Source organism: Watersipora subatra, chromosome 3 (assembly GCF_963576615.1).
Source record: "Watersipora subatra chromosome 3, tzWatSuba1.1, whole genome shotgun sequence".
Lineage (NCBI taxonomy): Eukaryota > Metazoa > Bryozoa > Gymnolaemata > Cheilostomatida > Watersiporidae > Watersipora > Watersipora subatra.
The window spans coordinates 44,421,206-44,561,313 of record NC_088710.1 but is presented as its reverse complement, the minus strand read 5'-3'; the positions used below and the strand labels follow the sequence as shown (position 1 = coordinate 44,561,313).

The window sequence follows — 140,108 nt, the reverse complement described above, 5'->3', positions numbered from 1 at the left end:
CTATATTTGAATATTATTTGAATATCATTTTCTTATGCATTTTATTAAAACTTACAAGCTGATAAGTTGAGATATATGCTTATTGACCATGAACCAAGCTAAAAAAACAGCCATGCTTTACATATAAACAAAAACGGCAAATATTAATAACATAATTATTTTCAGGAAAGTATAATTAATATCTTAACGATTTGCCTAAACTGGATGGATCAGTTTTTTTGAAAATGTTACAGCTTAAATGGGGTTTAACAAAACAAATAGGGAGAAAAGTGGTGTATTTTCTAGCATTTTAAAATTCAACTGGAGTGCCTTGTCTCTAATTTCAAGTTATTCGGCAGTTTTTTGCTAATATTACGTTTTGTTCTTATATTCATTATCATTTTAATCCAGTATAGCCTAAACAAATTCCACACATGCACACACTCAAACTTGAATGCACACCCACAATTGCTTGAATGCACGCATGCGCACACAAACTCACACAAGCACGCACACACACACTATGCACCACACCAAATCTAGATCAACAAAAAACTTATATTCAAAGTACGTAATTGTATATTTGCATTAAATAATATATAGCAGTTACAGAGAGTGCCTGGCGTTGACTCTGCCCCTCTTGTGACAGAAAACCAGAAACCATCTCGAGTTGACCACATGGAACTTCCACCTCTACTTGGTTCAATCCCACTAATTTTAAGATGAAAGACAATTTTAGGCCATTGCTGAGAGCCGAGGTAGCCAGTTCTATGTGAGCCAGGCTTTGCTGTTTAAAAAAAGTGCCTGCCCACCCCTTTCAAATTGAGCAGGTATTTTTTTCTCTCTTTTTGCAAAGGCACTCTGCCATCTTCCTGCTGGCTTTCCATGCTTGTATAAATGCCAATAGTTGTGTCCAACATAAAGATCAGGATTTGCCCAATGAGATTAAGGCACCTTGCCACCAACTGATCATCTGGCTTAGGTCAATTTAGGCTAGTCACTACTTTTGGGCAGCCCCCTATCACCTCCAAAGAGCAATAGCTCTAGATGATCACCCAGAAGTAAAAAGCCATCTCCGTATTGCCGGCATCAACAGAGCTCACACCACTTAAGGTATGCTTTGCATCAGGCGCCTGTGTCTGTCTAGACAAGTTAGTTGCTTTTTGTTAATTTAGACCACAGGCTGTTCAAAATTTTAAGGAACACTGGGGTTTTTAGAATGGCATCCTTGCTAATCGAGCTTATCGCAAAAACTTCCTCCATCTTTGTGATTCATGTAGCTGGAATAGAAACCGGATCTTACCGTAAATTATAGGTAACTTCGACCATTCTGCCAACAGCCCATGGTTACCACTTTTTTCCAGTTGGTCTTACACAGTTCCTAGAAATCTGTCAAATGCTTACTCAACAATTTATCGTTCAACCAGCATCAACCCAGCCTTTTGGAAAGTAACTTATGGAATGGGTTAACTCAGAGCTTTTGCCATATGTACATTCTCCTCTCCTCACTGTTCTTAGAGAGATCAAGCATCTCATCGTATCATAATAGAGCCAAGTCATTTAGCTGAGGAACTCCTGACTTTACGAGTACTTGGCATTTCTACTGTTTAACTATCTTGGCCAGTCTAGACTGGCTCTACGGCTTTTAAAGCAAGCTTTCATTCATTTTGCCTAGGGGAAACCTGTTTAGATTTTTCTGGATTATGGCCTCAGTGTGGCTGGGTTTGACCGCTCTCAAAACAAGACCCCAGCTGGCCTGGTGGCAAAAGAATTTTAAGCAAAGGTGTAGTGGCAAAACTTATTTTAAGACAGGCCTCTGACTTGATCTCTTTATTATGCGTGGTTTCGAAAAAACTAAAAGTGCTTCTCCCGTCTCTTTTTTTTTCTTGCTGTGACCAGCTTGTTTGCACTGGTTTTCTTTGGGTCACTGGGGTGCCCTACACTCTTGGTCTTCCCTTCACCTACCTCTTTCATGTTAGATCCATTCATTTGTCTCTCATTGGCTACAGGTGACTTCATTAGGTTCCTGGAGGACATGGTACAACAAGGCCGGTGCTAGGTTCATGGCCTAGGTACAACTAGTAGCTGGTGCTGCTTTTTTCGCCTTCTGCTGTTTTTCTGTGCTAGTTTCCTCAAGTTGGAGCAGTCCTTACATATGTTTCCTTTTCCTTTTTTGTCAACAAAGAAAGGGTCTTGGCCAAGTTGCCTTTTTAATAGGGCAGACTCGCAACTGGATCTTTTTGATTTTCAAGGCCACTGTTGCCACCATCTGTGCCAATTGGCCAAGGACATCTGCCTTTACCACTTTTAATTGTTGGACTATTTCCTTGTCTAAAGCCGGAACAGGTGTGCTAGCAGGTTAGTACTGTTCTTACTAGTATTTTTTTACTATTATTTGTAGACATTTGTTGACAACCCTTACAGAAACTGTCAGCATGGCAGTAGGTCAATATGTCAAACTGAAAAATACATTATTGAGTGAATAAATAGCGCCTCTATGGGCATGTTGGCTCAATGGAGTTGGTCAGGTTTTCATAAGCCATACAAACCAGCTTTTCATTTCAAAATCATATTTCTGGAAGGTGTTCTTGTTGCTCCGCCTCAGTGAGCTGAGCCAGCTTAGGACCTGTTCTTTAGACAGGCCAAACCTTGCTCATACCGTATCGAAGACAGCATCGGTGGCTCCTGCTCATTTGCAATCCTCGGCTTCTTTCTTCAGAGCCTCTTTCAAATGTAACAATGTGGTCTCCTCAACCCATTTCTTAATGTTTTCTACTTCTGAAGCCTGGTGATAAAGTGCTCAAAATTCTCAGTTCCAGTGTACTGGGAAACCATGAATTAGCGCCTTCGTATTTAGGGCATCTGTATTTCTCTGGGGCCTCAGCAAACTCATTTGCTGATTCATCAGCACACTCGTTCCAGAGCTTCAACTAAATGATCTAGACTTAATTGAGCTTTTCTGGCAAACTTCTCAGTCATCTTTACATGTCGTTTGCCAAATTTACCGTTTACTAAGCCATTTAAAGATTTTCAATGTTGAAACAAGTGAATCTGGAAAAATTCACTATTATTTGTTTGATTATATTTTAGTGCTAAACAAAATATTAAAACTTCTTGATCAATTTAAAAAAGAACCCTTAGCATTAATAAAGGCCATCATTAAAATTATGATATAACAAGATTATTTGGAAATGAAACTAAAAAGTTGCAATGCTCTTTTTGAAGCGTTCAAAGTTTATAAACTATAATCACATCAAGTACAAGACTTTAAATCCTCGAGATGTGTTAAAAGTTCACACGTCAAAACTGGATTGTAATCAGGACATTTAATCCTATAAGGCAAAGTTTCTTTATGAAAAAAGTGTGATGGTTTTAAACATACAAACCAATTAAAAACAGGCTTTGAATAAAAAAGGTTTTAGTTGCGGTAGGTCCTACACTACACGAAAAATTTTCTGTGGCTATAAATAGAATATTACAGGTTTGATATAGAATCAAGAAGAGCTAGTGACCAACTAACTCACCGATTGACATTTAAACTTATGTTCTATTATGTTTTTAATGTTTGAGTTAAAAACTGTCAACTGAATTTACAACACTTTGCTTTCAACTTTGGCCTCTTAATTAACAAATTGTGTAATCACAAAATAAAGATCTAGCAATGTGTGAGTAACCTTGACAGAGGCTATAGTTCTCATCACTATGATCCAAGCACTGAGCCATGCCATCACACCACATGTCCTCATCAATACAAATGGGTTTACTTGGTAGTGTACTCGTTCCATTGGCACACCTGTAATATAACATAGTATGTAGTAAAAAATTAATACATGAGAAAAAAACTTAAACATTAGTTAAAAACCGTTTCTAGTCTCCTGCATAAAATTAGACTCGATTATTTTTCAGTTCTTATACCTTATTTCTCCGGTAGAGCAAGGATTATTACAAATAGTTTCATCTGACCCGTCAATACAGTTACCATAGCCATCACACACCAACGTCAAGTTAATGCATCTGTCATCTTTTCCACTAAAGCTGCTACATGGATATTTTTGATAAGGGAAATATTCGCAGTTCATTACAACGGATGGACAGGACGTTTCATCACTCATGTCTCCACAATCATCGACTCCGTCATAGATCTGCCAGGGTGCCAGACATCTACCGGAGTTATTACAATACTGTACTTGATATTCTCCATAATCACAGAAACACTCATCTGTCCAATCTCTAGAATCTCCACATTGATTATCCCCGTCACATTCGGCAGCAGAAGGTAAGCATCGGTCAGTTAAAGAACATTCTATACCTCCTGAACAGCCGCAGCGTGTTACCGTTTCATCGCTGCCATCTAAGCAATCCACTATACCATCACATAGTTTGAAGTCCATACAGATGAATTTTAGAAGGTAGCCATTCCATGTACCATTACTACTGATGCACCGCTCAGAGCAATCTGTGAATATGTCCAAAACATTTATGGGAGAAAATGGAAACTTTATTAGTTGTAATAGGATGTCAAATACAAAGTGTATCTTTCAATATCCAACTTTATTTGCATGCATTAAGCTTGTTTTATCCCTGTGTTTATCTTCCTTTTTGTACAACAAATATGACCTTGACCTTGAAAAATAATTGGGCATCAAGCATTGAGAAAAACCTTTGAGTTGTAAAAAAAATTGACTTACAAAACAAAAACAAAAAAGTTTTGTAGCCTAATGAACTTAAGCAATATACTATTTGAAAAGTTGGCAGTTTGGGTGTAAGGACATGAAGTTAAAAACTAACAAGAAAATAAATCGTTGCGGTGCCACACAAAATCTATTACTACTCCAATCAACAACACTCAGCAGAAATAACTTCTAATATGATGACTGCAGCTCTTTTTATTTGTGGTGAGATGAAAAAATTGACTCATCTTACTTGACTACAATATCATCATTCAGAAGTAAACCGTTTTTGCTGTACCTGTGTTCAACTGACTATGCTGATACAATGTTGCTTCAAAAGGATTGCACTCGACTAAATAGAAAATATGCAAGGAGTCATTGAAACAATTGCACGCAAAAGGCAAAAAAGTCTATTTAACCTAAGTAGTTCATTAATCTCTTTTGTCGGGGTAAAGGTATAGTGTTACATAGCTTCTTTTAGTCTGTTCACTATCTCAGAAAAAGTTCAACTAAAGTAAATTTGATGAAGCAAGACTAAAAAATCTCAGAGTAAGTGTGAAAGGGATAAATTTAACTGCACATACTAATCTGGAGTTGCAGTGAAAGAGCTCTCAATCCACAGTTGAAATCTACTGAATTGCAAGAAAATTAATGAATATTCAAAAAATTGAAAAATTGATTTGCTCAGGAACCCTGATTGTTTGCCAAATTATTATAAATTGTAGATTTAAACCACAATCAGCGAGAAGCAAATGAATTGAAAAGTTGTATGCTATTAGCAATCTGACCTTGCATTCCCACATACCAACATCTCAAAAGTATATGTTGTTTAATGAAGGTGTGTCAAAGATAGTGAATGTTGTAAAGAAGCTCAGTGGTAACATGGACATAGTAGTGCAAATTGATATAGAGACAAACAAGAACTTGTGAAAGTTAAAAAAACATGTGAAACTGTAAAACAACACTAAGAAAGAAATAAAAAAGTGTAAGCAATAAGCTTGGTGTTAAAAATCTTGATTATCATTTTGATAAAATGGATAATGCTTATTGAGATGGATCACAAGCTGCTACTGGCTGTACTGAAAGATATAAAATTAACGCAGTGGTTACTAGATTTTAACTTGAGGAAATTACGTTTACATATTTGGAACTGCAATCAGCAAAAAATAAGCTGGTTTTAAAAGTACATCTTTTGAACTTGGAAAGCTTCAATTTAGCAAATCAATTGATTTAGTAAGCATATCTTTCATAAAACGACTGAAAATCAAGCAAGTTGTATTGTCAAAGCTCCTAATAATTCAAAAACCTCTTCCCTTTGTGCTGAACTAATTTACTTTAGCCTGCAGGAGTCAGAAATCATCTAAATATCAATACTTCTAATACTTTCACTTTGTGTTTCACTACTCGATACCAATATCCAGCATCGGATCCTCATTATTCAATATTTATTATCTAATCTTCGACACTCTTGCTGAAAATATCTTCTCTGCTCGATGCCAATATCCATTACGAAGTTTGACAGTATTCAATCTTTGATATCAGTATCACGAACTGAGCCAAAAAAAATCATTCAACGGTATCAGCCCGAAGCCTAATTTAATTTTTACAGGTTGAACGTTCCGTCTCCTACGAAATCTAAGATGTTAGGAAATACTAACATAGATCATCAAATGAAAATTAACCACCTCAGAGCTGCTTTCAAGAGTTGCATGGGAGCCATGGATAACTAAGGACATTTGAGGTTTATGAGTTATGGTAAAAAAGAAGCAAATTATTTTGCCTCTTCTGGATGACCGGATGAGTTATTACACATACAAGGAAAATGGTGTTAGGTAGTTTTTTAATATGCAGATATTCCTGCATATTAAATAACTAGATAACACCATTTTTCTTGTATGCCCTTACTTGACAAGTCCATGACACTATGGATCTTTATACTCACCAGGACAGACTGCGTCATCACTCTGGTCTACACAGTCGGAATAATTATCACAGACATATGTATCATCTATACACGGAAAGAAGTCGAAGTTGCTCACTCCACTGTCACATCTACAATAGATATTATGATCTATCCCATTTAACAACCAAAACACACATATTGTGGGATTCGAGACATGGAGTATGTATGTTGGCAAAGCCTACACGTATAATAATAAAAATAATATATGGTATATATGTATAGTAATAAAAATAATGCTTAAATGTAATAAATATTGTACAATGCATAAATTATGAAGTGAATGGCATAAGCTTTCAAAAATTTAAGGAAGTTTACAAAATGCTAGAATGACTAAATAGGTATTAACTGCTGTAAGGGCAAAGCCTACCGAGATTAGTTTACTAATATATGTATAATAATAAAAATAATGCTTAAATATAATACATATTATGCGATGCATAAATTGTTAACACTACAATATTTTGCAAATTTAAAATTCAACACAAATAAGTATGATCACGTTATAACAGTGAAATATATGATGTTGCATCGCGTAACAAGAGCATAACATAATTTGTGATAAAAAATAATATATTGTATAATTTATGCTAGATACCATGTTGCCATACTTTAATATACAAACAATCTGCATGTGATAAGTTATATAAATAGCGAAACTAAAGTAGCTGCTCTTAAAGATGTGGTTGCGTCAAAAAGGTCGATTTAATGTAATTAAGACCCATAAAAAGCTAAAACATCAGCTACAATTTGATGTCATTTTTGTCTTTGTAGACCAACTCTGTCCAGAAATATATGCGTTTGAATGAGGCACTTTTATAAAAAGCTCACGTTTCAGCGGGTGCTTCTTTCGTGACGTCACTAGTGATACATCTGAAAAGAAACCACGATCGATAAATATAAGGTCGCTTCATTAGCCAATCATCAGCGTGAAATTTTTATATAGATCGTAATAAATGTTATCACTCGTAAAATGCGTTGTCTGTGATCTCAAATTTAGGGATTTTACTCTGTTATTAAATCGTATGGACATCGATATTTACTAAATTAATTAACATCGTTACTCTAATGAATTACTCGATCGACACGTTTTATTGGCAAACAACATAATTGAAAAAATTGCTGTGAAGTTACTGCTATGGAGGAAGATCAGAGAATGGAGGTAAATTTATCTTTTACTTTGAGTCTCCTATAGATGTACTGTTGAGTTTACATTCAGATTATATTTCCCTGTTTGAGGCTAAAATGTAATTTCCTGCGCATGCGAGATACGTATGTACAGTGAGTTCTTGATGGCTTCTTTTTAATCCATAGCATTTAGCAATACAATGGCTTAGATTGATGAATATACTAAAGGTAATATTTTTAGTACTCATTAATACATTTACTAATTAATAAAATTATAACCTTTTGCTATCACTAATCATCGTTTTATAATTTTTTATCGGTTCACCTAGCTACATTTGCTTTAAATTTTCTGTGGCAGTTTTATCTAATAAATTAGATTTATGCTTTGACTTTAGATGTTTACTTCTCACTTGTAGAAAGTAAAGAAAACCGATTGATCAACGCAAATCTTTAACTTCCACAACCAAAGCTTCGAATCGTTGGCTTGGCGTACTTATGCCTTTGTTAAACATTTGTTCTTTTTTAAAATTACACTCGCAATCTATCTAACTCCCAATTTGAAAGCTTTCAGTAGATACGCATTAGTATGACATATCTATGAATGACACATATTTGTTGCATTTGTTTTACTGATTACAGGATGATTATGTGGTCCCACCAGCCGAAGCAGCTTTGTCAGTGTGGAAACTGCCATAAATGGGAAAGAGAGACTTGAATGTGTGCTGCATAAACCATGATGTTTTGTTTGAGTTTGCTGCAGTAGATGAATTTGTATTATAGTATCAGCTAAAACTATGTGAGTGGCCACGACTTGATGAATATTTTTAATAAAAGCTTTATGCGGAGATGAAAATTTTGTTGCTTGTAAAAATTATATAATAAAATAATATTGTTGAAGATAATGCAAAACATGATTTGCAGAATATTGTAGTGAATTGGATACAGTATATGGATGTCCGCAGAACTGGAGAATATGAGTTCAAATCCAGTTTGCATCAGATTTCTCATCCTTAAAACTCTATCTCTATGTATATTCTTTTTAAAGACACAGCTTGCTTATTTTACTTACGGTAGTAAGAAACTAGTTTTCGGTGTGGGCAATGATATACAGCCTTGCCCCAGGATAGGCGGCGGGCATAATGTGGGTGGGGCTTTTGTGAGGCTGTATATCATTAGTGTGGGTAGCGATGGAACTGTGCCGATACAAAGACCTTATTCTATATAGTTAGCTTGACAGAATTACCGTAGACCGGTAGAATTGGTAGTCGGTACTCAAATGTTTACACAGCATTTGGAGAAAGTGAGTAAGACAAATTTTCAATTTTCGTTATTTGAGGCCTTTGAAACATTCATAATGATGTATCTGTAGCTGGATTTAAAATTTTATTCTAGCCAACATGAGCAAATACAAAATAAAATATATGCCAATAGAGCCGCGTAGGACTAGACTTTTATCGCAAATAGCCGATGGGAATACGAGATATATTGACAGATATATCACGCGTGACATCATTTTGGGCAAGTCTGGGCATGTTTTTTTGGCCTGAGCGTTTTTACCGCGATCAGATTTTTTCGATTTTAATCTTCAAATATCTTGGCAATGAGATCGCCTAACACAACAAACAACATATCAACTGATAAAGAAAAAAAAGCTTTCTTTTTAAGATTAACTCAAATTTGATGCAACCACATCTTTAAAGGACTATGTTGAAAAACGAGACAACTATTAAGACACTTTATGGAAAAGAAAGTTTGCACAATATCTATGACTTGCGACACTTTTTCTGTATCATTTATCATTACTCAGTAATATGCTAACAATATCATAGTTATATTATCTCACGACCAAACACGAGCGAAGCGAGTTTTTGGGAGCTTTATGATAACTGCATATGCGCACACAACTCCCGAAAAATTATTCATCAACGGCCATACTCAAACCCTTGTACCAAAATCTCATCAAAAATTTTAACCATTTTCGTGTGGAGTCGTTTAAGTGTAATAATGATACAAAACACATATAAACCTATTTAAATGTGTTACCAAGTCTTTGAAAAGTGTAGAAAATATCCTAAAACTCACCCATCTGATCAGATAATACATAAATAGACAGATTAATTTGGCTTAAAATCGCCATTAAAACCGGAGAAGCCTTTTTTAATCAAAATTAAGACCGGCCAACAAAACGCCGATAAAGCCGTGCGACAGATAGAAGAACCATAAAGCCGTGCGCATTTCACGAGAAAAACGTGCACATTTCACCAGTCTATCACATTGTCAAATTGCCGAAGGTTTCTGTAATTAATGTAGAAGTACTGAAAAGTAATCGTTTCTTTTTTGTCGATTTTAAAGTTAACTCTGACATTTTGAACACTTATAACAAGTACTTTGGTATTCCAACTAATATCCAAAGCAGCGAAAGTAAAGGAAATGACGATGATATTTCTTTAGCAATTCTTATAAGATTATTACAATATTTAGTTATAAGAATAATTATTCGATTTTATAAGATTATTATAATATCTAATTATAAGAATAATCATTCGAATTTACAAGATCAAAGTATATAGTGACCGATAGTGTGCAATATGTTACTGTTATTATTTTTCTAAATATTTTGTTGATGATACTACGGCTGTGCCCAATATCGCGGTACTGCCAAGCCGTTTTTAATATCTGCAAAATTAAGTAATAGGCCTACATTTTCTTATAAATATACAGCTATTTCTATGACAACCAACTAAAATCTGTTTAGATTTTTTAAATTCGGCATAGTTTTTGCATATAAATACAAAAATCTAGATAAATATCACAACCTTTTGATATTGGTTGCTATGCATTTTGAAATGTAAACAAAGTTGTGCATTGGTTTTCGTTTCTCAAACTTTAGCACCAGTTTTCTCAGAACTATGTTTTCACACTAATGGTAAACATGCATTTAGTTTATCAATCATAAAATCTGCTGTAATTAAGCTGGAATCAATTTTTTTGTGCAAAATAACTGAGAGTTTTCTCCTTCTGCTAGTGTAGATAACTCTAAATCTTACACACTCGACCTAACCATGGTTTCTGTAATCATTATCCTTTCTTCAATTTGGCTACAGATCGCTGTCAAAACCATTCTACATTCAACACAACCAACTTTCAAACTGTGTATATTACACAGCAGCTTGCCATTTTACTTCTAATATTGCATTTCTCCTATTGCATGGGAGAGATATAAACATATAATCTTTTCCTTTCATTATTGCTGTTTGTTGTACATAATAACACTCAGTACATTACAGCTACCATTGCAGCTACCATTGCAGTTCTCCTATTGCACTGCAGTGCCATTTGACTGCTAATATTGCATTTCTCAACCAGCAGTACCCTTTCTTTTTACCAATATCACTTTGGTTGTGTGCTGTATGACAGAGGAATTTCTAGTACATTATAATAGCAGATATAATATAATCCAACAGATCTGGTCTTTGAAAGAAGAAGCCGTAGAGCAATTGTTGGTGGTAAGTGACTAATCTGTCAGCCAGCTCAAAAAACCTATGGCTAAATTTCGATACGCCTTGTAGCATTGGGCGAGTTATGCACAATGCTGATGAACTGAGTTGACTGACCTGCAAGAATTGCTAGCGGTGCTAGTTCATTGAACTGAAGTATAGTAAGACTACCCAAAAAAATGGCCTAAAAAACCCATGACATTTTTCATGAACTCAAAGGAATCCCAAAAGCCTTATTAAAAGTCCCCTTACTACATGCAAAACAGCTTTTCATTTTAGCTAAAAGAGACAAACATCTTAAAAGCGACAAACAAAAAAGTTATCGAGGACCCGTCAAGGCTCATTGAGACAATACTTTAGCCAAATTGATGGTGCCAAAACAATGATGCATATCTTTGGTGTCCAAGGTATCTTTCTGCTTATGTTACCTCTATGGTAACTTTCTGCTTACTGTATGTTACATCTATGCAGTTGGAATCGCTACAAAAAGGAAATTCAGCAAAAATTTCTAGATCATTGCAACTTAAACAGGAATTCTGTGTTTTTAAGGTAAAGTATGTTTGACTTGGCTGTTTAGAAAAACTTGTTTGACTGATAAACATGTGGTACAAACCTACATGTCATTCTGCTGAAAACTGACTAGCTTGCTGTTTGCTAATGTGTACCTAAAATGGCTTCTTGGTTGTGCCGCTAGATTCTTTTATGAATTATGATAAAAGCTTACCTTACTTCTGTTGCATTATTACAGGTAAGATTGCAGCGATCGACTGCTTCATCCGAACCATCTAGGCAATTATGGACACCATCACACATCTGTTCAGCTGTGACACATTTGTCTGTAAAATTGTTGTATCCTGACTTACAGGTAAACTCTATTGTATGACAATCACAACTACTCGGTTCATCACTCCAGTCTCCACAGTCGTTCACTTTATCACACTTTTTAGCATGTGCGATACACAATCCTGAGTCACAGGTAAATTCTGGGCAGGTGCATGTTGTTTCATCAGATGAGTCATCACAGTTGGCATATCCATTGCATTTGTACGAGTCAGGAATCCAACGATTATTATTTGTGCATGTAAAGCCTCCGCTACAGTTTTTTCATCAGAACCGTCAGGACAATTGTCTAAGCCATTGCATACCCATTCATCAGGTATACAGTTGACATTATTTGTGCATTTGAATATTCCAACCCCTCCGGTCTCGCAGCTCCAACCTATAAAATTCGAATCTGTAGAAAATGAGAAAATTGTAAATATTTTTACACATCTGCAGCAGCTTTAAGCTACTATTGAAATGTTGCAGGTCACCCAAGCTGCTCTCAATGAACGTCGATCTGAGTTGTAGTGAAGCATTATGAACAAGAGTATTAAACACAACACAAACACTCACTGACTAGAAATGTATAAAAAGGAAGAATGTAGGAGCAACAATACGGAGCCTTGAAGATAGATATACAAAATATAGGGCAAAATACTTAAGGTCAAAATGATATGATCACCAAATGATTAAAGCAATGGTTGATTATATGCTGAAACTAAGGTTATTGAAAATGTTATGGCAACAAACTGCAGGGTATATAGCAAACTAAACTAATTGTGAAAAGCGAAAGCAATTGTAATACTGATAGTGACTGAGGAAATGAAGGCTGTCAAAGTCTAAAAACACTAGGTAGATAACAATGTTATTTCCATCATATGTTGAGAATTCTCAATAACTATGACTATTGAGACCCTTTCCTATAATGAGAGCCATGTCTAACCTTCTGACCTTCAAATCTTCTAACCTTCAAAAGCCATGCTATGGCCTTTGGAGAAAAACATTGATGCACACAGTAATCAAACTCGGTGATTTGGATAAGGTAGGTTTGGATGGTTATGGATCAACACATGAACCACTGCAACATGCTGTGCCTTCTCACATTTTGAATATTTATGTACATAGTTATTATGCATGACGCTCCCTGACAGGACATGAGACCGCCAGGGTACTAGTAACAATACTATTTTTAATAGTAAAATTTGTGATGAAGTAGGCTTACTTAAGAGTATTTCTCTGCAGGGCTGTGGTAAGGCGATTGGCAGACTGGCAAAATAAGGCATCGGGACAGTTTTGTCTAATTACCTTTGTCTCATCACTTACTACAGATGTTGTAAATCAGTTTACTATGGCAAGGTACACTGACACTTACCTGGTACAGCACCAGCATTGCCTATAATCTACAATACAACAAAAATGAAAACCATATAAAAGTTTTTCTACTTAATTTCTCATTAAGATACATGACCTTATCTTGACGTTATAATACAAATAATTTAAGAATCATTTGCTACCAAAAGAAACCACATAAAACTGACCTCAAGTCTTAGTCACAGAAAGTATTAAGCTTATGCGCTATATCAATTTAAAATAGCTTTTTGTATGTGAAAACCTTTGTATGGCCAAAACTTGAACGGAATCGCTCCATGATTAGATAGCATGCATATGTAATTAAAGCAAAAGTGCATATCAGTTTATCAAATACTAAATTATTTATCTAAGAACCATTTAATCAGCACAAAACAAATCCACTGTCAAAGATGTTATTAAACCACAGATGGCCTTAAAGGTTTGTATATTCTATGATAGATTTAGCTCAGATTGTTTGTGATTGGTAAGTCATATAAACTTACCACTGATAGAATAAAGAATTGTAGCAAGAAGACAACTCCTTTTTCTTTGTCTAAAATAGAATCCCCTAAGATTATTGATTGGTATCCCCATTTGTTTTTTGGGTTTATTGATTCTAAATATAGAAAATTTAAATTTTTTCGCTGGCAAATATTACGTTTTATCAAAAATTTCTTAAAAATGAGCAATTTTTAGTGTTTAACAAAACTCACACTTCAATAGCTGAAAAAAAACAGCTGTCCCAGATTATGGACTTCATCAAATACTTGCACCTGACACTGCATAGGCTCATAGTATAAACTGCACTAAAAGCTTATCAGACCACTTAGGCTTATTCCATCTTATCTTAGCCAATAACAAACATACAACAGCAGTTGAGGCAACGCTTAACACTGAGTTGAATAGATTACATGATTAATTGATTAAAAACATTCAGAGTGAAAATAAGCTTGGCTATAAAAACATTCTATGGTGCTAACTATACAAGCAAGTCCAGTGCCAATGTTCAAACAATCAATACAGGAATGTGCAGTGCCAACAGTCCGGGCCAGAGAGAGTCAATTTTATCAAAATATGTAACTGACGGACTATGTTAATATGGGTTCTATGATCCTTGTTCATACTCTCTTGACAGACTCTCTTGACCCCCTAGAAACTTTACTAACAAATGCAAAACTCAATCACTGTGAAACGCAAATAGAGGTAAGTTTATGTATGGCTATAAAAACATTCCGTAGTGTTAAGAATACAAGTAAACGACTACAGCAATGGGCAATGCCAACAGGTAAGGCCCGTGAGAGACACTCTTATCAGAATATGTTACTGATGAACTTATGTTAGTGTGAGTTCTACGTATATATAACTAGCCGTACTTTCTTGACAAATACTCAGCTGATGATTCATAAACTCCAAGTCTAAGAATAGTTTAATAGTAAAACCTACATCTACTCTCTCTAGCACTGCTACTCTATCAACTCTTACATGAGCTAAAGTTCTAATAATTTAATTACAGATCTTAGTAAATTTTATTTTCTCTTCTAAGCTATACACTATCAATGTTTTAAAATACAAGTGATTGAAATATGACGCTATTGTCAGAAAATCATGATGCGGTATGTTCTAGGTATAACATAGCCTCAAAAAATCAAAGATAAAATGTAGGCCATGATTACGGTAAGATGAGGTTACAGCTGCTTGTTAAAAGTGCATTGGTGCTGCTTTTGAATTCAAATTACAATCTAGACATAAAACTGTTATATCTTAGAAATTATTCAAAACAATTTAAGACTGGAAACATAAAATAAATGTATAATTAATATTAACCCATTATGTGTAAAAGTCATTTAATGTTATTTAATGTTACAACAAACTCGAGATCATAGATGATAATAATATTGAACTTTCTGTGATGCTTTTTTTTGTAATAATATGTTAGTTTTCCATCATTGAATTGCTAATGATATACTAAAAACCACCAAATGTCAAGGTTGTATGTCATTGAACAAGGTAATAAACTTCAACAATAGAGAAACTTACCAGACATAACCAAAATATAAGCTTGCCTATCTAACAGGTAAACTGCTCCCTACTATATACACTGGTTGCAGCTGACGCAGGCCTTTGTATAAAAACATGCAGTGTTATTGAGAGCCTTTTGTGCATGAATCGTATAGTATTGCTGGGATATGATAGAACCATTCATAAGCTCGTCGAAACACTTACTATAAATAATAAAAAAGTGTATTGAATTATATGCTCCACTGACATTATTATAGAGTCCTACAACATGACAGCTGAACAGGCGCTTGAAAAAAGTTAAAGATCAATAATTTACTTGTAAATATGTTGCTTATTTATGAATTATTGAAGAATATTTGTGATTGATTCTTCTTGTATGATGATGAGGCACTGCTGTCACATTATAACACATTTAAACATTATCATCTGATGTACCGGGAAATGTTAGGATGAGTTTTGCCTTAACATTATTTTTGCTAGACCTCTTTTTCTTATCTATTTATTAATCACTTTATTATTTTAAACAATTTAACAAAGATTTAAAAGTCACTGTTTACTAGCAAGAAATCTTAAACAAATCTCAAATGATGGTGTCTCAAATCTCAAAATCAACCAACACAGCCGACACTCAAAGAAATACCTTCTTAGCCAATATGATCCAGGCAGAGTCGGAGCTACGAATACCACCAACAACACTAGGAGAAGCAATTCCACCAGCCATTTAACGTAGGTCACCCGACGGGCGCAGAAGCACAAAACAGACCTGTCGTGACCCTAGAGAAAAACACCAATCTGGAAGAAAGATGAGCAACATTAACCTATTTCAACACTTTAGTCATGTGTATATATATATATATATATATATATATATATATATATATATATATATATATATATATACATATACATATATATACCTCGGGTCTCTGGTAGGAGTCCCGAATTAGAGCAGAAAGTGCCACCCATACGGGTTAACCGGGGTGAGGAAACAATTATATATATATATATACATATATATAGATATATATATAAAATCAATAAAACAGACTATAACTTTAGATAAAACACTTGATTACTATTAGTTTCATGCTTGGTAAGAGCAATCTTCAGAAGATTGTTCTTATAGTCTGTTTTATTGATTTTAACTTGCTCTGATTTTATCATTGAGCACTCTGCTCAGATCTTACGCTTTTACTTATGTAGATATATATATATATATATATATATATATATCTATATATATATAAATAAATATATATATATAGATATATAGATTTATATATACACGTATATGTGAAACAAGTTATAGAGTGACTAAAAATTATTGCACTGTAATATTGTTTCGTATGGCTTACAAGCAAACCACACTAGTCAGGTGCTAAAACCATACTAAGTCATGGTTCTACTATCTGTCGCACGGCTTTATGGGCGTTTTGTTGGCCGGTCTTAACTTTGATTAAAAAAGACTTGTCAGGTTTTAATTGCTATTTTAAACCAAATTAATCTGTCTAGTTATGTATAATCCGATCAGATGAGTAAGTTTTAGGATATTGTCTACACTTTTCAATGACTTAATTGGTAACATATTTAAATACGTTTGTATGTGTTTTGTATAGTTATTATACTTAAACGACTCCACACAAAAATGATTAAATTTTTGGATGAGATTTTGGTACAAGGGTTTGGGTACGACGTTGATGAATAATTTTCGGGAATTGTGTGCGCATATGCATTTATCATAAAGCTCCCGAAAACTCGCTTCGCTCGTGTTTGGTCGTAGGATAAATTTATTGGCAACAATTTAAACTTCATGATGAAGAAAAACTACAATAAAATATTGTAAATGTATCTATGAGTAACTTTATAACGCAGGTAAAGATGTTGAGATTGGTGAAACGCTGAATCTTTGGTTAAAAATAGTACAACTAATACTTGAAGCAAAAGTACAAAAAGCAGCAACAATATAGTTAACAAAGTTCATAAATAAACTAAATTTTGGCAAAAGAATTGGAGCTTTAAAAATAAAAAAAAATTGTCATTCTAATCTATTACTAGACAGATTTGTGGTAATTCAAGGTGGCAGCTAACAAAAATTATTTGTTACTTTGTTGTATATTTCGACTTTTTAAGATGAAAATAAAAAATGCTAGAGATTGTTTTAATAATTTTTTTGAGCAAATGTAAATGTATCAAAATCAGTCTTGATATTTCCATCACCTATTATTAACTGCGATATGTCATAAATTTATTTATGACATATGGCTTACATGTATTTACTTACTAGATGCATGGATGCTTCGCTTTGCCCGAGTAACAAAAGGTTTTTGCACAGAAAAATTTATTTTCATTTAAGATATAAAACACTTACCATTCTAACTAATAAATAACTAATATTTAGAAAAACGTTGAAACTACTGTAAATGCTTAAATGTGAAAGTTTTTAAATCTTAAGCAACTATCAGGTAGTGGCTAGATAGTCTGTTCCATTACAATGATTACAATGGAAAATCGTTTGATATACTGTACATTTGATTAATATGAACTGAGAAAGAAAAGTAATAAATCATGTGTGTGATAAATTAATAATAACAATGAGCACACAGAAGTGTGTGTATATAAAGGTTACTGTTGCAGCAGAAACTATTCATCAAAATTTTGACTACCATAAAACTGATACCTCTCGATACTGACGTAAACGCAAAAACAAGATACCGGTTGTTAGCGTTTAAAATTTTTGCCATTGCCATTAGGAAGAACTGAAAATTGAAGCTGTATACCATTACATTTAAAATTGACACAACACATTTAAAATGAAAAATTAAAAAAAAGCAGTTTATGGTTATAAAACTTTTAAAAAGCTTTAAAAAACAAATGCAAAACATAATATTAATTAATACAAATACATACTTAGGTTGTAACCTGTATTCGCAATAAGGATAGAGAAAATAACTACGAATGATAATAAAGGTTTATCACAGTGGTTAACATGCTTATCTGCAGACTTGTGAGTTGAATGTTCCGAGATAAAATCCAGTGCAATGCAGAATTTTCGTTGTAAGTTTTAATAGCTAATAGCTAAATAAATAATTGGCAAATAACAGACGGAGGACAGATGACAGACAGTGAAATTTATATATACATGCATATACTTACTGTAAAACCTCTAATTAAATGCCATGGCCCTTGATTTTCAACCCTTTTTAATAGTGGTGGTCAATTGGAGGCTGGCGATGTATTTTTCAGATGGCTCGTCAGAATTTTGAGAAGCTAAATTTAGCCCTTTTATGGGTGAAGCGAATGTGGCCTATATTTTGTCCTCTTTTTCCGGTTGAGCAATTATAAATGTTTTAGATGCAATAAATTTGCTAACTTACTTCCAAGTTGTCAAAGATCTTTTAATAAATATGCATCGAGAAACCGAGAAATATCTCTACCAGTTGGTATCTATTGCTTGCAATTAACCTGTGATGATATAGTATTAGTCCTTCTTTGCACATTGTTGGTACTTTCAATTTTTATTTCATTCAAATTTGAAGACATATTTTTATTTTATATCGATGTTTACCAATGTTGCATAAAAGCTCATTGCGCTCATTAATATGTTTGCTACAGCTTGCAGCCAAAACAAGATTTTTATGTGCAATACAAGAGGAGTTACAAGCGTTGATGACATTTTATGATCAGAAATATTACCGCAAAAACGCTATCAAATAATATGCTATGAGTTTGTAAATTTATAAGTCATATAATGATAATTTACCAAATGCTACAAATATATATTCATGAACAAATGACATGAACGAATGATACTTATATTACATGCAGAAGCAAAAATTAACGGTTTTAAAACAAAAATATTCCCATCGTTAGCTCGGATAGCTGCTTTCTGATTGCGGCTTTCGATAGAACGAGCATCTTTTAGTTGTCCAATACCTTTCACAATGTCTTCTGACCTCAAATCTTCTTCGGTAGGCCCTACTGCTGAACTAGTCGATATAAAAATTGTCTTCCAAAAAACTTTTTGGCAGAGCAAAACCTTTACCCGCTGCAGTTAGCACAAATGCAACGCTTAAAAGTTTGGCTCGCTAAACGTAACCTTTGGCCCAAAACTTGCAAACCGTTTTTTAAATATGTACATACATCGAAGTATTAAGACCACGTTAAACAAGAAACTATTACTAGCCTGAGGCAGTTAGTAACTATTTACATGGTGTTGCTTTCAAAGTTCATCTACCATCGTAAATGGAAACTGTTTTGTATATGCATTTATGTAGGCTACTTCAAAGTATTAAGACCACGTTAAACAAAGAACTACTATTAGCCTGAGACCATTATTGATTGTTTCTATGGGGTTGCTTTCAAAGTTTTAGCAAAAATAGCAAAAAGCTTCGGAGTTGGACAAGGAGAAAATTTATTGTTATTAATGTAAACAATTAATTAATAATATGATTTTGTGGACACTTTTCTACTGATCATTAAATATCATGGGTTCATAACGATCAAAGATAGTCAAAGGAGCGGTCAAATGGAGGTGGTGTTCACATAGAGGGTGACGCTCTATTTTTCAACTCTCGTCTCATAGTGGCTGTCAAATAAAGGTGGCACTCAAATAGATGTGACATTCAATTAGAGGCTTTATGGTGTATTTACATATATATTTAGTTATACATTTACACTTATAAAGTATGTCACTTACACAGCATTTCAGACCAGGGATGCTTTCAAGCCTTTTTAATTGGTAAAACAAATCATTTTACATAGAGTGGCTATTGTAGACAAATTACTAGCTTCATATTGCTTGATCTGTAAAAATGGTGCATATTGTGCAGCAGGGGTTTGCACTTGGTGGCCCGTGGGCCACATCTGGCCTGCGAAGCTATTTTTCTGTAGCTATTTCTATTTCTAAGCTATTTTTTGCTGTAGAATTTGCTCGTTCAGGCAAATCCTAAAGAAGCCACAAAGAAGATATTTCAATATGTGCAATAAAGCAGCTTCTGTCGGCTTGCCGGTGTGAAAGGGGCACGGTACGCAGAGTTAATTCTGTCCAGAACGCTTAATAGTCTTTTTTGTACCCTAGTTTATAAGATGGCTTCCTCTTCTAAAAAGCGAAAAGTTGACTTCAAAAACAGGCAGTGAAAACAATCAATTAAAAAGTTGGTGCTGGATATAGACACAAAGAACATTCAGATGGAACTAAGAAATTTACAGGAGGATGACGAATTGAGACGAATTCACACGTTATACAAATGCTAGAAGTTTTTTATTCTACTATGAATAAGAAAATTCATCCCACTATTCGAAAAATGGGACTTCAATTATTAACTCTTCTTAGAACGATGTGGATCTGTGAAAGTGGATTCAGTAAAATGAGCTATATGAAAAGCAGATACCGCTCAAAGCTCACGTAAAGACACTTATCAACCATATTACGAACTGCAACAATGTCTCAAGAACCAAATTTTGAAAAACTTACTTCATCCAAGAAAGGACACTTCTCACATTGATCCCGTAAGTTAAAATTATATCGACTATACTTTGGTTTATGTTAATCATACGTTTAGTGTCATTTCAATAAACATGATTTTTATACTTTAATGTTCTATTGTTTTCCTCTTTTTACTTATTGATTATATGTACTGTGGTGTCTGCCAGTGCTACGCCTTGCGAACCCCTGTTGTACAGGCTGTCGCTGATGCTTAACAAACCATCAAGAACATTTGATAGCTTAAAACTTTCTCGACACATTCACGTTTTTTCATAGCTGCTATCTATTCACGGTGCAAACAGTCGTCGACGAACACCTAAAGAACAACGACAATATAATGTACATTGGCCTTAAGCCAAGTAATTCTTTATGGCAGCCTTAACATAGTAACTGTTAAAGTTTTTATCAGTTTTTGCTAATGTATTCCCAGCAGGATTGATTCTTAGCGCTGACATTAAAACAGAGTAGCAATACAGGTAGATGTCAGCGGTAAGAATCAATCCTGCTGGGAATACATTAGCAAAAACTGATAAAAACTTCATCAGTTACTAAGTATTGTTACTACAACAAATACATCTCGTACATGTATTTGTTGACCTAAAAAAACTAGTAGCCTGACATCCACAGCAATTGATGCCAGACTGTCCTTGCTGGTTAGCATCACCAGTGCCATTGCACCATAGAAGGCTCCAGTGTCCATATTTACTTCATTCATACCGACTGCTATTGTACTCAGCAGTAACGTTTTATTCTCAGTCATTGGCAATTGTGGAGGAGACAATTCTGGTAACTATTATGTCTAGGCTATCTACTTCACTAGTAATTATATCGTCATTCAGTTGTGGGAACATGTGAGTAGCAAGCAGGTCAGCTTAATAATAGCAGATATTTTACACATTTCCTCAAGTCATGCTACTTCTTTTAGTGTCTCATAACACAGGATCGGCAGCTTTTTATTGGTCGTGTTGCTCTCGTAGCACGAATTTGAATTATGACTGGTGAGTTTGACTTATTAGTCTGCGACAAAGATACCTTCTTTTGTGATGGCACTTATTTTTTAGCTGAAACCACTTTGGATGATATGCACTCTATAAGTCTGGCCAGTAGCGCTTTGTCTTTTTCTAGTGTGACACTCAGAAGTTGTGACAAAACATTCCAATCGTGTCAAAATTGGTTTAAATGTCAAACCTGACTAATGAACTGTTCAATAAAACTGGATTTTCTAAAACCGGCTTCCCTTTAATATTGTAACTCATTCCTTTGGTACTGTGTAATATCAGGCTCTGATGTAGAATATTCAGGCAAATATCCTGACCTTGTGCACAAAGGGATGCCAATAGAAATGCTAGCTGAGCTGAACCATTTTTCCTAACATTTGGTAGTAATTATGCCCAACTTAGGTTTCTGATTTAAAGCTTTTCAACTTTGACTAGTTTTTGCTAAAGTTGTTTGCAGGAGTTACGAACACTGTCATTTATTCTAACCTCATCTCTGCCATATCATAGTTTTGTTTCACTCATGTGATATACCTTTAAAAAGCTTTAATGCTATAGTAGTATTCAAATTTTATTGATTTTTACAGTTTAGTAATCTAGACTAGTAATTTGGTAATAATTTGTCTATTTCCTAAGTTTGAGCATGATTATCTTCAGAAATACATAACTTGAACACCCTTTTTATATTTTGATACTTTGGAAGCAGCAAACCAGAAAACACGTACTGCAGCCAATCCAGAGTTCATGATGTCCAAAGCTTCGTGAAACGCTGATATGTAAAAATATTGCAAACTTCACAAATTCTAATGTTCAGACAAATTTTGCTATTAATGAAAAAATGATGCTAACCAAATTTATTAAAAAGCAAAAGCATTCAACAATACACACAAAAGTAAATATAGCACTAAATCTGTGAAAAAGAACGCAAACGCACATCGAAAGTAATTATTCATGATATTGAAAAGAACTTGGCTGGAGAAAATAACTGGAGAGGTTAAACATATTCAGAGAGGATCCTGGCTAATCTGCAAATATAATAAAGCTTGAATGATACAGCAATAATTTAGAGATCAATGATATAACACAATGGAAAAGTTCAGCAGAGAAAAGAAGAACATAAAGCAAGAGAGAGTATAAAGAACAAAAAGGATAAAGAATAAAAGCAATGTGATAGAACAGGGAAAGTGAGAGGTTGACAAAAACGAGGGAGAAAAGAAAGAGGAAGAGAGAAAGTAACACAATAATAATATGCAGTCAGGTGATGTCGTGTATGACCTGAACTAACACACTTTTCCTGCTCACCTTGTAACACATAAACTTGTGACCTAACTAAATAACGATAGTAACTATACTGACTATAATAATATGGTTCTAAAATTAGCATCATGATTTAAACAGCCCTCGTAATAACACTCTGGTTTCACTTAGGCTATATAGGTCATTCAGCAAGTACATTTTTAGCTTATATTCCTATTGTAATCAATAAACTGAGCAAAACTTGAAAAAGATGTAAAAATTGATACAGTAATTGTATACAATTACAATACAATGTATAAGCTGAATTAACACATAATTTCTTTTCCCCTTGTAACACGTAAACTTGTGACCTAACTATAGTAACTATCCTGACTATATAGTAATATGGTTCTACAATTAACGTCACAATTTAAACGGCCCTAACAGCCTATATACCGTATAAGTCATTCAGCAAGCACATTTTCAAGCTTATATTCCTATTGCAATCACGTTAGTCATGGTTCAAGAATGGTGAGCCTGCATATACCAGCTAAAACTACTATTACGGACCGTTTTGAAAAGTTTGAGCGTGCTCAAATTTTGACTAAGCTATGGTTTTTTATATTTAACCATAGACGATGTGGACAAAAAAAATTCACTTCTCAAGGCATAAACTACTCATTACACTAAATCTTCCAGGTTAGGTGACTCGAGGACTACAAACCAAGATTAAATATTAAAAAAAACTTTAAAAATAGGAAGAAACGACTTTGATAAAACTTTAAAAATAACTGGGCTTATGTTAGAACTATTCAATTTAAAATTGCACTATACATGTAGGTTGGTGAACGTTGCAAGTTGGTGAAAAGATCATACCTCCTTAAAGGTTGACTTGCAACAAAATTCACATTACAGTTATTTGATATGAAAAGATTCACCATGTCTTACTCTGTTGTGTTGTAGGTGCAAAATATGTAGAAAGGTGATTACAAGCTCTTAAAAGCTCAAAAACGAGCAGACAATCGCAGGCACACGAGACCGCCGTAGTTTGGATTCCCTTTCCAAAACGGCTCAAATGTGATGTAGTTGTGAGAGGATGGTTTCTGTTTACACTTTCTTGCAACCTTATTCGCCGAAATATTTTCACAAATATACTTCACGCATTCAATAAAACTATGTCTATTGTTCTTACGCGTCTATTTTATCGTCATTGTAATGCTGTCACTTTTAGCACTGATATCTTATAACTTACCGTAAAAAATCGTTAAACTTTTTAACCTTAACTCGAAGGAGTACATATCATTGTCTGATAATCATGACGAGCCTGTTGGTCACCTGTGATAATCGAAAAGTGCTGCAAAAATTATTTGCGAAGTATTGGGTCACATGATCAGAGAACGACTTGACGATTGAATAATGCCGAAACAAAACTGTAAAGTAACGAGCATCTATATTTGATACGGGGTCTTCGGTAAAACCCGAAGTGTTTGTCATAAACTAGTACTACGATAAGTTTTATATTGAGCTTTGTATTGGCCTTTCAATTCACGTGAGAACATACGTGACAAGACGATAACCAAATATCGTGGTTACGTCATCAAAATAAAGAGATTCCAATCTACGGCGGCTTTTCGTTTTTGAGCTTTAAAGAGCTTGTAATCACATTTCCACATACTTTGCACCTACAACACAACAGAGTAAGACATGGTGAATCTTTTGATACCAAATAACTGTAATGTGAATTTTGTTGCAAGTCAACCTTTAAAGAATAAACTAACCATCTATATATATAAATGTGAAAGTATGTCTGTTCCTCCGGCTATAGATCTTCAAATCTGGATATTAAAATTCTGTTTTATCATGGATTGAACTCTCTACACATGCATTAACAAGGCTCATGCGCGTACGCTCTACCACTGAGCCACCATGACTTAGTGATCAGGTGCGCTATCATATACCACATAATCCGTGCTCGTGCTAATTGTTTTACCCTTAGGTTTTTCACCAAAGATTTTGAAATTTGGTCGTTTCGGAGCTCGAATATAAATTTGGCTCTCTACCAAACCGCATTGCAATTAACAAAGCTCCGGAAACGCATGGAAACATTCGCTAACAAACGGAGAAGCATTTTACGATGCATCAATTCTTTCCAAAAAGGGAGGAACCATCTGGGACGACATTTCCTCTACCGAAGAAATTTGCTAGGGAGATAACCCCATCCGGTCGAGTTACCCTAAATTGTTTTGGAGGAAAATTCTCCTTTAAAGATGTGAAGTAAACGTGCCATTGCTGTTTATATTTTCTTTTTCCTACAATTTTTGATGTAACTGATCTGTTGCATTTTTATCTGTTTCATTATCAATTTTTGCATTTTTAGTATTGTATCTTAACCTTAAATGATTTCGATGTTTTAAGAGCCAAACATATGAAATGTTTACTTTTGTTTTCTATATCCCTCATCATAAATAGAAAACCTTTTATTAAAATTAAACACAATCTATATCTCCTTGTTTCTATTTACAGCATGCAGTATACAGTACAGCTTAGGGTGTAAACTGTTGAAAAAATACTTCACCGAAGTTGTTTTCTTGCTTTGGAACAGATTCCATAATTTACATAGTTTTATTTTAATGGGAAAAATTGTTTCAGTTTTAGAACAACTCTGTTTTCGAACAACCTTCTTACACCTCGCTGAAAGTTATGAAATTTTAAATTTACAGTGGTTTGAAAACCTTTACAGTTGTTTTGTTTATTTTTAATTCAGTTGTCAAACCTGCACAAAACCTTTTCCTCATGATATGAAGTTTGAAAGTTGCAGTTGTTTGAAAAGGTTTAAACACTTTTACAGTTGTTTTTATTTTTTCTCTTAATTTATTTCAACTACACAAAACACTTTTCTCATGATATGTAGTTTGAATGTTAGAGTGGCAAATTTTGTTATATGTTAAATAAAAATAAATTATACCTAATTATACTAAATTATAATTATATAAAAATAACATATACTTTTTTATTACCTTATTTATTAAATAATTTTTCATTGCAATCATAGCTAAACATACTATATTTAGCCATTAATTGCTAATGATTTCATTTTTTCATTTAAACACATTTACAGTTTTAATTTTGCTCCTAATTTATTTCAACAAAACACTTATTTCATGATATTAAATTTAAAAGTTGTAGTTATTTGAAAAAGCTTGAAAACCTTTACAGTTGTTTTCTTTTTCCTCTCAATTCATTTGAACTGCTTAAAAGTATTTTCTCATGATATAAAGTTTAAAAGTTAGAATGGTAAATGTTGTATACGGTATGTTATATGAAAATAAATTTTCTGTCCAAAGACTTTTTTATTACTCGGGCAACGCCGGGTAGTACAGCTAGTCATAATACATAAAATAGCATACATCTATGGTTTCTTGTGCTAGCAATACAGCTTGTAGTAATTGACTCACTCAGCTTGTTCATCAGACTCAGCCGGACTCACAGCTCAAACGTTTTGTCTGGCCGAAGGACACAATACAGCGAAACTTCCACAGAAGCTTCTGCCCCTAAAACATTATTATGGCTGGGCACACAGATACACAATACAGCATTAATTATTTGATCATAAACAATTATATAGACGATTATACTCAAACGTTCCAAAGGAACCTTCCTAGAACATTGCTAAGACATTCAATAACAATGCTCGCTAACAAAGCTATGATAAAACTAGCAAAGTTTATTCTTGTAACATTCTAGCTAGAACACTACAAGAACGCATAATTTATTTTTTTGAATTTGTCATTATTTGACAATCAAAAATTATTTGAAATGAAAAAAATTGAAAGTTTTATATATTTTCTATTACAATTATAGTGAAAAACATGAAAGCAAAACAATGTAAAAACTATGTTAAGTCATCACGAATTTCAATTGTCGCGCATAACAAATATCACCAAAATGACTAGGTTCAATTAGAACGCAATGTGCAAGAGAATTATAAGTTCATAAGTTGTAGTGTATGCTAGTGATCAAAACTTCACCACTGACTATATACCCGTATTGTGATGTTGTTAAATATACTTGTATGGGATTATCATATGATATACTAACAATAAAATAATAAAACAAAATTGGAATAGTGCTGTAAAATCATCGTGAATGGTAGCATAAATAGTAGCGCAAACGGTAGAATATGCTACTGTTTGTGCATTTAAGTTTACACCTTTAATATTTGTTATGGCTCAAGGAAGAAATGCTGGTAGAAGGTTATGCTCAGTACCTTATAGCAACGTTAGAAGAGCATTCTGTAAAACTATATCAGAATATTTGAAAGTATCTACTCATTTACATCCAATTAATGTTCTGCCCAAAAGTTCCTGAGCTGTTAGCTAATATCTTTGAGGCAACACCATGGAAGGAATGTTTATAGACTATTACATAACGTTTTTCCAATATTGTGGAAATGTTGCGCAGAATCATTTGCCAAACATTCCAGCAACATATTCCTACAACATTGCTGAAACCTTGTGGGAAGTATGTTCCAGCAATGTATGTTCCCTCAATGTTGCCCTCAAAGGTGTCTACAAATAATCTTGCGAGAAAATTGTAATGAAAAGTTTCTGAGATTTTTCAGAACATCCCTGAAATGTACTAGGAATGTAAAATTGTTCGAAGGGTAGATGATCTGCAAGCATCACAAAAGCATGAATGATACCACATTAATATAGAGATCCATGGTATTGAGATAAAAAAGAAAGGTAGAAGAAATAGAGAAACAAAAGCGATGAAAGTTGCAGAGATGAAGGGAATGGGAAGAGTTTAGCAGAGAAAAGAAAAAAAGAAAAAATGAGAGAGCATAGAAAATAGAAAGTAAAAAAGAAAATGTTATAGAAATGTATTACAATGGAAAAAAAGAGAAATTGACAAAAATGAAATACAAAAGAAGAAAGAAGAAATTGTAATAACGTGTTGCAACACATACTTCTAGCCAACTATTGTAACTATACTAATGTGGTTCTAAAATTAGCATCGCAATTTAAACAGCCCTCGTAATAACAGTCTGTTTTCTCTTTGGCTATATACATGTAGGTCATTCAGCAGGTACATTTTTAAGTTTATGTTCCTTTTGTAATTATTTTATGTATTCTAGTCATGGTCCAGGAACATAGTCTGCATACATCAGTTGAAACTGCTGATACAAACCGTTTAAAAAAATTGAAATGCACTCAAAATTTTTTATTTATTTTTTATTATATATAATTACACATTTTGTTTTATATATTTAATCATAGACAATGTAGACTAAAAGAAAAATTTATATCTCAAAGCATAAACTACTCATTGTATTGAACATTTTCAGTTTATTTAATCGTTGCACTGCAAACCAAAGTCAAAAAACTACTAATTGAGTCGTTTAGGTTTGTACCATCATGGAAGTCTGAGTTCTTTGCCAACAGAAGGATGCTCTACTAACTAGCACAAGGCATACTGTAACATATACATGTGTTTATGGTTTAATGTAATAAGACTACTTGCAATAACTGAATGACTCACCTTGATTTACAGATGTTGCCATACATCTGACTTAGTTTCTTTTCTTCAATATAAAGAAACTCTAAAAATAGCTCTATGATACCACGAAAGTTACCATCATCCCTAAAACAGATCACATTCTGACTTGGCATACATACACAGAGTATAGCTTAAAATGTTTAATCATAAACGACGTACACTTTAAGAAAAGTCCTTATCTACAGGTCTAAACATCTTATGGCGTTGAAAATTTTCAGTTAGTGAATGGAAATCAAGTAAACTTCAAATTGAATGGTTTAGGTTTCTCCCTAAATCATTCAATTTGAAGTTTGAAGTTGAATGGAAGTCTGAGTTTTTTGCTAACAAAATGATTATTTACTAACCATCACAATGCATACTGCAACATATATCTATGGTTTCTTGTATTAACAAGACTACTTGTGATAAGTGACTCACTTAAATAGATAACCAAGTTTAGTCGCAGCCATAGCCCTTCTCCAATCTCCTTTGTCAACAAACTCTTTAAATGACTGTCGGAAGTCACGAAAGTCAGGACTATCACTAAAACAGAAGGCATGTCAGCTTGGCATACATATAAAGAGTATAGGTCCAATTGTTTAATCACAAACCATATACAGATAAAGAAAAATTCATATATTATAAACTTGTATTCCTGTAAACATTTATTTACCATCTATATATATAAATCTTAATGTCTGTCGGTCGTTCATCTGTTCGGTTACAACGATAAAGTATTAGCAATGGAAAATCACCTTCGTTCTGGATATAAACTCGCAAAATTTAAATCTCAAGTATACTAACAAGCGATTGAAACTACAAGGCTAATCCGTTCTTATCACACCCATCGCCACTACCATATACTGTATATCATTTGTGCGATTGCACACATTAATGTTATTAATTAATACATTGTACCCTCGAGTTACGATGTCCCTGCTGTAAGATTTTTTCCGTCTTACCATATGCAACACAATTTTTTTGTTCTCGCCATATAAGCACAAAATCTTTTGGGGTTTTTTCCACACGATGGCAACAAAAGGTTTTCTCGAAATTAAAATTTGACGGCCAGTGTACTGATTGCGATGAAATGACGAAGATACTAATACGCTACTCGCCAAAATCCCTCAACAACGCTTGAAAGAGATACGATGCTCGCCATCTCAGTTCAGAATTATTCGTTATAAGTTATAGTGAACATGAAATTGTGAACAGATAAGCGATAGAATTTCAGCTTATGGCAAAATTAAAGTCTAGTAAAATAGCCTAAATACTAAAACTTATGTGTAAGTATGTGTTTAATTAACTTAAAGGTTGACTTGCAACAAAATTCACATTACAGTTATTTGATATGAAAAGATTCATCATGTCTTACTCTGTTGTGTTGTAGGTGCCAAATATGTGGGAATATGATTACAAGCTCTTAAAAGCTCAAAAATGAACAGTTAATCGCAGCCACACAAGACCGCCGTAGTTTGGATTCTCTTTCCAAAATGGCTCAAATGTGACATAGCTGTGTTAGATGGTTTCTGTTTACACTTTCATGCAACCTTAGTCGTCGAAATAATTCACAAATATACTTCACGCATTCAATAAAACTATGTCTATTGTTCTTACGCGTCTGTTTTATCGTCATTTTAATGCTGTCACTTTTAACAGTGATATCTTATAACTTACCATAAAAATTCGTTTAATTTTTTAGCCTTAGCTTGAAGGAGTACATATCATTGTCTGATAATCAGGACGAGCCTGTTGGTGATTTGTGATAATCGAAAAGTTCTGAAGAAATTATTTGCGAAGTATTGGGTCACATGATCAGATTACGACTTGCCGATTAGACCAAACCGAAACAAAACTGTAAAGTAGCGAGCATCTATATTTAATACGGGGTCTTCGGTAAAACCCGAAGTGTTTGTCATAAACTAGTGCTACGATAAGTTTTATATTGAGCTTTTTATTGCCCTTTCAATTCACGTGAGAACATCACGTGACAAGACGATAACCAAATTTCATGGCTATGTCAGAGAAATAAAGAGATTCCAATATAAGGCGGCTTTTCATTTTTGAGCTTTTAAGAGCTTGTAATCACATTTCCACATATTTGGCACCTACAGCACAACAGAGTAAGACATGGTGAATTTTTTGATACCAAATAACTGTAATGTGAATTTTGTTGCAAGTCAACCTTTAAGTCTTTCAAGTTAAAGTCAATGTTTATGCTACACATCTGGCTTGAAGGTCAAAACTCCCTACGATACATACTGCCCAAAGTACATTGTAATGTTACATTTTCTAGCAGATCCTAACCACTAAATACGCTAAAGTTACTGTTGGTAAGTATAGTTACGAAGGTTAACATATTACTTGGTTACTCATTTTTAATATGTACAATACGTGTATAAAATTTTCCGATGTTTACAAAGGGTGTTTGCAATAGGTAATTACTATGGGTTTCTATACCATTCTATACGACATTTTCACTTTACGATGCCAACAATAAAATTGATTTAAATAATATAGCTATACACCAAATAATTTTTCCCAGCAATCGTAGCAAAACATAATTATTTAACGACTACTTGTTAATTATTCCACATTTGCATTTAAACACTTTTACAGTTGTTTATTTTTTCTCTGAACTTATTCCACCAGCACAAAACACTTTTTTCCATAAAATGAAATTTAAATGTTACAGTTTAAACAAGTTTGAACCTTTACAAATGTGTTATTTCTTATCTTAATTTATTTGTACTGCCCAAAACACTTTTCTTATGATATTAAGCTTGAAAGTTAAAATGGTAACCATTGCTATAGGTTAAATTAAAATAAAGATTTTGTACAAAGACTCTTCTATTACCCGGGCATTTAGTATTATGAATATATAGCTGAACAACAACCATTTTTTATTCCTTGACCATTACAGGAGTTGGTGGTAACAGTAGAGTCTAGATGCCAGCAGAGCCGAGTCATTAGACTGACATGAATCTAGATTTCCTTTACAATATGTTTATATAAAAAAGGATTACTACTAAAGCAGTAATTAGGTCAAAGAAATATTGCAGATCTCCTGTAATAGCTATAAAAACTACCGATAGCAGCTAAGATATGTTGCTTGCTACTCGGTAGGGAACTTTTTTTACAAAACCTTGTCTATATACAATATGTTTATATAAAGAAGTAGTATTACTAAAGCAACAACTAGGGCAGCCAAATAATACAGAAGTTCTCATTGAAAGATTTATATAAAATAATAACCACTGCTCTTTAAATATGCTTCTACTTGGTAAAAAGCTTTTTTTACAGTACCTTGTCCTAACTTTTACAAACTAGTGTTTTAGCATAAAAGGATGACAATTAAAAGCACATAGTTTATATAATAATATGCTACAAGTATAAGCTGCTATCTAAAAAATAATCAATACGATATAGAATAGATATATTTATATATACCCAATTATTTGATACTTATAACAACATACTAAACAAAAACAAAGTTATTTACTTGTGTAAATTACTTGTACCAATAATACTACTTGTAGTAATTGACTCACTCAGCTTGTTCATTGTCTATAGGCAAACTCATGGCACTGCTCCTATATTTCTCTAAAAGAGACTCCAAAAGATACCTTCTGTTCCTAAAACAGAGTGCATTATAACTGAGCATACATGAACAGACCATAGCTAAAGCTTTAATTATTTAACCATACATCAGCATGCAGGTTGTATTGTGTATTAAGAACTCTGAACATAGTCAAGTGTTTAGTAAGCTTTATATATCTAATGATAAACAATGTAGACATTTCATATCTAAAGGTCTAACTAAACCTGACGGTGCAGTAGATATTTTCAGTTTAGATGACTGAAGTACTGCGAGCAAAAATCAAATGAACAGCGAATTGAGCTGTTTAAAATCTCACTTTTCATAGAAGTCTCAGCTAACAGAAGAAAACTTTTTAAAAAGCTGGGCATATGTTGGAACTAGTCAATTTAAATTGCATTGCAGATTTTCAAGTTGGTGAGAATGCTCAAACCCCCTTACTAATCTCCAAACTAACCATTATAATGGATAAAATAACATATATCAATGATTTCTTGTACTAACAATACAACTAGTAGTAATTGACTCACTCAGCTTGTTCACCAGATATAGTTGAACTCCTAGCACAGCTCTCATATTCGTCCAAAAGCAAAGTTACAAATCGTTCCACCCTAAAACAGAATGCGTCATAACTGGGCGTACAGATACAGAATATAGCTTTATTTATTTGATTATAAACAATGTAAACATAATGAAAAATCTGGAGCGTTCTAAAGAAGAAAGTTTCTGGTGACAAACTCAAGCTAGAAACTCATTGCAGTCACCTGATCCCTCTCATCAAACAATTCCTTAGATTATTATTAAGTTAACAAAGTCAGTTCAAGCTGTAAGAATAGGTCAAGAGTAAATTATGCACCAGTTAAGCAGATTTCAAATATTTGGTTCACTTGTTGTGTTGCGTAAAACACCATTAAAGTTTTTTCGTTGTAAAAGCATTGCTGTTAGGAAATTATCTTCACTTGTGTAGCCATTAGTGAAACACCAAGCCAGTGTAGCATTGTTTACTGAGACTAGTTTAGAATGTAGGAGGCTCATACACACATACATAACTATTTGGTTCGTTAGAACTGTTGTCTAGTTTAAGCTAGTCCCATATTACACATTACGGTCATGCTGTGATTGACAACTTAGCAACAGGTACACAGGCTATCATGACAGCTGTTGTAAAAGTTTTAGCGATGAGGTGAAAAATTGAACTAGCTGAGACCAACAAGCCGTTTGCGATTTATAACGCAGTAAATTTTGTAGTAGTTCTATATTAATTCAGTAATAAACATATGTTATACACATAGAGCCAAAATATTCCAGTGAAATTGTTTATTCAACGATTATTCTAAAAAAATTCAATTCAAAGTTATTTAACAACTGCATGTTTTATTTGTGCCAATTTTAGTTTATGGCTGATACTTTTTTGAAGCATTTACACATTCTTGTTTTTAGCTAAAAAACAGGCTTTACACTATGAGTTTTACTGCCTGTTTATAAAGTTGAGTTCAAAGTGACAATGTCTTCAGGTATCAATTTTAAATTCCACAACTAAATATAGCTTGGGTAACCTAAAGGATTAGGATACAAATCCTTAGGATCATGATACCGAGCCTTAGTCAGCTCTCTAATTTTTTCCAGTCAGGCCGAAAACCAACTGATAGCTAACAGTAAATAAAATATATTTATGCATTGTCAGAATTGAAGATGCCTTTGAGATAGTCTAAATTGAGCCGAATGATATAGTCTTACTGAGCAAGTCTCGGAAGGTAGCATCAGCCCTACTTTTATGTCTATAAAATATAATCTTGGTATGACCACTTCTCTCACAAATGAACTTGAAAGATATAGTCTAGCATCTCCTAAAACTATCAAATAAACGGAGTTTGTAGCGCTAGGATGGCAGTAGAGTGAATAATAATAAACTGTATTTATGATAAAAAGCTTCCTAATCCAACTTGAATATAGCAGGTTTTGGTGTCCCAACTCATTGAGTGCCATGAACTACATAGTTTGGCTCTAGCAAGTTTTATATAAAACTTATTTGATTAGTCAGTAGTCAACTTATTAGCCTATGAAATCCAAATAGAAATAGATATGATAGCCAAATTAATCACAGGCTTACAGCTCAAGCTGAACTGAAATTTGCTTTAAAAATTTTTTATCGTGATTTCCTTTTTGCACAGACCTGCCACATCAGATACATCACAGCTACAGAGGCTATACAAACTGTACATCAATAGACTTCTGATATCTACCTATTGACTGACACTAACAATAATAATATGGCCATAAGCTATAGTTATAACCCATCGCCTGACTTGGTACATGATCAAGTTGTTAGTAGTAGGGGAAAGGCTACAAAAAAAGCGCAAACACATTTTCACAATTTTCGTAGCCTTGTCTCTATGGCATATGCTGTTTAATTTAGTATCAAAATATTTTTCATAGACATTGTGATTCAAAAGTTGCGATGGTTCATATTTAAAATTGTCAAATACTTGGTTTTAGTAAATATTTAATATCTTAGTAAAGAAAACAATTGGATAGCAAAAGAGTAAAGATTGTTCTAAAATTAAAATACTATAATCTTAAAGCATGCAAATATTTTAGAAACGTTATTCCGAAAAACTAGATATTTACCAAGTTAAAGACTTCATATTAGTTTGATTTCAGTTTAATTCTACTTTATGACATGAAATTTTTCATGATTATAATAAAATGAGCACTAAACTTTATTTAGAATATTACTGCCTATTCAATTTGGCAAAGAGAAGGCTAAAATTAACCAATGCCTAGCAAAAAACTTGATGCCAGTTATCTGGAAGAATACAGTGTTTCCTGAAGAATTAAATAGGAGCCATATTGGAAAACAAGAAATATGTAATCGAAGAAGCTGTATCGCTTACAGATCAAACTGTTCGTCATTCTTCACTTTATTGCCCTTCTTGAGCTCTACAAATTCACAAAAGTTGATCCATAAACAATGTTCATAATATGAATATAAAAAATGCCTGCAGGATGCACAGCGCAGTACAATAGCGCCAACTGCAACAGCGCAGTAGTTTTCAAATCAATATATTTTTCGATTCATTTAAAAAATAGTGGCGAACATGCATTATCAAGAAAGTAAAAAACAGCTCTGCTTGCATTTGTTTTTATACAGCCTGTCAAGGGCTTCGTCACCACCTCCTTCAGAACTAGTCCAGGACTAGTTGTTGGGCCGCGCCAACGTAAGTTTTTTTGGCCCTTGGTGTGTTAATTGGCTTGCCTTCTACACATGAACTTATTTATACACACGGCTACTCTGAATTATGCTACTTCTAATGCTACTCATAATTGATTAATAAAGATTAAAGCTAGCGCAAAAGTAGCAACCTCTAAGTTGATTAGATTTGCCTTAATTAATGAGGAAAAATGTACTTTTTGTTCTTGAAGTAAGCTCATGAAAAAAACCTAAAAAACAGGTCTGAGTCAGAGCGTAGAATGAAAATGATGTGGTTTAGTAAAGATGTTCAAAGATGAATTAATATTCATGAAGAAATATAAAAATCCTCATGACAAGAGTATTTAATAAAAAACCAACAAAACTTTAAAGAATAAGAGAAGGTTTGGGTTGGTATGTATAAATTAAAAATATTAAACAAAATCTGTCACAAATATGTGCTAGAATTATATTACGGTATAATAAGTAAAAATGGTACACATGGAAAGAAGAGAGAATAAAATTAAAATTTTGAATGGGATGATTGTTTGTTTGCTTTTGGCATCGACTGCTTAAATGAGGCTAAGTGAAAGCTGCAAGGAGTGGTAGGGAGGTCACAGGGAGGTCACAGGGAGGCTGGTGCTGTATTATTGTCATGCTAAGCTCAGAATAAATGCTTTAAGAACAGAAGTAAAAGATTTATTTCAATCAGTACACACTGAAACGCTGTATGTAATCCTACAAAAAATTGAACTTGAATTGTTAAAAACTAAAGTTTTCCTACTCTTTAAGTGATAGATGATAACTCCAACTTACACAACAGTGGAGAAAAAGGTGGCGGCGCATGGTTGACAACTGAGAGAAAATTGAATGTAAAAAAATGAAAACACACCAAACTCAAAGCATAAACAGTAAATTCCAAAGTGAACACACAGTAAAACTAAACTTTCATTGCTTTTTTCGCTTTCACAATATACGAGATACCTTTTAGCATTTTGTATCTAGAAACATATTTCACAAGTCAAAGCAGCAACTCGACAAAAGAAAGTTTCGCAACTTAAAAATGCTGTATGCAGAGTCTTTCATAAGCAGAAGTTCTATTGTATGTGGAACACTAAAACATAGGAACTACAAGTAATTCGCATAATATCAACTACTTGATTTCCTTGCTCACGTTGAAATTTTGGTTTGTTCTTTCTCAAAATCCATTCTTTTCTGTATTAGATTAAGAAAAAACACTGAGTAAATTGCGTTAAAATAAATGATGAAGAATTTTAACACATAAACTTTAAAATTTTGCGATAAACAAAATGAGTGAAACAAGTTGCACATATAGTCATAATTCAACTTACGAGCTTAATGCGTTTTGGGACAGAGCTCGTATGTCAATTTACTCGCATGTTGGTGCAATTTATTTATATATAGAACAATTAAATATATATATTGATTGGTTTCCATACTCTGAAAAACACAAACAAAAACACTTAAAACAATATATTGTAACAGAAAAAAACATGTTGGTAATTGTCCTAACTTACTACATGCTTTCAAAAAGCAACAAATAAAAATAATACAAGGAAATGTGATTAATGTAAAATTAAACACATAAAATAGCAACTTACAGTAGCATTTGCCAGAGAGGCAGAGAAAAGTTATTCTTCATCACAACATTTGACGTTGATAAATTTAAATTCTTATGCACAGACTTGAAAACAAACTTTCATTTTAAACCTAACGTAATTAAAATTTCTTTGGCGTTCATAGTTTTAAATTTCTTCTCGTGACTTAGCTAATTTTTCCTTTGTTTTGTTTTCACAATCAACCGGTTGTTTTGAGAGAAACCTATTTACGGAGGTTTGCCCTTGTCGCCTTTTCAACATGTTGTGATAAGGACAAACACAGGCGTTTTCAAAAAGGGCGAATGCACGACCACCAGACAACTTGTCCAAATGTCTATTCATATAGTTTTGATAGATAGCACTGGCCTTTTCACATAGTTTCGTTTCAATTGCGCTGTCGCTGGCTAATTGTTTGTTTTTTTATCCAAAGCATGAACAGTCTCACCATCTCATTGTAAAGATCGCTATGCCATTTGGAAACTATGGTTAGTCCTTTTGCAAGCTTAATGCCCTTAATATTATCCATCTGTTTGATAATTGTGCCTACTGTGAATGTATTTCTGTCATCTCGGCGAGCCAGCTCAATCACGCATACATCTTTCTCATATTTTACAATAATTTCGCGTTTAATATTAATTCTTATCATTCGCTTTTTCTTTACATTATCCTTCATTGTATTGGTTAATTTTCGGTTTTTGCACAGTACTTTTAATTCACATGATTGAAAATCGCGCACAAAAAACACGATGCAAAGTATAACCTGAGCAGTTGAAAAATACAGAATGATGCTGTTCTCATAAAACACCTCTGACATGTATCTCAAGCATGGCTTGTATGTTAGTGCTAAAACTTGCTCAAAAGCTGGCTTGTATCTCAAGTTTCTCGTATGTTGGGTCACTTATGAGTTGAAGTATGACTGTACAATAGTTTTGTTTATATTTCCGATGACCCCTGCTACATGATGGTACAGATTATGATTGATAAACTTAGCTAACTCTCTCACATACTAGATAAAGCACAAATGTCTGTCTATTTTTATAGCTAAAATATCTAGTAGAAACTTACTGTATATTACTACTCCGGCAGCAAGAAGAATCACTGCTAATATTGCAATTCCTAAGAGTGGTCCACCCCATTTCCAGTTATTCTGTTTAGGTTTGTTGGTAGTCGAGGTATTTCCTAAAACAATAGTTGTTAATTTATATTATGAGCAGAAAGAGTTTTAGGTTTTGATCAACACAAATATGGAGAAGCAAAAAGTATCTTCTATTTTAGTGGCTAAACAAAGATTTTGTCAAAAGTAAGCTGACGTTGTTACAACTGATTCAACGCCCTAGTAAGACTCCAATCATAGCTCACCACTGGGCAGGTAACTACTTACATCAAGTTCTGTCAACCAAAAGTACTCAAGATGTAACATTAAGTTTTGTAACAACTTTTATTACCTGAATCTTTATCTGGAGTGGAAGAACTGTCTGCATCTAAAAGCAAAAAAATCATTTGCATTGAATGATTCTTGAAGCTTTTTAGGTCTTAATAAAGGATTTAATATTTCCATTAATACAGCTACTACCGGCACAGTTGGCTTCATCTGATCCATCACTGCAGTCGTTGACACCATCACATTCCTGTGCATTGTCAATACATCCACCAGATGAGCATCTATAAAATCACACCATAATACCCTAAATCATAGCTCAGGCGAAGATTTAAAATTGAATTCTTGCCAAGTATTAAAACAATTACATTTAAATTAGTTTCTCAATGTACTCTTAGTTTCGGTTGTTGTATTTGCGAAGTTATCAAAAACCTCTATTTAGGCGCGGCCTTTATTTTAGCATCCCTTTTAGCATTTTAGAATACCAAGGAAAAAGTTGAAAAAGAGGTTTTACAGTATATCATAAAAACTACTAAATTTTTTTTTGCCATGACTAATCAATTTTAGGTTGGAGAAAAATTTTAACTAGCATACATAATTAGCCGTTCTATAACTATAACTGACACCTTGCTTAAATTTTCCAAGGTTTGTTTGCCTAAAAACATAGAAAAAAACCTTTACTGCTTTTCAACGCAAACACTGCTGTGTTAAGACAACTAACAACTGGTTTTATAGCACCAATGTCAGCAAAAGCAGTGCTAGAAGCACTTTTTCCGATTCTCACTTTCTGCTAATAGAGGTAGGCCTTAATCAAAGCCTTTACTAAAATAACAGAACTATTAGAGAGCAAATGTAAATGATAGTAAAGGAAACTTAAAACAGTTTCAATTTAGAAGGCTTTTTGCTAAGCCGCAATTAAATTTCATAAATGATAACGAGTGAACCTAATTGTCTTAAATGCATTTCTATCAAACTGACGACCACTCTGAAAGCTTAAAAGTAATTATATTGTTTTGATTTGCATTCTAAAAACCAGAAAGGGTAATTTTATTGAGTTGAACTGCCCTCTGGCAGCAAGAAAAAATTGGCATTGAATTGTGAAAGTGAGAGAGAGTTCCTTTTTTATAGAACTGAAATTGCCAGATGAAAACATGACAGCATTTCTATTGAATTAAATTACTCATGAAATTGGATCATCATCTGATAACCAAAGATTATTTCTCTAAAATAACCTAATGAATTAAGAGGTCGATTGTGTTAAATTGCATTTTGTAGAATCGTACTCTCGTATCAAAATGTATCTTCATTGAATTGATTTTTATTCCCTAGTAAAAATGAACATTTGCTCGAGTCAGATTTTGTTCTATGATATTCGCTTTCTATATCCAAATTTATTAACAGATTTATCAGGTTTACAACTTTCTATTAATCCTTATGACCGACATTGTAATTTAATCAAATAAGAAAAATAGACTATCAACAAATAATTCATACCTGTAGTCACCAGATGTGCATTCTTTCAGGGGTTTGCAATCCACAGGTTCATCGCTATTGTCACCACAGTCATTTCTACCATTGCAGTATGATATTAGATGAATACATCGACTATTGCTACATCTGAAACGAGCTGAACCACACGGGGCACAAACTTCATCACTACCGTCAGTACAATTAACCACACCATCACAGATCTTTTCAGCTTCGATACACTTGAAGTCGACAAAACACGCAAGTTCATTAGTAGCACAGCATAATTCATCTTCTTGTTCAGCACAATCAGTGTTGTTATTGCAGGAGTTAGTCGAGTTGATGCAGATATATTTGTCATTATCAACTGCTGACTGGCATCGCCATGGTTCAACTCCACCATTTTTAATGCAGACCCCTTCAACATATCAGCCAACACTCAATGCCTAATTTCATATGAATTCTAACGTAAGTTTTCTTGATTGGTTGCTGGTAAAAAAATTCCTTTTTCGATCGTCTTTCATTCAACCTCTTACTTCAAAGTGTCATATACACATTGATTTAAGGCTTGATAAGGTCATTCAACTAAAGAAAAAGATTTAGTGGATGAATAGCAGCTTATTACATAAAAACCTTGATCTGTATTTAAAACTAAAAAGCTAAAAAGTTCCATAGATATATTAAAATGAAATCTAAACAGGCTGTAGTAAATGTTGTCAGTAACTTATGCTATCATTATGGTTTATGAAGGTCTCAACTAGAAACATACTTATTATAGATTGATAGTAGCAGCTGTAACAAGCAATGCTCTCAAAAACAATACGACTTCGAAATAGGATATCTAGTAACAGCTAGCCTAACCTTGACACTGGAGATAGTTCTCATCACTATGATCTAGGCACTGGGCAGTTCCATCACACCACATGCCTTCAGGAATACAGATAGGTCTACCTGGTAGTGTACTGGTTCTTGTCGCGCACCTAAATTATGAGCTAGCACGGAGAGAAAGGTAACACATAGGAAAAACATTGCAAGTAAATTGACAAACGATTCACTTTATTGTTTCAGAATTGCTTTGGCAACTTATGCTTTGTGATACCTTATTTCTCCAGCAGAGCAATTATTATTACAGATGGTTTCATCTGACCCGTCAATACAGTCATCATCACCTTCAAGATCACAGACCAAGGATAAGTCGATACATCTGTCATTTTTATCACTAAATGTGTCACAGGCATATTTAAAACCGGAAAAATATTCGCAGTTCATCACGACAGATGGACAGGAAGTTTCATCACTCATGTCTCCACAATCATCGACTCCATCACAGATCTGCCAAGGTGCCAGACATCTACCAGTGTTATTACAATACTGTACTTGATAGTCTCCATAATCACAGAAACACTCGTCTGTCCAATCTCTGGAATCTCCGCATTGATTATCACCGTCGCATTCGGCAGCAGAAGGTAAGCAGCGGTCAGTTAAAGAGCATTCTATACCGCCGGAACAATTGCAACGTGTCACCGTTTCGTCGCTGCCATTTAAGCAATCCACTATACCATCACATAGTTTGGAGTCCATACAGATGAATTTTAGAAGGTAACCATTCCATGTTTGTGTACTACTGATGCACCGCTCAGAGCAACCTGTGGGGAGAAGTGATTGCTGAAGGATAAGATAACTTTAAGGTGACTTGGTTATCGGAACCTGTTCATAGATAGATTACAGTAGACTAAACTAAATAAATTTAGTATTACTAATATTACTCATTACTATTGTTGATGAAAAAACATGCATGAAAAAACATTTTCCACTGACTTTATCTTCCTTTGATTTGCAGTGCATTTGACGTTGAAAGCAATTGAATAATTAGATAGCAGTGCAGAGCCATAGCACTTTGACCAGAAAGTCACATGTACAGTTGTTTCAAGTCATGAGTATTTTAATGTGTAGATAACTACTTCAAACTATTCAAGTCTGTGTTGATCATTGAAGAATGGCTAGTGTGACTGAAATCCAAATACTTTTTATATCTACAGTTTGTTATCGAAATGGATAGAAACATATTTTATTAAAAACAATGTAGAGGCAGCCAAGTTTATGGTGTTATTAGAGCCTTCAATGTTAGGGCTGCTCATTGCCTGGCATCTCTGCTTAGCAAAGGTTTTGATATAGACTAATAATTTAAGCATGATGCATTCAAGTTTTAATAAAACAATCAGCAAAGTTTTATGTAGTTTAAACCTTGAGTTAAATTTACAGCTGTAATATTTCTGGAATTGTAAACTCATATTTATTTTGCAATAGATTTATTTCTTCCATTTGATCTGAATATATGATTTCTATTATGACTCATTATAAAAGTAACTTTGCAGCCTTTAGACTTACAAAAAATAATATTAAAGGACTGAGTCAATGCATTCTAGGTACAAGATTGGCAATTGGTAAAGGACAACCAAATGTATAAAAAATATAATATAAGTGGCATGTTACAGAATTGCTAAATATGATTTCAATGATGGCCTTTTTAAAATTCAAATATATACACATTTACATGAACTTTTTATTCAACTGACACCATGCAGACAAACTGAAAGCGAATAGCTGCTGATGATTATTATGGTGAATATTGCATAGTATGGTTGCTTTGTTCTCAATTTGCACACATTTTTGTCACCTACCTTGAAAAAGTATTTAAAAATTATTTTCTTCAGTTTGCAAAAAAACATGCAGTTTTTCTATCAGTTGATATGAAAAAATACACAGATATGCTGCTGCACATTAAATAAGCCAAATACAGTGAAACATGGATAACTCGCCCACGGATAGCTCGAACACATGGTTAATTCGAACGGTTTCTTTGGTCCGTTCCCACGTAATGATAATCTGTTATAGATAACTCGAACTCAACACTGTTAATTCGAACTGTTTTTTGCCCAACGGCTACCGAAACGGTTGTTATCGCTTTAGAAAATCACTTTATTCCTCAAACATCACCTCAAACAACAAACCAATCTCAAGTGATAGAAAAATCTCTATACTTTTTGATAAAAAAGTTTTAAACTTTTCATTAGAAGCATTTAATTTGAAACAAGCCATTTGTGCTTTTGATTTATATTATAGTTTGTATATGTACTGATGTCTTTTCTTTTGAGCATTTCAACAACGATCAAGTTTTGCCAATGTCAATCTAAAAAACGTCCTGGCAATAACATCACCTCAAACAACAAACCAATCTCAAGTGATAGAAAAATCTTTATACTTTTTGATAAAAAAGTTTTAAACTTTACATTAGAAGCATTTAATTTGAAACAAGCCATTTGTGCTTTTGATTTTTATTATAGATTGTATATGTACATGTATCTACTAATAAATAAGTAAATATATGGACTTGTGACCGTGCTCTGATAACTTGAACGCTCTGATAATTCGAACACTTTTGCTCGGTCCCATGAAGTTCGAGTTATCCATGTTTGACTGTACGTTGTCGCTAATATAAACAAAATTGAAAACAGATGCTATGTTATTTTTCTTTAAAATAATGGCTAATAAATTTTGCACTATAACAAAACTTTATACCTATATCAAATATGACCATATGAGAGAGTTCAATACAGTCTAGTCTCTGTAATAAGATGAACTTTTATACCTATATCAAATATGACCTTCTGAGAGTTCAATACAGTCTAGTCTCCGTAATGAGATAAACCCCTATACCTATATCAAATATAACCTTATGAGAGAGGTCAATACAGTCTAGTCTCAGTAATAAGATAAACCTTTATACCTATATCAAATATAACCTTATGAGAGGGTTCCTCACAGTCTAGTCTCAGCAATAAGATAAACCTTTATAGCTACATGTATATCAAATATGACCTCATGAGAGAGTTCATTACAGTTTACTCTCCGTAATAAAAATTACCTCACCTTATATATTGACAACCCATTATATAGAGAATGTTGAGACCTACAGGCCCGTGGTAAGCAAGAAGCCAATAATCAAAAGAATGCAGGTAAATTGATAAATATAGCATAACCTCAAAGCAAGTGCAGTAGATCCACGTGTATTCATCAGTGACTCGAAGCCAGCTTGAATATACTTTTACTCGATCAAAATTTTATAAATAAACTAACCAAAAAAATTCTGGTAAAATTCATGCGGCTGGAACTTTTGCCAATTTGCCCTGGACTTTGTACGCAGAAGAGCTAACTAAAGCCTTTTTAAAATGACTATTTTTAACCACACAGCTCCACGTAGGCAGAAAAAAGGACTTTAATTGATTTGACAAATATTTTTTTCCCAAGTAGCCGATGATATTATTAGTTCAATAAAGTATTCAGATATCCAAGAATTAGTCATAAAAATAAATAATAAGCAAGTAGCAGCTTAAGATAAAATACCTATATGATAATTTTTTAGTATTTATACTGTCATTTTACAGCTTTCTACAGGAAGTTCAGATACACCTTCAGTTGATATAAGCTAAACACTTTGAGATGCAACCAAGTCTACTAGCAGACATGTGCATTTTGTTCTCAGTCTAAAAGGATCTGTGAGGGAAAATCCAAGTTATTTAAATTGACTCGTGAACACAAATAGAGCCTTTTTTTATATAAAGGAAAAATATTCCCTTATCTATAAAAAGCAGCAGTAAATGAAATAATAGACAAAATATTAATTTATATAGATTGTTGTTACCAAATAAACTTGTTGGTCAACAAAAAAATTTGACTGAGAAATTATAAAAATGAATAGAATGCAGATCAGCAGTAAAAACTGTAGTTAGTTCTATTTCACAAAAATTCTTTCAGTTATCACCAAATGACCAGGCTGCCATGATTCATACAGAACTATAGAACCAGGCTGCCATGATTCATACAGAACTATAGAACCAGGCTGCCATGATTCATACAGAACTATAGAACCAGGCTGCCATGATTCATACAGAACTATAGTTTCACGCACATTAAAGAACAGTGCTTTTGTTGTATGTCCTTACTTGACAAGTACATGACACTGTTGATCTTTACACTCACCAGGGCAGACTGAGTCATCACTTTGGTCTACGCAGTCGGAATAATCATCACAGACATATGTAGTATCTATACACGGAAGGAAGTCGAAGTTGCTCACTCCACTGTCACATCTACAATAGATATCACAAACCCTTTATTGAAAAATCAATGACAGAGATATTGTGGGATATATAATCGTCCCCCAAGGTAACTCAACCGGTGCGCAGTAATTGCGCGAGACAAGCTTCCGGAACATTAGAGAAAGTTGCAGAGCTTCTGAATGAGCAATTATCAACTATTGTCACATCTATAATATATGTGCTAACAATAACATCAATCAATAGAACAAGAGATAAATGAAGGAAATATTTTGGCCATTAGGAACCTCATTGAGTATGTAATAAAAAAGAGAAAGAAGGTTTCAGAGCATGAGTGTCCAACCAACCTTTGGTAACTATCAGAGTTGAGAAGACCATGTTTAGTGTATTAAGAGAATAAATACAATATAATACTGCAATAATAATTTAATAAGCAACATATACTGTTGAATATGTAGGATACTAGGTAAGAGTCCGGCATTGCCAAGGTAATAAAAAGCCTTCGCACAGAAAACCTTTTTTATCTAGCCTATAACAACAGCTACCGTTTTTATTTTTAAACTTCATGAGAAGAGTGTTTTGTGCAACTAAAATAAGTTAAGACAAAATTAAAACAGCTGTAAAAGTTTTCAAACTTTTTCAAATTGTACACTGAAATTTATATCCTGAAAAATGTATTTCGTGCAGATGAAATAAATTTAGAGGAAAAAATAGCTGTAAAGTTGTTCAAATGTAAAGTGAAATAATTAGCAAGTAATGGCTAAATAAAGTCTGATCTGCTACGATCACAATAAAAAATTATTTGGTATAGAATTCTATAACTTTAATTCGTTTCGGTGTTGGCATCGTAAGAGAAAATGTCACATTGAGTGCCATAGAAACCCATAATAATTATCTAATGCTAATACCCCCTGGTAAAAACCATCAAAAATTTACATACGTACTGTACATATTAGAAATTGTATACGTACTACATATTGGAATTTAGTAACATGATAAATAATATGCTAACCTTAGTAACTATAATTATCTACAGTAACTCTAGTGTATTTAGTGGATATGATCTGCAAAGAAATGGATCAATACAATGTACTACGCGCAGTACGTATGGTGAAGAGTTGTTACTTCTGAAACAGACGTATAACATAAACGTTGAATTTAAGTTAAATGAATTCAGCCTAGTAAACCTATACTTAAAGCTAAGTTGTATGTATTGTATCTAAGTATGCATTTTACTAAATTAAACTTTGTCATAAGCTAAAGTTTAAACATTTACCGGCTTCCCTTTTACTATAACTTATGAGAAATAACGCTGAACTGAGGTACGATGCTTGCTATCAGTTGCTTGCAGCGTTGTGGGAGGGATATTGGCAAATAGCATATGTTCGTCTTTTTATTTTCGTCATTTTTGTGTAATCAGTGATGGCCAAATTTTATTTTCGAAAAACCTTTTATTGATAACGTATGGTGGAAAAAAGCCCAAAAGGTTTTGTCCTCATATGGCGAGGACAAAAAACATTGTGTTCCATTAGGTAAAACAAAAAAAATTCTTAAAACAGGGGCATTGTAATTCGAGGGTGCACTGCATTAGTTAATAATTTAACATGTGCAATTGTGAAAAGCATATACAACAAATGGTAAGAGTGATGGGTGTGATAAGAATGGCTTAGTGTTGTGGTTTTGCAAGCTTGTTAGTATACTTGAGATTTGATATTTCAGATCCAGTGCCAAGGTGATTATTTGTTGCAAATACTTTATCGCCATAACTATACAGAGGAACAACAGAAAAACATTGATACTCATATATATAGATAGAGAACAATATACATTATATGATATACTATATGAAATTTACTAAACAATATATTATGTATATTATAATACATATTTTACAGCATGACATTTTAAATATACTATGAACTCATGATCAATGATAATGCCAACTTATATTACAATAACACGTTGCATAAAACACTCAATCGTTTATTGTAGTACAGGAGTTATTCACAAGATTTTTGTGTATTTTATAATATATCCTGTGCTTATACATACATTAAATGTTATTATAACACATTTTATATAAAATTAATGTACTCGTAAGCAGTTACATAAGCCAAAAGTTATCATTACATGTGAATATAATCATTGCAAAATAAGTATATTTATGCTAGGTCAACAAACTGTGACTCAACCCGTAAAGAGCCAATTACAATTCGACGTAACAGGAGACAACTCTTTAAAATCTACCAAACCTAAAGTGTAAAAATTCTCTCACTGGTGGTAATGATACACATGGCAACTCATTGGATATGAATTTTACACAATCAAATCTATCTAGAAAGTGCAAAAAAATTTCCACTAAAAGGAGGTGCCAACAGAAATGCAAGATAAATTGCCTTTGTCCACAGCCTATTGACAGCAGCATCTGTCTGGCTAATCGTCTATCCATCACTAGGGTTCAAGGTTAGGATGAAAGATAGCTTTCGACAAGAATAAGACTCATGATAATTATTCAGTTTGGTATATTACCTGCAGCAATAGACTTATGTATTTCACTAAGTGTTTCTAAATTATTGCGCTGCTATTTATTTTCCGTGCTTTGTCGACACACCAGAATATCTCTAATGGCTAACTAGATTATATCTAGAAACTAGTATATAATAGTGAGTACTATACGTCATTTTCTCTCTTAAGTGTTTCTCTCAAGTTGTTCGTGTTTCCAGTTATGAAGATAATGTCATGGGAATTAAAAATGCGTTTTGCAATGGATTAGAACTTGGGATCCTCTAGATCTGCAGATAAGAAGGATAAACCACTATGCTAAACCACTATCTCAAGCAGCTACATGGCTATATAATGAAATATAATAAGTCACACTCATTACATCAGTTAAAATACATACGTAATGATTAACATCAAATGTAACGTCCTTACAAGCTGGCTTTATGGCTCTAATTATAGTAACTATGTATATTATATTATAGTAATTATGTAATTATGTATATTATAATTATAGTAATTATGTTACTAGCATAGGCTAAGTTACTCAAATTAGCAAATTTGCTAATTTTGCCATATGCTAATTAATAAACTTATCCAATGAGAACTATATTACCTACCACTGTTTATAAACTGTTTTAATTACTCGTGCAATTCCACACATTCATTAGTATTAGTAGTATAATAATAATATGGCCGTCTGTCAGAAATCCACAACGACTCGCATCTTAGCGGTGCATGCTTAGGTCGAGCAGTATAGTAGACAAGAAGTGATCCAGTTCTCAGTATCTACCACTTCCGGAACTGTCAGATTAATCTTAAGGGATGCCTTTGCAACAAGTCCAGTCTGACAGAGCCAGGTAGTCATTTCACTTGCCCAGTGTGCAAAATACAGATGTGGATCTTCAACATACCCACATTGTCAGTGTGGTACACAGGGCCTCCAAGTTATGGTCTAGATCCAAAAGACCCAGCAATTTAGGGTTAAAATCTTGCTGAGAGCTTTGTGTCAGATCGGCATTAAGCAGGACTCAAACTACCAACCCCATGGTTGATAATCAAAGGCGCTACCACTAGGCCACCCTGACACCCGTCAGGATGTCAGGGCACCCTGACAGCCCTCCTGAGTGGCCTAGTGTATAATATAATATAGTATAATTAAGCATAATATTTATAAATAAAGTGATGATACAATGTGCTATTAAAATACAACATAGTAAGACAACATAATCCCACGACCAAACAGGGCGAAGCGATTGGTTGGGAGATTTATGATAAATGCACATGTGCACACAACTCCTGAAAATTATTCATCAACAATGAGATGAACCCTTGTATCAAAATTTCATCAACAAATTTAACCATCGTTTTGTAGAGTCTTTAAAGTATAATAACAATACAAAACACATACAAACCTATTTAAATATGTTACCAAGCCTTTGTAAATCGTCGTTATTATCTTAAAACTTACCCATCTGATTGGATTATACACAAATAGACAGATTTATTTGAACGAAAATCGTTATTAAAACTTGCTAAGCCTCACCTTTATAAAAGTTAAGACCGGAAATTGAAACGCCAAGCGACAAAAAATAGAATGATTAAGTCGTGCGCATTTCATGAAAAAATAACGTGCACTTTTCACCAGTTTATAGCATTGTCGAATTGACAAAGGTTTTGGTAATTAACATAGGCATACTGAAATCGTTTCATTTTTGCCGATTTCAAATTAATTGACATTTCAGACACATTTGAGTACTTTGGTATTCTAACTGATGTCCAACGCAGTGTAAGTAAAGGAAATGATGATGATATTTTTTTCTAACGATTTTTATGAGATTACGATATTTAATTATAAGTTTGGATATTCTTCTTGATACTTCTTGATATTATTAGCTATGACGTTTTGAAATGTAAACAAAATTGTGCATTGGTTTTCTATTATTACTGTATTACTATTACTAAGTCTGGATATTCTTTTTGATATTTCTTGATATTGTTAGCTATGACGTTTTTAAATGTAAACAAAATTGTTCATTGGTTTTCTATTATTACTGTATTACTATATTAATAATATTGGTTATTCTAATAACATCAGTGCATTTTAATTCTAATATTGCATTTCTCCTATTGCAGGGGAGAGATATAAACATATAATCTTTTCCTTTCATTATTGCTGTTTGTCATGACCAAACACTTTTTTAAATAGATTTTCTAAAAATCTATATAAATATCACTTCTTGATATTGTTAGCTATGACGTTTTGAAATGTAAACAAAATTGTGCATTGGTTTTATATTATTACTATAGTAATAATGTTGGTTATTCTAATAATATCAGTGCATTCTACTTCTAATATTGGCCAATATTGCATTTAACCTATTGCAGGGGGAGAGATATAAACATATAATCTTTTCTTTCATTATTGCTGTTTTTTTGTATATAATAACACCCACACCCAGTACATTACAGCTACCATTGCAGTTATCCTATTACACTGCAGTGCCATTTGACTGCTAATATTGCATTTCTCAACCATCAGTACCCTTTCTTTCTTCCAATATCACTTTGGTCGTGGGCTGTATGACAGTGGAACTTCTAGTGTAGTATTATATAATATAATAGTCTACAGAATGGGATTACATAATGTTATGTAACATAAATATATATTATAGAATATATATTTATTAGAGCTGCACAATGATCATGTTAATTAAACGATTAACGCGAGTAACTGCGAGTAAAGCGATTAACTGAGTTGAGCCAATTAATCTTCAAAGAAAATACAAACGAGGTGGTGATCATGTGGTTCCTTTGTATTGTTCAATATATAACACTAACATAGCAGGTTACTGCCATTTAATTTACTAACAAATAAATATTATGACAAGAAGCACTTTTTTACCAATTATATACAACCATAATTATTATGCACTCAACTATGAAAACACAAAGTGAGTCGCTAACATTAAACTTGTTTACACAATATAATGCACAAGCACCGTGCCGATTTAGCCATAAGCGGCCATGTTGTTGGCTGTTCGAACATGTTTCTAGGTAGTAGTAAGAAAAGTGATTTCAGTATTATTTAATACATATATCTCACAGTCTATTTTCTGTTTATTTTTAAAAACTTATTTAAGTAAATTGTACATGTATTTTCATTTTTTTTAAATCACAATCATATTTTAGCTCTAGAATATTAGTAATATAAGATTGACACTTTATTGGAACATAAAAGCGGAAAATGTCTTCCCTACTAGCTAGCGCATTTCCGTACGTTGTTGGAAGTGTAAAAAAGAAATCGAAGTGCACTAAATGCCAGAAAGAATTTGCCTACCACCACAGCACATCATCATTGAAAGATAATTTAACTGATTCTCATCCTACCGCGCAGAAATCGTCACCATCTGTTGCAGACAATATTTACTACTACTATCCTCTGTGAGTGGGGCTATTTTCTAAAGCTGGCAATATTGTATGTAGAAAGAGGGTCTCTCTTTATTCCGATAATGAGAATAAACTGTGCTGCCTCAACTCTTGGCTGACTTAATTATAGACTTTCATAAACTGTTTTCATACTTATAATAATTATTACATTGTAACTTATTTACGTTATACATAACATGTACTCCTGCTAACAATTGTCTCAAATATAATTAATTTATATGTAGCTGTATTATTTGTTTTTTGAATATACAAGTTTTTGTTAGATTAATTCTAAGATTAATCGAAGATTAATTGGTTCAGACCAGTTATTAATCGCGATTAATTTTTATAATCGTTGTGCAGCTCTAATATTTATTAATAAATAAATATAAAGATAATAGAGATAATATAAAGTAAATACAATATGCATATTGCATTTACTTTATATTATATCATACTATGTTATATAATTTTGAATTATAATATATTACAATATAATATGCTGCGCAAAAATTGGACTGTAAACAATCACTGAAACAGTTGTTGTACTCAAAAACATTGTGATTGCAAACTCTTAGACCCAGACTGTGATACGAAATTCTTAATTCTTGTGAGACGTTACATGAGGTACAACCGGGCATGTCATTAGAATTTTTATAACATTACAAATTAAAAACTTCTCCATGCTTGGATTTATACCTTAAATCATTCGGGATGTCCCTATTTCGATCTGCCTGTTGTGCGATAGATCATTTAAATATAGATGAGTATGCGCTAAACATAAGGGTAACGTACTATGTCAAGAATGAAAATGTGGCAATTATAAAACTGGGCTGTTCTCATACTTTGAAAGCATTAAAAATAAAGCACTTTTAAAATGTCAGCTTTTAGTTATTTGAACAAGTTTGATAAAAACATTGCATAATTTTAACGGGTTTTATTTTTTGCTGACATTTAAGCAATAGCTTCAGCATTATATTATTGTTCATATTACTAGACATTGGGCATGCAATGGGGATTAAATCATTAGCAATACAAAGCTGAGAAATTAAGTGGAATGTTTTGTAACAATGAATGACATGAGCATAGACCCTTAAAAATCATGTTACGATGGAGAAGGCAATCATGAGCTAGTAAATCTCAGCTAGCCAAAAATACTAGAGTTACATAACCTCTACACTAATAAGAATCAGTTTCAGCAGAGGAAGGGCGAATGAAGGCTTATATGGTTAGTGGCATTTGTAGACTAAGAGTTCTAAAGGCGATTAATTGTCCTGGATTTTCGACAACAGCCTTAATTCGCCATAATTACGTTGTGATAATTATAATACAAAATATTATTCAACATTATCATAAACCAATCTGCTTCTATTGCTAAACTCACACTATAATAAATGTATATATTTGTGGTTGTAACTTGTCAAATATATTACTCCATGATATTATCTAAATTAATGTCGAATTGAAACTTTTTAAGATAAGCTTATGTGGTAGAAAGTCAGCAGATTTAACATTTAGGTATTAAGATGGCTGCCATGCAGACTTTAGCATTTGCATCAGTATTTTGTCTCTGGAATGGATTTTATTATTGGAGTGACTTTATTAACTAATTAATATCAAATTGATTTTCAGAAAGATTTCTCACCCTGTTTTTGGTTCAATCAAGCGCATTCTATGAAGCGACATACTAAAATTTTGTTATGATAATATGTTAATTTTTATAAAAGGAGCTTGACAACTGTGTTAGTAAGAAATGAAGGTGGAAAAAATGTGGGTTTGTGTGAATAAAACCATGGCAGGATGCACACGCTAATTATTTTAGCATTGCGCCCACACGTTACGATTCTCCTGTTCTGCTGTTGAGAAATATTTTCCGTAAGGTTCAAATACTATATTTGGGGTCAAGGTTAATTTTTCTCATGCGGACAATTATATCAGACAAAGACAGTATGATATATCATTTTTACATTTGTACCACTATCGAGAGATATTGTCGTATTCAAAGTTTTGATGGATAGCTTCTGGTGGAACAGTAACCTTTTTTATACACACAAACTTCTATGCATGAATTGTTATTATTAATTCAACATATTCAGGATTTTTATTTCATTTTCTCAGTTCGTATTAATTGTAGCATTACCAAATCATCTTTTATTGTAATCGTAGCAAAACGGACTCAATTTAGCTATTACTTGCTAAATATTTTACACGAATATCTAAACCTTTTTATAGCTATTTTATGTTTTTAATTTATTTGACCTAAACAAAACATTTTCCTCACGATATGAAGTGTGAAAGTTACAGCTTTTTGACAAAGTTAGAAAACTTTTACAGTTGTTTTTATTTTTTCTCTCAAATTATTTCAACTACACAAAACACTTTTCCAATGATATGCAGTTTGAAAGTTAGAGCGGCAAAAGTTGTTATATGTTAAATACAAATCAATTTTCTGTCCAATGTCTTTTTATTACCTGGGCAACGCCGGCTAGTACAGCTAGTTTAAGAATAATATCAAGTCTAATTAAAAGTATGATAACTCGGCGTAACATCTCACTTATTTACAAAAAATATTATCCCCAAATGTACTTCTGTAGCATAGCAAAAAACAGGAAGCTACCAAAAAGTGGAGTCTTTCTCCAATAAAAAAGTTAACTATATTTTGATGGTTTACGATATTTGTTCAAGCCACACTGATTACCACAATCTCACAAAAATATATTCTTTATTTTTGCCCAGAGCTTTCATCTAGCACAAGATGAGAAACAAATACAATCGCTATGCAATAAAACAATAGGGCTACAGTATCATTCACTCTGTTCTGTGGAAAAAAATTACTTTAGGAAAGCAAAAAGGGCTAACAGTGCTTTGAAAGACTGCAAAACATAAGCTTATTTAGCAAGGAATATCACCACATGGTACAAGCATACCAGCTTTGTTCCTTACAGTCACTCAGACTAAAATGGTGATTGGAAACAACTTTTAAAAAAAATTGGAAGTTACAATACCCTATCCTCTCCCGCCCATAAAAGAGAGCACAAAATGTTGATAGAAAACATCCAAGGTTTACATGCAAGATAATAGTGCTGTTTAATACTCACCAAAGAATATACAGAAAATGATTGCCTCCCTAACTATGCTAAACAAACCATAGCTGAGCAAAGTGAATATTCAAAGACTTAAAACACACTATCAAAGTATCTGGTAGGAAACCCTTTGAAGTGTTTACAACCCAACTTAACCTAAGCATAATCAACCAAAAACTGCTGCTGCCAGTTAGTAAGGATGATACAATTGTAGACTTTACCGCCGAAGCTGATGGTAATTTTGAATTACGTCATCAGATACTTTTCACAATCAGGTTTCTAGTGAAGACAATAGCAAAATCTCCTAATCGAACCGACCTATCGTACAGGAAATGACGAGACAACCGTCAATCTCGAGTTGTTGATAAACCCACTAAAAACACTTAAGAGAACCTCTACAATCAAGCATAAGTAAGAAAACAACAAACCTGAACATAACAAGTTCAGAGTGGAAACTAAACAAACAATAGAAAATTTGAAGCAAAAAAATACTGAACTCAAACAATCACTCGATTGTAAAACATGTTATCATAAGACATGCTGTCGTAAAACCTGTCATCATCGTAAAACCTGTCATCATAAAACATGGCATCGTAAAACGACGTGTTAAAATAAGACTATTACAACAAAACTGGTGTTAACCTCTATATGTGACTAATACACAAATGGTACTGAGCACAAACAATGCAGTAATGATGCTCAAAACTAAGAAGGAACGAAGGTTCGAGTTGCAAACAAAGATAGTAAGTAAACTCCCCAGCAAAGGCATAGTGTGGGCAGTATTATATTTACTGTCATGAATCGGCTATTATAAAAAATACTCAGAAAAGAGAGAACTACCTCTCATGATGACATCACAAGAGATCAGCAGAAATTTAAACTATGATGTCATGGACAAATTTGAGCACTCCACAAATTGCTGGTAGCGAGAGTTCGCTATAGATGGCATCAGTAAAAATGCAACAGAAACTCCAAAAAAACAGAGACTCAATATGACTATTTCAGCAAGTCTACAATAAGAAAGTCATACAAGTAAAAGCCTGAAGCATGGCAATATAGTACTACTTGATATAAGAGATAAAAATTAAGCGAGGGCCTTCACATGCATTACTTAAATGCTACTTGCAGCTTACCAATGTTAGCAAGAAGCAGATAACAGTCAAAATAGATTTCTAAAATACTAAAGCAACTAGAAAAAACAATCTACGATGGATTAAAAATAGAATAAGCCTACTAATAATTAATGTACCTATGTATCTTCATGATATTTATTAGCTAATACGAGTAATCAATGATTAGAGATAGCAATAGCGTTTGTGCAGCGATATTACAATATTTATATATTTTACTTTATAGAAAACTTTAGAAGCCAGCGATCAAAAGTTTTGTACTCAAAAGTATTGTAAGTTCATGACATAAATTAAACGACAAATTAATTTGTTTATATTTAATTGTTCAATAATATATCAAAAAGTGTTTCAATTTTTAATTGCAACAACCCTGTAGTTGCTACAAAAAAACTTCTTTCGCTGTGGATAAACCAACGTTGAAACGGAGCACAATCATCGTTATCCTAGGCGCAACTTATGTTGGTAAGGAATAAAATTGAATCGCGATTGTAAGCATAAACCCATTCAGCCAATCACAGTATTGACCAGCATAAACCAATCCGTTCGTTGACGAATCGACGCATGACAATTTTCTGCTGGTGCATCGGTGCTACCGGTGGCAGCGCGTTGGCTACGTAAACAGAGCATTTCGTCGGCGTGCGTAGTCAGGCCTTCGGACAAGCCTTTACTTTTATTATTGGTCAAGTTTACAATACGCGAACAAATTATTTCACAGATAAGATTACTCCCGATTAACATATAACGGTCTACAAATACATATAATCACTTTCGCAAATGCTAATCACTGTTCAGTCAAATTCGAATAAAATTTCCCATCTTATGTTACAATTGAATATGGTAACTTGAATAGAATTGAAAAGCATGACGAAGTTTCACAATTATTCTTAACCTGTTTTTGCTTGTTTACTGTATATCAATATCAATGTACCATTTTCATCTAATGGAGGGTTCAACCAATGATATACAGCCTCCCATATCATTGGGGCTGTACATCATTGGTTCAACAAAGCGATAGCTTAATTACAAACTAAGCAGATTACAGTATGCGTGTTTCTCAGAGCCATCCTAAATTTGGCTGCAATTAGTCAAACTACCAAAGCATATTCTTTTGCAAGCATTGAAATGTTCATCAAGCATCTCTTTAATGGACAAAAACTGTAAGCGAACTTCTGCAAATCAATAAAAAATCACTCTTTCAACAAAGGGTAATGTTAGGTTACAAATAATCAAATACAAGAGCAAACCAGAAAAGTTGCCAAAATGAAATATAAACAGAACAATGAATAACCCTCCAGTGTTTTGAATGGGTAGTTTAACATATTCTTGGCAAACTAGACTGAATGTACCGGAATGATAAAACCATCAAAATACTGTAAAAGAATTTCTTGATAACACATTGCATTTAGTGTTTCTGTTTTATATGAATAGGCTTTTATTTTTTGTGCTGTAGTTGCTATGCAACCTTGTGCACGCTTTACAGGGTATGTGCACATGGCATGAATTGTTTCTTGTTTTTAGTAAATTATTAGTAGAATGAACATTTTACGAACATACTCATTTTGCATTATGTCATATCTGGCAATTTACTAACATTTTTTAACACAAGGAGAGTTTGTTTTTTTACAGATAGTCTATGTAAAACATATAGAGCTAGCAAAACTAGCTAGCAAATAAAGCAGTAAGGACTTGCTCAATCACAAACATCAGCAGGTTGCATCTAGCATGTTTCGAGTGTCAATCTGCTCAAATTTAGCTTACATTTATTTTCACTTGACGAGCTGATGAAATTAGTCTGGCAAGCAAACAGAGGCTTGTTATTTCAGCGGTTTGGGCAAGACAGCACATTGGCTTAGAATAAGCACTAATCACAAAGATAGTACCCGGCTTGAGAGCAGAAGGGAGGCCAATTTTTGCACTCTAACAAAAGCTCATTAGTTAACTAGACAGATATCAAAGATGGCCATATTACCTCGATTATAGTGTTGGAGCAAAAGACTTACTTTTACACTATTGTTAGGAGTTGTGGTAAGCAGCCAGGAAGAACTGACAACTCCAGAATTTCACACAGTCTTTTAAATAGGCTGAAAAAGTCTTTACATATCTAGTGCTATGTATACAACTCAAATAGAATGTAAAACCATTTCTGAGCAAGTTGAGTTTTTCAAATCATAACTATATAAACAAGAATGTACTCAACAACCAAAATGGTATGTCCGTTAGTGTTATGCATGTAGCCTGATATCCAACAAGCACCAGACATCTACTGCGATGCATCTGGTGTTGTCTCATTTTTACTATTAACTGCATGTTACAGACAGCTTTAGTAACAGGAAACTGCTATAAAAATCTAGCTATCTCTGCATTAAGGTACATTTTGGCGACTAGCAATATTTTAGGGAATATGTGAAACAATGGCAAACCTAAGTTGTCCTTAATCGACCTTAAAGCAAATTAAAAATGTTTTTATATCCTCACCTTGATGAATTATGCAGACTAACCACTCTTCAACTTTCTAGGTAAGAGTGATATTAAATTTCTTTATAAATTGAAATTAAATCTTACCTGTGTTCAGTTGCATTATTACAGGTAACATTGCAGCGATTAACAGCTTCATCGGAACCATCTAGGCAATCAGGGAAATCATCACACACCTGTTCAGCTGCGACACATTTGTCTGTAAAATTGTTGTATCCTGACTCACAGGTAAACTCTATTGTACGACAATCACAACTACTCGGTTCATCACTCCAGTCTCCACAGTCGTTCACTTTATCACACTTTTTATCATGTGTGATACACATCCCTGAGTCGCAGGTAAATTCTGAACAGTAGCATGTTGTTTCATCAGATGAGTCATCACAGTTGGCATATCCATTGCATTTGTAGGAGTCAGGAATCCAACGATTGTTATTTGTGCATGTAAAGCCTCCACTACAGTTTTTTTCATCAGAACCATCAGGACAATTATCTAGGCCATTGCATACCCATTCATCAAGTATACAGTTAGAAGTATTAGTGCATTTGAATATTCCAACTCCTCCGGTCTCACAGCTCAAACCTACAATGTACAAAGCTAATGACGCCTATAATATCTTTACCATAACCTTTACTACAATAAGAGCTGTCTCCGTCTGTCTAAAATCTTGGAAGAGCTTAAAGAAAAACATTGAATTGGGGTGGATTTAGCTCTAGATCTTCTGTTTGTTAGATCAAAACTCTAACACTTGCACCAATTGATCACCTTCCAACAGTTTGGAATAATTTCATGTATAGTTATTACCCCAGACAATCTCTCACAGATGACTGGACTGTCAGGGTACAACTAATAATCATCATCATAACTGAGAGTAATAAGAATAATAACAATTTTGATGAAATAAGAACAAACAATTTGGACAACAAAATAGTAAATAGATAAAATCTTTTTAAAAAAAATGCTGCAAAAAAGTATTGCAATTGCCTTTTATACAAAATTATGGCAAGAAATGGAGCACAAAAAGCCATGCTAAAAATCTGATCATAGCTGCACTAAACCAAACATAAAAACAATCATTAACTGCGGATATGATATACTGAGATAGAGCAATCTACACTAATTATGCAAATGAGAATGTTAGGCAGCAAAATCACACATAAAAATACAGCCGTGGCCTAAAGTATAAGTGAAAAATGTTTAAACTTTTGCGCATAAAGCATGTATATTCATCATTCATGTGTACAGTCATGAAGAGCAAGATAGCGATGCTGCTGTGCTACTTGATATTCATCACAAATGCAGATAGAGTATCAGTGAAATTACACACATAGTAATAGCGGGAGACACAAGAATGGTGAGACAGTAAGAAAGTAAATGGAGAAGTTAAAAACTATAATTTGAACTTGAGAAATTGTAAAATATGAGAACAAAGATTATACATATATGGGCATTAAGAGCTATAGCTGACATTCACCTGTTTTATTTGACTGTGAGAGTAGTTGTCTTTTTCTTTTAGATAAACAAAAATGGCCCGATTAACACAGTAAGATTATGTAGAAAGGCGTATAAAGAAGGGGGAGTTCGATGAAAGGAGTTATTTGGTGTTTAGTCATCACTTGAAAGTATGAATTATGCATGGGCAAACACTGTAATAAAATATGCAATTTGATAGCAATAATAATAATGATAATAATAATAATGATAATATTAGCAATAATAATGATAGTAGCCTAATAATAAGGCACTTGAAAATCTATTTTAAAACGGCTGTAGTGAGGGGAATAAAAAACTAGCAATTTTATGAATAAAAATAATATTGTCTGCCCATCTTTTATTCATCAGCACCTTCAGATATTTTATAATTGGTCTGCTCTGCTAATTTTATACTCGCCTGGTACATCAGCAGTGGCAGCTTTGTTCACCATCTACAAAACAGCAGCCAGTTATAAGTTATGAAGTTCTTCCTAACTTTTTCATCAATAAACACTGTGAAGATAATAGACTTACACAAATCTCTGTGGCAGTCAAACTGTCATACACTCATGTTGCAGTTTAACTAACATGTTTCTATGTTTATATTACAAATAAAATTGAAATAAAAAACATGTCATAGTATTGATCACTGAAATTCGTATTTAAACCAATGGGAATGATTCACTTATCACAAACGATTTCAGTAACCAATGACATGGTAACATAATATGTCTGTTAAAGTGCTTATTTATTGATATATTCACATATTCTTTAACAGGTCTAATTCAAATTGTTAAAAATTCAGTAACTCATATAAACTTACAATTAGTAGAAGAGCAAATTGAAGCCAGAAGGCAACTCGTTTCCCTTTATCTAAAATAATAGCATCCAAAGTTAATTGTTCAAATACTCCTTTGTTTATCTGTTTGCATAAAACTAACAGGCTGTTGCTTTACATCCTATATATAAATAAAAACTTGTTTGCTACAACAAAGCCACTGTATTGCTAAAAGTTAACCCAATAAAATATTGAATGCTAACACTTTAAAATACAATAGTCATGAAGTCGTGCTGTACCCGAGTATAAAGTGTACCAAGCATTCGTCTCTAAGCTCCTTTCAATTGCACCTCAGTCAATAACAAACATACAATAGCAGTTGAGTCAGGGTTTAATGGTGAGCTGAATTGATTACGTGATTGATTGGCTAAAAACATTCAGAACCCAATTAAGCATGGCTATAAAAACATCCCATGATGCTCAGAATAGAAGTGACTACAGAAATGTGTAATGGCAACAGGTCAGGTTAGTGAGAGGCATTTTTATTAGAATACAAAAACTGTAAATAGCTTATGTTGGTATATGAGTTCCTTAATCATTATTCTTATTCATATACTGTGATTGTGGCTCACAAACTCTAAGTCAAATAATAGTTTGATAGCAAAGTGTACACTTTCCTGCAGTTGTACTCCATCAACTCAGGCGAGAGCAAAGGTTTTAGTAACTTCAATACATAACTCAATGAGTTTGACTTCTTCAATTAAGCTATGCACAAAACTAAAGGTCTACTGTTAATGTTTTAAAATATAAGTAATTGAATTAAGGTGTTGTTATTATCAAAACAAAACATGATGTGTTTTAGGTATAACATATTATTACAAAATAGTAAAGTAATGACAAATCAGTGCTGCTTGTTGAAACAGCTTTTTTACATATTTCTAATCCAAACCAAAAACAAAGAGTACTTTTCAGAACAAATCCAAGCTTATAGAAAATAGAAACAGCGCAAAATATGCATTGAAAATTCTAATCAAAGACTTCTTATTAAGGGATGAACGCTGTTTAGTTGCATTTTAATATATATCAGCTCATGATAAAGTATATTGAACATTCTTTAAGCCAAAAGCTATTTCTACATGACAATATAATACAACTGCTATAATCAAGGTTATCCTTGTGTGCCTGAAGGTATAAACTTCATGAATATATAGATGAACTTACCATACATAGCTTAGGTGTGTGCTTGCCTGGCAAACTCTCTCATCTATGCACTGATAAGAGTGTACAAGGAACTAAACATGATGTTTGCAGTGCTATTGAGAGCCTTTTGTATATGAATGGTAGCGCTTGGATACGATTGAACTATTCATATGCTTGTAAAAACATCTGCTATAAATAATGAAACAAATAATATTTGATTACAGGCCCTATTGACATTCTTATAGAGTCCTATAATTTAGCATTTCTCTTTTACAGCAGCTCAGTTGAAAAATAAAAAGCATTAGCTGACCTCTGCATCCATTGTTTTCTGTTGGGTCAGTAATATTGGATTTGTGTTGCAAGTTGTTACGCAATAATTTGAACATGATTTTAATTTTCATGGAATTGGTGAACAGCTTGCTAGCCATGGCAAATTTACTTGCTTCATAACTTACACGCCAATAATCATAGCTGCGAATCTTAAAGATGTGGTTGCGTCAAATTTGAGTTGATTTTAAAAGAAAGCATTTTTTCTCTATCAGTTGATATGTTGTTTGTTGTGTTAGGCAATCTCATTGCCAAGATATTTGAAGATTAAAATCGAAAAAATCTGATCGCGGTAAAAACGCTCAGGCCAAAAAAACATGCCCAGACTTGCCCAAAATGATGTCGCGCGTGATTTATCTGTCATTATATCTCGTATTCACATCGGCTATTTGCGATAAAAGTCTAGTCCTACGCGGCTCTATTGGCATATATTTTATTTTGTATTTGCTCATGTTGGTTAGAACAAAATTTTAAACCCCGCTACAGATGCATTATTATGAATGTTTCAAAGGCCTCAAATAACGAAAATTAAAAATTTGTCTTACTCACTTTCTCCAAATGCTGTGTAAACATTTGAGTACCGACTACCAATTCTACCAGTCTACGGTAATTCTGTCAAGCAAACTATGTAGAATAAGGTCTTTGTATCAGCACAGTTCTGCCGCTACCCATACTAACAATATAGAGCCTCCCAAAAGCTCCGCCCACATTATGTCTGTTGCCTATTCATGGGGCGAGGCTGTATATCATTGCCCACACCGAAAACTAGTTTCTTACTACCGTAAGTAAAATAAGCAACCTGCATCTTTGAAAAGAATATACATAGGGATAGAGTTTTAAGGATGAGAAGTCTGCTGCAAACTGGATTTGAACTCACATTCTCCAGTTCTGCGGACATCCATATACCGTATCCAATTCACTACAATATTCTGCAAATCATGTTTTGCATTATCTTCAACAATATAATTTTATTATATAATTTCACAAGCAAAAAGATTTTCATCTTGGCATAAAGCTTTTATTAAAAATATTCATCAAGTCGTGGCCACTCACATAGTTTTAGCTGATACAATAAGACAAATTCATTTACTGCAACAAACTCAAACAAAACATCATGGTTTATGTAGCACACATTCAAGTCTCTCTTTCCCCTTTATGGCAGTTTCCACACTGACAAAGCTGCTTCGGCTGGTGGGACGACATAAACATCCTGTAATCAGTAAAACAAATGCAATAAATATATGTCATTCATAGATATGTCATTCTAAAACGTATCTACTGAAAGCTTTCAAATTGGGAGTTTGATAGATTGCGAGTGTAATTTTAAAAACGAATAAATGTTTAACAAAGGCACAAGTATGCCAAGCCAACGATTCGAAGCTTTGGTTCTGGAAGTTAAAGATTTGCATTGATCAATCAATTTTCTTCACATTCTACAAGTGAAAAGTGAACATCTAAAGTCAAATCATAAATCTAATTTACTAGATAAAACTGCCACAGAAAATTTGAAGCAAATGTAGCTAGGTGAACCGATAAAAAATATAAAACGTTGATTAATGATAGCAAAAAGTTATAATTTTATTAATTAGTACACGTATTAATGAGTACTAAAATATTACCTTTAGTATATTCATCGATCTAAGCCATTGTATAGCTAGATGCTAAAGATTAAAAAGAAGCCGTCAAGAACTCCCTGTACATAAGTATCTCGCAAGCGCAGGAAATTACATTTTAGCCTCAAACAGGGAAATATAATCTGGTTGTAAACTCAACAGAAAACTCTATAGGTAACTCAAAGTAAAAGATAAATTTACCTCCATTCTCCGATCTTCCTCCGTAGAACTTTAACTACCTGATGCCAAGAAAACTTGGAGTCACCTTCGCGGTAACTTCACAGCAATTTTTACAATTATGTTGTTCGCCAATAAAACGTGTCGATCGAGTAATTCATTAAAGTAACGATGTTAATTAATTTAGTGAATATCGATGTCCATGCAATTCAATAATAGAGTAAAATAACTAAAATTGAGATCACAGACAACGCGTTTTACGATTGATAACATTTATTACAGCCTATATAAAAAATTCGCGCTGATGATTGGCTAAGGAAGCGACCTTCATATTTATTGCTCGTGGTTTCTTTTCAGATGTATTGCTTATGACGTCACGAAAGAAGCACCCGCTGGAACATGAGCTTTTTAAAAGAGGGCCTCATTCAAACGCATATATCGCTGGACAGGGTTGGTCTACAAAGACAAAAATGGCATCAAATTGTAGCTGATGTTTTAGCCTTTTATGCATCTTAATTTCATTAAATCGAATTTTTTGACGCAACCACATCTTTAAGGTTGCATATATCACAGTTTTGCCACTTTTATCTTTTGAAACTGTGATCAAAGAGATATAAGAACAGGCTGTCAGCATCAGTTACCTACAGCTTATTTGATGTGCGAACGCAGGCCTACTCTAAGCAACGCATGGCTCATATGTCAATCTTAGAACTTTTATTTTCCAAACAAATGCATCACAATGTATCTAATTAGAAACTCAAAAGTTTACCTTCGCATGCGCTAAGGACAACTGCCCTCAATGAGTTTGTTCATGCATTGTTGTCATGAAAGCATTGTAGCAATATCAGTGAAAATCTAAACTTGTGCTGCAATGCTTGGGTTAATGTTAGTCATTGCTAAGTTTGAGTCTAAAAGCTCCATATCCTACAATTCCTCTACTTTTACCTTCTTCAAACTGGGATTCAAGGTTTTCTAATTTCCTTCAAGCAATGAACTAGGCTGATGGGCATGACCTTACCTAAAACCCTAAGGAACAAGTCCCCAGTTGCATGACTAGTTGTTCTCTGCCTGCTTCCCTACGAGTGCCCAAGCTAGCTCAGCTTGAACTGAATATTACAAGCTCCATGGTAGATGTGTCCCCCTATGTTCTACCACTGTAGAAGCCCTATGATAGATGTGTCCCCCTATGTCCTACCATTGTAGAAGCTCTATGATAGATGTGTCCCCCTATGTCCTAACACTGTAGAAGCTCTATGATAGTTGTGTCCCCCTATGTCCTACCACTGTAGAAGCTCTATGATAGATGTGTCCCCCTATGTCCTACCACTGTAGAAGCTCTATGATAGATGTGTCCTCCCTATGTCTTGCCACTGTAGAAGCTCCATGATAGATGTGCCCCCCTAATTCCTACCACTGTAGAAGCTCTATGATAGTTGTGTCCCCCATGTCCTACCACTGTAGAAGCTCTATGATAGATGTGTCCCCCTATGTCCTACCACTGTAGAAGCTCTATGATAGATGTGTCCTCCCTATGTCCTACCATTGTAGAAGCTCTATGATAGATGTGTCCTCCTATGTTCTACCACAGTAGAAGCTCTATGATAGATGTGTTTTCCTATGTCCTACCGCTGTAGAAGCTCTATGATAGATGTGTCCCTCATATCCTACCACTATAGATATTCTCTCTGACTTTTTGATTTATCGAAGCCAACACCCAACTTTATGAATGACTCGGGACAAAAGCTTCAGGTGCTTCTAGAATAAACCAGTCTGTTTTAGCATTAGTACAAGACTGATTGCTTGCTTCAGCATTGTTTTTGTATTAGGTGCTACAGACAAAAGCAAGCTAGTAAAACCACCACTCCACAGTTTACATACCTAGCAGAAACTAGTGTAATGCTAGATGTTTGAATATGCAGTGTGTCAGCTAGATTACTGTAGTAGTATATATAATATTTCATGACAATCTGATGAGGTCGCCCAAGTAAATGGACTGTTTTATGAGCACCCGATATCTGAAATTCTCCAAAACAGTAACACCATTTGACAAAGTCTGAACTCCTTTGCCAAGTATTTATAAATATGAATGTCTTTAGAAAGGAATCTCTAATCTTACTAATTAGTTGTGTTTCAGCAAATTTCCTAGCCTATGGCTAAAAGATTTATAATGATTATTTTTATGAAAGGTAGAATTCAATGCCATTTAAATCATCCGAGTTAGTTGAGCAAAAGAAGTAATGGTCTATGACTGAAGGCTGGGAACAAATAAATCACATCTCACTTCAGGTTCAAATAGTTTATTTTGAAATAAATATCTATGATTACATACGTAATGGCCATAGCCCAATGATTGTCATAGCATTTAATTTCTGGGAAACAATACTTCATAATAACCTTTTTTATTTCTCTCTTCTTATAACATAATTTTTTAAAGAGCTGGTCTGTGTCTCTCACCTATGTAGTCTGAAAGCACATTAAAAACATCTGAGCGCTTCATAAAAATATTAAAAACCTGAAAAATTATAAAAACATAAATCACAAGTATTAAAAATGTGTGGCATCAATAACAAAAGGAGGAATATCTTGTTGTTAACAAGCTCAGTGATGCTGAGCCCAAAACATAAAGTGTGCAAATGTGAAAATGAATTTACTCGCTGTATCACGAAACAGAGCAACAATGAGTGCAAAAAGTAATCCTGTAGTAACTTCTGATATACTATGAAAAGAAAAGGTGCAAGCAAAAGGGTTCCTTGTGACATCTTATGACAAGCTGTAACAGGTGACTACTTGAGTAAAGGAGTTAATTTGGTGAATGCTTTATCTTGTGACAGCTTGGTGCAATTTTTTTCTAGGGAAGTTACTGGGAGGCCTGTAAACACAATTAAAGCAAGAATAGTGGCTATTCTTTGGTTTGCATTATCATTTTTTATAAAGCTATGCTAAGGGAGAAAAAATGGAAAGGATATGTGACGAAGACAAAATAATTAAATAAGCAACCGATAAAAAATAATTATATTTACGCTGGTGTTACAGTAAATATATGTTCTACATGTAATTCATTTACAACAAAGTGATCATTCATCTGTCTCTCATGTGATATAAACATTGCATATCTTATTGTTGGAGTTGTTGGCACAATGAAATATATGTTTCCAAACGTTTATATTTAAATATTTTGTTCAGTTAATAAACCTGAATTTATTGTGATGCCATTATAAATATACATCGGCTGATAATCTGCTGTTACAACTGAAATTAGAGCTATTTTGATGCATAGACATCTAAGCCAAGATGGAAAAAGTACCTATTGCACTAACAGAGTTTTATTGGAATAATTAGTGAACGTAGCTTTGGGAACATTTTACTATTCACAAAATATAATTATCTTGTGCAATTCTCTGCAACATACTAAAAGTCAACCAATGAGAATTTTTAGACCGTAAGTTTGCTTTAGGACTGATAAGAATATGAGTGAACCTGTTATTGCTACTACTATTAGTATTTGTGTTAAAAAATCATCATTTGTGACGCAACTTGCTTTTATCCAGCCTTAGAACAAATTAATCATAATGCAAACAAAAATTCATTTATTGTGCCAGTGTTAGGGGTGCCAGCCAACCAAGATCTCAACAGTACATTTGACTTCCCAGGCAAACTCTGCCTTACCCATCCGACAACAAGATCATTCTACCCAATGGGGCCAAAAGATGACTAGGAGAAATGACCTGGCGAGATGATCCAGTGGCCAATTTGTCTATTGAGAGAGATGGCTGACGCAGCCAGAAGCTCGACGCGGTCAGATGCTAGCCGATACCTGTGAGACCAACTGTCCAACAGCAAAAGAAGGCAGAACTGCCTTTATAAAAAGATATATTAGGAACCAAAAGAGCAGAGCATGAGAAAGTCTCTACAGGTTTGTGTACTTGTGGCATACTGTACTCATATATTTGCTCGAGTACATTTGTTGCATAACGCAAACAAGCGACTGGTTTCTAGTAAAGAAGTAAAGTACTCTAATAATTCTTTACACTTGGACAAATATATTGCATTAGAAATTAAATATTTATCCTTTTAATTTATATTTTGAATCCTTTATACTTGTAGGTATTCTCCATTGCTGCATACGAATTTGCAAACAATAAGCTAAGTTTTCACAAGAAGCATAAACAGTTTTATTACTTCATAAACAAATAAATTGCAACTTACTAATTATTATTTAAAGGTGGTAGCCTTGCAAGAGACTAAAATAAATATCATTTTGTGGCAAGTTTGATTGTAGAAGGTTTTGGTATTCATAGTCTCTAGAGGCTACGCCAGTGTACATCATGACTGAGTCGGGCTGAATTCTTTACAGTAGATATGAACATATATAATGTAAAGAATTTGAAATATATATATATATTATATATATTATTACATATATAATAATATATATGATATATATATAAATATATATTATGTATATTAATATATATAATATATTAATATATATTATATATGTATATTAATCTGAAAGTTCATCGCTCTGTGTGTCCAGCTATAGCTATGGAAATTAAGGGAAGAAATATCCGCTCCGTGCTGGATTTGAATTAGGAATCTCTCGATTGCCATGCAATAATCTTACCAATTAAGGTACGCAATATGCAAGGATTTATTAGGCGATTTGAGTCGTTATGTTGGTTAGAATACACATAGCACTCTGTTTTATCCATCATTACTAAATCTTGCTCTCACGACCCTTATTTGTGAGTTTAGCAATAAGGATAGTAGGGTACCTAACTTAGTCATTGGCATTATGCCAGGCTAATGGCACATGGAAGGCAAGGCAACTTCATTACCGGTCACTGTTTGTAAGCGGGTTTTAATACCCGTGCAACGCCGGAAATTTAGTGTATGTTTATATATATATATTTATATATATTACTTGGTTGGTAATATAATCATTGCAAATCAAAATGTTTTCTAAATTGAACCGTACAAGTATCGTAAAATAAAAAAGGCAACAGTTAGCCAATGAAATCATACATGTTGACACAGCATTATATGTCCCGCATGAAGATCTTTATTAATGCATTTATATTCAAGAAATGATAACTGAAGACTTCTTTTATAGCAAACATATTTTGTGTATGCTAAAATGTTTTTAGCCATTCATAGCCCAAGAATGCCTCATTCGCACACATTACATGATGAATATTTTTAATATTTTGTTATATGTACAGAAAACTTAAAGTCACCTCGTAAACCAGCAGTGCTTTCACACTCCATATAACTGAACAATTATGTATGTATGTTTGGGTGCACAATCAGCAATCGCAGAGGAGAGCTGGAGTTATCCTTCATATGCTAATTTAACAATATGTCCTCGACATAGTAATTGCTCATTAATTTGTGTTGGTCCAAAAACTATTTTAATAAATGTGTCTGCTCTTAAATGTCTAAAGATCTCAGGCCATAATTTTTATTGATACATTGTTTTGCTGACGTTTGTCCGCTGCCAACAATGTTTCCCATTCGCAGTCACTGTTGTGGAATCTACTCATTACAAAATGTATAATGCAACTCTTGTAAAATCGTGAGAAGTATACAATTTCAAACAAAACACATGTACCTCAAATGAATAACTCAAACTTTTAAGACAAAAAAGCATCTTATAATACAACCAGAAAACTTATAATATAAAAACACAATTGTATGTAAACATGGGAACAATTACATGAAAAATCATGCATGCGTCAGTTTTCATGACTGTTAAATTCCTCTAGCCTGTCGATATTGATTAAGAAACATAAAAGGGAACTTTCTTGTGTCAACCTTCAACTAGCATAAACAGGAGGTAAAACATTGACAACCTAATCTAAGAAAACATCCTTGATTTTTAGAATATCACTTTGGTTAATCAACTTTTTCTTTTTAGCATGACAGAAACCTAAGCTACAGCAAAACATACATGAGGTAATACAATAATTGATTGAGAGAGGCACAAGCAGGTGACATTCTTGTCTCAACTGTAAACCAGTATAAACAGGAAGGAATACTGTGGCAAGGTAATCTCATAAAGCATTCTCTACTTATAGAATGTTTTTAGGGCTACTCACCTTTTTCTCTACTTAGCATAGCAAAGGTCTGCGTTAAAAAAAAATTAAAACATGCATAGAATAATACAAACAAGTCATGAACTGTTCATCACCTGTTGAGGCTTTGTTGAAGGAATTGGTTGGGTAGCAGCGCCTCATGACTAATACAAGGAGGCATATACAGGAGGAGGAGGCATCGTGCTATTATTATCAGTTCTATAAGAGAAACAAGAAATAAACTTGATCATTTTCATAAAGTTAGCGATGGAAAATCCACATAGCCTGTAGTCCCACACTAAGTAAGCCCTTAGTAACATAAATTCAAAAGAGACAGTACTACCATGTTATAACTAAATCAGTAAGTATTGCAGTGAGTAAGCCATCAAGTAAGTTTATATTACTTACTGATCACTGCTTCCTTCTAGATCACCAAAACTTACCTATTTTCATGATAACCAGCTGGTTGAGAAGTTGAAGATGAGTCAGGTTGACCTTCTCTCTGCTGCTTTGGGAAGGTTGATGTCTTTTGATTGTTTTGTTGTGGTACATTAGAATTAATAGGAGGAGAACTTTGCTGGTTGATGCGACACTTCTTACGCACTACAAATACCTAACACTGTATTAACTACGTCTATTATATATATACACTGTGAATGATCGCTACTGCTATGATTCACCTTTTATATATATTGTACAAGGTAAATGATAGGAATTGAAATTCTAAAAGGAGCCAAACAGCTTATTTACAATTCTGTTTGGCTCCTTTCACAGTTTCACAGTCTTAAAATAATTATGCCAATTAGAAAAAATGGATGAACAATTATTATATTGGTATATATAGCTCTTTTATAAAAACAGTCATTAAAATATATATACAGTGGCAATTGACTGTCATTATATATACTACATATATTATATATAAACAAATATACATGTTACATTATTTTATATATATGTAAATATATAGATATAATACATATAAGAACATATATTACCTATTTCATATAAATATATAAGCTAATTATATATGCATTTATATACAGTATACAAAATAAATACATATATCATTATAATAATATGATATATAATATATATTACATATATTGTATGTACTAGTTTAATGCCTAGCATTACTCCAGAAATAAAACGTTTTTGCACAAAAAAAACCTATTTTTATTTAGCATATACTACATTTAACTTTGAAACTTTGTATCTTGAGAAAATTATTTTTGTGCAGTTCAAATATATTAAGAGAAAAAATAAACAATGAGTCCATGGAAGTGTGTGTATAAGAAGTTACTGTTGCAGCAGAAGCTAGTTGTATTCAAAGTTTTGATATACTACACCGGTACCTCTATATACCAGTATAAACATAAAAATGAGGTATTTGACTTTATTTGTCTGATACTTTGTTTGACCACACAAAGAAAGAATGTAGAGACAATTTCTGGTTTAGATAAGACAATTAATAAAAGTATATAAAATAAGACAATAAGAAAAGCATTTAGCTTTTACAAATTTTTTGAAACCGGAAGTATGAGTATGGTACATTTGAAAGTTACAAACTAAAACCGATAGTAGTTATCTAATGAAAACATCCCTGAATAAAAACCATCAAAAATTCATATACTTATTGTAAGTTTTAAAAATTAGTCCCAAAATAATATTATAACCTTACTAACTATAATTACCTACATGTATAGTAACTTTAATACATTTAGTGTATTTAGTGGTTATGATCCGCAACAGAATGTAAAGTTACAATGCACTATGTTCCGGAAGTATCGTAGGAAGTTCTTATCTTAGAGACAGACATAAATGTTGAATTTAACTTAAATGAATTTAGTTTACTAAACACATACTTGAAACTAAGTTTTAGTATGTATTTTACTAAACTTCAACTTTGCCGTCGGCAAAAATTCTTATGCTTATCTGTTTTTGGTTTCATTTTTAATCTCACTATTAACAACTAAGGCTGAATTGAGAAAGAGAGAAAAAGAACGAGTACCGAATTTCTTACACACTTTGTGGGAGATATTTTGCTGAAGAGAGTATTGGCGTTTTCATTATTCCAACATATTCCTTACACCAACTGCTAAATTGAAATTTCTAGATAAATTTTTGTTGATATCATATGGCGAAAAATGTTGTATGGCGAGGGTAGAAACAACATTTTTTTCATCATCGCAAGGCGGAAATATCAAATAACAGGGTCATCATAACACAAAGGCGCAGGGTGATATAAAAAGCGCACATTTAGCTTCTGCAATTTGAAAAGGGTATGCGGTATATGGTGAGAGCGATGGGAATGTTAAGAGCTGCTTAGCCAAGTAAGAGACTTTCTATTTGAATGTTGCGAGTTCAAATCCAGCATGGAAGATATTTTTCAATGCTAAAACTATCGCCACAACTAGACAGATTAATGACAGACAGGCATTAAGATTTATATATAGAACACTAATTAGTGTAATAAATATAAATATATATAAATAACTTTTCACCAAGTCATTTGGAACTCACTATAATATCTGCGTATTCCAAACCCAGCACCAATGCTCGCTCCTACCAATGCTGATGTAGTTGGTCCAACCCAACTCCAGTTGAACGGTTTCCTAAAACTGGGAATCCAGCTATCTCCTAAAACAATGCAGTTTAACTTAGTAAATGAGAGAACTGGAATTTTTTAGCAGCTAAAACTTTAAAGGAGTGAAAATTATTGCTCTTTCAGCATTAACCTAAAATTAATACTTTTCATTTGTCAAAAGTTAGTTAGAATGAAGTAAATCATTATTAAATGTTAACATTAAAACATTCATAGCATGAATCAACCAGAACAGGTGAGTAAATAGCAACAGCTCGAATCTAGTAACAGAAGCAACGATAGGACTTTTTGTCTTTTCAGTGTATTTTGTATCAATGCTTGAAGAATTCTCATTGCACAAGCATTTAGCAAAAAATGGACAACAACCATAAAGAGCTGTTTTTTTCAAGTTCCAACCAAATATTTACTGTTTTTAGTATTATAGTTATTACCATCACAGTTATCTTCATCTGATCCATCACCACAATCATAAACACCATCACATTCTTGTTCATTGTCAATACATCCACCAGATGAGCACCTGTAACATCGCATCAGATTATGAAATGAAACAAGTGACACCTTAAGGCTTAATACATCCCTCAATCAGTATTTCCTATCAGCAATATTTCTTTCACTTTTTAAGGTCTAGGCGCATATTGAACTATATTTCTGGTATTTACAAATTGGCAGTAATTTAATGAAAGAAAAGAATAATCTGCAACTGATATTTCATACCTAAAAACACTAGCGGGGCAGCATAATTCATCTTCTTGTTGAGCACACTCAGCGCTGCCATTGCAATAGTTAGCTGAATTGACGCAGATGTATTTGTTGTTATCAACTGCTGACTTACATCGTTGGAGTTCAATATCATCATCCTGAATGCAGACCCCTTCAACATATCAACAACACTCCATACTTAGGTTAATGTGTCTGAGACTTTGTAACAACTGTATACGAACTCTAACGAAAATCTCTCTAATTGATTGCAAGTACCGAATTTTTCTTTAAGCCGTCTTGTTATTCACTTTTTCTATTCAAAGAGCTATACGTGCACACTGATTGAAACCTTTTAACTCATTCAACTAAAGAGAAAAGATTTAGCGATGAATAGAAGCTATTACATTATTACAAACTAAAGCACTGAAAATTCCTCAGTAACTCTATGATGATATCTGAAATAACTGCTGCAAGCATTGTCAATAACTTGTACTAGCATTCACCAAGTTTCTATACATCTATAGTGCAGCAGCACCTGGGTGCACCGGTGCTGTAGATCTACGCTGAGTTGACACCCCATGTTAAAGCACATGCTTGCATATGAGGCAACAGGAAACCTAGAACTAATCTCATGCACAATGTCGTTAGTTGCTAAAACAATTTCTATGGCACAAAGATAGCACATTGCACTGGCGTGTTACTTCTAAACAGCGACACAGAAGCGTAACAAACAATATTGACATGGCATTTTCTAGGATGGCAGTGCAGCGCCATGTGGGTGTGTCTCGCTACACCCCCACATGGCGCTGCACTACCACTGTTTAGAAACTTATTAATTATGGTTTAGGAAGATTTCTATTGAAAGCTGACTTTATTATAGGCTGTTTGTAGCAGCGGTAGTGAGCAATGAACTATCAGACAGCACAGCAATCTTGAAACAGCATGTAGTAACAGGTAGTCTAACCTTGACACTGGAAATAGTTCTCATTACTATGATCTAGGCACTGGGCAGTGCCATCACACCACATTCTTTCAGGAATACAAATGGGTTTACCCGGTAGTGTACTGGTCCTGGTGGCGCACCTAAAATATGACACAATGTAGAGTGAAAGCCAATACCTAAAGAAGCATTGCATGTGAATTAGCCACCACTGGACTTTACCGTTTCAACATAGTCTTGGCAATTTATGCATTGCCATACCTTATTTCTCCAGCAGAGCAAGGATTATTACAAATGGTTTCATCAGACCCATCAATGCAGTCACCATAGCCATCACAGACCAAGGATAAGTCAATACATCTGTCACTTTTACCACTAAATGTGTGGCACGAGTATTTCAGAGCAGAAAAATATTTACAGTTCATCACGACAGATGGACAGGAAGTTTCATCACTCATGTCTCCACAATCATCGACTCCATCACAGATCTGCCAGGGTGCCAGACATCTACCAGTGTTATTACAATACTGTACTTGATAGTCTCCATAATCACAGAAACACTCATCTGTCCAATCTCTAGAATCTCCACATTGATTATCCCCGTCACATGCGGCAGCAGAAGGTAAGCAGCGATCAGTTAAAGAACATTCTATACCACCTGAACAATTGCAGCGTGTTACCATCTCATCTCTGCCGTCTAAGCAATCCACTATACCATCACATAGTATGTGGTCCATACAGATGAATTTTAGAAGGTAGCCATTCCATGTCTGGGTACTGATGCAATGCTCAGAGCAATCTAGGAAAAGAAGCGATCACTGAGGAATAAGATAACTTTAAGATGACTCAGTAACCAGAGACTAATCATTAGCAGATTACGGTCAACTAAACTAAATACATTTTACATAGACAAAACTATTGTAACAGCTTCACACATATTAAATGACTACCTACCACCCTTTCCCTTGTTTGTAGTTACTTAATAAGTAAATTACACTATTGATCTTCATACTCACTAGGGCAGACCGAGTCATCACTCTGATCTACACAGTCAGAGTAGCCATCACAGACAAAGTCAATATTTATACATGGAAGAAATTCAAAGTTGTTCACTCCACTAGCACATCTACAATAAATATTAAGAAATGTTTTTGTTGGCTCAATCAGTTTGCAAAAACAGTAAAACAGAAGTTTTAAGAACACAGAAGGAACGTTTCAAGGAAGGAAAGTCAAGGAAGGTTTCAGATTACAAGAAAGACTAATTGCTGATTCACATCCGCAATAGATAATGTAATAAACACTAATAGGATCAGACAGAGATATAGGAGATACTTAAGCCAGTGGGTCCATTTAGCAAAACTCAATGGTGTGCACAACCTATAAACTAAGAACTATAAACTAAAAACTTTGAACGGTAACGGTGCATCTTAGGTCGGCACAAGGCGCATACAACGCATGCACAACGCACATACAAGGCACTTGCAACTCACAAACATTGCGGATACAACTCGCATACACTATCATCACAACGCACATACAACGGTCAATAGAAAATAAGGAGAATATTTTGTGTAATGTTTTAGACCTGTTTTATTAACAGACTATAAATGTAAACAGAATAATGAATAATAATATAATATTATTACTACTATTATTACACATTGATATTATTAATAATATTAATAATTTACAATGTGCATGCGTTGTATGCGCATTGCACCAACCTATGATGCACCATTACCCTCTGAACTAAAAAATAAGAAATAAGAACTACGGACAATGAACTCTGAACTAAGAAATAAGAAATAAGAACTATGGACGATGAACTATGAACTAAGAAATAAGAAATAAGAACTATGAACTAAGAACTATGAACCATCTATGAATTACAATTATACAGAAATGGGAAAAATCATATATCATTGCAAATTTGAGGCCAAAGCTATTTGATCTAAAAATAAAAACAACCACTTTGGTGATGTCATATTCTTCTACATGTCACATCAAAGCTGATTTCCTGTTTTCTAATATTATGGGCAAAATAACTCTAAGGTTGCACAACTAAATTCATTCATAAATAACTGCAAAATCTTACCTTACTTCACTTGTACTATTACAGATCACATTGCAGCGATTAACTGCTTCATCCGAACCATCTAGGCAATCACGGACACCATCACACACCTGTTCAGCTGTGACACATTTGTCTGTAAAATTGTTGTATCCTGACTCACAGGTAAACTCTATTGTACGACAGTCACAACTACTCGGTTCGTCACTCCAGTCTCCACAGTCGTTCATTTTATCACACTTTTTATCATGTGTGATACACAATCCTGAGTCGCAGGTAAATTCTGGGCAGAGGCATGTTGTTTCATCAGATGAGTCATCACAGTTTGCATATCCATTGCATTTGTAGGAGTCTGGAATCCAACGATTATTATTTGTGCATGTAAAGCCTCCGCTACAGTTTTTTTCATCAGATCCGTCAGGACAATTGTCTAGGCCATCGCATACCCATTCGTCAGGTATACAGTTAATATTATTTCCGCATTTGAACAATTTGCTTTCAGTTATATTGCAACTCCAGCCTAAAATATATGAAGTACAGTTATGAATGTAAAAATAATCTCTTATCAAAAAATAAACCAAAGTCACATGACCGCACAAAAATGACATTTTAATAACCATCTCTCCTTTAATCTTTAGCGCGGCGCTGCAGCAGCGTTATCAAGGTTATTGAACTCCTGAAATACTCAATCCCTTATTACCACAGTTTGCTTAAATTGAATAAAAACTAGAATTTTAGAGTAGAAATTATTTTCAATAACCACCCAACATTTTATTAAAGCGTGTCAACTTTTTAAAGTTGTTGAAAACATGTCTGTTATTAGCAACAGAATTAATGTACATGTATCACATTGTCCTTCAATGAGTTCCTATAAGCGCATACTTATCAAATATTCCATTAACTCGTATTACTTTTGTGTGACAAAAAGAATATTAAAGTTAGGTTATAAACTTTACTATTATAAACAATGGGAAGTAATGAGAGTTGCCCGCCACTCGCCACTATCCTGGCACAATGCCAATGAAAAATTAAATTCTCTATTGGCATCTTGCCAGGATTCAAATTTTGAATCCTGGCAAGATGCCAGGATATGCGCTTAATAATGAGAGCTATTCATCTAGGTGGCATTCCGCAATCACCCTGGTAGCATGCAAAGCCGTTGAGTATTTGCTCCCACATAATGACTTATACCCACAAACTTGCAACTCAATCTCGTTGGCCTAATGGGTATGATGTCGAATTTTAATAGTTATACCTGGAGGGACACACATACACACATATGGTACTTTAAAAAAATGTATAGATAGATGAATTTGGAAACCTAATCTCAACATTGAGTCAAGTGCGTTTTAAAAATTGAGTTTATTAGCATCTTATGGAATCTCCAAGTATATGTAACAAAATACATAGAAGTGCAAGGATAATTATTATTTTGATGAAGTAAAAAGCCAGAGAATAGATTCTTGTTGATGTATCTGTTCTAAATAGTTGTGAGCATTAGTAGTAAAAGATGAAAAATTTCAAGACTTGGAATGAAAAGTGTGAAAATTGAGTAGCCTTAATCGTTGGCAATTCTGTTTAGCATCTGTTCTGGCAACCATCAAAGATGCTATTGTGTTTTCTTGCAATCTTTTGAGTAAAAATACTACTAGAAACAATAAATGCAAAAATAAATAGATATATACTAGAGAAAAAATAATTAAAACAAAAATATTTTCATGGTTTTGTCGTAGAAAACTTATGATATTACCAATAGTGTGTGAATCACAATCTTTACTATAATAAGAGCTTTGTCTGTTCAGTTTTTTTAAAGCCCAGCTAATAGCATTAGAAATATAAGATTGTTTTGCACAGGAGTCACCCCCCAAGGGCATCAGATTGTAAGGGAAGTGTGCTACCACTACAACACTTCGTCACCTTATCACACCACTGGATATTCATAATTAATCATACTGATTACTCATCATGATCTCTCACAGTGCAAAAGACAGGCAAGCATACTAATACAGTCATACTTCAACTTACGAGCTTAATGCGTTCCGAGACTGAGCTCGTATGTCAGTTTACTCGCATGTTGGTGCAATTTATTTATATATAGAACAATTAAATATATATTTATTGGTTTCCATACTCAGTAAAATGCAAATAAAACACTCAAAACAAGATATTGTAACAGAAAGAACATGTTGGTTATTGTCCTAACTTACCACTTATATTCAAAAAGCAACAAATAAAAAATAATGTAAGGAAATGTGTTAAATTAAAATGTAAAATTAAATACATACAATAGCAGCTAACGCTAGCATTTGCCAGAGAGAGATATATAAGTTATTCTTCATTACAACAGTTGACTTTGATAAATTTGGATTTCATCAGTCTTAAAAGACAAACTTAGAAGCAAATCTAAAAGCAAACTTTCATTTTTAACTTAACGTAATTAAAATTTCTTCGGCGTTCATAGTTTGAAGTTTCTCGCTAGTTAGCTAATTTTTCCTTTGTTTCGCTTTCACGACTAGCCGGCCGTTTTAAGATAAACCTATCTAAGGACGTTTGCCTTTGTCGCCCTTTCAACATGTCGCGATTAGGACGAACCCAGGTGTTGTCACAAAGGTTTAATGCACGACCACTAGCCAACTTGTCCGAATGTCTTTTTTTATAGTTTTGATAGATAGCAACGGCCTTTTCAAATAGCGTTGTTTCAGTTACGCTGTCACCGGCCAATTGTTTATCTTATATCCAATGCCTGAGCGGTCTCTCCATCAGCGGTGGTGAAAATCGCCGCGCCGTTTAGACACTACGTTTAGTACTTTTGCGAGCTAAATGCCCTGAATATAATCCTTCTGTTTGATAATTGTGGATGTATTTGTGTCATATTGCTGAGCTAGCTCAATCATGCATACATATTTCGCATATTTTTCAATAATTTTGCCTGTAATATCAATTGTTATCATTTGCTTTTTCTTTGCATTATTTTTCATTTTACTGGCAAACTTTCGGTCTACTGTGATGGAAACGTTATGTTGCCATCCCCTTTTTCTTTATATTATTTGGAGTTGTGCTCCCTTTTTCATTTGTGTAACCACGCCCCTAAAGGAGGCTGGCCTTTGCTACCTTATTTGCATAATTGAATGTATTTAAGGCAGAGCCTCGGCTCTTTTATGTTGTTCAATATATGCCTTGCATTTGGAACCATACTCTTCTGTTACCTTGCGCGATAGCAGAACCACACCAAGCACTTGACTAACTCCAAAGACCCAGTCTATGGACTGTGCTGTGGGAGTAAAGTCACAGAAACACTGTCGACCCCGTCGACCTCAAGTCGACCTTGTCGAACTAGTATAGAACCACTCTGGGAACCGTTCCTTGTGTACGGTGGTTGATGTTGACCGGTGGAGTAAGTCGACCTAGTCGCCTCCGCGTGTTGGTCACGGGCAACCGCTACACAGCCCCTGTGAAGAGTGAATGCAGACCGGTAGAGTAAGCCGACCTAGTCGCCTCTACGTGTTGGTCGCAGGATCCAACACACTACGCACAGTACTTTTAATTCACATAATTCTGCACTGAAAAGCGTGCACAAAAACACGGTACAAAAGTATAACCTGTGCAGTTGAAAAATACAGATTGATGCTGTTGCCATAAAATACCTCCGGCATACTTGGCAACTGACTCACGTGCTCGTATCTCAAATATGGCTCGTATGTTAGTGCTAAACCGTGCTTAAAAACTGGTTCGTATCTCAAGTTTCTCGTACGTTGGAGCACTCGTAAGTTGAAGTATTACTGTTCTAACAATTACTACACCCAAAAACATCACATAATCAAAGATACGATAAGATTGAAGATTTGAGACTGGGAGGTTTTGGGATGTGAGAGCAAAGATTATTCCTAGAGCTCAGAAGAGTCTCTCAAACTGGCCAGCAAACATTAGTTTGGTATGGCTGACATTGCCGATAAGATGTTGTTAAGCCAATTGTATTCACCACTGTCATTAACTGTGAGACTGCTCAGGAAGGTATATTAACAATAAGAAAACTGTATGAATGTATCCTAGGCCTTTCAACTATGACCCAAACCATTAAAGCTGTATAGTGATAAAATATACGGCGTAATAGTAATAGCAATAATAATGAAAATAATAACATAGAGCTCAAAAATCAATTTATCAGCATAGCAGACTAGCAAGACAACACATCAAATAGTTCTGTCTAGTTCTCTTGCTCTCATCACCTATCCAACATATTGTAAACTATGTTGACACCCACCTGGAACAGCATCAGCTTTGCCAACAATCTAAAACACAACAAGCAAAATGTGGTTTTATCTGGAAATTTTCACTCAACACAATGCGTATAAAACATTTAAGTTGTTGTGACTAAAGCCATAAACTTTTTAAAGATAGTTGCCTTCATTCTGAGGATTGCATCTGAGCTAATATGGATACATTTTACAGCCTAATTAACATAGGCCTATGCTTGCACAACAGATGACGTAGTAATAGAAACATCATCGTACCGACTTTTAAAATGTTCATCCGAGGCAGTAAAAATGATTTCTTTAGCATGAAATAGTTTTGCAATTAATAACAATCTATATGTTTATTAAAACACTTATGGCCTGATAGATCTGCATATTCTATAGTTTGAAATCAGATTATTACCAATTTGTAACTCATATAAACTTACAATTGGTAGAAGAGTGATTTGAAGCCAGAAAACAACACGTTTCTCTTTATCTAAAATAGCATCTAATGGTAATTGCTTAAAGAACAGACTTCTTTTTTAATCATAAATAGAAATTAAAAATTTTTGAGCTACGAAATCAGCCACTGCATAGAAAAATGTGTGCCTAATAATAGTCAGGAAAACAGTGCTGTACGTTATTATGAGCTGTGAACAAGCCCTCATTCTCCATTGACACCAATTCAATCTCAAAATCACCAATAACAAACATACAATAGCGGTTGCGTCACAGTTTAATGGCGAATTTAATTGATCACTAGATTTATTAAAACCCTTCAAACCACAAACATTATTCAAAATGCAAATACATGCAAGCATGCCTATAAAAACATTCCATTTATAAGAATACAAGTAAGCGACCACAGCGATGTGTAATGCCAACGATTCAGCCTAGTGAGAGACTTTTATCAGAGCACGTAACTATGATCTACTTATGTTAATACGAGGTCCAACATCAATATCCATGCTCTCTTAACAGATATTAAACTGGTGTCATAAACTTCAAGTCTAAAAATAATTTGATAGTAAAGTCTACCCACCCTAGCAGTGCGCTTTGTCAACTCTGGCATGAGCTAAAGTTTTAGTAATTTAGATACATAAGTAAATAAGTTTGACATTATCTTTTAAGCTAAACACTAATAATGTTTTAAAATACTAATTATTGAAAGGTGTTGTTATCATTAAACCATGATGCATTAGCTTTTGAGTACAACATAGAAATAGGTTTTAAGTACAACATAGCATTAGGTTTCAAGTACAATATATATAACATTAGGTTTTAAGTACAACACAGCATCAGGTTTTAAGTACAACATAGCATTAGGTTTTAAGTACAACATAGCATTAGGTTTTAAGTACAACATAGCATTAGGTTTTGAGTAAAACATAGAAATAGGTTTTGAGTACAACATAGCATTAGGTTTTAAGTACAACATAGCATCAGGTTTTAAGTACAACATAGCATTAGTTTTTAAGTACAACATAGCATTAGGTTGTAAGTACAACATATAGTATTAGGTTTTAAGTACAACATATAGCATTAGGTTTTAAGTACAACATAGCATTAGGTTTTAAGTACAACATAGCATTAGGTTTTAAGTACAACATAGCATTAGGTTTTAAGTACAACATAGCATTAGGTTTTAAGTACAACATAGCATTAGGTTTTAAGTACAACATAGCATTAGGTTTTAAGTACAACATAGCATTAGGTTTTAAGTACAACATAGCATTAGGTTTTAAGTACAACATAGCATTAGGTTTTAAGTACAACATAGCATTAGGTTTTAAGTACAACATAGCATTAGGTTTTAAGTACAACATAGCATTAGGTTTTAAGTATAACATAGCATTAGGTTTTAAGTACAACATAGTATTAGGTTTTAAAAACAACATATAGCATTAGGTTTTAAGTACAACATAGCATTAGGTTTTAAGTACAACATAGCATTAGGTTTTAAGTACAACATAGCATTAGGTTTTAAGTACAACATAGCATTAGGTTTTAAGTACAACATAGTATTAGGTTTTAAGTACAACATAGCATTAGGTTTTAAGTACAACATAGCATTAGGTTTTAAGTATAACATAGCATTAGGTTTTAAGTACAACATAGCATTAGGTTTTAAGTATAACATAGCATTAGGTTTTAAGTACAACATAGTATTAGGTTTTAAGTACAACATAGCATTTTGAAATCATGAAAGTAACTATAAGTTACAGCTGCTTGCTAAAAGATTTTTTCTCATATTTTTAAACCTTTACAAGCAATAGAGTAATTTTTGAAAAAGCTTTGGGTTTAGAGGAGTTTTAAAAATAACATACAATATAACTCAAAATTCAAATTAATAGTTGTCTGCAAGTAGTAAAAACTGTTTAGTTTCATTTGAAAATAGAGACGCTCATGATAAAAGATAAAATATATCGGACCCAAACGAGTAAGCCAGTATCCGAAGGAGTAAACCATAATGACCCTCTCTGACCACCTATTACTGCACCAACAACTTCTATATGAAGGTTATCTTTTATTGTTCTGACATGATAAACTACATCAAAACAGAGAAACTTACCATGCATAGCGTAAGAGCGAGCTTGACTAGCTAACAAAAAGGCCCAGACTTATTTATGCACTGACTATAGTGTAGTGATAGCCTTGTATGAAAATACGTATCGGTATAGAGAGTCGGTATAAGATTACACAATGCTATTGAGAGCCTTTTGTGTATAAATAGTGGCGTTAGGATTGAGCTATTTATATGCTTGTAGAAATGCTCGCTATAAACAAAGGGGGTATACTGTATTGTACGCTCTATTGACATTTTTATAGAGTCCTGCAATTTAGCATTTCTCTTTGACAGCAGCCCAAAAAAAGGTCAAAAAGTATCAGTTGATCTCTGCCTCTATTGTCTCTTGCCGCACCAACCTTGGATTTGCGTTGTGCATTTTTATTTATTATCTTGAACATGATTTAAATTTTCAAGAAATTACTGACCAGCTTGCTAGCCATTGGAAATTTACCTGTTTCATTAAACCCTCATCAATAATCTACTTATAATAATAATCTTAAAACGTCATTGCACGTGTCTGCGTCTTTTGGTCCTTGTAAAGGCTATGCGCATAAAAATTTAGTGGTTGATTTTGTCCGAATTCTACACACACATGCTCCGTGCCTTCAGCCAAGTCTAAAAAAAACCATGGAGTCTCAAAACTCCATTTGATTCCTGAAATTTAGCCTCATAAACATCCACACATGGCTATCTGATTAAGAAGGAAAAAAATTGAGCACATCACCGGACTAGAAGGCTGAAGGCGGTCAATTTGAGCAGAAAACAAAGTATTAGTATACTAATCTGAATGTCATGAGTTTAAGAAACCTACAAAGGAAATATTTTATGAAGGACTTCAATTACCGCCTTCATTATATTTTCAGTATGATGGACTTAAGTGAAACTCCAACAAAATTTGAGTTATATAAGTATAAATAATGACTTGCTTGGCGGAGTTGCAGAATAGTCTTTACTATAATAAGAGTAGTGTTCCATGATGCCAAGAAAATCTTGTTTGAAGAGAAAGAGCAACATCCTAGAGCTCCTAGCGTTATCTATGGCTTCTTTAATGTAATAAGCAGCCAGTTCAGGCTCAGTTTGGCACTCATAAAACTTTTGTTTTTCATATACATGTAAATGCACCACGATCTACAGTATCTGTTTAAAAACTCAATACTCTGTCTTTGCATGCATTAACACCGTGAAGCTTGGAGCCAAGATAACTCATGGAAATGTTTTTCTCTTTTATCCTACACCCAAGTAAGTTTCAGCAAGTTTTCCAACAATCCAAAAAATAAAAAACAAATTTAAACGAAGCATTGGTTTCTAATGACATTCTGATCAAAATTATTAGTAATGGAAGATTAAAATTATGAAAATATACACACTCTATCAGGCTCAGTTTAGACTAACCCTTGTGTTTTTTGAGTTACCTACAAAACATCACATCTTTGAAAGAGTGTGAAAAAATCATTTACCATATTTGACTTCCGCTTTTTTTCACTGACTTTTACAAGCGTGAGGCTTCAAAATTATATTTAGTTAAAATGAGTTGTGCTATCGTCAACTTTTTCAAAGTCGATGGAAAGTTGCTAATAAGGTCTAGGGTTAGGGGACTCGTGTGTACAAGGTTGGGCTTCAAAGAGTTAAAGACCATTGCCATTTATGAAGGATCGTGAATTTCCATTCATGGATTGTTGACAAGCTATGACCATACAAGCTTGACCCCAGATGGGGTCCTTTATGTACTACCACTGTGGATATTCTCTCCAACTTTTGATTTATTAAATCCACGTCTCAACTTTATAATTTACTTGGGAAAAAAAGCGTTCAGTACTTCTAGAATGGACTAGTCTGTGCTAGCCTTAGTGCAATGCTGATTGCTTGCTTCAGCCAACTCCTTTAATATTAGATATTAAAAGAATTGGGCAAGCAAAACCATTATTTCACAGTCTACATACATACATAACAGAAGTTAGTGTACTGTTAGATTTTTGAAGCTACGGCGCGTCAACTAGATTATTGAACTTCTATGCATCATCTTTGATAACGACTCAAAGAGGTAGTGCAGGCAAATCAACTGTTTTATAAGCAGACAATAGCTGAAGTTCTTCAAGACAGTAACACCAATTGACCAAGTCTGAATTCCTTTGCCAAGTATGAATGACTTTAGGTGAGCTATTGCAAATTTCATACCCTGTGGTTTTAAAATCTATAATGATAATTCCTACCACAGGAAAACCAAATACCATTTGAATTGTTCTAGCTAGCCGAACAAAAAGAGGAGTGGTCTATGACCAGAGGCTTGAAACCAATAAATCATATCTCACTTCAGGTTCAAATAGTTTATTTTAAAATAAATATCTATGATTATATATGAAATTGACACAGCTCAATGATTATCATAGCATTTGATTTCCGGAGAAATTATTTCATGACAGCTAATCACTTGGTAGCACATGGTTTTCAAAAACAGTACTTCATGACAGGTCTTTTCATTTTTCTCCTATGATATAAATTTTGAGGGTGTAGATTTGTGTCTATCACCTGGGCTGAGCACATGCATCCATTTACAACAACTTGATAAAAAGAGTATAAACCTGGAAAAGAAAGAAATTTATAAAAGTGTGTAAAAAGGAGCTATTAAAATAGCCTTCAACACCAAAAAGAAAGAAGGCTTGTAGCCAACAAGCCCACTTATGCAGAAACAAAAACTTAAGAAAGGAAAATATGAAAATAAATTGACTTGCTGTATCACAAAACAGAGCGATCTCAAGTATAGAAAATAATCCGGTATAAAACTCTGATATACTACAAAAAGAAAATATGCCAACAAAATAGCAACTTGTGAAATCTTATGTCAAATTGTATCAAATGACTACTTGAGTAAGGGAGTTAAATACAGTAAATTTTTTATCTCTTGACAGGTGGCAGCGGGTTGTTTCTACCGAAGCCACTGGAAGGCCTGCAAAAAATGTGACAAATAAGATTTCTATGAGCATCAGATGAAAAACAAACACATTTAAACTGGGGTTAAAGTACATATGTGCTTTAATTCATTTTTTAAAAACTGAGCAGTTACCTATATTCTATGTGATTTAAATATTATTAACGTTATTGTTGGACAATTGAATGTATTTTCTAAGCATATGAAAAATATTGTTCAATAAATTGTACAAGTCAGAATGATGCTAGTATTAAAATACAGCAACTAGTAATCTGCTGTTACAACTCAAATTAAAGCTCTCTTGATGCATAGACATCCAAGCTATAATAGTAAAAGTTTGAACTCTATCACAAATTAAAGTTTTTTCTCTCTAAGTTTGCAGATACAACCAAATTGAGAACCATTACACAATATAAAGCTGGTGACTCAGCCAATACGGTTAGCTTCACATTACAGGTATTTCGGCGAGTAAGACTCAATGTTTGGGGGAGCTACGTAGAAAGTCATACTCTTTAGAATACAACAAGTAATTGGTTTATTCTATGAACTTCTGGTAAACAGCAACATAACCGAGTTTGGCATTAAGTAAAGAAGAATTATTTCAAAGAAACTATATATATAAATTTTAAAATCTGTGTGTATGTAGTTCAGTTTGGCCAGCTATATCTATTAAAATATTGGAATGATGAATCCCTATCACAGAAGGTTTGGTCTTGAAACCTTTTATTCACCAGGCAAATGCCTTACCAATTTAGCTACCCGAGACTGATGGATTCTTTAAGTGATGTATGTCGCTATTTGGTGGAAATACGCCACCACTCTCGGTTAGGAGACAACGGAATGTTATGCTTGCTCTCCTGTGAGAGCAAGTAGTTAGCTCTTATTAGTACGCTTACTCAAATTAGCCATTGACATTGTGTCAGGCTAATGGCAAGTAACGGGCAACTACATGTACATTACCATTCACTGTTTGCCAGCTGATTTTTACTACCTGTGCAATGCCGGGCATTCCGCTAGTTAGTATAATGTAATAACTAGCAGATGATATAACCTCATAAGCATTTTATTATTGCCAAAATAATTTCTTTATAAAAACTTTTCAGAAATATACTGAAAACTAACATATATGATCAATTTTAAAATGGAAAATTTGTGCTGAAACTGATGAGAATATGGGTGAGTGTGTTACTGCTTATTTTTGTCAAATAAATCATCACTTTTGACATAATTAGTTTTTTTCCTAAAACAAACCGATGTTCACCTATTAGTCATTTACATATTGTTTGTTGCAACATATTGATTCGCAAACATTAAACAAAGTATGCACAAAAACATAGAAAGTTTTATTAGTTCATAAATAGCAACTTACTGATTTCCATGTAAAGGTGACAGCTTTGCAGGAGACTACAATAAACAGATTCTTATTACATTGAGCAAGTTTCTAAAGGATTTCATTTGATTCATTCCATAATCACTTTATTGGGTGATAGACAATTGTTAGAGAATTTAAAAATATAAAATCTACAAGCATTTAAAACATAAAGCAATAATTCTCAAAGCCTCATAAAAAGTTTTAGCTATAATGAGTTGAGAAATTAGGAGATCATTGTTAGAAAAACAGCTTATGATTGGTTAGTTTCATCAACATTCACTTTACGTATTAAAATTTAAACATAATATGTTTTAATTACCGGCATAAAATGATGCAAATCACAAATTTCAAGTGCACGCTGAAGTAGATTGAGTGATTATTGCACAGATAAAACGCTAAATAAACAACATACTAAACAGCATGTATCAAATTTTCTGATCTCAAGCATGTTATAGTTCTTTTCACAAATAATTATTCGTTCAGTATTTATGGACAAAGAATCTTACTCTATTATCGGAAAGATAAACTATTGATAATGGCTTTGCAGGAAAAAGCATCATTAAATGTCATACCCCAAGATCTTCATAGACGCAGGTTAGCCTCAGGATAACTATGATAACTAAACACATGTCTTGTAATAAACATATTTAGTGTGTGCTAAAATGTTTCATTGGATTCATAACTCCTCAGAAAGCAGCATGTGTATCTACTGCATGGTATGCTCCATATTTTGTGGTGCGCACGCCTTAAGTGTCTGCACAGAGATTTTAAAATTCCACTTGTATACCAGCAGTGCTTTTGCATCTTTTACAACTAAAAAATTACGTGCTGATGGTTGGGGTACGCAATTAGCAATTGAAGAAGAGAGTTGAAGTTATGCTCCTTGTGTCATTTATCCTTATTAACTTGTAGATGATCAAAAAATTATTTCAGCACAAATATTTTAATATCACTTTAATAAAAACAATTTTATCATTTTAGAATCTTCCTATTATAAGACGAGCCACCCATCATAATAGCTTACAAATTTGTACTATTTAAAATATATCAGTCTACAGCTTCTGACGGTACATCAAGTGACATCTGCTTACCCGCTACTAACAAGGTTTTCTCTGACTCGTCCACTATGTAGCAATGTGTACGTTACTCATCATGACGCAAGTATGCATGATGCGGGATGCATGATACATAATGCTAGTATTCTTATTAAAAAAACCAAAAAGCTAAATTTGAAACGATGGACCACTCATAATTTATAAAACTTAAGAAAAAGGACACCTTTGAGTTGTGAGTATGAGTTTTATTTTGTTGAAATGAAACTCATACACTTGCCTTACAATACTGATTAAAAGTTGCACAAGCAGGTAACTTTCTTGCCTCAAATCTAAACTATTATAATTAGAAAGTAGTAGCTTGACAAAATGTCATGAAGCATTCTTCACTTGTAGAGCGGTTTCCAAAGTCATTAATTACCTTTCTCTAATTAACATGACAAAAGTCTAGATTAAGCGCAAGCATTAAAACATGCATGGGATAATACAAAACAAGTCATCAACTAGTCATCACCTGTTTAGGCTGGACTGGTACTGGATGAACTGGCTGGGGAGCAGCGCCTCCAGACTGATACAGGGAGTCATATACGGGAGGAGGAGGCATCGTGCTGTTATTATCAGTTCTATAAGGGAACCAGGAAGTCATGTTGATAATGCACATAAAATCTGACTCAATTGAAAAATTCATTCTTGCTTGGTCTGGTAAAATCCAAGTAGCCTGTTGTACCATTATAGGTAAGCCCATACTCCCATGGTTTAAAAAGAATCAGTACAACCGTATTGTAGCTAAACAATATTGAATAAGGATTTTTGATTATCAAAAAGGATTTATAAAACATTCGAGCTATACTAGTCATTCAAACATGATGGTCGTTTTATGTTCAGGTATAAGTAGAAATAGGCAACGTTTGATAAGCTATAATTATTTAACATGGCCATGTTCAATCTTCATCAAAATCTCTGCTATCATATGCAAGCTTCTAGACCATAAAAACCATTAATAAAAACCTTGTGACAACTGTTACTGAAATCTTCTGTTGATTAGCAAATGGGCCGTAAAGTGAAAACAGAGGCTGGCAGAACAGACAAAATGCCGTGGACAAATATTATGACAAAAAAAAGCATTAAAAGTTAAAGTACTCTCACAGCTATATGAAACAGAAAAGACAAGCAATCCAGGAGGCTGTATTACTTACTGATCACTGCTTCCTTCTAGATCACCAACACTTACCTGTTCTCATGATAACCAGCTGGTTGAGAAGTTATAGACGAGTCAGGTTGACCTTCTCTTGGTTGCTTTGGGAAGGTTGATATCTTTTGATTGTTTTGTTGTGGTACATTAGAATTAATAGGAGGAGAACTTTGCTGGTTGATGCGACACTTCTTGCGCACTACAAATTTAAAAATATCAATTCAATAATTATGTTCGTAATATTTATACAGAATACCGCTATCATGCATCTTGTGTAGAATTAACTATGTTTACAATATCTCATCATTTTATCTACAAGTTTAAAACTTGACAATAAGTAAAAACAACAGTTTTTGATTCTGTTCGACTTTAATTAAATTGTCATTGAATTAAAATTGAAACACTCATCCCAGATGTTTCTTTTTTTACTATTGGTCATTCTAGATGATAGCTGCCACCTTTTGGTCATAAACCTTAATAACTGACAATTGAGAAATACTCTATGTAGATAATGATTCTTTGAAATGAGTGGTCCTCGATGAACATATTAGAATTTCTACTGTACTTTCTTCTGTTTGAAATCCGCTTTGTTTGAAATTCAGTAAGGAGACTCAAAGATTTGCCGCTAACCTTAGGTGAACTTTAAATTGATGTTAAATTGTCATGATAAAGTGCAGTATGGGTATCAAAGCATTTAATTTTTTGCGATGCAGTAGCAATTATTTAAATATTCTAACACTCATGTAATAGTATAAATCTGTACATGCAATAACGTGACATCTAAAGTGTTGGCAGTATGAGCCTGAGCCTATGACATTCAGTTTGTTGAGCTGACACTCCAAGCAGCTGAGCTAATCAGCCACATTTCACCGCTGCAGAATATCTATGCCAATACGAGAATAAATATCGCATTGCGATAGAAAAAATGAACAGATAATATATATATATTATCTATATATATTTATGTATACACACTATATATATATATGTACGTATATACTCATGCTACAGGAAGTACTGTTTCTATATATATCTATATATATAGAAACATATATATATCTATATATATAGAAACATATATATATATCTATATATATAGAAACGTATATATATCTATATATATATCAGTAATGTGTATATATATATATATATATATATATGTATGTATGTAAGTATGTATGCGTGCGTGCGTGAGTGTGTGTGTATATACTATAATAGATATAGCAGTACCCAATGACTACAATATAGCCAGCAAAGAAAACAAAAAGGTAGAGAAATATCTCCATCTTGGAGGAGAGATTGAAAAATGCTGGAATGTAAGAACAACTGTAATTTCAATAGTCATTGAGGCACAGGGCGCTATAACGCCGGTGCATAAAATGTGGCTTGCCCAAATACCGACAGCAATCAACTCAGGTGAGTTGCAGTGCTCAAACTCTCAGGTCTCTGGTAGGAGACCTGAATTAGAGCAGAAATTACCACCCATAGGAGGAAGCAATCTTATATATATATACTTAGTTTGAAGAATAGTGTGTAATTAGCTTTTAGCTACTGCCAGTTTTGAGGATGCAGCCTATTCTCTGCTGGGGCTGCATGTCTAGAGTACGGCCTGTTGAGAGGACAAACTGCATTCTATATATATTCTTTTGTAAGATAGTCTTTAGAAACTCACTATAATATCTTCTTATTCCAAACCCAACACCGATGCTTGCTCCTACCAATGATGATATAGTTGGTCCAATCCAATTCCAGTTTATTGGTTTTTTAATACCGGGAATCCAGCTGTCTCCTAAAGCAATGAAGCAGAAAAAGACTGAAGCATTTGTTTTGGTTAATAAATTTTTTTAATTGTATGCAATTTTGCTCTTTTACCATTAAATTAAACTGAGTACTTTATATTTGTCAAAGGTTAAAGGTTAGCTAGAATGAAATAAAATATAATCAAATGTTAGCATTAGAGCAGTCGTAGCAGTTCTACCAGAACAGGTCACCAAGCAGCAAAATTCTAACCTAGTAACAGAAGCCAACGGTAGCATTTTTCGTCTGCTTAGTATCTTCTGTCTCATTGCTGAAAACTTTTCATTACATAAGCATTTGTAAAAACATGGCTAACAACCAAAAAGTACTGCTTTTTAAGTTTAAACAAAATGCTTGAGTTTTCTTTGTATAACTACCACCTTCGCAGTCATCTTCATCCGATCCATCGTCACAATCGCTGACACCATCACATTCCTGCTCACTGTCAATGCATCCACCATCTGAACAGCTGTAACATCAGACCATAAAATAAATTGAAAGCCGTTACAGGTTAATGCACCTTTCTCACTCAGTATTTCCTTTGATCAAGATTTAGATAACCTGATATTAGAGATTTTTAACAGAAACTAGATGTAAGTTTAAAGCAGCTACATCTGTGTGAACAATCTACATCTGTGTGAACAATCTACATATGTGTGAACAATTTACATCTGTGTGAACAATCTACATCTGTGTGAACAATTTACATCTGTGTGAACAATCTACATCTGTGTGAACAATCTATATCTGTGTGAACAATCTACATCTGTGTGAACAATCTACATCTGTGTGAACACTCTAGATCTGCGTGAACAATCTACATCTGTGTGAACACTCTAGATCTGCGTGAACAATCTACATCTGTGTAAGTAATATTATTAGTGCTCACAACACTGGACTTCTGCACCGTTATTTAAATGTGCCAGCTAATAAAAAATTAAGAGATTGCAACTGCCAAAGTAGTAATAGCTGTAAAGAAAATGCTTGAGCAAGTCAATCATACAATTAAATAGAAATCAACAGCCACTACCGAAGACAGATAACCAAATTACCATTACATCAGATTGACAGATACTACATTCAGACAACGTTATCTCAATCATTCGTCATTTTTTAGAAATGAGTGAAGAGATTAAGCACTGAACTAAGTAAGCATATATGGACATTGAAAGAGTAAAATATAAATTATAACATCAAGTGGGGCGTAGTGAGAAGCATCTACTGTATATATATATATTTTTCAAAGTATGTTTTCTGTTTTCGGTATGTTCAGCTCTAGCTATTAAAATTTTGGATTTAAAATTTCACGTTATGCTAGACTAGAATTTGCTAAGATCGCGAACACAGATTGATAATTCAACACATTAACAACGAGACCACGGAAGCTCATACAGTTGCGCTCTCTTTATACATAACGTATCCATCGCTTTTCTTTTTTACACCAAAACGACGAAATAGTTACAACACTAGGAACATTTTTAGCTTTATGAAACGCCATGCTATTTTATCCTCGCTGTAGTAGGGCTAATTTGTTTTCAGCAAAGCGATATCAACAATAGACTCTCTCGATATTAGAATTTGGATTAGAATTTAAATTCTATTAGCTCAATGAAACACGATCCCTTTTTTGTCTTTTTGTGAACCTCTATTTCTGGCTTTTAGTTCAATTGCAAAATCACTGTGAAGATTGATACTTTTCACGCGGACCGATGTATTATCTCGAGTAGGAAGGCTTCTAGATTCTCTCACCTTCGATCAAACAAATACACTACAATATCTCAATTTTACATATTGTCATACCAGTATCGTCGTATTCAGAGTTTTGATGGATAGCCACTGGTGTAACCGTAAGTTTTTGTACAGACATTTCTATGCAAGAATTGCTATTATTGTTTCAACATTTTCAGAATTTTTATGTTGTATTCTCAGTTTGTACTAATTATATTATTACTGAATCATCTCACGTTGCAATCGTAGCAATACAGAGTCAATTTAACTATTACTTGCTAATTATTTCACTTTTACAGTACATTTAAACCTTTAGATAGTTGTTTTATTTTTCTTAATTTATTTGACCTGCATGAAGCATTTTCCTCATGATATGAAGTTTAAAAGTTGTTTGACAAAGTTTAAAAACCTTTACAGATGTTTTTAGTTAGAATGGCAAATGTTGTTATATGTTAAATACAAATCAATTTTCAGTCCACAGACCTTTTTTATTACCCAGGCAATGCCGAGCTGTACAGCTAGATGTATTAGCTTACACATCTTTCTTTCTAAACCTAACCAATTAGTAACTCGTAATTAATTTCACTTTTTACAACAAACATTTGTAAGATTATTGTAAGGTTTATCGAGTAAGATTACAAGAATCAGTTCTTCCTCACTCTCTTATGTTTACATACATTTAAATTCTCTGTTACAATTGTTAAAAGTTCATCTTGTGGTTGTAGTTGTTCATCTGTTCAAAGTTACAATTGTTTGACAAAGTTTAAAATCTTTACAGTTGTTTTTATTTTCTCTCAAATTATTTCAACGACAAAAAACACTTTTCTCATGATATGTAGTTTGAAAGTTAGAATGGCAAATGTTGTTATATGTTAAATACAAATAAATTTTCTGTCCAAAGAATTTTTGATTACTCGGATAACGGCGGGTAGCACAGCTAATCATATTATAAAACTACAGGCAGATGTAACTTACATGTATGTCTATATAAGAAATTCTACATCCTAAAACCGATACTTTAAATAAAAAATGTGTGAACTTGCTTCAACATGTAGACACGCTGGCACATTCCTTTTGAACACTTTTAAAACTCAACTTTTAAACACGCGATTGTCATTATTTTATTATTCATTGCGCATAATTGAATTGTTAGCTAATTTCAATTCTACTCATCAGTGGTGCTCTCAGGTATCTTAACAACTATGCTTTCAAAATGGTCTTATGGTCTTATAAAAGTATATAAAAAATGTTCAATTGATATTATATACCTGTATTCATCAGATGTGCATTCATTCAGGAGTTCGCAATTCCCTGACTCATCACTACCGTCTACGCAATCATTTTCACCATTGCAGTACAATGATTGAGGAATACATCGACTATTGTTACACTTGAAATGAGAGGAATTGCACGGGGCGCAATACTCATCGCTTCCGTCGGAACAATCGACCACACCATCGCAAATATTTCTATCTTCGATACACTTGAAGTCAATTGAACACACAAGTTCATTATTGGTACAACAGGATTCATCTTCCTTGTTAAGGCAATCGATGATGCCATCGCAGTGGTTGGTTGAATTTATGCAGATGTATGTGCTGTTGTTCACCGCTGATCTGCACCGTTTTGGTTCAATATCATCTTCTCCAATGCATGCCTCTACAACATATCAAACAAATATCATAGTTTTATTTCATCTTAGAATAGTGTCGATGGGCAGCTTTGAAAAACATGTTATAGCTGATGTAAACGTATTCTATGTGTTGTTTTAGCTAATTTTCTAACCAAAAATGTTCTCTTTGTGAACATTTGTCATTCAGTATTGTGTGTTTTTCAGTATGTTTTTCTTTATAATGAATATCACAGAGTATTGTGAGCCAATGTGCCTACAAAAAAATGATTGTATTCAAGATCCAATATTCATCAACCGAACATTTTGATGAAAACTTTTTTGTAATTCTTACCAATGAACCAAAATCTTTTATCAGATTTTGTCAAAACTTTTGCGCAGAATTTCTTTTGAAGCTGGTCCTATGGTGGCTTTGGCTTCAAACTTTTGTCAACAAAAACTAGCAGTTGCATTTCACATTTTTCGCCAATTGAGATATTACCTTGACACATGAGATAGTTCTCATCACTATGATCAAAGCAATGGAAAGTACCATCACACCACATGTCCTCCCAAACACAGACAGGTCTACCTGTTAGCCTACTGGTTCCAGAACCACACCTAGAATATAATACAAGTTTATCTAAAAATATAATTTAAAAACCCTGTATTATTTAAGAAAAAACAAAATGAACAGATTGTTGTAAAAAATTAATCTCCAATTACAAAGATTAGTACCTGATTTCTCCCCTTGAGCAAGGATTATTACAAATGGTTTCATCTGACCCGTCAACACAGTCACGGTGGCCATCACACACCAATGTCAAGTTAATACATCTGTCAGTTTTATCAGCAAACGTTTCACACGGATATTTAAGATCGGAAAAATATTCGCAGTTCATTACGACAGACGGACAGGAAGTTTCATCACTCATGTCTCCACAATCATCGACTCCATCACAGATCTGCCAGGGTGCCAGACATCTACCGGTGTTATTACAATACTGTACTTGATATTCTCCATAATCACAGAAACACTCGTCTGTCCAATCTCTGGAATCTCCACATTGATTATCCCCATCACATTCGGCAGCAGAAGGTAAGCAGCGGTCAGTTAAAGAGCATTCTATACCTCCTGAACAATTGCAACGAGTCACTGATTCATCACTGCCATCTAAGCAATCGACTATACCATCACATAGTTTGGAGTCCATACAGATGAATTTTAGAAGATAACCATTCCATGTTTGTGTACTACTGATGCATCGCTCAGAGCAACCTGTAACAAATAAAAACCAGTCAAACGAAACGAAGAAAACTTGAAGCCGAGTGCACACCAGCCGGTATACATGTACATGTACAAATTTTGTCAAATATTTTTGCCTTTGTTGCTGTTGTCATAGAGCAAGCACAGCCATAGCAGTATTAGGCTATTTTGTACAAAAACAAATTATTCAGATTTCAATTCATTGATTTCTTACTTTCTATTGAAAAGGTATTCTTGCAATTTTATTGTAAACAATTTTCATCTATTCAGCTCATTGCACTGATAGCTAAATGTACATAGCGTTAAAAGCAGCACAAGAAAGATCGATGTCTGGCAGCCTTATTGGACAAAGAAACTAGAAGAATGGACAGTTCAAGATCACAGATTAGTAAAGGTTAGGGTGAACGTTCAAGCGTGGTTTGTTTCACATGGGGATAGGTATTTAGACCATTGTCTACCTTCATAAATATGCATTCTATGAGTTTTATTTTAGTTAACCAATCTCATATCAAATTTGCCTGCAAGAGGACGCCTTTTGCACCTTATCGAATAAAAAAAAATTTTCTTTTTTTCAAACGGATGAAACAAGCGTACCGAAGTATAAAAGGCCTATTAGTTTTTAGTATCAAGAAATACATGTATTTTGAATAATTCGAAACAGTATTTCTCTAAAAAGGTGTTTTATAACTTAAAAATTTTGTAGATATATTTTGTTGTAAGTAGAAGCTCTACTTTCTTGCTAAGATTAAGATAAACTTCAAAACTGATTTGATTCTCATAGTGAAAGGCGGTAAAAACTGCAAGTTTATAGTAAAATTATCAATGCTGATATCACTACAATTTTCTGTTTACAAAATATATCTATTTTGTATATATATTTTTTTATTGGCACAAAATATTATCTAAGATCTCAGCAATTGTGAAGTTCGTGAAACGTAAAGTAAGTAAACCGGTTGACCTAAACTATTATACTTCAATAAAAGAATTACATGCAATTAGTAAGTGAGATAGTGGAATGGTACCACTTTGTTTTGTACTATTTACGTTTCTGTTAAGAACAGCTGTAGATGAACGTTTACTGCTTGATGTGTTAATATATTTTACCAACATGCCTAGATTCAAAATTTTATAATATGTATATCACTGATATGTTTCAATTTTCAATAACCAGATATCCCATAACATGATGAATTGATTTTGGAGAACAGAAGAAGAATTATAATAATAGGAGAAGGTTTGACAAATACAACGCCATCCTTTAATTGAACGCCACCTCTATTCGATGGCCACTTCGACATCCTTTGATCTTTTAAAACCCCTAATAGATGTGAACTATGGAAAATTGTTCTCAAAATTGTACTAATAACAGCTCGGTTACATCAATAACATTTAAATCTTTTGTTATTTCTGTTTGTATCGGAGTTCGTTTTTTGACTCCAACAGTTTGCACTCTTTTGTTAAACCTTTGAAAGCAACATCATAGAAATAATTAATAACTGCATCAGGCTAACATAGTAGTTTCTTGTTTAACCCGGTCTTGATACGGGATGATATGTGATTGGCTAGTTTTAGGCTAAAATTTGTGCCTAGCGGAGCTGCTAAAAGTTTATCATTTGTGTGAATTATGACACGTGAAAGTTTTTCTCTGCTCAAAAAATTGTTTGAACGGTAATCTTAACCAGGTCAGTATTTCAGAAAGTGCTGAAAGTATGCAGAAAGTGTTGAAGGTATGTAGAAGGTGCTGAAAGTATGCAGAAAGTGTTGAAGGTATGTAAAAGGTGCTGAAGGTATGTAGAAGGTGCTGAAGGTATGTAGAAGGTGTTGAAGGTATGTAGAAGGTGTTGAAGGTATGTAAAAGGTGTTGAAGGTATGTAAAAGGTGCTGAAGGTATGTAAAAGGTGCTGAAGGTATGTAAAAGGTGTTGAAGGTATGTAGAAGGTGTTGAAGGTATGTAAAAGGTGTTGAAGGTATGTAAAAGGTGTTGAAGGTATGTAAAAGGTGTTGAAGGTATGTAAAAGGTGTTGAAGGTATGTAGAAGGTGTTGAAGGTATGTAAAAGGTGTTGAAGGTATGTAAAAGGTGTTGAAGGTATGTAAAAGGTGTTGAAGGTATGTAGAAGGTGCTGAAGGTATGTAAAAGGTGCTGAAGGTATGTAAAAGGTGTTGAAGGTATGTAAAAGGTGTTGAAGGTATGTAAAAGGTGTTGAAGGTATGTAGAAGGTGTTGAAGGTATGTGAAAGGTGTTGAAGGTATGTAGAAGGTGTTGAAGGTATGTAGAAGGTGTTGAAGGTATGTAGAAGGTGCTGAAGGTATGTAAAAGGTGCTGAAGGTATGTAAAAGGTGTTGAAGGTATGTAAAAGGTGTTGAAGGTATGTAAAAGGTGTTGAAGGTATGTAAAAGGTGCTGAAGGTATGTAGAAGGTGCTGAAGGTATGTAAAAGGTGTTGAAGGTATGTAAAAGGTGTTGAAGGTATGTAAAAGGTGTTGAAGGTATGTAAAAGGTGTTGAAGGTATGTAAAAGGTGTTGAAGGTATGTAGAAGGTGTTGAAGGTATGTAAAAGGTGTTGAAGGTATGTAGAAGGTGTTGAAGGTATGTAAAAGGTGTTGAAGGTATGTAAAAGGTGTTGAAGGTATGTAGAAGGTGCTGAAGGTATGTAAAAGGTGTTGAAGGTATGTAAAAGGTGTTGAAGGTATGTAAAAGGTGTTGAAGGTATGTAGAAGGTGTTGAAGGTATGTAGAAGGTGTTGAAGGTATGTAAAAGGTGTTGAAGGTATGTAAAAGGTGTTGAAGGTATGTAGAAGGTGCTGAAGGTATGTAGAAGGTGTTGAAGGTATGTAAAAGGTGCTGAAGGTATGTAGAAGGTGCTGAAGGTATGTAAAAGGTGTTGAAGGTATGTAAAAGGTGTTGAAGGTATGTAGAAGGTGTTGAAGGTATGTAGAAGGTGTTGAAGGTATGTAAAAGGTGTTGAAGGTATGTAAAAGGTGTTGAAGGTATGTAGAAGGTGCTGAAGGTATGTAAAAGGTGTTGAAGGTATGTAGAAGGTGTTGAAGGTATGTAGAAGGTGTTGAAGGTATGTAAAAGGTGTTGAAGGTATGTAGAAGGTGCTGAAGGTATGTAAAAGGTGCTGAAGGTATGTAGAAGGTGCTGAAGGTATGTAAAAGGTGTTGAAGGTATGTAAAAGGTGTTGAAGGTATGTAGAAGGTGTTGAAGGTATGTAAAAGGTGCTGAAGGTATGTAGAAGGTGCTGAAGGTATGTAAAAGGTGTTGAAGGTATGTAAAAGGTGTTGAAGGTATGTAAAAGGTGTTGAAGGTATGTAAAAGGTGTTGAAGGTATGTAAAAGGTGTTGAAGGTATGTAGAAGGTGTTGAAGGTATGTAAAAGGTGTTGAAGGTATGTAGAAGGTGTTGAAGGTATGTAGAAGGTGTTGAAGGTATGTAGAAGGTGTTGAAGGTATGTAAAAGGTGTAGAAGGTATGTAGAAGGTGCTGAAGGTATGTAAAAGGTGCTGAAGGTATGTAAAAGGTGTTGAAGGTATGTAAAAGGTGTTGAAGGTATGTAGAAGGTGTTGAAGGTATGTAAAAGGTGTTGAAGGTATGTAAAAGGTGTTGAAGGTATGTAAAAGGTGTTGAAGGTATGTAAAAGGTGTTGAAGGTATGTAGAAGGTGTTGAAGGTATGTAAAAGGTGTTGAAGGTATGTAGAAGGTGTTGAAGGTATGTAGAAGGTGTTGAAGGTATGTAGAAAGTGCTGAAGGTATGTAGAAGGTGCTGAAGGTATGTAAAAGGTGTTGAAGGTATGTAGAAGGTGTTGAAGGTATGTAGAAGGTGTTGAAGGTATGTAGAAAGTGCTGAAGGTATGTAGAAGGTGCTGAAGGTATGTAAAAGGTGTTGAAGGTATGTAGAAGGTGTTGAAGGTATGTAGAAGGTGTTGAAGGTATGTAGAAGGTGTTGAAGGTATGTAGAAGGTGTTGAAGGTATGTAGAAGGTGCTGAAGGTATGTAGAAGGTGTTGAAGGTATGTAGAAGGTGTTGAAGGTATGTAGAAGGTGTTGAAGGTATGTAAAAGGTGTTGAAGGTATGTAGAAGGTGTTGAAGGTATGTAGAAGGTGTTGAAGGTATGTAGAAAGTGCTGAAGGTATGTAGAAGGTGCTGAAGGTATGTAAAAGGTGTTGAAGGTATGTAGAAGGTGTTGAAGGTATGTAGAAGGTGTTGAAGGTATGTAGAAGGTGTTGAAGGTATGTAGAAGGTGTTGAAGGTATGTAGAAGGTGTTGAAGGTATGTAGAAGGTGTTGAAGGTATGTAGAAGGTGTTGAAGGTATGTAGAAGGTGTTGAAGGTATGTAGAAGGTGTTGAAGGTATGTAGAAGGTGTTGAAGGTATGTAGAAGGTGTTGAAGGTATGTAGAAGGTGTTGAAGGTATGTAGAAGGTGTTGAAGGTATGTAGAAGGTGTTGAAAGTATGTAAAAGGTGTTGAAGGTATGTAGAAGGTGTTGAAGGTATGTAGAAGGTGTTGAAGGTATGTAGAAAGTGCTGAAGGTATGTAGAAGGTGCTGAAGGTATGTAAAAGGTGTTGAAGGTATGTAGAAGGTGTTGAAGGTATGTAGAAGGTGTTGAAGGTATGTAGAAAGTGCTGAAGGTATGTAGAAGGTGCTGAAGGTATGTAAAAGGTGTTGAAGGTATGTAGAAGGTGTTGAAGGTATGTAGAAGGTGTTGAAGGTATGTAGAAAGTGCTGAAGGTATGTAGAAGGTGCTGAAAGTATGTAAAAGGTGTTGAAGGTATGTAGAAGGTGTTGAAGGTATGTAGAAGGTGTTGAAGGTATGTAGAAAGTGCTGAAGGTATGTAGAAGGTGCTGAAGGTATGTAAAAGGTGTTGAAGGTATGTAGAAGGTGTTGAAGGTATGTAGAAGGTGTTGAAGGTATGTAGAAGGTGTTGAAGGTATGTAGAAGGTGTTGAAGGTATGTAGAAGGTGTTGAAGGTATGTAGAAGGTGTTGAAGGTATGTAGAAAGTGCTGAAGGTATGTAGAAGGTGCTGAAGGTATGTAAAAGGTGTTGAAGGTATGTAGAAGGTGTTGAAGGTATGTAAAAGGTGTTGAAGGTATGTAAAAGGTGTTGAAGGTATGTAAAAGGTGTTGAAGGTATGTAAAAGGTGTTGAAGGTATGTAGAAGGTGTTGAAGGTATGTAGAAGGTGTTGAAGGTATGTAGAAGGTGTTGAAGGTATGTAGAAAGTGCTGAAGGTATGTAGAAGGTGCTGAAGGTATGTAAAAGGTGTTGAAGGTATGTAGAAGGTGTTGAAGGTATGTAAAAGGTGTTGAAGGTATGTAAAAGGTGTTGAAGGTATGTAAAAGGTGTTGAAGGTATGTAAAAGGTGTTGAAGGTATGTAGAAGGTGTTGAAGGTATGTAGAAGGTGTTGAAGGTATGTAGAAGGTGTTGAAGGTATGTAGAAGGTGTTGAAGGTATGTAAAAGGTGTTGAAGGTATGTAGAAGGTGTTGAAAGTATGTAGAAGGTGTTGAAGGTATGTAGAAAGTGCTGAAGGTATGTAGAAGGTGCTGAAGGTATGTAAAAGGTGTTGAAGGTATGTAGAAGGTGTTGAAGGTATGTAGAAGGTGTTGAAGGTATGTAGAAAGTGCTGAAGGTATGTAGAAGGTGCTGAAGGTATGTAAAAGGTGTTGAAGGTATGTAGAAGGTGTTGAAGGTATGTAGAAGGTGTTGAAGGTATGTAGAAGGTGTTGAAGGTATGTAAAAGGTGTTGAAGGTATGTAGAAGGTGTTGAAGGTATGTAGAAGGTGTTGAAGGTATGTAGAAAGTGCTGAAGGTATGTAGAAGGTGTTGAAGGTATGTAGAAGGTGTTGAAGGTATGTAGAAGGTGTTGAAGGTATGTAGAAGGTGTTGAAGGTATGTAGAAGGTGTTGAAGGTATGTAGAAGGTGTTGAAGGTATGTAGAAGGTGTTGAAGGTATGTAAAAGGTGTTGAAGGTATGTAGAAGGTGCTGAAGGTATGTAAAAGGTGTTGAAGGTATGTAGAAGGTGTTGAAGGTATGTAGAAGGTGTTGAAGGTATGTAGAAAGTGCTGAAGGTATGTAGAAGGTGCTGAAGGTATGTAAAAGGTGTTGAAGGTATGTAGAAGGTGTTGAAGGTATGTAGAAGGTGTTGAAGGTATGTAGAAGGTGTTGAAGGTATGTAGAAGGTGTTGAAGGTATGTAGAAGGTGCTGAAGGTATGTAGAAGGTGTTGAAGGTATGTAGAAGGTGTTGAAGGTATGTAAAAGGTGTTGAAGGTATGTAAAAGGTGTTGAAGGTATGTAGAAGGTGTTGAAGGTATGTAGAAGGTGTTGAAGGTATGTAGAAGGTGTTGAAGGTATGTAGAAGGTGTTGAAGGTATGTAAAAGGTGTTGAAGGTATGTAGAAGGTGTTGAAGGTATGTAGAAGGTGTTGAAGGTATGTAGAAAGTGCTGAAGGTATGTAGAAGGTGCTGAAGGTATGTAAAAGGTGTTGAAGGTATGTAGAAGGTGTTGAAGGTATGTAGAAGGTGTTGAAGGTATGTAGAAGGTGTTGAAGGTATGTAGAAGGTGTTGAAGGTATGTAGAAGGTGTTGAAGGTATGTAGAAGGTGTTGAAGGTATGTAGAAAGTGCTGAAGGTATGTAGAAGGTGCTGAAGGTATGTAAAAGGTGTTGAAGGTATGTAGAAGGTGTTGAAGGTATGTAAAAGGTGTTGAAGGTATGTAAAAGGTGTTGAAGGTATGTAAAAGGTGTTGAAGGTATGTAAAAGGTGTTGAAGGTATGTAGAAGGTGTTGAAGGTATGTAGAAGGTGTTGAAGGTATGTAGAAGGTGTTGAAGGTATGTAGAAAGTGCTGAAGGTATGTAGAAGGTGCTGAAGGTATGTAAAAGGTGTTGAAGGTATGTAGAAGGTGTTGAAGGTATGTAAAAGGTGTTGAAGGTATGTAAAAGGTGTTGAAGGTATGTAAAAGGTGTTGAAGGTATGTAAAAGGTGTTGAAGGTATGTAGAAGGTGTTGAAGGTATGTAGAAGGTGTTGAAGGTATGTAGAAGGTGTTGAAGGTATGTAGAAGGTGTTGAAGGTATGTAAAAGGTGTTGAAGGTATGTAGAAGGTGTTGAAAGTATGTAGAAGGTGTTGAAGGTATGTAGAAAGTGCTGAAGGTATGTAGAAGGTGCTGAAGGTATGTAAAAGGTGTTGAAGGTATGTAGAAGGTGTTGAAGGTATGTAGAAGGTGTTGAAGGTATGTAGAAAGTGCTGAAGGTATGTAGAAGGTGCTGAAGGTATGTAAAAGGTGTTGAAGGTATGTAGAAGGTGTTGAAGGTATGTAGAAGGTGTTGAAGGTATGTAGAAGGTGTTGAAGGTATGTAAAAGGTGTTGAAGGTATGTAGAAGGTGTTGAAGGTATGTAGAAGGTGTTGAAGGTATGTAGAAAGTGCTGAAGGTATGTAGAAGGTGTTGAAGGTATGTAGAAGGTGTTGAAGGTATGTAGAAGGTGTTGAAGGTATGTAGAAGGTGTTGAAGGTATGTAGAAGGTGTTGAAGGTATGTAGAAGGTGTTGAAGGTATGTAGAAGGTGTTGAAGGTATGTAAAAGGTGTTGAAGGTATGTAGAAGGTGCTGAAGGTATGTAAAAGGTGTTGAAGGTATGTAGAAGGTGTTGAAGGTATGTAGAAGGTGTTGAAGGTATGTAGAAAGTGCTGAAGGTATGTAGAAGGTGCTGAAGGTATGTAAAAGGTGTTGAAGGTATGTAGAAGGTGTTGAAGGTATGTAGAAGGTGTTGAAGGTATGTAGAAGGTGTTGAAGGTATGTAGAAGGTGTTGAAGGTATGTAGAAGGTGCTGAAGGTATGTAGAAGGTGTTGAAGGTATGTAGAAGGTGTTGAAGGTATGTAAAAGGTGTTGAAGGTATGTAGAAGGTGTTGAAGGTATGTAGAAGGTGTTGAAGGTATGTAAAAGGTGTTGAAGGTATGTAAAAGGTGCTGAAGGTATGTAAAAGGTGCTGAAGGTATGTAGAAGGTGTTGAAGGTATGTAGAAGGTGTTGAAGGTATGTAAAAGGTGTTGAAGGTATGTAAAAGGTGCTGAAGGTATGTAAAAGGTGCTGAAGGTATGTAAAAGGTGTTGAAGGTATGTAGAAGGTGTTGAAGGTATGTAGAAGGTGTTGAAGGTATGTAAAAGGTGTTGAAGGTATGTAGAAGGTGTTGAAGGTATGTAGAAGGTGTTGAAGGTATGTAGAAAGTGCTGAAGGTATGTAGAAGGTGCTGAAGGTATGTAAAAGGTGTTGAAGGTATGTAGAAGGTGTTGAAGGTATGTAGAAGGTGTTGAAGGTATGTAGAAGGTGTTGAAGGTATGTAAAAGGTGCTGAAGGTATGTAAAAGGTGTTGAAGGTATGTAAAAGGTGTTGAAGGTATGTAAAAGGTGTTGAAGGTATGTAGAAGATATTGAACACCCAAAAGATGTTTGTTCAATCTAAAGCGACAATTAGAAGACATCTGGCCCAGCAAACGATGCAAATATTTTTGTTTCAAAATTATTAATTTTCGTTTCTGTATGTATTTATAAGTATGGTTCATGTATGCCACTTGCCATTTAATATATATATTTGCAGCGTTTGATAGATTATTATTATATAACTTATAAATTTTCAGATTTATAGCATATTTCAAAGCATATTTGTGTCTATCTTAACATGGCTTAAAATGGACCAAGGCTCATAACTCCTTTTCTATTTCACATAAAAAACTAGTTTTGGCTGCAAACTGTAGCAAACATATCAATGAGTGCAACAAGCTTTTATGCAACTTTGTTAAATATAGTTATAAAATGAAAATACACCTTCAAATTTAGAATGAAATAAAATAATTGAAAGCACTAACAAATTGCAAAGCAAGGCACAGGGTCACAGGGCCACAGGCTATAATATCATCGCAGGTTAATTGTAAGCAATAGATATCAACTAGGTAAAGAAGATATTTTTTGTGTTTTCAATGCATATTTATTTACATGTCCTTGACAAGTTAGCAGATTTATTGCATTCAAAAGGGTTAAAGTTGCTTTGCCCGAAGGAAAGTGCAAAATATAAGCGACATTTGCTCCGCCCTTGAAAGGGTTAAATTTATCTCCCCTAATTCTGATGAGCCATTTGAAAAATATAACGCCAGCTTCTATATCAAAGCTGCCTTTATTTGACCGCCTCTACAAGTAAGGGGTTAAAAAAACAAGTGCCATGGCATGCAATTAAAGGTTTTATGATATATATATATCCCACCCAATATATAAAAACTGAATTACAATAACTCATAAAATCACAACTTTTTTTATTTCCGTTGTTGCTTACCAGGCATCTGCTCTTTTAAAGATTTATTTTATCAGCTGCTGCCAAATAATATTTAGCATGCCTTTAAGAAAAAGCTTTTATTACAGTAAGTTTTCGATTGCTGACAGATAGACTTGAACTAAGTAGGTATAGACCAAATAAATATACTTTTTACAACAATCTGTAGACAAGTTTTATTTTTCACAGATATTTAATTATAGCCATTTCATACAAAAGATTTCCATCGTGTTTTGTTCCATTAAAGAGTTAGGCAAGTAATTTTAAACAAGTGTAAAAATAGGCTAAGAATTTACCCCATTTGAGAAAAAACTAATAGCGAAAATCAAAATCTTTGATTTAAAGTTTGAAACAATTATTTACAAAACAAGCGCTGATGTAGAATAGTTTTTAATGCTGTTGTTTGGTAAAAATAAGTATTTTTAAGATAGGATAAAAAATATAGTAGTTGTATGAGATCAGGTGAAGATAGCTTGCTTAGAATAGTTCTCTTTTATATATAGAACTATAATATGAACTAAATAATAGAACCAATAGTCGCTTTTTGAAATGTTTAACATAATGACTTACTCTGTTGAAAGATTTTTGCTATTTATTATCATTAAAAACTGCCATCGCTGTGAAGTATCACCAGCAGGAAATAAAAAGCTTTTCTGTTCTAATCAGATGATTCGGCTGCAATTATTCATACAGAACTAATAATAGTCTCGGCATATTTAATGACTGCAAAACAATACTTTCTTTGTAGGCTATGTTCACATTTGACAAGTGCACTATTGATCCTCATACTCACCAGAGCAGACAGAGTCATCACTTCGGTCTACACAGTCGGAATAATCATCACAGACATATGTAACATCTATACATCGAAGGAAGTCGAAGTTGCTCACCCCAGTGTCACATCTACAATAGATATACACCACTAGCAATACATAACCCATTCTAAGCAACTAATAAGAGCTTTGGAAAAAAATAGAGAAAAGAGGGTAGACTAGTAGGTTAGCAGATATGAAGCAGTGGTATCATTGCGCCGACATCGCCAGAAAGATGATGAAAAAACTATGGTCAATATGAAGCAGTACTTAACTTTATTGCGATGGTCAGCCAACAGAGAATCTACTTGTTAAAGTCATCAATTACCTTTTTGGTGTCCTGTTGTACTTGTGAGCTTAGCATTACCAATTACTACCCAATCAAGCAAACAAAAGATCTATTAAATAAGTACCCTTTCATTAAAAAACTGTTTTTATCGCAAAGACCAGAATTGAATTTTACCGAAGTTGAATAAATTTCTACCAGATTAGCCAGTTATTTTCATCTTGTGACTAAAACTGCATGTGCACTAGCTCATAATAAAAGGATTGATTTGGGTATACGCAGATTAGCAACCCTTTAAAGCTGTTGCTCAACATTGCCTAAAGTTTACCTGAAAGTACTTTCCAGTTCTGTCTATTTATATCAACATTATAATGATATATAACGATATTGGTAAATATTTTGATGTTAGAGGAACAAAACACCAGTTTTGAAGTCATTTTCTAAAAGTCATTTTTTTGGCAAATCATAGATGTATGCCATACACTGATAATGTCGATGATTTGCCAATGAGCGAGTGCGAGACAAAAGTGATTTGGCTGGCTGCCAATCTAAAGCATTGTTTTCACCTTGTCAACACACTACATGTTTGGTCATTCAAAATGGCAGATAATTATAAGGCAAGATGAAAACAGACTTCACCAATACTGAAAAAGTTTATGCCGTATTTGCGCGACTCACAGCAAATTTGAGAGGGAGTTATAGAGTTACTAAAATTTGCTTGTTTGGGCATTTTGTAGAGTATGCTAGCAAAAAGATTTTCCTTTACACAAATTAGAAATTTAAAAATTGTAAATTTAGCTTTGATCGAAAGTCATCCTTTTTTAAGACCTATTAACTAAAGCTCTAATTTCGTGAATAAATATTTTGAACAAAACATTTTTAGATAATCTAATTTAAAAAAGGTAATTTTTATATATATAGCGGTCTCAGCTGTTTTTGGTCAATATTTTGCTAAGACCATAAACCTTTTTGTCTAAAATTCTGACAAAATATTAATAAAAACCTGGTATTTGCTTGAAGTTACACAAAACTGTTATTCAAACCACAATCTGTAATGTTACCAGCAAGTGTTAATCTGTAGTGTTACCAGCAAGTGCTAATCTGTAGTGTTACCAGCAAGTGTTAATCTGTAGTGTTACCAGCAAGTGTTAATCTGTAGTGTTACCAGCAAGTGTTAACCTGTAGTGTTACCAGCAAGTGTTAATCTGTAGTGTTACCAGCAAGTGTTAATCTGTAGTGTTATCAGCAAGTATTAATGCAATAAAAGTTTGTGCTTTCTCTTAACCTTTAAGGTGAGGTTTTATTTTACGTAGACTTTTTCAAAAAGCTGTCCGACTGCCAACAGCTGGTGCAAAGCCCTATACCCTAATTTTTCTGATTACTGATGATCATGTATGGCCTCTTCACAGTGTTCCTTTGTAGATTAAGTTATACATGGTGGGTGACCTACCTCACTTCAAATGTACTATTACAGGAAAGAGTGTTATTAAATTTCTTTATAAATTGAAATTAAATCCTACCTTACTTCAGTTGTACTGTTACAGGTAGCATTGCATCGATCAAATGCTTCATCCGAACCATCTAGGCAATCACTGACACCATTACACACCTGTTCAGCTGTGACACATTTGTCTGTAAAGTTACTGTATCCTGACTCACAGGTAAACTCTATTGTACGACAATCACAACTACTCGGTTCATCACTCCAGTCTCCACAGTCGTTTGTTTTATCACACTTTTTATTATGTGGGATACACAATCCTGAGTCGCAGGTAAATTCTGGGCAAGTGCATGTTGTTTCATCAGATGAGTCATCACAGTTGGTATATCCATTGCATTTGTACGAGTCAGGAATCCAACGATTATTATTTGTGCATGTAAAGCCTCCATCACAGTTTTCTTCATCAGAACCATCAGGACAATTGTCTAGACCATTACATACCCATTCCTCAGGTATACAGTTGCTACCATTATTAGTGCATTCGAATATTCCAACTCCTGGGGTCTCACACCTCCAACCTACAATAGTGATAATTGGGTAAGAAACAACATATGCTAGACAGTAATGAATGCTGATGTACTCATCATGGTTAAAGGAAGAATTGAGTAGCTATAGCCATGGCTCCTTGACTGGAGTATGTGAAAGTATAAGTTAACTGAGTTGGGCAATACTGGGCAATACTCATTAACTGGAGATATGCATAAAAGGTAATTGCGTATTAAAAGTTAATTGACAGCAGAATTTTTAATGCATTAACAGCGCCAATAAAATTACGGTTAGAGTGCAATAATGTTTTGTATAGTTTTGATTGAATACCAGGTGTTACCAGCATTTTCGTCTCGTCAAGTGCCAAGAAAAACTTGTAAAATTTGCACAGTATCGACTGGAAACAGTCGTGACATATATAATTATATTAACATTGTTAATTTTTGTAAAAACTATATTCTCTACAAAGTTTGCCTGTTCAAAATCATCATCTATGAAATTAGAACATGCATTAAAAAGCTTTTACCAAATTACTTTCAGGAATAGCAAAATCTTATGCACCAGTATTTAGATTTTCAATTATCTTGACAGAACCATTTTTTGCTGGTGTGAAAAAAATTGTGTGAAATCTGCTTCTAACAGGCCTTATAATTATCTGTCATGTTGGGTAACCGAAACGACGTAGTGGTGCTACTAGATAGCAAAATGTGCTAGAATGGCAAGTAACAAAAATTATATATATTATATGTCTATGTTTATATATCATATGTCTATGTTTATATATCATACGCCTATGTTTATATATCATATGTCTATGTTTATATATCATATGTCTATGTTTATATATCATATGTCTATGTTTATATATCATATGTCTATGTTTATATATCATATGTTTATGTTTATATATCATATGTCTATGTTTATATATCATACGCCTATGTTTATATATCATATGTTTATGTTTATATATCATATGTCTATGTTTATATATCATATGTTTATGTTTATATATCATATGTCTATGTTTATATATCATATGTCTATGTTTATATATCATATGTCTATGTTTATATATCATATGTCTATGTTTATATATCATATGTCTATGTTTATATATCATATGTCTATGTTTATATATCATATGTCTATGTTTATATATCATATGTTTATGTTTATATATCATATGTTTATGTTTATATATCATATGTCTATGTTTATATATCATATGTCTATGTTTATATATCATATGTCTATGTTTATATATCATATGTCTATGTTTATATATCATATGTCTATGTTTATATATCATATGTCTATGTTTATATATCATACGTCTATGTTTATATATCATATGTCTATGTTTATATATCATATGTCTATGTTTATATATCATATGTCTATGTTTATATATCATATGTCTATGTTTATATATCATATGTTTATGTTTATATATCATATGTCTATGTTTATATATCGTACGCCTATGTTTATATATCATATGTTTATGTTTATATATCATATGTCTATGTTTATATATCATATGTCTATGTTTATATATCATATGTCTATGTTTATATATCATATGTCTATGTTTATATATCATATGTTTATGTTTATATATCATATGTCTATGTTTATATATCATATGTCTATGTTTATATATCATATGTCTATGTTTATATATCATATGTCTATGTTTATATATCATATGTTTATGTTTATATATCATATGTCTATGTTTATATATCATATGTCTATGTTTATATATCATATGTCTATGTTTATATATCATATGTCTATGTTTATATATCATATGTCTATGTTTATATATCATATGTCTATGTTTATATATCATATGTCTATGTTTATATATCGTATGTTTATGTTTATATATCATATGTCTATGTTTATATATCATATGTCTATGTTTATATATCATATGTCTATGTTTATATATCATATGTCTATGTTTATATATCATATGTCTATGTTTATATATCATATGTCTATGTTTATATATCATACGCCTATGTTTATATATCATATGTTTATGTTTATATATCATATGTCTATGTTTATATATCATATGTCTATGTTTATATATCATATGTCTATGTTTATATATCATATGTCTATGTTTATATACCATATGTCTATGTTTATATATCATATGTCTATGTTTATATATCATATGTCTATGTTTATATATCATATGTCTATGTTTATATATCATATGTCTATGTTTATATATCATATGTTTATGTTTATATATCATATGTCTATGTTTATATATCATATGTCTATGTTTATATATCATATGTCTATGTTTATATATCATATGTCTATGTTTATATATCATATGTCTATGTTTATATATCATATGTCTATGTTTATATATCATATGTCTATGTTTATATATCATATGTTTATGTTTATATATCATATGTCTATGTTTATATATCATATGTCTATGTTTATATATCATACGCCTATGTTTATATATCATATGTTTATGTTTATATATCATATGTCTATGTTTATATATCATATGTCTATGTTTATATATCATATGTCTATGTTTATATATCATATGCCTATGTTTATATATCATATGTCTATGTTTATATATCATATGTCTATGTTTATATATCATATGTCTATGTTTATATATCATACGCCTATGTTTATATATCATATGTCTATGTTTATATATCATATGTCTATGTTTATATGTCATATGTCTATGTTTATATATCATATGACTATGTTTATATATCATATGTCTATGTTTATATATCATATGTCTATGTTTATATATCATATGTCTATGTTTATATATCATATGTTTATGTTTATATATCATATGTCTATGTTTATATATCATATGTCTATGTTTATATATCATACGCCTATGTTTATATACCATATGTTTATGTTTATATATCATATGTCTATGTTTATATATCATATGTCTATGTTTATATATCATATGTCTATGTTTATATATCATATGTCTATGTTTATATATCATATGTTTATGTTTATATATCATATGTCTATGTTTATATATCATATGTCTATGTTTATATATCATAGGTCTATGTTTATATATCATATGTCTATGTTTATATATCATATGTTTATGTTTATATATCATATGTCTATGTTTATATATCATATGTCTATGTTTATATATCATATGTCTATGTTTATATATCATATGTCTATGTTTATATATCATACGCCTATGTTTATATATCATATGCTTATGTTTATATATCATATGTCTATGTTTATATATCATATGTTTATGTTTATATATCATATGTCTATGTTTATATATCATATGTCTATGTTTATATATCATATGTCTATGTTTATATATCATATGTCTATGTTTATATATCATATGTCTATGTTTATATATCATATGTCTATGTTTATATATCATATGTCTATGTTTATATATCATATGTTTATGTTTATATATCATATGTCTATGTTTATATATCATATGTCTATGTTTATATATCATACGCCTATGTTTATATATCATATGTTTATGTTTATATATCATATGTCTATGTTTATATATCATATGTCTATGTTTATATATCATATGTTTATGTTTATATATCATACGCCTATGTTTATATATCATATGTCTATGTTTATATATCATATGTCTATGTTTATATATCATATGTCTATGTTTATATATCATATGTTTATGTTTATATATCATATGTCTATGTTTATATATCATATGTCTATGTTTATATGTCATATGTCTATGTTTATATATCATATGTCTATGTTTATATATCATATGTCTATGTTTATATATCATATGTCTATGTTTATATATCATACGCCTATGTTTATATATCATATGTTTATGTTTATATATCATATGTCTATGTTTATATATCATATGTCTATGTTTATATATCATATGTCTATGTTTATATATCATATGTCTATGTTTATATATCATATGTCTATGTTTATATATCATACGCCTATGTTTATATATCATATGTTTATGTTTATATATCATATGTCTATGTTTATATATCATATGTCTATGTTTATATATCATATGTCTATGTTTATATATCATACGCCTATGTTTATATATCACATGTCTATGTTTATATATCATATGTCTATGTTTATATATCATATGTCTATGTTTATATATCATATCTTTATGTTTATATATCATATGTCTATGTTTATATATCATATGTCTATGTTTATATGTCATATGTCTATGTTTATATATCATATGTCTATGTTTGTATATCATATGTCTATGTTTATATATCATATGTCTATGTTTATATATCATATGTCTATGTTTATATATCATATGTTTATGTTTATATATCATATGTCTATGTTTATATATCATATGTCTATGTTTATATATCATACGCCTATGTTTATATACCATATGTTTATGTTTATATATCATATGTCTATGTTTATATATCATATGTCTATGTTTATATATCATATGTCTATGTTTATATGTCATATGTCTATGTTTATATATCATATGTCTATGTTTGTATATCATATGTCTATGTTTATATATCATATGTCTATGTTTATATATCATATGTCTATGTTTATATATCATATGTCTATGTTTATATATCATATGTTTATGTTTATATATCATATGTCTATGTTTATATATCATATGTTTATGTTTATATATCATATGTCTATGTTTATATATCATATGTCTATGTTTATATATCATATGTCTATGTTTATATATCATATGTCTATGTTTATATATCATATGTCTATGTTTATATATCATATGTCTATGTTTATATATCATATGTCTATGTTTATATATCATATGTTTATGTTTATATATCATATGTTTATGTTTATATATCATATGTCTATGTTTATATATCATATGTCTATGTTTATATATCATATGTCTATGTTTATATATCATATGTCTATGTTTATATATCATATGTCTATGTTTATATATCATATGTCTATGTTTATATATCATACGTCTATGTTTATATATCATATGTCTATGTTTATATATCATATGTCTATGTTTATATATCATATGTCTATGTTTATATATCATATGTCTATGTTTATATATCATATGTTTATGTTTATATATCATATGTCTATGTTTATATATCGTACGCCTATGTTTATATATCATATGTTTATGTTTATATATCATATGTCTATGTTTATATATCATATGTCTATGTTTATATATCATATGTCTATGTTTATATATCATATGTCTATGTTTATATATCATATGTTTATGTTTATATATCATATGTCTATGTTTATATATCATATGTCTATGTTTATATATCATATGTCTATGTTTATATATCATATGTCTATGTTTATATATCATATGTTTATGTTTATATATCATATGTCTATGTTTATATATCATATGTCTATGTTTATATATCATATGTCTATGTTTATATATCATATGTCTATGTTTATATATCATATGTCTATGTTTATATATCATATGTCTATGTTTATATATCATATGTCTATGTTTATATATCGTATGTTTATGTTTATATATCATATGTCTATGTTTATATATCATATGTCTATGTTTATATATCATATGTCTATGTTTATATATCATATGTCTATGTTTATATATCATATGTCTATGTTTATATATCATATGTCTATGTTTATATATCATACGCCTATGTTTATATATCATATGTTTATGTTTATATATCATATGTCTATGTTTATATATCATATGTCTATGTTTATATATCATATGTCTATGTTTATATATCATATGTCTATGTTTATATACCATATGTCTATGTTTATATATCATATGTCTATGTTTATATATCATATGTCTATGTTTATATATCATATGTCTATGTTTATATATCATATGTCTATGTTTATATATCATATGTTTATGTTTATATATCATATGTCTATGTTTATATATCATATGTCTATGTTTATATATCATATGTCTATGTTTATATATCATATGTCTATGTTTATATATCATATGTCTATGTTTATATATCATATGTCTATGTTTATATATCATATGTCTATGTTTATATATCATATGTTTATGTTTATATATCATATGTCTATGTTTATATATCATATGTCTATGTTTATATATCATACGCCTATGTTTATATATCATATGTTTATGTTTATATATCATATGTCTATGTTTATATATCATATGTCTATGTTTATATATCATATGTCTATGTTTATATATCATATGCCTATGTTTATATATCATATGTCTATGTTTATATATCATATGTCTATGTTTATATATCATATGTCTATGTTTATATATCATACGCCTATGTTTATATATCATATGTCTATGTTTATATATCATATGTCTATGTTTATATGTCATATGTCTATGTTTATATATCATATGACTATGTTTATATATCATATGTCTATGTTTATATATCATATGTCTATGTTTATATATCATATGTCTATGTTTATATATCATATGTTTATGTTTATATATCATATGTCTATGTTTATATATCATATGTCTATGTTTATATATCATACGCCTATGTTTATATACCATATGTTTATGTTTATATATCATATGTCTATGTTTATATATCATATGTCTATGTTTATATATCATATGTCTATGTTTATATATCATATGTCTATGTTTATATATCATATGTTTATGTTTATATATCATATGTCTATGTTTATATATCATATGTCTATGTTTATATATCATAGGTCTATGTTTATATATCATATGTCTATGTTTATATATCATATGTTTATGTTTATATATCATATGTCTATGTTTATATATCATATGTCTATGTTTATATATCATATGTCTATGTTTATATATCATATGTCTATGTTTATATATCATACGCCTATGTTTATATATCATATGCTTATGTTTATATATCATATGTCTATGTTTATATATCATATGTTTATGTTTATATATCATATGTCTATGTTTATATATCATATGTCTATGTTTATATATCATATGTCTATGTTTATATATCATATGTCTATGTTTATATATCATATGTCTATGTTTATATATCATATGTCTATGTTTATATATCATATGTCTATGTTTATATATCATATGTTTATGTTTATATATCATATGTCTATGTTTATATATCATATGTCTATGTTTATATATCATACGCCTATGTTTATATATCATATGTTTATGTTTATATATCATATGTCTATGTTTATATATCATATGTCTATGTTTATATATCATATGTTTATGTTTATATATCATACGCCTATGTTTATATATCATATGTCTATGTTTATATATCATATGTCTATGTTTATATATCATATGTCTATGTTTATATATCATATGTTTATGTTTATATATCATATGTCTATGTTTATATATCATATGTCTATGTTTATATGTCATATGTCTATGTTTATATATCATATGTCTATGTTTATATATCATATGTCTATGTTTATATATCATATGTCTATGTTTATATATCATACGCCTATGTTTATATATCATATGTTTATGTTTATATATCATATGTCTATGTTTATATATCATATGTCTATGTTTATATATCATATGTCTATGTTTATATATCATATGTCTATGTTTATATATCATATGTCTATGTTTATATATCATACGCCTATGTTTATATATCATATGTTTATGTTTATATATCATATGTCTATGTTTATATATCATATGTCTATGTTTATATATCATATGTCTATGTTTATATATCATACGCCTATGTTTATATATCACATGTCTATGTTTATATATCATATGTCTATGTTTATATATCATATGTCTATGTTTATATATCATATCTTTATGTTTATATATCATATGTCTATGTTTATATATCATATGTCTATGTTTATATGTCATATGTCTATGTTTATATATCATATGTCTATGTTTGTATATCATATGTCTATGTTTATATATCATATGTCTATGTTTATATATCATATGTCTATGTTTATATATCATATGTTTATGTTTATATATCATATGTCTATGTTTATATATCATATGTCTATGTTTATATATCATACGCCTATGTTTATATACCATATGTTTATGTTTATATATCATATGTCTATGTTTATATATCATATGTCTATGTTTATATATCATATGTCTATGTTTATATGTCATATGTCTATGTTTATATATCATATGTCTATGTTTGTATATCATATGTCTATGTTTATATATCATATGTCTATGTTTATATATCATATGTCTATGTTTATATATCATATGTCTATGTTTATATATCATATGTTTATGTTTATATATCATATGTCTATGTTTATATATCATATGTCTATGTTTATATGTCATATGTCTATGTTTATATATCATATGTCTATGTTTATATATCATATGTCTATGTTTATATATCATATGTTTATGTTTATATATCATACGCCTATGTTTATATATCATATGTTTATGTTTATATATCATATGTCTATGTTTATATATCATATGTCTATGTTTATATATCATATGTCTATGTTTATATATCATATGTCTATGTTTATATATCATATGTCTATGTTTATATATCATACGCCTATGTTTATATATCATATGTTTATGTTTATATATCATATGTCTATGTTTATATATCATATGTCTATGTTTATATATCATATGTCTATGTTTATATATCATACGCCTATGTTTATATATCACATGTCTATGTTTATATATCATATGTCTATGTTTATATATCATATGTCTATGTTTATATATCATATGTTTATGTTTATATATCATATGTCTATGTTTATATATCATATGTCTATGTTTATATGTCATATGTCTATGTTTATATATCATATGTCTATGTTTGTATATCATATGTCTATGTTTATATATCATATGTCTATGTTTATATATCATATGTCTATGTTTATATATCATATGTTTATGTTTATATATCATATGTCTATGTTTATATATCATATGTCTATGTTTATATATCATACGCCTATGTTTATATACCATATGTTTATGTTTATATATCATATGTCTATGTTTATATATCATATGTCTATGTTTATATATCATATGTCTATGTTTATATGTCATATGTCTATGTTTATATATCATATGTCTATGTTTGTATATCATATGTCTATGTTTATATATCATATGTCTATGTTTATATATCATATGTCTATGTTTATATATCATATGTTTATGTTTATATATCATATGTCTATGTTTATATATCATATGTCTATGTTTATATATCATACGCCTATGTTTATATACCATATGTTTATGTTTATATATCATATGTCTATGTTTATATATCATATGTCTATGTTTATATATCATATGTCTATGTTTATATATCATATGTCTATGTTTATATATCATATGTTTATGTTTATATATCATATGTCTATGTTTATATATCATATGTCTATGTTTATATATCATAGGTCTATGTTTATATATCATATGTCTATGTTTATATATCATATGTTTATGTTTATATATCATATGTCTATGTTTATATATCATATGTCTATGTTTATATATCATATGTCTATGTTTATATATCATACGCCTATGTTTATATATCATATATTTATGTTTTACTTAAGATTGGTCATCTTATACCCAGCTTGGAATCTTTTTGTCTCCAATGCCAGTTTTTGTTCTTCTAATATCAAAATCAGTGCTGAAAAAACTGACATACTTTTATATTAGTATCAATAGCTGGAATTTTGAATCCTGTCTGTTCACATTTAAAAGCTTTGGCTAAAATCTTCCTACGATTGCTTTTCTTTTAGGCTATCTCTTAAAAATGTGTCTGGTTTATTCTAAAACGTTTTATTGCATTTATTAACAAGCCAGTGATAGAGTAATTACTTAGAGGTTAACTCCAAGTTTATGGACACTAATTGGAATAAAAGAAAGTTCATCATATACTTAATTTTCTGAATACTTATATTATATATTACTTTATCAGCAATGATTTCATTTCAAACACAAAGGTTTCCTTAATTACTCTTTACAATAATTACAAACCAGAAAAGGGCAACAGTCAGCAACTAAAATAAATCGATGGTTTGACACATATTGTTTAAAATACCTTTTTCACTAAGATAATGGATGGTAGGTAGACAATTTGGTAAAGTAGCTAGCAATGATATTTTCAAAACAATTTTTAGATATTGCATGCAATTCGTTCCTATTACTGATTAATCTGATTTTGATAAACTATCACATTTACTCTTTAAATGTACATACGTGTATGTGTTGCAAGCTTAATGCACGTACATGTATGTGTTGCGAGCTTAATGCACGTACATGTATGTGTTGCAAGCTTAATGCACGGACATGTATGTGTTGCAAGCTTAAAGAGTAATTAATAACATATCCTGCCACCACAAATACATGTAGCATCTTAGAGCTATTTGTAAAAAGCTAACAAACACTAGACACAATATACCGTATATGATTTGATTTAATTTTTTAATGGGCTACAATAGTCCAGTTATCAGAAATTATTTATTGTCGTTTACAGCACTTTAGTAAAAATTGGAATACTCACCATTTGGAGAGACTGCGCTGCTTAGTACCTAAAAAAAGAAGCAATAATCTGGTGTAAACCGATGCTCCTGGCTGTTCTACCTGGTGCTAGATACATATGCATACATATACCACAATATCTGTTATCACATGATGCGTGCATATAAAGGTATATTACAAATGATAGCTGAAAGATGGTCAGTTAAGCATTCTATGGACAGTAAGCTACTGTTAATGACTAAAGGTACGGTCACACGTAATGATTTTGTTGTTTATTCTAACTGAAATAACGAAAAACACAGAATTATTCGGTTGAAATTCACAGAAACGTCAGATCTGTGCATGCACACCAAAACCGTTTGCGAAATGTTTTTAATTGGCTAAACCAATTATTAGCAAGCAGGATTCTAGCAGCTTTGGCATTTGGTATAGTCCAAAAAATGTATTACGACACACAATTCCAACCTACGGCATTTTCATGATGGCTGTGATCAACTGTTTGTTTTTTAGCTTTTAAAAGTTTATAATCGCAATTCAACATATTTTGCGCCTGCAACACAACAGAGTAAGACATGGTGAATCTTTTGATATTAAATAATTGTAATGTGAATTTTGTTGCAAGTCAACCTTTAAACATGATTTTAATTGCACTTCATTCCTAGATTTTGAACTCTCAACTATGATTTCACGTTCAATAGATTTCCAAAAAGCACGATGCATAGACAAATGTAGCTATAGAATTTGTGAGAAAAAATTATATGCAGTGAATAGAAAAAAACAGAAAGCACATCATATACTGATAATTTATTCATTGCTGACTTGAAGTCATTAAAGTAAGTTTGACATACTGACTATGCCGTACGAATGAAAGTAAACACTACATTTCCATGACGTGGTTAACATGAGTTTGCATTATCTACCAGTCTAGTGGGCTTGTTTACTCGCAAGTTTTCTATCAAACATTACATGCTTGCGAATGATGGAAACAGCGCAGGCGAATGATGCATGAAAAATTATGCGCAAGCTATTCCATTTTAGGCATTTCCTACACTTCAGTCATTGCTATTGTAAAAGCAAGATAGGAGAGCACCACTATCATATTTGATATAAATGTCCTTAGTATTTTTAACAAACCGTTCAAACCGCTCAAATTGTTTATATAGAAACACTTACTGCTCACTAACTCAATGAGCGCACAACTCCAAATTCGGATCATCTGCCTAATGGAAGTGTAGTGAATGTGAAATTCTTGTGACTATGCAAAGCTAGTTGAAAGTTGAAGTAGTAGAAATCAATAACTTACAATTGTTAGAACAGCAACTCCGAGCAGATAGAGAACTCCTCTTTGATTACCTGCAACAGTTTCCTTAAGAATTATTGGTTCGGTTTTGCTTGCATACATGTATTTATTGTATTTGTACCACTAGCATGCCGTTACCTTTTTTTTAAAATGTACGGAGGTTAGTTGATCTCAGAAAAACAACCAAATTTTCAGTCTAAACAGAGTGGCGCATAGAGGCATCGCTAATGCTAGCCTAAGATTAGTTGAAGAGGAAGTAGTGATATCGAATAGCTCATCCTTTGTACAAGTTTACACAGTAACGATAGTTGACAACTGATTAGATTCATAGTGTGCGCCTTTACTTGGTCTAGCTAGTAACACAAACAATGAATCATGGAGCTGAATAGAAGTGGTAGAGGCTATTGATTATTGAGTTAAGTCGATTCTCAAATGACAACAGAATAAAAAGTTTGCAATGCCGTAAGCTTGGGACAAGAATGAATCACTGCGGCTGACGCCAAAATGCTTGAAAGAGATCAGCTTTGATAAGCTAAAATTTGTTTAGTCGAACGCAGCTACCATGTCGACTTCTGCGAGCAAATAAAGCTTTAACTCTTAACTAGATTGAAAAACGAAAAACGGCAAGATGTGATATAACTTTTTGAGATAACAATTCTATTTAGTTCGTCAAGCATGGTTTTCACTCCATTTGCTTCATGGAAACTTCAGTCGCCTCTAACCAAGTTTAGCTTTTGAGAATTTGCTTTGAAATCCATGATTAATGTAAAACTCCCAATAGACCAGACTTAAAGAGAAGTGATTAAGGTTGCTCAGCAATACCTCAACCAATCAATACAGCGTTGGATTTCAATAAATGCCAAAGGTAGAAGTACGTGCACAAGCCTGACACTTTAACAGTTACTAACTCTTAAATGCTATTGAAAATAACTCCAAAGCTAATAATATTTTTAAAGGTTTACTTGCAACAAAGATCACATTACAGTTACTTGGTATCAAAAGGTTCACCATATCTTACTCTGCTGTGTTGTAGGTGCAAAGTATGTGGAAATGTGATTTCAAGCTCTTAACAGCTCAAAAACGAACAGTTAATTGCAGCCATCACAAAAATGCCGTAGTTTGAAATCTCTTTATTTCGATGACATACTCAACTCGATGTGGTTATTGTTTTGACATGTGATGTTATCACGTGAAATTGAAAGCCAATAAAAAGCTCAATATAAAACGTCTCGTAGCACTAGTTTATAACAAACACTTTGGGTTCTACCGGAAAGCCTGTATCCCATATAGATGCTCGCTACTTTACAGTTTCATTTCAGCCTGGTCTAATCATTTAGTCGTAATCTGATCATGTGACCCATATTTCCTGTCAAATAGTGCAAACAATTTCTGCAGCATTTTTTAGCTATCACAGATGACCAGCAGGCTTGTCATGTTTATCACAGGATGATATGCACTCCTTAGAGCTAAGGTTAAAAATTAAACGATTTTTTACGGTAGGTTTTGAGATATCACTGCTCAAAGTGACAGCATTACAATCATGATGAAATAGATGCGTAAAGACAATAGACATAGTTTTATTGAATGCGTGAAATATATTTGTTAAAAAATATTTTGACGAATGAGGTTGCATGAAAGCGTAAACAGAAACACACCATGTTCAATTACGTCCCTTTTGAGCCGTATTGGAAAGGGATTCCAATCTTCGGCGTTTTCGTGAAGGCTGCAATTAACTGTTCGTTTTTGAGCTTTTAAAAGCTTGCAATCATATTTCCACATATTTTCCATCTACAACACAGCAGAGTAAGACATGGAAAATTTTTTGATACCAAATAGCTGTAAAGTGAATTTTGTTACCAGTCAACCTTTAAGGCTTGCCTTCCCTTTAAAGATAAACTATGCACAAGCCTACAATCGCTGTAGTTTGACAAATACATGTACACTGGTTGCTGCTTGGCAAATTAGTAACATTATGTGACTGCAGTCAAAAATTCTAAACATTTTTAGTTTGTTATTTTAGTTATTAGTTCCAGCAGCTTTTTTAGAAAAAGTCTTATAGAATGTGGCCAAGCGCTAAAGGCATCAAGAAAAAAATTGTTTTTTCATTTTTAGATTTTATAGTAAATTGACTAGTATCTGCGAAGAAGCAATAGTCTTGCTCTCCATTCTTTATTTGAACACATCTATTAATGTGATACATCTATTAATGTAATACATAAGAGAGAAGTTATCACACATCTATTAATGTACATAAGAGAGAAGTTATTAGAACTAGCCTTGCAATCGGTGATACGGCACTCATGAAATACAATAGTGATAGTAATTATGGGAGCACTTAAAATAAACTTGTTATTTGTTATTAATTTATACTTTGTTAAGTATTTATTAGACGAATTTTGGCAATATAACCATCATTAAAATGCTAAGGATCTACACATTGATATTGGATATGAATTGAACTTGGCCTTTTAGCTTGATTTTGGTGTAACACAGCGATATCCGTAAACTATGGCAAAATTTCACTAAAAACTAAGTTTTTACTCAGCAATAAAGCTGTCCAAATTTAACACAGTTTTAGAACGTGTAACTATATAACAATAAATTAGTAGCTTTTGGAGTATTAGTAGTGTCTTTATATTTAGTTAGCCAGCCCTAATTGTTGATCACAAAATAGGATAGACCATATTTTGTGAGAAAGTTGTTGGTATTAGCAATGATATACAGCCCCATATATGTGGATAGATACATGTGGGGGCTGTATATCATTGATATCAGACAAGCTGTCTACAAAACTTGTTTCCCAAGTACGCATAGTATGTAAAAACTGAGATAATATATAAAGGTAGTATTTGCCATAAATGACAATAAAATGAACACCAATTTTAGTTGGTCCCGTAAGTACGATCGCCACAGTAGCCTGATAAGGCTGTAGGTGTTGAAAACGGTATGATACAAAAAAAACTTACGGTACATAGCTGATATAAGTTGATCTCTGAAACAGGATGACACTCCGTCTGTTCTTTTATATCGCTAGCAGTTAGATAATTAAGTCCTATATGAGGATTTATGTTGTAATAAGAAAGGATGGTCATATAACTGCCACTACCTAGTGGCCATTGATTTATGCTTACGCTTCTAGCAACAATGTAAACAAAGGTTGTTTAACTAATAGCCTTAGTGTAGAAGATTGAGAGTAGACAACAACAGGTAACGTAACCATCAGCTATGCAAGTGGTTCATTTTTAGCGGACAATAATGCAAACACTAACCTTAGCATGCGGTTGTCACAACTCACGCCGCAAGTCGAATAAGGCTTTTCACTCAGCCTGGTTTGTAGCAGCAATTACAATTATTCACATTTCTAGAGGACCTTTCTACTACTCATCAGGCCGCAATGTGTCTATAATAATAAATCCTTCCTTTTCATTGTGTGTCTGTCCGTTAGTCTGCACACTCTAGGTATTTCTACATTTTTTTACTGAACTCATCCAGGCCTCCAGATTATGACCCAAACACAAATGGGGCGTTTGGTAGTGTCTAAATTTTCTTTTCTGCTTTACTAGTCAAGTCCCAATGGTACCAGACAGTTTCTCCGCAGGTTTACTTACATTGCATTTACTGAATTAAAATGAATTCCAAACCTTTTGAGCAATTAATGTATGTTTTTAAACAGTTACAGGTATAACAATTGATTGATTTTTAGGTCTACCAACACTCTACAGATTGTATAAGCAGTTTAAAAATAAATTATTATCTATAAAAGAATGCCTCTATTCTAGTTCATGTAGGTGTCACGGATTTATACAAAAAGGTCTTTTTATGTTTACATCGCTTAGTCGGGTTAATAATACAGCTCGTGCAGATGTCTAGTTTGCCATTAAAATTAAAGATTTATTTGCGGTATTTCTGGCAAATAAAAACTGCAAATAAATTTTCTTCTGCTATTTGCCTAAAATATTTGGTTTTAAGACTCAGCTTGATTATTGAGAACCAGTTTTTTAAATACCTACTTGCTGGCTATTCGATTACAAATAAAAGCAATATGTGGTATCACAGGCTTCCTGCTCATGTTCTGTACATAACAGTTCATTTTTTGGGAAACATGTAAAGGTAATTAAGGGTAGCTTTATTTTTGCTAGAAATTGTTTAATTCCATGCGTTCTTTATAAACCTACTAATTAAAAAGTAATCTATTTCCTATGTTTTACATGTATATTCTACAATATCTAAACAGCTAATGTAGTACCACCAAAAATAATATACATTAGAGTTCACCTAATTCAAAGACTGAATGTATTTACCAAGTTGTCTACGTGTATTTAGTAAAGAACTTAGTTTTGTTAACATTAAAAAATAAATTAGATACCAGTTATATTAAATAATATACCATTCTTACTAATAATCCGGGCATTGATATCATTAATTCAAACGTCTGTTTTGCCAAAAAAATTGCTTCTTTATGTCACAGCCGAGTTTGCTTGGCGAGTGTTTTTATTTTCAAAATCTGTTTTGGTTTGCCAGTGATATCATACATGTACATCAGGTTTCTATGTTTTGCCAAAAATGACCTCCTTATGCCGCAGCTTGGAGTTTGACTCACAGATGATTTTGTCTTAAAAACTGGTCAACAGTTTGACTCATATCAAACCTGATGCTAAAAATAAGATATCATAATATTGTAGCTATAAATAGAGGTAATTCTAAATTATATTTGTTTATTTTTAACATTCCTGTTATATGAAGATGAGACATGGACATGTATCGAACTAAAGTGAAGCGGCTGCCTGCATTCAAGAGAAAGCAAATTTTTTGAACTTCGGCTAGAAAATAGAGTAGAGAACACAAAATTACTAGGAAAGAGAGGTCTCCATATATGACGGATCTGTATAGATTGTATGGAAGGCAGCAATAATGCTAAAGCGATGAGACAGCCCTGAAACAACTGAATGAAAGATATTTGAAATTGATAAAACCAAAATATGTCGGACAGTAGCTCAAAATCAACAACAACATGTTGTACTGTGTTTTTATCATAAAGTTTTATAATCTAACTTACTTAATAATATTTAGATCTGAAAAAGAGACACCGTTACTCATTGACATAAACTAGCAATGTATGTTTTACTATAACGCCGACTCAACATAACACTTTCATGCCAGCTGAATGCACAGCAGATATGTTTGAGAGGAAGCTTAGCTCTCGTCGAGTCAGTGTTTATCCCTGTTAGAATTCTAATCGCTTTACTTATTGTCACCAACTCTGCGCAGTTTTGTCATAGCAAGTGGTTGCTTTGCCTAATATATTTTCACAATAAAACTAGTTGTAACAAATATTCCATGAATGAACGTGTCGCAGAAAATGCTGTCTATCATGAAGGATAACTACGCCTTTATATAATATCTTATGGTAGGCTTTGCCCTCCATTGTTCCGCTCGAAGGTTTTTCATCTGTCTGGTCAATGTACTCGAAGGGTGGGACAACTTGGTTAGTCTTGGCTAGTCCAGCTGGCTTTGGCTATTGCTCGGCTGACTTCTCTCAAAATAAACATTAAATGCAAAGCATTTGATAAAAATAAGCATAGAATTTAAATATAAAAATTCCTAAAAAATTTAATTGATGATTTAAAGGCACTTCCTATGATAACTTAAAGGGCCAGTCAGCATTCATGCAATAAATTCTTCTTATGTGTAGCATTGTTAAAAATTCTTTTAGGTTTAATTTATAAGTGTGCACACTGACCCTGGTCAATTACTATATTTTTCAGAACTGTGGAAGCGAGTAGGAGTCGAGCAAGTAAGTTCAAGCAAAGAATTCTATTTACAACCAAAAATGTAGATTTGAGAAATCAATCAGCTCTCACAACCCTCTATTAAAGCCTAGTAATAGTATTTACTTTACTTATTTGGTTAAGAATCAAAAATTGACTGTCAGTTTAATAAATTATTTAAAACAAAAGACTATTTAAACTAAAAATATTGATACAGAGTCATCAGTTCTTACTTTCCACAACTTTGTTTGCTCACAGTTCTCACTGTTTACAGCTCTTACTGCCCACAGGGGTCACTACCCACAGCTCTTACTGCCCACAGTTCTCACTACCCACAGCTCTTACTACCCACAGGAGTTACTACCTACAGCTCTTATTGCCCACAGTTCTTACTACCCACAGCTCTCACTGCCCACAGTTCTCACCTCCCACAGCTCTTACTACCCACAGTTCTCACTACCCACAGCTCTTACTGCCCATAGAGGTCACTACCCACAGTGCATACTGCACACAGGGGTCACTACCCACAGTGCATACTGCCCACAGGGGTCATTACCCACAGCTCTTACTGCCCACAACCGGTCACTATTTACAGCTCTTACTGTCTACAGCTCCCACCTTCCACAGCTTTTACTGCTCAAAGTGGTTATAACCTACAGGGTTTTACTGTCCACAACTCTTACTGCCCACTGCTCTCACTGCCCACAGCTCTAACAGTTCTTACTGCCTACAGCTTATACTGCTCTGAGTTCTCTTGTCAAAGTAATAACGTTAAAATGCTAAATATTTTACTCAACAGGATTACAGATGAAATCATAAAAACATCTGCTCATAACTGTAAGCAAATTTTACCCAAATAAGTTGCATATCATTCCATTTGGATCTGAACCAAAAGCTCCGCTTGTTCACTTTAACTTGTCAACCAGCCCAAAGCCTTAGAAATGCGCAGTAAGTTTTATTATCTCACTCAATATATCAGAAATAATTCGTTCCTTTAAAGCAATATTAGTTCAGTGTTATGAGTATTATGCGTTGGTAAATGTATCTATGAAATGAAGGTAAGAGTTTCGTATTGATATTGAATTTGATAACTTTTACGTAAATATGAACTTGTCTGGTATTTTGGTTGTTGAAAAGAAGCCGATAGGCAAACAATGGTTGGCTTACATACTTACCAACAGAGCTGCTCTCAAATCATGGTGATTTGAATATTCGAATATTTGAATATTTGAAACAAATCATATTGTACTGATTTGACACAAATGGTGATTTGATTCAATTTGAAAAGTTTTGGAAGTAACTTGATTTGATTTGAAGTTTTAGGCTGATTTGAAGACTTGATTAAAAAAATAAATCAAATCACATCGCTATCGATAGCCTTGTCTTCTGTAACCGATCGAAACATTTTTACGACATTTGCGAAGTTAGCCCAAACTTTGGCAAGAAAGGCGCACCATCGATATTGAAGCTAAGCAACCGCGTATGTGTCCCTCTACAGAAAAAAGAAAAAGACCATGTGTCGTGTGTGTAAAAGAAATCAACATGAGCAGCTCTGGTAAGTTGTGGAAAAGGCATGTTTGTAGTTGTGGTGCTGGCATTGAATACTTTGATGTCAATTATTTGATTGCTAGAAATTGGGTGTGACTATCCCACTCTAACCTCACAGTCACTAGTCAAAATAAAAATTACTTGTGCTGTGCCGACGGCATGATTGAATGAATAGAGTATTATAATATATAATATTCTATACAATACTATTCCATGCCGCGGACTTATTCAATATTCACAGTAATGACAAAGTTCATGAATATAAATATGCATTATATTATAATTGGGTAGAGTTTAATTAATAAAATAAATTAAAATTTTATTTGTTATATCAAATTTATTAGAATAATATTAAATAAAATTTTGATTTAATTTATTATTTTAAATTATAAATGAATAGCGTAACAATAACATTTTATCCAAGAAAGTATAATAAATGCAATAATTATATATCATACATACATGTAGTTTTAACATTACCATTTATGTATACATTATTATTATATAATTAATTATATTATATGTATACTAATATAATTAATAATAATTTATACACAGTCACTTACTTACTAAGTGAAGTATAATACTTAAAACGGGATTTCGATTAAAAAGGACGATGTACAGAAAAAGGAAGTCACATGCACTCAGCAAATACAAATATGTGATAATGAAGATATGTTTGCTGATTTTTTGAATTGAGCTCATTTAGCTAGTACAAGTAACCTGGATTCAGTAAATCAGGAGATTGAAAAGTATATGGCGAAAAGCAGATCTTCTTGTAACACTCTAAGCTATTGGCAAAGTGAGACACAGTTACTGAGGCTTAGCAAGCTGGTGCTGAAGGTCCTTTCAGTACCAGCTTCATCAGCTCTCATAGAACGGGTTTTTAGTAAAAGTGGCTTCATCATGAGGCCACACAGGAGCTCCTTGACATCTGAAAACTTGCGCAAGCTAGTTTTTCTAAAATGCAACAAGTGTATTTAAGTAAATGTGTTAATATTATGTACATGTAACTGTTAATTATAGGCTCAATGCTTAGTTTCGTTTCTTTCAAGTTCATGCCTCAGTAACTGTGTTTCACTTGCCAATATTTTCAGGTTTTATCTTATATTTGTATCTTATATTTTGTAACTTTAAAAAAGTATCTAAAGATTTTTTTTTACATTTGTACATTCTTGCTTAAAAGCTTCAATAAAAGCAAAGTCACAGCCATGACCATAAACTGTTACATAACCCTCCACTCATTCATTGATGTATCGAGCCAATGGTATGATATGCTCTGCAATGATGTTTTAACATACCTCGTAGAACAGAGAACAAAACCGTATCTAGTGATGAATTTAGCATACATAATACATATATAGTAGTACAGAGATACAGCTATACTATTCCTATCCATAAAACCCGAAACGAGCAGGGGGGCAAACCCCTACCCTTTTCCCCTGGTTCAAGTTCTATGGATAGGAGCACAGGCTACGCCCCTACAGATATACTGTAGATTGATCATACACAGAGAGAAAAAAATGATTGTAATTTGATTTACCCAGGCTTAAGATTTAATAATATGTTGATAATGATTTAAAAATCACTGTTACTCATAACACATACCCATACTGATTGAATAATGATTTGATAACGATGATAAATGGCAAATTAATCAAGAGCTGGAGTAAATAGTGAGTCTATCCTACATTCAACTGGCAACTCAAACTTCAATCACAACTGATCATTCTTAAATCAGTGAAGCAAAATGAAAAAATCAATCATATGACACTGAAGATTGATTTGATAATGATCACTAATTAATTGTTGACAGTCGTGATAATCAAAATTCAATCACATACTTCCTCATAAATCTGTTTTAAATCATTGTTGAAATAATCAAACTTGAGACAGTTGCCATTTATTATTGATTCCACAATCCACAGCAGTTTAGACCAATAGTTGTTCCCACTTACATTTGGTTACACATATCCCTACCACTACCTATACTACTATTAGTGCTGCTACTACTACTATTACTACTACTACTACTACTACTACTACTACTGCTACTACTACTACTGCTACTACTACTACTACTACTACTACTACTACTATTACTACTACTACTACTACTACTACTACTACTACTAGTGCTACTACTGCTACTACACAATGAAATTCTATCCCCCAATAATAAATGAATCAACCACTCCCTGGTCCACCTCTTGTCGGTACTCATTTTGTTACATGTCAGAGTTAGCCAGGGTCTTTGGGTGGGTGAGCCAGACCCTGGCCATGTCACAGAGATCCCCAACCACAGCAATACTTCTGAATATTTTGATTTGAATGCCAAATAGTCTCATAGCCAAGTCCCAGCCAAGTTAAAGTTAGGGTGAACAGCCGCACAAAACATCCGTTCAATGTCCAGCAAGAAGCGCGTTGGACAACTTGCAGTAAGTCAGTAAGCGCGTTCTGGCTCTGGGTGAGTGTCCAGGTATTTGCTTACAATCAATAGTCAACAGCTATAAAACCCAGACAAGGTAGATGAAACCTGCACTATTTATGCAATGGTTGATATCTTGTTTATATTGAGCTTATTTATGTTAGTCAAGCACAATGTCAATTATGAGTTGTGTTGCCTTAATAAAAAATAATCAGTGAGCAAATAAATCCTAATGTCACCTATGATCAGACTGACCGTGGCATACGCTGAGCGGTAGTTACGAACTTGTGTTACGAACTTGATATAACAGCACTTCATTTTCCACTCACTCAAGCACACCTTCACTTATTGTCTGATTAACAGATATTTCATTGTGAGGACAACTTATTTTGGCCTATCTGATAGTATGGTGACAAACAAGAGTGGCAATCATTCTGCTTGGAGACCTGGAGCATTGCTAAGTACCCAAATTTAGCACTTCACTTGCAAAAATGATTCCAGTTGATGTAGAGAGACAAGTCATGAATCTTTTCAAGTGCCACTGGACTGAATTCCCTTATGAGCAAATAAAAATGAGAAAATTTGTTGGACACAATGCGAATTAAATCTTACAATTAGTTTTGTTGTTGCATGCATTCTATGAAGCAGAATGTCATGTCCACAAAATTAAATGTTTATAGAAGTGCTGTAGGCATGGTACCCGCTGTTGATGGGGTCAGACCAATTTTTGGTAAGGCCAAACATTGAGAAACATATAAGAAGTCATAACAGACACAATAAACTGGGTCGGGCCAGGCAACTTTAGTATTAATGATGCCTACGGCCCTGGGTTATAGCATGGTTGCTCAAAAGGCTTGCGGCTGATGATGACAATTGGTACAATAGCTGCTGTATATCATCACAAAGCTGTATTAAAAAAGAAAATTTTAACAACAGTCCACAATCAATAAATTTGCAATAGTTTAAACAATATTTGCTCATTTTTAGTCTTATAAAGCTGGCAATGCCTTGCTCAGGGTAAGAGTTGTGTTCCCTTAGCAAAATAATGACAATGAGCTGAAAGATTTTGGTGTTTTGAACAATTTGTTAACTTATATAACTTATACTCGTGGTGCCAGGTATATACATTATCGACTATGACATATTGTACAATAACATTGCTACAACAAGTTCAGCAATGACTGTCCTATCACTGAACTAGTTCATTGGTTCTACCGACTAATCTTTATAATAACCATCTGATTGGCAAACATATTATAATTGGATTATGGCCTGCATAGATAGCATATTGATTGGATGTGTTCAACACATTTTCTGTTATTCATGTCATCAATAAATGTTTTATCCATGTAAGTTTATCAGGCTTTATTTGTTACATATCATAGATATGACCATAGATGTACTATGTTATATCTATGGATGAGACAAGCTTAGGAGATATATGATCAAACTTTACCCACTTGAATCAGATTTTGATGCTTATATAATTCTTGTGATATTTAATTTGAAGGAAAATAGTGTATTTAGAACCTTGTGTGCTGAAACCTTAAACAAATGACATAAATCCAAATTAAAACTAGTTTCATTGAACTAGATGAAAAGTCATAACAAGCCCAGTTATACAACCTCCGCTATAAAAAAATTGGTTTTGAAGTAAATCAATATTAATTATTCTCACAACATCCAATAATTTAAAACGCAATGGTAAATTCTTTGTAACCACAGCATGTTACTGTGTTTATCTTTTTATAGTTGGGCTACTTATGTGGCATATCGTGTTACAATGAATTTTTCTCCTTTCACATTTGCCCAAAGAGATAGTGGGTGTGGTATAGTTATGTCCGTTATTGATACTGATACCAGTTCATCCGCAGTAGATTCAACAGCATAGCACATTTGTTCATATGCCCACTCAGTTTTTAGCCTGCATACAATCATCTGAACCTCTCCTGTATTAAACAGTGCGAAGTCTTTAATTTGGCACCAATCTTGCTTTACTTTGATGATAGCATCCACCTTATAAGTAGAGCCCCTGATCGTGACTGACTTGCCTCCTCTTCTCTTAGAACAAACTCCAGCAGGATCAGTTAAAGGATGGACATCTCCTTCTTTCCATTTTGCAAAACTATGCAGTTGGTACTGCCTTGCTACAGTCAGCGGGACATTGGAAAAATTGCAAGTTAGACTTGCTGTAATCTTTGCCATCTGGTGTTTCGACTCAGATCTCATGGCATTAAACTGAGTTAGAGGACCATTCCTTCTGATGGCCTCTGCATAATGAGAAAGATTATGGTGCTTTGGGATGAGATCGTTAGAATTTTTAAAGAGCTTGATGAAGAGCTCATGGTGATCATTTACGGCTAGTTCAAGGTAAGATACTGATCCATGACTATGTGCTGGTAGAAATGAATAATTCATTATCTCACGGAGGTGTCGGAACAACTCCCATTCTTGGCTATCATGAGGTATGAGATGACCTATCATAACTGGTAGAGCTCTGAGGAGGCACCACATTCTACTGGCGGATTGTGTTATAAAAACTTTGCTGCTACTGATTGTTATTGCTCTGGGTTTGTTGGCCGAGTAAGTATACCTGAAAAACATAGCACGCAAAGATAAAAGATTTGATGACTTTTTGATGTAGAGTTTTGATGACTTGGATGGATTGGTTGATTGGCTAACTGGCTATACTTAGGACTTGTCCCAGGAAGAGGCAACACCATCAAGTCCATCCTGAACATATTTAGCTATAGAGTAGCAATGGACCATGTATATTTTCGATCTATATGTATGCAGGAATTTAAACTATTTACATTCTAGATCTGAGACACAAGGCCTCTGTCAGTGGTTCTTATCAGTTTCAGGAAAAATGGAATTTTGGATATACAGTAGTTGACAGCTATGTTTACACTAAGCAGTAAAACTGTACCACAAATTGGTTGATAGTGGGGTGAGAAAGTTAATTGGCAGGTTTGCATTGCTATTAATTTATAAACAACTAACCCATAATAAAATGCATCAATCATGTTGTTCAGCTCAGATAATGACAGGTACTTATGGCGAATTATCATTTGTTCTAGAATTAGTCCCAACTCCAACTTGGCTACACCCTCAAGAAGATCATGCATTATATCAGGCGTAAAGCTCTCTATTCCTTTGAAGTACTGCAGGCCATCTAGGTTTGCGGCTGAAACAACTCCTGTCCTACTAGGGTCTGCTATCGTTAAATGATCTTTATGGAGGTCATACGTTCTGAGTTGCTGATTAGCTTCAAAGCATGTTGTGTTGTGTTGGCATGAAGGCCTTGCCATCATGCAGAACCTGCAGTAATGGTTGGCTGAAAATGATTCAACCATGCCAAGTAGGCCATTTAGACCCAGATTATCTCCACTTAGGGCTGCTATGGTACCATAAACTAGTGTTCCATTTATGATCACACCTTCCTCAAGCTGTTTTACCTCTTCTACAATGTGCCGAGTAACAGCATTGTGTCCATGTTTCTTGATATCATTGACAATAGCCACACAAACGAGGTGATGTTGACTCATTTGTGAGTGGTATTCTGCTGGCAAGTTCATAATGGTGAAATAGTACATTGTGAGCTTGTAGACACCTCTGTTAGCACCTAATGGATTTGATACCTCCACATCATCCTGGTAGAGTTTAAGCTGCAGTGCATGAGGGTGCTTGGAGAATAGATCAGAGCAAGCAAATCGCCTTGAGTCACTAAAGTCCTTTATAAGATCGGTGTCATTATTTATCCCCTTGAAGATCAGTTCTTTTATGTGTTTGTTGGCAAGTACTATCTCAAGCGTGGATAGTATTGAAAGATACTGTATCTCAGTTTTCACCATCACTTGTGTGCTATTCCCATTTGAGGTTACTGTCTCTAAACGTTGACCAATGGATTTGGTGACAGCAGGGACATAACCTTCAGTTTCAAAGAACTTAAGCCGCTTGTGCTGGGTTGATATCTGTTGAATGCCAGCCCAGACACTATCAAGGTACTCAGGATCAGTTTGATGATCTTTTAGGTCTCCAAGTATAGAAGCTATACCCTCCACTATCTCTTGTGAGGTGGTTAAATTGATACGTGGATTTGCTTGGATTCGAAGTATAAACCTATAGAAATAAAAACATGTATAAATTAAACAAGAAAAACAGCACAAAAGACATTTATACCATGTCAAAGTATTATTTGGATCATTAGTGAAGAATTGATATGAAGTAGTGCATAGCAAAGAGATTAAGCAAGGTCATGAAATTAGGTCATGGCTTAAGTTTTTGTAAAAACTGTAGCAGATAATGTATATTCAGAATAGCTGTTGGTTTGTGGTATCTGACAAGGCTGCAAGAATATGACAAATTGAAAATAACACTTCAATATCTGCAGTGCTTTTGGTTATTGAAAGAACATGTTGTATATAACACTAATACAAAAAGAAGTACCTCCGAGTACCAATGCAGCTTCGTCTATTTTCCTAGCCCTGGTGTTAATGGGTTCTGAATATATTTTCATTTATTATCGAATGAAAATTCTCTTTCAAATGCTATATGCAGCACCAAGAAATTCAAGCTTGAACCGTTAAGGCATGTTATGAAATTTTTATTGGCTAACAATGGACATTCAGCTCATCAATATGCTACCTTAAAATTGGGTGTCTTTGTACTATTTCATTTCTCTGATGAGCTTAGCATTTTACTTAGTTTATTGTGAAAACATTGATATCTTGTGACTGACCTAGACTGTTTAATCAGAGTATCGCCCATAAGATGTTTATTACCCTACAAGATGAATTTATTCGTGGAGTTAAGTTTTGCGCAAATTGGCTTTTTCTTATATATTCGCAGACTAATTTATTCATGGATGAACACAATCACTCTCTAATAAGAGTTACCTCTATTGTGGCTAACAATAGAGTTAACCCTTCGCATGCGCGCACCGCGTGTTTCAATTTCTATTTAGCTTACAACTACGAGTCGATCATGCAAAGCTATAAATTTCTTGCTGCGTTCAGAGTAGCCTGTCTTGACAAACTGTTGTTTTGCAGAGTTGGCTCCATTGAGCGGGGCGAGCAAAACAACAGCTTGTCACAAGGCGCACTGCACCCAATGCGTCAGCTGCACTGAAAAAGAGTTGGTCTCTTCTGTCTACCTATGTATGTGACTTGGATGCGATGTTATGTCAGTCGCTTCATTGGTATTCATAACAGATTTCGCGCAAAGATTTATGGAGAAAAAAATAAGATGTAAACGTATAACCAGAGACCAGCCTTTACGAAAACTTTAGTAAAACTTGAGAATAAAATAAATTAAAATAAAATTAATAAGAACAAATGAAACTGACGAAGACAAAAATACAAATAAAACTGACTGATAGAAAAATACAAATAAAACTGACTGAGCGCACAAATAACAAAATGTTTAGTTGCTGTCGTTTTCAAAGTTCTTTAGTTCTACTAAATTTTATCGCAGAGACTGGTCTCTGAATAAGCACTGCTATCTTATTTTTTCTACATAAATTTTCATGTGAAATCCATTATGATTTCCAATCGAGCGACCGGCGCAACATCGCAGCCAAGCCGCATAGACGGAAGAGACCAACTCCCTTTCAGTGCAGCTGTTGCATCAGGTACAGTGCGTCTTGTGACAAGCTGTTGTTTTGCTCACCCCGCTTGTCTAGGGACAACTCCACAAAAACAACAGTTTGCCAAGACAGTCTAAATTCAGAGGTTTTCCAAAGTATTCATCGATTTGAAGGCCTTTGATAAACCAACAACTTGTGGAATGTAATAAGTTATTTTTCAAAACCATTTATACTAAATTAATAATTGAATTGTACTTTGGTTATTTGGTAAAAACAATATTATATTTATTTTTCACATGATTTTTCATCATACACGGAGGACCAGTGACTACAAGGGTAGTAGATGTCATTTCTAGAAGATCACAAATCATTGGGGGAGGTCTTGAAATTGAGGTAAAATTGACCGCAGCTGCTAATCAGGAGAATATATCCATTTTAAAAAAGAAGCAAAAACACCTTTAGGAGGAGACTTCTGATGAAAACTTCCTTATTAGCCAGGTAGTAGCGAGAAAATTTCCTTTAACATCTAGCCAAGACAGTGACAGCAATATAGACAGTGTTTGAAGTGTAAGGCTTGTTATGGGGGTACTCTATGGTGACAGGTAGACGAGACGACTCTCGGGCCAGTGGCTCGTCCAAGTCGCGTAGCGTCGCGGGAGAGTCCAAATAGGGGCGCCGGAGCGCCCTCTCGTTAGAGGGGGTGCGGGGGAACTCCCCCATAAAAATATTTGTTTAAATAGTCTGTCTTATACCTAATTTCCACAGCTTTTCAGTGAGAGAACCAGAATTTTTGCAATGGTATAATTGATAATATTTTATTACACAGTAAATTCATATTTAGTGCTCAACTTCCCAAAAATATCCATTAAAATGGAAGTAAAATGATTTTGGGAGAAACAATCAGTGCAACAAAAAAATAAAAAGGGAAATTTCAAGTTTTCCCAAAAACATCAACTACTCAAAAAAAATGAGAGTGGTTTAAACTTTAAGCAAGCACATACAGCTTCATCTTTTAACATAGACACAAACGGAAACCTAGCAAACAGAGATCACCTTAAATCTCAACAATATCACCTATTAAAGCTGCGCTGCAAATAGTTAAGAAATCTGTGGGTCTAAAACTTAAATTTAATGGCCTAAGACTTCCATCATTCCTAATCATCTTAGATGAAGCTTAGGCTTGATGTAGGCCTAGTATTAGCATAGTTTAAGTAATGAGTCAGTCATGTATACATAATACATTAATTTACAAGCATTGCCTTGCATGATATTAAATATTTGGAGCTGTGTGATACACATACACTCCTTATCAGATGTTCTGAAAAAAGCTTTGTGATTAATTGAAGTTTCATTATAGCCTTTGCACCTGATGTGAAAATGCTAACCCTTACACTTGAAAACTGTTTAGGGGTAGACCTTTAAATTAATAGAGAGATTCAAGTTGGCATCACAATGAAGGTAAATGATCCTACCATTTCTTTGCTATAATTCCATCATTTTTAGTGGTAGGGCTGTGATCAGTTATCATTTCTAGGTCAGTTCATAATAAGTAAAGGATTTATAAGTTTTTAGTGCAAAAAGTATGATCCAATCATTTTTAATGTTATTAAGGTAAATCAATCATCACATACTCTCACTCAGCTTTGAAGTAACTATCACTTGGTCCATGACGATTCATTTTTAATCAAATAAAAATAATAATGAAGAAACAATTTGCTTTAGAACTTAAACTAGATGAGTTTTCTGAGAAAGTTGACTTCGATTAGCAAAAGACCAGAAAATGCCTGCACATGGAATAATCCCAAGCTATTTGGTGATGTCTTTAGACAGGTGACAAGGACAGCCGTTGATTGTGTTGCTTGAAGAAAAGTTGAAGGAATTCAGGCTTTTCACAAAGTAGCATAGTTGACCCATTGAAGCGATGCACTTGCTCAATGATTAGTAGCGCAGACGTAGTTTCACCCTTTCCAATAGTGCTTACTGTTTTCGGTTTAAGACACACTCGGATTAAAAGATTGAGAAAAAAGTTATGTGAATATTTGTTGACTTCATAGCGATTTTATCGCATTTTAATAGTATATGATCAACTAGTGTTAGGAGATACGCTTTCCAGAGAGTAACCCTCTAATTTCTTTTTAGGGATACGCCAAATTCTTTTGTACACTCAAGTTTGTAATAAATTATGATATATCTATACATGAAATAGACTATATAATATAATCATGTTTGCTGCAGCGATATCAAGGAGTTGTTGTTGATGAATGTCTAGGTTGACTGGTTGCTTCTCTGCCAATATGCATGCATTGGTGGATATTACTACATGTCTCTAGTTTTAGTAATAGGAATATGTTTTATTCATTCTCTATCTGCAGTGAACACAAAAAAGAAAAAAAAAGTTTAAAGAAAGTACAAAAACAATAGCGGAAGTATTTAATGAAAGCGTTCAGTGTTTAAACAAAATATTTAACCGACACAGTTAATTATGGAAAACATATCCGCACTGAAAATCCAATACATACTATAATGTCCAGATCTGGATCATTATCGTCTTCAACTTCGATATTTGAAGTTGATGGAGTTGATGTTAGCTTAAAAACACTGTAGGAGAGATTGTTGAGATGACGCCATTCTGTATATCTTGTGACAACCTTGAATAATTTTGTAAAGAAATGTGATGCATAGACAAAGGGGTTACCTTGAAGCCCTGCGATGATTTTGAAAAGGTTTTGGAACTCGGCGACATTTAGTATTTATGCCTAGCCGCTAATTTTTCATTTGAGGTAGTATGTATTCTCCCTTTTGATTAAAAATAGAAATAAATATTCGCGGAATTTAAAAATTTGTAGAATTCACTTGGCGCAATCACGAAATTTTATATCCATCGAATATTTTCATCCTGTAGGGAGTTTACTGTTATCCCCCACTGGGTTTTATTGTTATAGCCGGGATGCTATAGATTATTATCTGTGAAATTTTATTGTGCATGTACAGCTGTAGTGACACTGCCATGTTGTAACAGTTCAGTTGTAATCACTACATCATTCATAATTCCGAGACCTTATTAATGCGGCTTTTCAACTTGCTTCTAAATTTGGCTGGATTACAATCATAGCTTAATAATATTCACACATTGATATGAAGGCTGTGTATCATATCATTGCTCATGAGCTTTATACCAGTGATGCCTGTAAAACAGTGGGGTCGGGCAACCAGAATTAATTCATGAACATTTTAATTGAAATATCAAGAAAAAGGAGAGAGAAAGTTACAGAAGACAAACCCGATGGGAAAATTAACAGTTTTGGATAGCCATTGCCAATTGATTAGCGCCTACCAGGTCTATACCATTTCTATTGATTGGTTATATCAGTTCAAAGAACTAGACTAGTGCTTTGACTTGTGCAGTGATAAAAACTTTATAATGCTTTTTTGTAAAAACAGACACTGGCCAATTTAGTTCATTGTATGCAGCGACCTCGGCTAACGATGAAGCTATGATATATAGCCTGGGCAGGCCTACACAAAAGGGATGTTTGTTGTTGTGTTGTATGCAACAACCAGCCCCACTTAATAAAAATCTCGCAGTGGCTAGCCCAGGCTAGATGATAACGAATTCAAACGCGGTTATCCGCTAGTTTTCGCATTGTTCAAAATCATAAAGGTTGGTGGTATAATAAATGGATTATGAAACCACGATGCTGCTTTATTACAAGAATAATCATGCTTCAATTTGCAGCAGCCTTTATCTTTATCAATACTATATAAACAAAGCAATCACCCTGGTTAGGTGATTGAGCAACACCAGACCATTCCAAGTATTGGACATTCTTCCTTTCTGGGACTGGGCACAGCCCCTTCGATTGATACATATGAACAATTTATACGTTTGGAGAATTATAAATGTATTTATGCCTCAGTTTGTTCAAACTTGGCCAAATATTCTCACAAGAAAGATTTTCAACAAAGCATTGTTGAGTTAACTGAACTATGGTTTCTTTGCACAACTTTGTGGAAACTGTGTGTAGCCAAACACAACTTTTGGCCTAAGACTACTTTGGTCTGATCGCTGGAGTAATGAAATACCGAAATAAGAATATACAACAGAGTAAATTATTGAGAATTGGTAATTGTATTAACATTTTGCATAAAAAGTGTCAAATGGTAAAGGACGAAATATCCTCTAGCAACCTAACTAAGAAAGATTTATAAATGCCATCATAAAAAAAGAATTGGAACTCATTATTGAACTTTACAAGCCAAATTAACCTTGTTAAAAATGTTAATATGTAAATGTGTGAATCTGTATTGACACTGTTGTTTTGATTTCATTTTATGAAACAGGGTTGAGCTTTACCAGATACTCAATCATAATATGTTTAGCTTGGATGTCAACAGTCTAGTATTATAAGTGCCAAGACTGGGATCTCATTAATAAATCTAGACCACCACATCATTAATTTAGCTGCACTGACTACAGCAAGTCAAATTTCATGTTCTACCAGCAACACAAAATTGAGCTGTCATTTACAAAGCTGTTTATTAACGAGCTTATGCAGGAGCAATGAAAGCTCTTCAGGCATGCTCTTTATATAATGAATCCAATGAAATAGCTGGCAAGGACTGACATAATCAACTTGTAAAAATTGTTTTTTAATTTTCTAAAAAATCTTGGACTCTTGTGGTAAGGAAATACAATGTAGCTATGATCATAATATTGTTGAGTTTCAAATCTGGAATAATTGAAAAATCACCTCATTGCATACTATTGGTTTACCCTGGAATGTCAACAGTATAAGAGACGTTTATGATATTGAAAAAATTCATTTTGAAGCGATTGAAATTTCACAAGCATGACGAAGTTGTGTACATATTAATAATTAGAGCTTTGTATACATTCTCCTTGATAAACATAGCATTGTGTTGTGAAGCTCTTGACTAAATAGTTGTACATTTAAAACCAGATAAAATTATAGTATCAAACCTTTTCACACTTGCAAAAAAATGGAATGAGCTACAATAAAAGAATGTTGAAAACGGGGTCAT

The 140,108-nt window shown here is 33.2% G+C and overlaps 3 protein-coding genes across 3 annotated transcripts; all 3 read right to left on the bottom strand.

Annotated features, from left to right (window-relative positions):
- Window positions 1–32,803: 32,803 nt before the first annotated feature.
- On the bottom strand, window positions 32,804–41,512 carry LOC137390630 (sortilin-related receptor-like). Its single transcript, XM_068076955.1, has 8 exons — window positions 41,031–41,512; window positions 40,793–40,911; window positions 39,959–40,349; window positions 38,660–38,748; window positions 38,532–38,567; window positions 38,152–38,265; window positions 35,172–35,217; window positions 32,804–32,888 (listed from the first exon to the last, which is right to left on the bottom strand). The coding sequence occupies exons 1-8, from the start codon at window positions 41,510–41,512 to the stop codon at window positions 32,804–32,806; spliced, it is 1,362 nt and encodes a 453-aa protein (XP_067933056.1).
- Window positions 41,513–44,930: 3,418 nt separating this feature from the next.
- On the bottom strand, window positions 44,931–94,671 carry LOC137390629 (low-density lipoprotein receptor-related protein 1B-like). The gene is made up of 16 exons (XM_068076954.1): window positions 94,608–94,671; window positions 93,765–94,155; window positions 91,146–91,237; window positions 90,644–90,760; window positions 89,011–89,170; window positions 88,294–88,402; window positions 79,887–79,914; window positions 75,650–76,145; window positions 74,571–74,680; window positions 73,816–74,353; window positions 73,579–73,697; window positions 72,630–72,786; window positions 72,344–72,432; window positions 71,831–71,947; window positions 57,752–58,247; window positions 44,931–45,081 (listed from the first exon to the last, which is right to left on the bottom strand). The coding sequence occupies exons 1-16, from the start codon at window positions 94,669–94,671 to the stop codon at window positions 44,931–44,933; spliced, it is 3,234 nt and encodes a 1,077-aa protein (XP_067933055.1).
- A 165-nt stretch (window positions 94,672–94,836) lies between these two features.
- LOC137390628 (sortilin-related receptor-like) lies at window positions 94,837–129,398 on the bottom strand. Its single transcript, XM_068076953.1, has 5 exons — window positions 129,283–129,398; window positions 127,868–128,010; window positions 107,305–107,803; window positions 105,480–105,589; window positions 94,837–95,384 (listed from the first exon to the last, which is right to left on the bottom strand). The coding sequence occupies exons 1-5, from the start codon at window positions 129,396–129,398 to the stop codon at window positions 94,837–94,839; spliced, it is 1,416 nt and encodes a 471-aa protein (XP_067933054.1).
- Between the last annotated feature and the right edge of the window lie 10,710 nt (window positions 129,399–140,108).

Bases quoted from the DNA above. Each gene is read 5' to 3' on its own strand.
- LOC137390630 (XM_068076955.1), bottom strand. From the start codon at position 41,512: ATGGACTCCAAACTATGTGATGGTATAGTGGATTGCTTAAATGGCAGC. The intron at 40,912-41,030 runs GTATCACAAAGC...CTCATAATTTAG, and splicing joins TGCTCTGCTGGAGAAATAAG to GTGCGCGACAAGAACCAGTA. The intron at 38,568-38,659 runs GTAGTAGCTGTA...TTTTGCTTTTAG, and splicing joins AGATGAAGCCAACTGTGCCG to ATGCAGACAGTTCTTCCACT.
- LOC137390629 (XM_068076954.1), bottom strand. From the start codon at position 94,671: ATGTGGTGTGATGGTACTTTCCATTGCTTTGATCATAGTGATGAGAAC. The intron at 91,238-93,764 runs GTATATAATATC...CTGATGTTACAG, and splicing joins TGCACATCTGATGAATACAG to CTGTTCAGATGGTGGATGCA. The intron at 74,681-75,649 runs GTAAGATTTTGC...TATTTATTGTAG, and splicing joins AATAGTACAAGTGAAGTAAG to ATGTGCTAGTGGAGTGAACA.
- LOC137390628 (XM_068076953.1), bottom strand. From the start codon at position 129,398: ATGAGACTATTTGGCATTCAAATCAAAATATTCAGAAGTATTGCTGTG. The intron at 128,011-129,282 runs GTAACAAAATGA...GTTGCATTTTAG, and splicing joins ACCCTGGCTAACTCTGACAT to AAAAACTAGCTTGCGCAAGT. The intron at 95,385-105,479 runs GTGAGTATGAGG...TATTTGTTACAG, and splicing joins TGATGACTCTGTCTGCTCTG to GTTGCTCTGAGCGATGCATC.